Here is a 143,408-nt window from a genome sequence, read left to right on the forward strand (position 1 = left end):
TGTACCTATTTAAGAAGTAGAAGTTTATATTTTAATTGTCAACTCTGATTTTCGTTGATGGATTAACATAAATTAATAGTTAAGAGATCAAAAGTGAACAAACCGATGACATAAGGAATTAAAATTATTTTCTAAATTAATACAATACTTTGATTAGTTTTTAAAATGAAACTTTTAACGTCAATAATCTCTGAGTAAGTAGTTAAAAATTCTCAGTTGACATCTATTCTTTCTCTTAGATTGTGAGTTAAATATGTATTAGGAGTAAAATTGTTCTTTCCTTCTCCTAAATAGAAATTGTTCCCAAAAAAAATCCTTTCATCGCACATAAAATAAAAACATACCATTTTATTCATATCTATTAAAAAATGTATTTTGTTCTACGTGATAACATATGAGATTTGAAAGATATCTCAAATCTAAGTGAGAGACATTATCTCAATTTAAATGAAAGACATGACTAATAAAACACGTCTAACACGAAATTATATTAACAATTATTATAAATATAAATATATATATTATAAACTTAAATTAATTTGGTATAGTTGAAATTCTAAAATATATTATAAAAATATTGTTTGAAGAAAAATAATTAAAAATAAAGGTTAATTTATGGAATAATTTTTTATTTGTGATATTTAGGTAGAAAGGATGCGTGGCGTTATATTTTTATTAGGTATAATTTACAATTACCGTAATCCCCTTTAATAATAATAATAATAAAGACAATTACCGTCATCCCCTGCAACTTGTTGGTGTCGTGTTCTCATATAAATGGAATGGACGGAACTATTTCAATTTTCGCCGACGACCTTTAAAAGCTTGCGTCACTGACATATGAGAAATCGCCGCCACGTGTTTCGTAATGACGTTTACAAATGGCATTCTCATAACAGGATTCTTAACTCCCCTATATAAAGGAATTGTGTCGTGGAATTCAAGGAGCAAAGAAAAGGTATCTGCTTCTGCCGTTTAGTCTGCTTCTTTGTTTGACAGGAAAGAATCGAAGGGAAAAACATGGCGGCAGAGGGACAAGTGATCAGCTGTCACACTGTTGATTCATGGGAACAGCAGTTTCGGTTAGCAAAGGAGTCCAAGAAACTGGTAAAAATCTATGCTTTGTTTGTTTCATGGATATGCCATTCTTTTTGTTCCAGTTCATCAGTCACTAATGTTTTGGCTTTTCACCAATTTCTGATGATTTTCTTCTTTCTTTTTCCCCATGATATTTGAAAAGCTTTATTATGCTTAATCAAATATTTTGTTGGATAGGTGGTGGTGGATTTCACAGCTTCATGGTGCGGGCCATGTCGTTTTATTGCACCAGTCTTGGCAGATCTTGCGAAGAAGCTGCCCAATCTCATAGTCTTGAAGGTGGATGTGGATGAATTGAAGGTATCGTCTCTTCAGCCTTTGCTTCTTATAATACAGTGTGAATTTAGCTTCTTGATTTGTTTAAACTTGACTGAAGCAGAGGATGGTAGAGGTAGTTATTTTACTTTATTGGCCATTTTATGGTTTTGTTTATCTCAGACTGTGGCCGAAGGTTAGGATGTGCAGGCCATGCCAACTTTAATTTATCTCAAAGGAGACAATGTAATTGACCGGACAGTGGGGGCAAGGAAAGATGAAATCGAGCAGAAAATAGTCATGTACTCTGCTGAAGTTGATGCTTAAAGTATGGAATAAATGCTCAGTTCTACTTCGTCAAGTTTGAAGTTGTTTCTGAAACTAGAGTCTCATAAATATCCGTCTTTCTGATGGATACTATGTGGTTGTATTGTGTTTGTGTTATCCACTGTTTGCTTCTGCTTTTGTATCTGTATGGTATCAGATATTATATTAAAATCCTTGCCTGTTTTCTGAGCTTAGAATCCAGTGCTCTACGCTGAACTTCCCATTTCTTTACAGATCATTCATAATCACACATGGTGAATTTGTTGATGGCTGCCCAATTAAACAATAGTGAAATAAAATCTAGACAGTGAAACTGGAATATTTTTTCCATCCATATCCATATCCTTACTCCTCTTTCTTCTTCTTCTTCTTCACAGCTTTCTCACTTGTGATGTTGTCCAGGTAATGTTTATAAAACCGATCTCCTCACAAGAGAGATTTTTGATGCATCTCCACCTAGTTCTTCAAAGACTACCAACAAATTTCGTGTTGGCTTTAGCCATGATCTCGGAACGTGGTACCTAAAATATCCAGACAATAAAGAGTTTAGGAGGATTCGTATTTTATGCTAGGCCTAGACATTTATGGAGTTTAAGAATGATGTAATACCATCTTTGGGTGGGCTGGCCACAACCACTCTGGCACTTTGTAGGTCGGAATGTCCCCAAGTAACTACAAGTACTGCAGTCACCCTTTGCATAAGCCATCCAATATCTTCCTAAGCTCTGTCCGTTGATCCATACCTGACCTTTTCCCATACTCCGCATATCCAAAGCCAATGGTTCATTGCCTCCCGGGGCATTGAAATATACCTACAATAATCCAAGCCATGATTAGCTTCTCACAAAAATAAAACAAAAACAATAAACCCCTGCAGCATTTTTACCTTGTACCATGTCATAGACTGCCGGCTCCGTGCAGCTAGTGAACCCCGAATCCATTCGACAGATGAGAGTCCCTTTGGGGAAACCAAATTCATTGATTCTCCTTTTAGGCCAACCTGTTCGAGAGTAGTTCTCTAAGCAAAATGTAACTTGTTCTGGAATTCATAATGCATCATTGAAACAGGCAAATAGTAGTTTTTGGCAAAAGAATGCAAGTTGTCAAACCTGGTATGACCATTTCTGCCACGTTAAGTCTTTCTTTCGTTGGTCAAGACCATGCAACGAAACACTCTGGATTCCAGTTTTCCATGTCTCGTAGTGCACTCCAACATTCTTCACGCCACCATAAATTCGTGTCAATAATTGAAAAACTTTATAGTGTATTGAGTTTAAAGTTTTAGTATGGTTCAAATGTAAATGAATAGTCCAAATATCCATAAACGCATGGTCGAGCAACTAACCTGCAATCCAACAGCTACACTGAGAAGTGCAATGCGATTTGTTCCCGCATGTAGGTTCGCTGGTCCTGTATATGTGAATGCCCGGTCTTCCCTAGTTCCATATGCAGACCCTGTAATGTTTACGCTTTAGTAAGACTTATGCAGATATAATAGTACACTGCTCTTATATGTAATGTAGGTTAACCGTTTTACTTGATGAGTAAATCTACAACTAACCTGAGAGCTGTCCATTGATGAAGACATGAAGAGCATGGCCAGCTGAATCCACATTGAGAGTGGGTTTTCGTCCTCCTCTTAGAAATGATTCCGACGGACTAATGTCAACACTGGAATGAAATTTAATCAAGAAGAAAAAAAATTATGAACCTGTTGCCTTGACCGATTTAAACTAAATATTAAATCTCAAGTGTATCAAAATGCCTACCTGGTAGTGTACCACAGGTAGTCACTTTTATCTCTTGTAACATTAATCTGATCCAAGAGTCCAGGAGCCGTGGTTGTTGAACTTTCCCCTAGAGAAGAAATGTCTTCATCATAAGCTTCCCATGATAACATCTTGGAGTTCGTCGGCAACATTTGGATTCGCGAGGTTTTAACCCCAACCTTGTTGCACATAGGATAACTATATAAGTACTTCCATAAGAAACCAAAAGATTTAAACAAATTAGCTTTAAACTACATTAAAACAGTGGCCTCTGAATTTACTTACTAATGCAGTGTTAAACGCCACATGTTTGCAGTCAGGAAGAATGCTAATAGACCAAGGGGGCAAATCGTAGTGCCTGTTATTAAAAGTCACCCTGGCAGCAGATTTCATATGGTAATTAGAGAGAAAAGCTGCACAGCTTCCTCCCCTTGATGAGAATACATGGGCCTGAAAAGTAATCATTACTATCATTGTCAGTGGAAAATTCTTTCTGCAAATTATCTACTATCACCAACAGATGAATAAAGAGTAATCATTGAGTTGAAAAGCTTACCTGGTGATAGGTTCCTAATGAAGTAACAGTAGGATCCGAGGATACTAAAGCATGTTCACATAGCTTAATAGCCTTGTGAAGCTCCTTCAGATGACTGTATTTAGGTTCCCGGATTAAGCCTAAATGATATAAGCTTGTCAGTCACACTAGTAAGAGTTCGAAGACAAATCTATGAGAATATTGCAAGGAAGAAAAGGAAATGACAACGATATGTGGATTAACCGATTGCTCCTTTCAGATTCAGATAAGGCATGCTTAGATTGTGAAAAATTAAGGGAACATCACAATTTATGGTTTTAGTTACGATGAGAATGAATTTGGTTTCTCACCATATTCGTCGATCGGAGCATCATAGTCGTAACTGGTTGTAATAAATGGTCCACCAGCTGTCCGTCCAAAGTTGGTTCCTCCGTGATACTATCAAATGCAAACACAGGATAAGCTGTAAGATTAACCTGTTGCCGGTAACATGACAAAGTTTCAATTAAAAACCAAAATAAACATGGTAACTAACCATATAATAATTAATATACGAGCCACCTTTTTGTATGAAACGAGCAACAGCAAACGCCAAGTCTTGAACCGGACGCTGGTGAATTGTGCCACCGAATTCTGTAAACCTTCACAATGTTGGGGGAAGAAATATCAGATAAATTAATAGAGAAATAAGTATGTTAACTTTAACCATTCCGAACATCAGCCTAGAGGATCGGCAAGGAAAGTACTCACCAGCCACTCCAAGCCTCGGTCCACAACGTAGGCTTGTAAGGTTTGTTGGGTGAGAATGCATCGCAGTAAAAGCCATTACATGCATTTATCTGAATTCAAAATACGAGTGGAATCATAGTCAAGGTCTTTCAAGATGACATGAAACTGGATAAAGATGAAGAAATGATTGGAGTTAAGCAGATCATAGCTTACCATAGGGTCTGGGGCGTCATCTTCCTTGCACATTACCCATGGGACTCCCGTATTCAGTTCAACAGCCATTTTTGCAGCCCAATTAATGTATGCATGACCAGCTGCTCCAAGTGCCTTACTCTCCGGTCCATATTCATTTTCAATCTGCACAAAAATGAAATAATAGTACTAAAGAGATCAACAAGCTTAAACATAGTAAGCCAATTCAGACCAAAGAATCCACCGTTATTGGCATCGTAGCTAATTTAAGCAAAATCAAAACCACTAAAATTAGAAACCATAAATGCCACAAATAGCAGATATCTCATACCTGAGACAAGATGATGGGGCCACCTTGTGATGCAAAAAGTCTTTCATTCTTCATCATTTGGACAATTTTCTGGGTAAATCCTTGCATTGCTCTCTGAGGGGGGGGGGGGGATGAAACTTAAAAGCCTATTAGTTTTCCATTTTAAGAAATTCAAAGTAACAAACAGACAGAACCGATAGACAAAAAGACACCTTGAAGGGCTCATTATCAGTTCTGAAGCTGATACCAGGAACATACTTTAGCCAAACGGGAAATCCTCTGTAGCAGAGAGAAATACAAAGAGTGTAAACTACTCAACTCAACAAACAGAAATAAAAATACATTAAACTAAATTATAACAAATATTTTACCAAGCATTTACTCTTTAAGAAAGTTAAAAGAATTCTTCAACCAAAAAAGGCAAAGGATCATAAAAATAGTAAGTACCCAAAATTCCACTCTGCACAAACATAAGGTCCAATGCGAAGATGAACGTATAATCCCGATTTTTGCACTGTCTTGATAAACCGTACCAGGTCGTATCTTCCCTCGAAATTATACTGGAAATATATCAAATAAGAAACTCTAATGAAATTTTAAAGAAGTTGAACTGAAAAGAAACATGATGACCCATTAGAGATCTAAAGCAGTACGTTGCCAGGAGAAGGTTCATGACCGTTCCAAAAGACATAGGTGTCGATGACATCCAAGCCTCCGACTTTAGCTTTCTTAATAAGATCCTCCCACATCTACAACCAGGAAAGAAAACAGCCCAAAAATCAGTACTTTATAAAAAGTTTCAGGAGATTTTGTTTTAAAAAAAAAAATCACACACACACAGACTAAAAAGACAATACCTCAGGGGTGCTTCTGGGATAGTGAATGGAGCCGGAGATGAGGATTCTCCTTTGTCCATTGATGAGAATAGCTTTCTTGTCGTAGGTAACGCTGCAGTGGATCAGCTGGGAACTCGCTAAAAGGGCAATGAAGAAAAAAAACAACAGCTTGGAAACTGAGTTAGTTTCCATTTCACTTCAATGACAGTAAAGCGGGAGGGAAATTTTGAGAAATAAAATAAAACTTGAATTGGTGAAGTAGGAGAGAAGTTGGTAAAGACAGTGTTCTACTTTGAAACCTTCATCGTTCTTCTCGCAGTTCACATAAAAGCTCTGAACTCTGCTGTTTTTAAATGTACTTGGGATATGTTACTTGCAGATAGAAAGTCATGGAAGAGTCCTGCACATTTCGGCCATTAAAATATTGCAGTTGGAGTTTTAATGGAATGGAAGTAACGAACAAAAAAGGCACTCCAAAATCATTATTACATTTACACATTTTGCCATTTGCCATTTGCCATTTGCCATTTGCCATTTGCCATTTGCCATTTGCCATTTGCCATTTGCCATTTGCCATGGCAAAAGAGTAGTAGTAGGAAAAAGGAAAATAACAGAGGCTGAACCATAAACTTTGTATTATTAATGTTTTCTACCCTCAAGTTCAATTCAGAATTTGATTTTCGTTTTTGGTTTCTAATTGTGGTGAAGAATCAAGGGATTTTTTTTGTTTTTTATGCTCACTGGTATTAAAAACTTTGAGAAAGACATTTCTGTGTATTGTTAATTTGATGCATAGGGGCTACGATCATTGAATGCTATATGAATGAAACTTGAATTTCAAGTGAAGTATAGTAAATTAGGCATTGCAAATTATTAGATACAATAATAACTAAAGGGAAAGCAATTCATGCTTCTAAATCAAAAGTAGAAACGATAAACAATTCTCTAAAAAGGTTACCATCTTCTATCTATATCTTAAAGCTGAATAATTTCCAATGATTTTTTTATGTTACAGTCCCTTTTTATATTATTATATATTTTAATTATTAGATTTAGACCCTTTTAAACCTAAACTGTTATTTTTTAAGTAAAATTAATTTATTTATCATTATCAACTATCAATTATTTAATAGGATGAAGGGTCAAGTCTCGTAAACAATATTTAAAATTTTAATTTTGATGAGATCTATTAATTGATCAAGTGGTTAAGGATACTCATGTTATCCCACCTTGTGTGAGTTTGAATTTATCTGATTATCTTAAACATGTAATACTTCTTTGTTGAATAAAAAAAATGTAATTTTGATGTTTTAAATAAAGCAAATTAAAATCTAGAGATTCACCTATGATATATTCAGTTAAATCTAAATTTCTTTCAACTTAAATTTTATCAAAACTTAAAATTCTTCAACATTTGTAGCAAATAAATTGACACTTGTCAAGATTTGGTGATTTAGATCAATGAATATTATGTATATATCTTATCTCAATTGACCACACATGCTCTCCAGATTCCGCAACAAATGAGATATGATATCATGATAGAAGAATACCGTGTTGCCTTTGGACACTTGTGTATACATGTGCAAGATCATTTGTGTGCTGTATTATTTCATTTTCTTTAGGGCTCCTTTTTGGATAATGTAGTTTCTCAACCATACCCTTGCAAATAAATTAAATACTATGATTGAGACGATGCCATCCGGCATCTTATCGTGCTTTGTCTGTACATGTGAGGCAGACTCTCCTCTATACCATCTGCCATGTGATGTGCTTTGCTGCCATTTTCCTTTAACTCTAATTTCCTAAGTGAAACCAATAGCAGCTACACAATCCAAATCTCAAAATGGGATTAAATTAAGGTTTCTTAATAATTTTATTATCGAAGTTAAAAGAAAATTATACAGATTAACTGCAGAATAAAGAAAAGCTGTTGACTTGTGCTTTACTCCATCTTGACGTTCTCTATGTTTTCTCCCGTTGCTTCTCTTAAAGAAGAATCTTGGCCCCCCTCCTTAAAAAAAACACAGTTGGCTTAAACATAAGGTACTTAATTAATGTTTTAGGTCAAAATCTGTCAATGTGGATTGGTTGAGAATGGTCACCTTACTTGGCTTGCCCATGTGCACCGTCCCTTGTGCAATTTTATATAGTTTTAAAGAAATAAAATCTAATCACATTTTACTTCTGTCGTCTACAATATTTCATAAAAAATAGAGATCTAAGGTTAGCCGACAACATAACCCTAAGACATCGGGTCCTTGGTTTTGGTGGGTTCTAAGTTCAAACCCCATATTAGATGAACTAATATTGATGCTTTTCTTTCTGCTGCCAACGAAGTTGTTGTAGTTATTAGTGTTTGATTCATGGCCATATTTCCCCTCATATGGGTCCTCCCATTTACCTAATATTTGTAATTTCGTGTATTGTTGGTGCATGCATCACTCCTCACCTAAATTATTTAAAGTAGCAGTTAATGAAAAATTATATGCAACCCCATGCCTTTTTTCCCTTCATAATTATTGCCTTAAAATTTAACATTTTCATCTGGTGGAAGTTAACCTAAAGCGAAGTTTGACGATCAATCATGTAATGTGATGACGAGTATGGCGAATTGGGTGATGAAATTGCAAGCAACTTGGGACCATCTTTTGAAAAAAACAAAACTACTTTATGTACTTGTGGAGGAGCACCGTCAGTGGGCCGTTTGTTTGTTTCCAAATTTCAAGGTGTTTTTCTTCTTCTGAAGTATGAAGTTGTATTGTGTGCCGTTAGATCTCCGTTCCGTTTGCGTCGGCGCAAGCAACATGTTCAAACCTCAAAAGAAACATGCTCGTCCAGTTTTTCTAATGAATTGAAATATTTGTCCTCTTTAACAACCATTTTCACATCTTTGGCTTGGCTCACATGAAATCAGTTTAAAGTATTGCCCTCTTTTCTCACTCCTTGTGGTTAAAAACTCAAATCTCGAGTCTCATCGTGTCATCTCATAAGGCTTTATTAATCTTTGAGTTATTACTTATGTAACGAACTATAACATCATTAAATTAAACTCAATGTAGTTGTTAGCGTGGGTTTAGTCCAACTCTTTACCTTTTAAATGACCTACATGCTAAAGTCATACCACCATACACGTGGCTATTAATGCCCATCATACGTTTGGTTGTTGCTTTAATTAATTACCTAGGTGAAGCCCAGCTAGCAAATGAGCTATGTTGGCGTTAAATTTTACCATTAGATTTTTTTATATATATTTGTTAGTTATAATAAAAGATGTGTTGACTATAGATGATTTATCCTTTTAGTTTAGATGTAGAATTGTAGTTGATGATTACATAATGGGATTGTCTACGAAAATGTGGGTTAATATATTGCTAATATACGGTGTTACCGGATATATTATAATATATTTATAATATTTGGTTTAGCGCTATCGGAAATGGTGAGTAATAATAATGTAGTAGGTTAAAATCATAAAGAAATATTAAAAAAATTGATAACCGGTAAACTTAGCTTATCGGTTTGTATCGATACAAATGAAAAATGAATCGCTCCATAGCAATATTACAGGTACAAATATGACAAAACCGATCACAAAATGACAAAATCGGTAAAACGCTATCATATATATTGAAAGTGTAGATAATTTAATATAAGTATCGAAACTTTCTGAATTTAAAAGAGAAGAAGTTATAGCGCCTATAAAGTGTCGATACTTTAAAAAATATATCGATCTACAACAATATAACAGGTAAAAATATGATAAAACTGGTCTAAAAAAATGACAAAACTGGAAAAAGTTACCGGATATATTGAAAGTGTCGATAATTTAATATTAGTATCGACACTTTCTGAATTTAAAAGAGAAGAAGTTATAGCGCCTAAAAAGTGTCGGCACTTTATGAAAATGTATCGATCCTTACCAATATAACAGGTAAAAATATGATAAAACAGGTCTCAAAATAACAAAACCGGAAAAAATTACATGATATGTTAAAAGTGTCGATAATTTAATATAAGTATCGAAACTTTCTTAATTTAAAAGAGAAGAAGTTATAGCGCTTAAAAAATGTCGACATTTTATGAAAATGTATCGATCCAAAACAATATAACAAGTAAAAATATGATAAAACCGGTCTCAAAATGACAAAACCGGTAAATAGATACCGGATATATTGAAAGTGTCGATACTTTAATAAGTACGCGTAATAAATTATCGATACTTTCAAAGAAATAGGTAAATATCCTATCGAAAGTATCGACACTTGACATAAAAGTATCGACACTTATGTAGTTGTATCGATTAAATATAAATAACATATCCGGTGTAAATATAAAGGCATTGATATCCTCTAAAAATAGATAGAGTTTTTGAAATCGAAGCGTAATTGTTTTTGCATTTCAGAGGGCGTTTCTACGTGAAGTTTTGTTTGTTTGTTTGCAGTCGAATCGAAAGGTACGTTGTTGAAACCCTAGTTTTTTATTATTATAATGGGAAATAGGGTTTTTATGTGTTGTTATTTGGGGGTTTTCGAAGTAAGAAGCATTTGGGACCGAATCGATACTTTTAGTTATATTATAGGTAAAATGATATTATAGGTAGAAAATGATATTTTAGGTTGTATAAATGTGCCGACACTTGTTGTAGTGGCCATTCAGATTTTTTTGAAGACCAACCGTTTTACCACAAAGAGTGATTATTGATTTTTGTATATTGAATAAATTGTATGTAAGCAGTATTTGATTTGATTTGATTTGCGCAAACTGATATATGAAGGAAAAATGAAGTCAATGGGAGGAAAGAAACCAAAGAGTGGATATATGTACTTCTAGTAAGTATCAGTCTTTTGTTATTATTGTTGAAATGGTAATTGGATTAAAACTTTAAATTGATTACAAATTTTAATGTTGACAGTATGGACCGAATGCAAAATGATGAAGGAATGGCACACACGCGGTTCGGTATGTAAAATGAAATTGATATTGAATATTATTTAGCATTAATGATTGATTAAGAAACATTTACGCTTAATATTAGGTGAAAAGATGTGAGGTCAAAATGGAATTCGATGAGTGATGCCGAAAAGGAACCTTACATCACACAGTCAAGGAATGATAATAAGAATACAAAGAACGGATGAAAGCACATGAAAAGAAGTATTCATTAAACTTGTAAATACGTTGAACAAGATATATAAGAACAATAACATTATATATTGTTAAAAAATGTAGGAAGTGTCGACAAGGTGCAGTATAAAAAGGGTGAATTCATTAATTGAACACCTTAAAGAGAAGGATCAGTTGAATGTGCTGAGGGAAATGGGGTTTGGATCGTTGATAGGATAGGGATCGACCAATTCGGAGGGAATTGTGTCGATCCTGATGGAGCAATTTGAGTCAAACAATGTATGCTAATATGGTGATTATTCATTCATGGGTATCGACTGCTGCAGTCGTCTTGGGGGTACAAAACAAAGGCAAAAGTGTTGTAGAAGTATGTAGGAGTAAGAACTGAAAAGCACTTGCCTCCAAATTTGGTTTGAATCAGAAGGTGACATATGCTGAAGTTGAAGAGGATATCAAAAGTGGATCTTACGGGGGGATGAGCTGAAGGCCCGAGTTCTATTGTACCTTGTCGGGATATTTCTTGTCCAACGGTGATACGTCAACGAACAATGAATATATGAAGCTCATTTGCGATGAAGGCTTGAAGGGTGAATTCAATTGGGCTGAATATGTCCATTCGAGATTGATTGAATCAATAATCACCTTTCAAAAGGGAAGCCAGAGATGCCTCAAAGGGTGCATAGAAATCTTAGAGGTAACTGAGTTGAAAAATGTTTTTGTTTTTTTATATAAAATGATAGTATAGTTATTATATAAAATGATAACTTTTATTATAAATGCATGTTGCATTGTTTGATTTTTGGTCGGGCAGTGATAGTTTGCTGTCTTATGAAAGAAACGGAGTGGCACGCATCCGTGCATGAGAGAAGGAAGAGGTGGTTAGAGTGATGGCGAAGTTGAAGTTGGATAGACCGAAGAAGCTAAATGGTAATAAATGTAATTAAATAATATTAAGAATATACAATGTCTTAATACAAATTTAATTTTGAAGGTTATTGACAATGAGGTAGAGGAGGCAGAGGAAAAGGATGAAGAAATGGTTGGAGGGGTGGATGACAATCGAGGGGATTACGGTGAGGGAAAATAGAGTAAATTCGATATTTTGATGTCTGAATTGGCTGATATTAAAAAAATCCTTTTTGATATTCATCAAAGATAATCAAGAGATGAAGAGACACTTGAGAGGTATAAGGGGGAAGTGGAAGAAAGGTAGATGTAGTGTGAATGAAGTTGAGGTGTTGAGGGAACTTAATCTGTTGACGGTGGAAAAATTGATGTAGTTGTCAAGGAGGTTGTGGAATTGAGGATGAACTTACGAGGCTGAAGGAGGTGGTTGAGAAAAACTTGGATGAAGAGGAAATGAAGGGTGAAATAAAAGAGAGAAGAGCTATGTAGAGCAAAATATGATGAACTGAAAAAATTTGAAGAAGAGTAGATGGAGGAAGAAGAAAAGATTGAGAAAATGAGGAGAAAGGATGTCACTAACATCTATACACCGGAGAGTGTTATAGATGCAGATTTGGATTCGGAATGTCATGCACTCCATAAGAAGAAGCAGAAGGTAAGTTGAATAAAAGAAAACTTATTTTGATTTTTATCATGTTGTTGTGACTAAAATTTGTATGCAAAACTGTAGGTTGAAAAAGCGGTTATTCCAAGCGAAATTGAACCGGTTGAAGCTGCAATTTGTGATTATTTATGGAATAGTGGGTTAGAATTGGGGTAAGTTAAATATATTGCTTTGTGAGTGATATTTAAATTTTCATGACAATATTAATCCTAATGATTCATACAGATGTTCTGTAATCTCAATGAAATCAATAAGCTAGTGTATCCGACGTTGCAGTTGAAGCTAGTGAATGGGTTGGCGATGTGGTAAGTAGACATCGATTAAAAGTTAAAACCTATTGAATATATTCTGATTGTGTAATTAATTTTGTTAGGTTATTGATTTGCTCGCCTGGACAGTATGCTACGATTCTAAAAAGTCAGGCCGGACGATTGGCTACATCCATACCACTTAGCGGTGAGTTTAATTAAAATGTTGAAAAGTAATGTTATAGACGGTAAATTAATCATGATTGTCACGTAATTGCAGCAACAGGCGTTAGACAACGTCTGTATTGATGGTATTGCGAGTTTTTGGGGTCCCATATTGCATAACTATGAGAAATTCACCAACTGTGTGAAGGTAAGACACCATACGAATGGGCATAAATGATTTTTTTGGATATATAATGTTGAATTTTTTCAAATTGGGTGTGAAATTTGTTACAGATCATGATCACAATAAACCACAATAATTCATATTGGTATCTGTTGGTGTTGGATATGGTAGACCGTGTTGCAACTATATATAATAGTCTGTTTACATCTGCAGCAGCTAAACAGAGAGTGAATGATGCTAAGAGATTGGTATGTATGAAAGGAAATTATGTCAATTATAATGCATAATTTGTTTGGATCATAACTTCATATTTTTTTAACGCAGATGAAAATATTAGATAGTTATAATAAGAAACGCATTTGGGTAGGAGCATGTGGATCTCTAGGAAATTTCCCCTTGCAAAGATTCAAATTCGCGGAGCATAAGATGAACCAGCAATCGAATGGACATGATTGCGGCATTTATGTGATGATGTGGATGTAATCGATTGGTTCTAGAGGGGTTACTTGTGATTTTGTAAGTAGAATTAAAAATTTGTTTGCGGTTAAATTGTTAAAGGTCGTAGATTGAATGATGTGGTCTACAATACTTAACGTACTGACAATTTGAATATAGGTTGTTGGAGAATGGGATCGTATGCGAATATTAAATAATCTCGTAAAGCCACAATCAAAATCAACTAAGAAGTGTCGATCCCAAAAACATCGAAAACCATAATTATAATGTAATAGGTAAATTATTCATCTAAACGGTCTAAATATACCGGTTTTTGAGAAAACAAGTGTACAAAAAGTATCGACACAAATAGAACAAGTGTCGATACTTTGTGTCGATACTTTTTGTCCAGAATGTATTTAAAAAACAAGTGCACTAAAAAATGTCGATACATTTGTAACAAGTGTTGATCCCAAAAATATCAAAAACCATAATTATAATGTAACAGGTAAATTAGCAATATAACCGGTCTAAATATACCGATTTTTGAGAAAACAGATGTACAAAAAGTATCGACACAAATAGAACAAGTGTCGATACTTTTTGTCCAGAATGTATTTCAAAAACAAGTGCCCTAAAAAGTGTCGATACATTTGTAACAAGTGTCGATCCCAAAAACATCGAAAACTATAATTATAATGTAATAGGTAAATTAACAATATAACAGGTCTAAATGTACCGGTTTTTGAGAAAACAGGTGTACAAACAGTATCGACACAAATGGAACAAGTGTCGATACTTTTTTTCCAGAATGTATTTCAGAACCAAGTGTACAACAAAGTTTCGATACATTTATAACAATTTTTGATCCCAAAAACATCGAAAAACATAATAATTATAACCAAATGTCTCTAACATCATGTGCTGAAGGTTCATAACCATTTCATTACGTCTTCAAAAAAATCAGTTGAAGTAGACTGCGTGCTTGTATTCAAATCCAGCTTGACTTGAGGACATGTTAGTTTGTTATGTCCCTCACCGTTACAGAACCCACATCGCCTAATCTTCTTCTCGACCATGTTCTTTGTTACTTCTTTTTGCTTGCGTTATTTCCGTTGAGGATTGCGAACGTTGTTTAATACACTGCTTCGATTGACTGAATCATTCAAACCAAACGAGTTCTCAAATTCTTTTGTTAGTCTTTTCATCTCATCTCTTGCGGTTTTGAAAGACGCGTATGTCTTTGATGCGGCGTAGCATAACAAACTTGCTGTTGCACGTAGAGAAGCAAACCTTGCCATTTCCATTATTTCTTGAGGCACATTCAAATCAACAAAACTGGGTGCAGAAACCTTCGCATCCTTAGTCCACCTACTTTGAATCAAAGACCGGGCAAATATGTGTAATCCAAGTGCTTCAAAACGTGAAGTTGATGGCGACATGTAAGTCCAATGGTCTCAAATTTTTTGCATGAGCAATTTAGAGTTTTCGTACGAGAATCAAAACTAATTTCAAATGTCATATTTTTTTCTTTGTACTTTTTCAAATAAAAATATTGACATTCATCTGATAAGGACTGAATGTCTTTCTGAATCCGGTACAATGTCTCCCATTGAAGTTCTTCTTGAAACGAATGAAAAGATTTGCGCGTAAAAATCTCAGAAGCATGACTTTCAAATTCAACCAGTTTTGTGATCTGGAAGGGCTTCGTCTGGGAACTTAAGTAATCCACTTTCAACTCGTTCAGACACATTCTACTAATTCCATCTTCAATGTCAAATTCGTCGGTTGTCCACCAGGAAGCCATGCATTTTGAGAATGCTGCTGTAAATTTTGGGTCACCAATGTTAGCTTGTGCATGCGAGAGATGCCAAACATAATATGTGCTTAGTATTAGGGATAAAGATTTGATAGCCCTCTGCATTGCCCTATCCCCATCGGTGACAACTGAAATAGGCGATTTGTTCATCATGGTTTCTAAAAAATTATGTAGCACCCACTCGAAAGATTGGGACGTCTTGTCAGCGATTATGGCAGTAGCAAACACAATTGTGTTATGGTGATGATTGACACTGACAATAGGCATAATTGGTCGACCATACAAATTATATTTGTACGTTGTGTCGAACGCAATTACATCACTGAAGCATATATAATCTGATCTCGATGTAGAATCCGACCAAATAAGATTATACAACGCCCCTGATTCGTCTACCGAGTATGTCACAAAAAAACCCGGAATCATCATGTTTCTTATAATCAAAGTAAGCAATAAGCGCATTCACATCCTCATCCCCATCGACGATTTCCTTTGTTTTACCTCTTTGAAGTGCATTGTAGAGGTCTTTATGTGTAAATCCACATTATGATAGCCCCCTGCCTGCTGCCGACCTCTTTCAATGTTGTTGCCTCATCGATATCAACCTTACTTAACAGCTCTATTAGAATGCATAAATGGTGTCATAGTAGGTGTGCACAATGCATGATTATGTTCTGATAAGACTTATTATAACCACTGATCGTTTGTATTTGTTGTTGTAACTATGACTCTAGCCTTGCATACTGTTCTTGTGACTGGCGTATGAGCACATTGACGATCAATAATATTGACTTTTGATACTCGAAACCCTTCTTTGGAACAACAAAATTCTTGTGTCTTCACATTCCCTTCCACGTTAAGCCGTGTTGTTCCCTTACGTGCACTAAACCCATGTTCTCGTGTGAATCCCTTGTAAAGTACCAAGGTTGATCACGTGAAGAGAAGAGCTTACAACCAATATGTAGATTCATCAACATTATGTACTTCATGGCATTCAGTTGGCTTAACATTGTCTGCATCGTATGATCCCATGGAAAAAAAATTGTTGTGCAATTTCAGTGGTCCCAACAGGAGTTGATGGAGATGTAAGTAATAAAGGTTCATTGAACAACATGTTTTCAGTGGTGCTTTCAATAGGATGTGGTATTGGTAGTGGTAGTTGGAGGGTGGGTACAACATTAAATTTGCAGGACATATTCAGGTATGTTCAATAACTACAACATTCAATAACTTTAAAGTAATAGGTAAATTTACAATGTATGTGGTAAAAATATACTTTTTTAATGACAAAATTAGTAAACACAAAGATTTGTTTCGATACATATGTAAGAATATGTGTCGATACATTTTCAAAAAGTATCGGCTCAAAAACATCGAAACAAATAATTATAATGTAATATTTAAATTAACAATGTAACCAGTATACATATACTGGTTAATTATAAAACAGGTCAACATAAAGTATCGACACTTTTTAAGTTTGTGTCGATACTTTTTTCCAAAAGAAAGCACAACAGGTTCACGCATAAAGTGTTGATACATTTAAAATTGTATCGATCACAAAAACATCGAAACCGATAATTATAATGTAATAGGTCAATTTACAATGTAACCGGTTTAAATTTATCAGATATGTTACTAGTTTGGATACTTTATAAAAATGTATCGATCCCATAACAATAAAACATGTCAAAAATGACAAAACCGTCTATAATGACAAAACAGGTAAAGCGTACCGGATATGTTGATAGTGTGATACTTTATTATAGGTGTCGACACTTTTGGAATTTAAAAGAGAAATAAGTTATAGCGCTAATAAAGTGTCGATACTTTATAAAAATATCGATTCCATAACAATATAACAAGTAAAAATATGCCAAAACCGGTCTCGAAATGGCAAAACCGGTAAAAATGTACTTCATGGCATTCATTGGTTGGCTTAACATTGTCTGCATCTGTATGATCCATGGCAAAAATTTTGTTGTGCAATTTCAATGGTCACAACAGGAGTTGATGGAGATGTAAGTAGTAAAGTTCATTGAACAATATGTTTTCAGTGGTGCTTTCAATAGGATGCGGTATTGGTAGTGGTAGTTAGAGGGTGGATACAACATTAAATTTGCAGGACATATTCAGGTATGTTCAATAACTACAACATTCAATAACTTTAAAGTAATAGGTAAATTTACAATGTAGGTGGTAAAAATATATTTTTTTAATGACAAAATTAGTAAACACAAAGATTTGTTTCGATACATATGTAAGAATATGTGTCGATACATTTTCAAAAAGTATCGACCCCAAAAACATCAAAACAAATAATTATAATGTAATATTTAAATTAACAATGTAACTAATATACATATACTGGTTAATTATAAAACAGGTCAACATAAAGTATCGACACTTTTTAAGTTTGTGTCGATACTTTTTTCCAAAAGAAAGCACAAACAGATTCACGCATAAAGTGCGATACATTTAAAATTATATCGATCACAAAAAAATCGAACCGAAATAATGTAATAGGTCAATTTACAATGTAACCGGTTTAAATTTATCGGATATGTTGATAGTTGGATACTTTATAAAATGTATCGATCCATAACAATAAAACAGGTCAAAAAATGACAAAACCGGTCTATAAATGACAAAACAGGTAAAGCGCTACCGGATATGTTGATAGTGTCGATACTTTATTATAGGTATCGACACTTTTGGAATTTAAAAGAGAATAAGTTATAACGCTAATAAAGTGTCGATACTTTATAAAAATATATCGATCCATAACAATATAACATGTAAAAATATGTCAAAACCGGTCTCGAAATGACAAAACCGGTAAAAATGTACTTCATGGCATTCATTGGTTGGCTTAACATTGTCTGCATCAGTATGATCCATGGCAAAAATTTTGTTGTGCAATTTCAGTGGTCCCAACAGGAGTTGATGGAGATGTAAGTAGTAAAGTTCATTGAACAACATATTTTCAGTGGTGCTTTCAATAGGATGTGGTATTGGTAGTGGTAGTAGAGGGTGGGTACAACATTAAATTTGCAGGACATTCAGTATGTTCAATAACTACAACATTCAATAACTTTAAAGTAATTGGTAAATTTACAATGTAGGTGGTAAAAATATACTTTTTAATGACAAAATTAGTAAACACAAAGATTTGTTTCGATATATATGTAAGAATATGTGTCGATACATTTTCAAAAAGTATCGACCCCAAAAACATCGAAACAAATAATTATAATGTAATATTTAAATTAACAATGTAACCAGTATACATATACTGGTTAATTATAAAAACAGGTGAACATAAAGTATCAACACCTTTTAAGTTTGTGCCGATACTTTTTTCCAAAAGAAAGCACAAACAGGTTCACGCATAAAGTGTCGATACATTTAAAATTGTATCGATCACAAAAACATCGAAACTGATAATTATAATGTAATAGGTTAATTTACAATGTAACTGGTTTAAATTTACCGGATATGTTGATAGTTTTGATACTTTATAAAAATGTATCGATACATAACAATAAAACAGGTCAAAAAATGACAAAACCGGTCTATAAATGACAAAACAGGTAAAGCGCTACCGGATATGTTGATAGTGTCGATACTTTATTATAGGTATCGATACTTTTGGAATTTAAAAGAGAATAAGTTATAGCGCTAATAAAATGTCGATACTTTATAAAAATGTATAGATCCATAATAATATAACAGGTAAAAATATGATAAAACCGGTCTCGAAATGACAAAACCGGTAAAGAGCTGCCGGATATGTTGATAGTGTCGATACTTATTATAAGTATCGACACTTTAGAATTTAGAAAAAGAAAGAAGTTATAGCGCCAATAAAGTGTCGATACTTTATAAAAATGTATCGATCCATAACAATATAACAAGTAAAAATATGACAAAATCGATATCGAAATAACAAAAACGGTAGTAAAAAAGTGTGCTTGTGTGATCATTTTTATTTCAGAATTTTCATTTTTTAATATAAAAAGTTGGATATTTTAAGAAAAACACAGTAAGAAAATAACAAAAACTTTGCAGTAACAAAAGAATAACATTGGGAAACCCACCATGTTATCAGTTTCTCAAAAAACAAAAACCCAGAAACAAACATCTCTCAACGCAAACTTATGATACTCTTATTATCTCCATATGATAAAGTTAGGCCAGTTTTAGTTTCTTAAAGAATAAACTTATGATTGAAGAACTCAAACTGGTGCACGCATAAGTGTCGATGCATTTATGAAAACTATAGATTCAAAAAATATCGAAATCGATAATTATTATGTAACAGGTAAATTTACAATGTAACCGATAAAAATATACTGGTTAATTAGCAAATAGGTTTACATTATGTATCGACACTCTTTAAATATGTCGATACTTTTTTCCGAAAATGAAACACAACGAGGTGCACGCATAAAGTGTCGATACATTTAAAATTGTATTAATTCCAAAAACATCAAAACCGATAATTATAATGTAATAGGTAAATTTACAATGTTACCGGTTTAAATATACATGTTTAATTAGAAAATATGTCAATATAAGCGCTACCTATTATATTATATAAGTGCTACCTAATATATTATTGTACTTGATAATATTTCCGGTTAAATGATATAACATAACCGATATAAATTTTAACCGATCACTTGTTTAACAGGTCACACCGTTTTTTAACCGTTTTCTAGGCGCCGCACAGCAAAATCACCCTTATGTAATACTAATGTAGAACAATTATAAAGAGAGAGAGAAGATGAATTGGAAGCCGAAGTTCCTACTTGAGATGCATGGATATTTATATATTGATTTCTAATGTTGGTGTTAGATTTCATTGTCTAGACATAGGACAACGATGTATATAAATATAGTAATCGGTTAATAGATTTGACTTTGATAAATCTCTATTTATCAAAGATATTGTTAATGATTTTTGGTAGGCCAAAAAACTCTTTTATAGAAGGTAATCTTAATAAAAAGATGTGAGAGTTATATATCCGGAGGAGTTATAACTCTGAAAATATAACAATATTATATTTAAAAGTTTAATTTTATTTTTATATAGTACAAAATGTAAAAAAAATCTAACCAGTGTACTAATCTAAAATTTTATTTTAGTATAAGAAAATCTTTATAAAATAAAAAATTACTTAAACCTTTAACAAAAAATAACATCTAGTTAAGTCTCTCTTATGTTATTAATTTTCACATCAACTGTTACATTATTATTATTTTCAAATTAATTGACATACCATTTACCTCATCATTATTAATGAGACGTTAAGGTTATTAATAAAAAAATAACTCAAATATTTTTTTAAAAAAAAGAAATAAATTTTAATTTAAAAAAATAATTGAATGTATTTTCAATTAAAATTTGCTTGATTTTTTCGGTTACTTTAGAAGACCTTGCCTTGTTTTTATACAAATTTTAAAGTGATATTATGTAGGAATTGGGTTTAAATAGCTTGAGCCTATGGCTTAAGCCCTATACAAATTGAGTTTATGCAGGCTTGAATTGGGCCCGTTCGATAGGATTTGAGAGGCCGCGTTTCCTTATCTGGTCCGACGTGGCAGAAGTACACCAAAAGCGATATTCCACGTGGCTATACTCTATTGGATATGTGTTGCATTGGATTTCAGCCACTGCCCAGCAAGGCCAGAGGCTTCCCCTTCCACACACCCCTACGAATTTCTATCTTTCAATCCATCCCGTTATCTTATATCCTCCAGAAGCACTTGGAAGAGAATGAAAATTTAAGAGGGAATAAAAGGGGAAAGATACATTATTTAGAAGTTAGTTTTAGGAAATGGAGAATCTGATGATTACTTGCATCTCAAAACCTCCTGTAAAAATCCCAACAAAACATGAAAATTATCTGAATTTCTCAAAACTCCAACCAACTCACCTTCTCTTACAAAAAACACCAACTACCAAAATTCACAGACAGCCATTTAAAGCACCTCGCACGAAAAGGCCATCTAACCGAAGCTGTAACCGCTCTTGATTCAATTGCTCTCTCTGGGTCCGAGGTAAGACCCAATACCTTCATCGATTTACTTCAAGCATGCATTGATTTCGGCTCACTCGAATTGGGTCGAAAGCTCCATGCCCGAATCCATTTAGTTAAAAAAAGTGATCCCTTCGTTGAAACCAAACTTGTCAGCATGTATGCAAAATGTGGGTCCTTTGCCGATGCTCGTAAAGTGTTCGATAAAATGAGCGAAAAGAATTTGTACACTTGGTCTGCTATGATTGGTGCGTACACAGAGTCGAGGGGGAAGAAAGTTGTGGAGCTTTTCTTTTTGATGATGGAAGATGGTGTTTTGCCCGATGAATTTTGTTTCCGAGAATTTTGCAAGCTTGTGCGAATTGTGGTGATGCTAGGACCGGAAGATTGCTGCATTCTTTAGCAATTAGATTGGGGATGGTTGATTTAACACGTGTAGTAATTCGGTTTTAGCCGTTTATGCAAAGTGGGGACTTGAGTTCTGCGAGGAGTTTTTTTGATTACATGAATGAGAGAGATAGAGTGACTTGGAATTCAATGTTATTAGCATATTGTCAGAAGGGTGACAGTGATGAAGCTTATAGATTGTTCAATGGGATGTGGGGTGAAGGAATTGAACCTTGTATTGTTTCATGAATATATGATTAATAGTTATAATCAATTAGGGCAATGTGATGTTGCTTTGGGATTGATGAAGGAGGGAGAGTTCTAGAGTAATTCCTGATGTCTTTACTTGGACCTCAATGATATCGGGACTTGCTCAAATGGTAGGAGGTGGCATGCCTTGTTTTTGTTAAAGGAGATGCTTTTGGCTGGTATCAAGCCTAATGTGTTACTATCACAAGTGCAGTTTCTGCTTGTGCTTCCTGAAAGTATTGAGGATGGGACTGGAAATTCATTCAACTGCCCTTAGGATGGGTTTAACTGAGAATGTGCTCGTTGGGAACTCCCTTATTGACATGTATGCTAAGTGGGGAACTGGAAGCCGCGAGGCGAGTCTTCGATGTGATTGAAGAGAAAGATATTTATACTTGGAATTCAATGATAGCAGGATATGCCAATCTGGTTACTGTGGGAAGGCTTATGAACTCTTTATCAAAATGCAAGAGTCAGATGTGAAGCCTAATGTTATCACATGGAATACCATGATCTCAGGATACATACAGAACGGAGATGAAGATCGAGCCATGGATCTTTTTCAACGGATTGAACGGGATGGAAAGATCAGGAGAAATACAGCATCCTGGAATGCTCTTATTGCTGGTTTTGTGCAACTTGAGGCTATAGACAAGGCATTTGGAGTTTTTCGAAAAATGCAATCATGCTCCATTAGTCCAAATTCAGTAACCATATTGAGTATCTTGCCTGGTTGTGCGAATTTAGTTGCTGCAAAAAAGGTGAAAGAGATCCATGGTTGTATTTTGCGTAGGAATTTAGAGTTTGTACTCTCTATTTTAAATTCTCTAATAGACACTTATGCAAAGTCTGGTAATATATTATATTCTAGATACATATTTGATGGAATGTCAACTCAAGATATAATTTCTTGGAACTCAATAATAGGTGGTTATGTTTTACATGGTTGTTCTGATGCTGCCCTGGATCTCTTCAATCAGATGGGAAAGTTGGGGCTTAAACCTAATAGAGGTACCTTTTTAAGTATTATCCTTGCACATGGTATTGCCAAAATGGTGGAAGAGGGAAAGCACGTTTTTTCTAGCATCATTGACAAGTATGAGGTTATACCAGCCATAGAACATTACTCAGCTATGATAGAGCTCTATGGCCGCTCTGGTCGGCTTGGAGAAGCAATGGAGTTTATTGAAGACATGCCTGTAGAGCCTGACTCCTCTGTTTGGACTTCCGTGCTAACCGCGTCTAGGATTCATAAGGATATTGCTTTGTCTGTCCTTGCAGGGGAACAATTACTTGACTTGGAACCAGGAAATGTTGTGGTTAACCAATTAATGTTTCAGATATATAGCTTGTGCGGGAAATTGGACGACTCTTCAAAACTGAGAAAGCTTGGAAAAGAGAACACATTAAGAAGATCTCTTGGGCACAGCTGGATTGAAGTTAGGAATACAGTGCATAAATTTGCTACTGCTGATCGGTCTAAGCCATGCTCAAACCTTTTGTATTCATGGGTGAAAAACATCGTCAGAGAAGTGAACATAGATGACCATCATGGTGGGTTTTTTATTGAGGAAGAAGAGAAAGAGGATACTGGTGGTGTTCATAGTGAAAAACTTGCATTAGCTTTTGCCCTAATTGGGTCACCTTCATCCCCTCAAATTATAAGGATTGTTAAAAACACCAGAATGTGTAAGAATTGCCATTTAACTGCCAAGCATGTTTCCCTGAAATTTGGGTGTGAGATATATCTGAGTGATACAAAGTGCTTCCACCATTTTAAGAATGGCCACTGTTCTTGCGGAGATTATTGGTAGAGTACATATGCTGGATGCAGGAATGATTTGCATAGATTTGTCATCTCAAAATGCAAAGAAACTCTGTTGGAAACTACAGCAATCTTCTCTATGCTAGAGGACACATGTAAAATAGGTGCATTCACTATGACTCTTGATTATTAACTTTGGCTTAGGACATATGTTGAGAACTTTGTATATCATGTTTCTTTTCTGGCAATAAATTTGCGTATCATTATTTAATAATTTTTGCAGCTTTTCCGAGAAGCTTAAGCTGATGATTTGATGGGACGCTGGTCACTGGAGAATTATATTTACTTACACTCATGAGTGGCTGATGATGAGATATTCTTCTATCGCATCCATTTGGTAATTTATTCCGGGAGTTGTTTTTTTGGTCCATCTGGAAAGCTAGAAATTCAATTGTGTTCGATAACATGAATCTGGACAGGTCTTTTCTCTTCTTCATTGTGAGATTAGGCTGGCAAAATGGTATCTAGCCAGTTCCCACACGTTCCTATTCAGGCTGACATGTTGATTGGGGACCCCTCTCTTGCAGACAGGTTTCTTGCACTAATACTAAAGGTAGGAGGGTACAAAGCTGGCTTCCCCCTCCAGCAGACTGTTACAAAATAAATGTTGATGGGGCTGTAAGGAAAGATGGGTTGGCTGGTGGTATTGGAGGTATTTTAAGGGGCTCGAATAGCTCAATTCTAGCGTCCTTCTCTGAAAGTGTTGGTCCTGACCCTCCACCATTGGCTGAATTGAAAGGAATTAAAAAAGGCATTGAGATTTTTCTCTCCTCGGTTTGGGCACATAAGGGTAGACTGATAGTAGAAAGTGATTGCAAATCTGCAGTGGATTGGATTCTGTCGCCTATAACTGCTCCTTCACTTTTCAGTTCTCTAGTCAAAGAAATTGTGTCCCTCATATTAGCTAGGGCGTTTATTGTGAGATTGATTCCTAGGGGTTGTAACTGGGAGGCTGATAAACTAGCTAAGGAGGGGATTGGGTGATTGTTAGGGTATTTTCTAGGGAGCTTAGTGTGTTTTTTAGTGAGCAGCTGTTTATGGTGTATTTGTGTACTCTTATGTAGTTTTGACATATCAATAAAATGAGGTACTCTTTTCCTTCTTCCGCTAGTTGCCTTTTTATAGGAGTCAACTATGAGGGTGGCTTTTAATGAGGCCTCCTACTTTTATATAAAAAAAAAGACAGGGAAGGTGTAGAGCATTTGCAAGGATTTTTACCCTTTCGCCGGTATGCGTTGCATCTTTTGTATAGTCCTATTTATTGAGTAGAGCTTTCTGCAATGTTGAAATCCTTTTCATGTTCTCACTTTTAAGTCTTTGAAATTGAACCTACCGTATTTAATTAAAATGTAGTTTTACTTTTGCAGAAGTTTCAGGAAGCCCTGCAAGAACTTGGAACTTGAATTGCTAATTTAATTACTGCAATGAAGCATGTTTGCTTTCGTTGGTTCTCGGCTAGAACCATTTTGTATAAGATCGGAACAGGTACTTTTCCATATTTTAGACACATGATGTATTCCGGAGTGGGATTAAAGACATTTTCCTTCTTGTCGTTGGAACAGGTAACTTTAAATGTCCCTTGCAGTAGGCCTTCCCATTCTGGAGAATCTGCGGTCATAAGCCATCATTTTCCGCCCATGCTTATGTCAACAAGGAATAATATCCTTAGGTCAAGTAAGGGTACTTGTCAATTTATTGTTGATTCTCAATTCAAACCTGGAAATTCCAATGCAATACATATTCCTAGGTTGTGCTACCTGCATTTGGCTTTGAACTGCAGCTATCATGTATTAAGATTCACTTTTAATCTTTTCCATTGTGAATGATGAATTTACAATTCTAATTTGTTGAGTTACGAAACACCTCCATTGAAAATATTAATTTTCCTAAACCTTAGACAAAACCAGTATCTAAAGTTTTTTCTTGCAACTTTTATCAGCTCCTTTTCTCCCCTCCATGTCTCATCAGATAACCGACGTATAGATACTTTCGAACACTAAAAATGTCCTCTCTTCTATGGCCTTCCTATGCAGAAGTCTAATGATGATTTTTTTCCCCATCCCCAAAGAAAAATATTCCAAGAATGTTTTGCTGCTGTGGAGACAAGAAAGTAAGCCCTGATAAACTTGGAATTTGATAAAGAGTGGTTATTGAGTTGATACGAATATTGCTGAGTTCCATATTCGCTGGCAATACCATTTAGCAGAAGATGCTGTGGCAAACTAACTTTATCAACGATGACCAGTACACAGAAAATGTCTAAATGATTTGCCTCATTTCTAAAACCACTTCCCAAAATAATAAGTTTTTTTTGGTGTGTGTGGGGGGGGGCCCTTAAAATCGCTGACAATTCAGTCATATCATCTTCGTCTCCATTGTTGAAAGCTCCCAAGTTTAAGCATAATACCGTCTTTTGAAATTGACAGGAAAAAGATAAGAAACGAAAAATTATCAAAAAAGTATAAATGAATTGTGTACCATTGGTTGAAAGGGCACAAATCCTCTGCTTAACCATGAAGGAGCAGTTGGCAACGTGCGTAGCTGAGGTTATTCAGTAAGGTTGTTGACATGACTGAAAAGAGAAGTAAATAAGGTTGAAAAAGTTTTTGATATCAGAAAAGCTCCTCTTCAACTTCAGGGAATTAATGATTGATGATTCTCTTCCACACAGTTTCCCGAAGTATAACAACACAAAATCCTGACCGTGGGTGGAGCATTTCTTAGCAGAAGATAAAGCTCTTTTCATCAAGGCAGTGCTTTTGGTGCATCCGATTCCTTTCCTTTGAAATGTTTCCCGTCATAGTGGAAAACAGAATAAGCTTCTTCTGCAGTATACAGACTTTGAAAATGAAAATCATATTCTTTCGATATCTTTATATTCAACTCCAAAATACATCCCCCTCTTTTTCTATTTATAAATACAAATCATATTTTCAAGTCACTTAGGTGGTGTTTGTTTTTGAAGAGGTAAAAGGTCCAGTCTGCGGACCACATCTACAGACATCTGCAGCAGAAGAGGTGGATCAAAAGTCTGCAAGAAGAAGACTGTTTGTTTTTTAACGTCTACAGACTGTTAAAATAAACTGAAATATAAAATAAATTTTTTAAACTTAAAAGAGTTTTGCAATATAATTTTAGTTTTACAATATTAAAATTTAAATAATTCATACAACTACTGTCAACACATCTTTTCGTCCTACTAGAATTCAAACTCCTAAAGATAGGATAGAATTTTGCTAGGATTCAAAAAATAGGATAGAGTTCTACTATGATTTAAACTCCTAAAGATATGATCCACAAGCACTATAAATAGCCATTGTAACTCACTATTGTAAAACACGATTTATACACAAAACATAGAGGAAAGCACGGGAAGATACAAAGGCAAAGCTATTGTAAAGGATTCGAAAAGGAAATAAAAGGTAGCATTTTCTTTTTTCTTTCTTTTGCATGTGCAAATTATTTTTTTGAGATTTGGTTCGAATAACCCAAAACGTGGGTTGCGCCGATGACCAAAATGGGTGGGGTTTCGAAGTTTCGAACCTAGATCTACCCCGAGGCTTATTTTTAAAAACCGGTTTGATTTTCGGTTAAAGGAGGGAAAGAGCTTTTTAAAAATCTATATTAGTCCCTTTATTTATTATATGGATATTTTATTCATTTATTTTTATTATTCATGTTATTATTATTATGTATATATATATTAAATTATTTTCATTTGATTTTTTACTATATTTTATTATTATTATATATATATTTCTTTAATATTTTACTTATAAGTCTAATATTACTATATATATATTAAATTATCTTTATCTAGTCGTATATATTTTTTATACTTTTAATAGTTTATTTATACATATATTAAATATATATTCTTAATTATTTTTATTTGATTATTTCTTTATTTATGTAATATATCTTATAACTTTATATTTATATTATTTTTATTATTTTCGTTTTTTATTCATTATTATTATATTATTATTATTTTTTAAAAACCTTGTGTCTTTATCATTATCATTATTAAACATTATATTATATACTACTAACCTAGAGGGCCCATTTTTTTGTCTTATTTCTTACTAGAGCCCCCCATTTTCGGTGAATTAGGAGGGTAGCTTTTCTATTTTTAAGTATTGGTGTACATATATAGCTTATTTTTTTATTAATACTTTGATATATATATATTTATATTTTTCCTTTTTTCAAATATACTATATATAATTATTACTTTACTATTTTTCTTATCTTACTTACTTATTTTATTTATTTTATTTTTCCCTTGTATCTTATTTGTTTTCTTTACTTTGTTTATCTAACACATTTCTCGATTTTTTTTTCAAATCAATCAAGGGTAAGTAATTAGGATCGAACTTTACCTTTTAATTTAACTTGTTATTTTCTTAATTAAGACAACTGGAAATTACGTAGTACCGAAAGGGCGGTTTAAGGGTGCTAATCCTTCCTTGACCGTAACCGACTCCCGAACCCGACATATTTCTGGTAAGACGCAGATCAGGTAAGAAATAGGGTATCCGATCAACCCATTTATTTTTAAATAAATGATCGGTGGCGACTCCAATCCATATTTTTCAAGTCGAAGCCCAATTCCGGGGCCCAACCGAAAGACGGTTACGACAGCTTGGCGACTCCGCTAGGGACGGTAAGTGAGTCAGGCTAAGGTAATTTTCAATTATCTTTTTAACGAAAAGGGTAAGTTTAAATTTTAAGGTAATATTTCGATCCTTTTTACTTACTTTTGATTATTTTCGAGTAAATAGTTGGACTAATCGTTTTTTTAATGATTTCAGCCCTTAAAGATTTTTCATCTAAAGGCTCTATACCCGAGCTCCGAACCCTATTTAAGTGGGGGTGAAAGCGACGCCTTCGTGTAATTTATTCTCCGTATGGGCCTAGCAAGTAACCTTCGGGATTCATATACCTTATGCCTTCGTGTGAATTTATTCTCCGTATGGGCATAAGGGAATGTTTCCTCTCGAGTTTAACTTAGTCCACACAAGCCTGTGATGGGTTTAGGACTAAGGGTCTGGCAAGCCCAAGGGGGAACAAGCAAGGAAGAACTCGGGTACCATTTTTTAGCACCTAAACCGGGAGACCATGGAGAATTAGAGCCCACCCCAAAATCTCATTCCAAACCCTAGGCTGCTTTGTTTCCCGCTTTAGTTTCTGTTCAAAGCATGCGAACTAGACAAATATGCGGTTAGGATTTGTTTGAAAGTAGCATGCGGGATAGAGATCATGTCCGGGTAGGAATAATAAGCATGTGGGGTAGATATCATGTGGGGTAGGACTTTCATTTTTATGATCGTTTTTTATTTTTTTTTCACCTCACTAACTCTTTTCATCTTTCTTTTATTTTATTTTCATCACTTGCATCATAAAAGAGGTCATTGATCCACTAAAACGTGTTTGTTAAAACTCGAATAATCTGAATCCATGGACAAAGGTGTTGTAATACAAGAGATTAAAAACCCCGAGGTACGACTATGGTCCGAGAAGACTCAGAAGGAAAAGGGAGAAAGTCTTCAAGAAAGCTATGTGTCAGTGCTGGTTAGCTACGCCTCTATCAACCTAAAACAGAATAATGTGCAAGAACTTCGAGACATCTGAGATAGTTGGAAGAATGATCGGAAATAGAAGTTCAGTCAGCGGTATGGTGACATTGCATTTTTGCTTCATGTTAAGACCGATGAGCCCTTAATCAGAGTCTTAGTTCAATTTTTGAACCTGGGATACAGTTGCTTCACTTTTAACCAGGAGGACATGGTACCTACCATCGAGGAGTATACTACACTATTGCACTGTGAAAGCATTAAACTGGAGCGAGCCTACATCAAACACATCAAGAGTCAGCCTTTCAAGAACGGACTGGCTAAGATTGCAGGAGTTGATGAAAAATGGGTGACTGACCGACTCCGTAACAAAGGTAACGGGCAAGGAATTGAGTGGATCCACATAAGGGAACTAATGAAGGACCACCGTGATGAATGGAAGACTATAGACCTTTTTGCACTAGGTCTGGATGGCTTGATCATCTTTCCAAAGGTTTTGGGATGCATTGACGCAGCCGTGGTGGAACTGTTTGAGCAACTTCCGAAACGAGTCAACCCAGCACCGACCATCTCAGCCGAGACCTTTTGGTCTCTCAACCATTACCGAAGAGCTGGTGGAGGTAGATTCATTGGATGTGTTCAGTTCCTTCAAGTCTGGATTCACATCCACTTCTGGATTCACATCCACTTCTGAAAGACTAATGGGGTTGCCTACTGTAGATTTATCACTACGTATTCACCTTTGAGAGAGTTCATCACCATGACATGACATGAAGGCGCTTCAAAAGAGAAATGGATGAAAGTCTTCACTCATCTTCAGGACCGGGATATTACCTGGAGAGCCCCCTGGTTGTTCCTCAGTGATGTTCTTTTCAAGTGTGGGAATTCTGACACTATGACCTTACCTGAACTTTGGGATGCAGTTGAGTATGCTCCATTGTTAGCACTTAGACATTATGGGGCACGTCAGTTTGTCCCAGCAACATGCGAACTATCTATATCAGAGTTTATGTATCACGGTGACAGTTATAAGAAGATGATCAAAGAAGCAGTCGAGTCATGGAAGAAAGTATCTCGGATGGATGTCTAGAAGATTTAGTCCAAACATACCTTTTATTGTTTTTATATCTCTTAAAAGATAAAACATTTTTGTCCCCAATAAGGATTATTCATAATAACAGGCATATTTCTTGGATCAATGCCTCGAACATTTCATGCATTCTTGCATTTTTGCATCTTCATCTACATTTTTAAGCATATTCATAAACATGAAATTAAGTCACGGATGATTCGATGAAGTGGTCTTAACCACATTACACCACATGAAAGTAAGATTTTAACAATTAAAGAAAAACTAAAATCAGTACAGGGGGAGCTGGATCAGCTGATTGTAGGACTAAGCCTGCCAGGATGATCTGAGAAATGAGTACCCATCTCCTAAGGGCTACGATGTTGAAGCTGTTGCCACATAAGGATTCCCAAAAATTCTTCTGAAAACTGTAAGGCGCTTGCCGAAGAAGGGGGCATGGCATATACCATTTGTACTTATAGGATTGTTTTGTTTGAACACATCTTTTAAACGATTGAATTCATGTTACTTTCTAAGGTGGAGCAATTGAACAAATTTTAATCTTTAGTTCTTTGAATATTAAATGAATTAAGGATTCTTTTAATTCTTCAAGAATTATAGATTTTTGACATATGACAAGATTAGACATTTCTTACCCTGTCTCAAACCCTAGAATAAAATACCTTGATTCTTTACCCAAAATAACTCATGGTCATTACCAAAAAACCAAATTTGACATTACCTCCATTTGAAATTCTTGAACATTACCTTTATCTTTTTGATACACCCATACCTTTCTTTGAGTCAATAAGATCACACAACTGTCTTTTTAGACTCAAAATTAACCTTTTTTACCATTAAAACCCAAGGCATTGAGTTGTTCATTTGAACATGAGCATTCTTCCAAGATACAATTTGGGACATCTCGCCGGGAGCCTGAACATTGAGACATGATGGGAGCAAGGAGCAGAAAAAACAATTCATTTGAAATAATTCTATCATGCATTAATTGCACTGTTTTCATGTGAATAGAATTAATCCTGAAAATCTATCCCCCTGGGGATACCTCTTCTGTGAAGACTTACATGTATGAAATGATGAACGGCTTTCTTTCTTTATCCCTTCACAACAGGAGAAAATATATATCCCTTGCATCCCCTTTTGAGCCTATAGTATTTTTTTCTTCTGATTCAACCCTAACCAAGGATCACCCTCCACACTGGGGGGCAAGGTGGAGAAAATCTGCTCACATGAGTGAAGACATTGATTCAGATGAGATACCGAAAGGTGAACCAAATGCCAAGTGCGATGATTCAATCAGAACAAAAAGGGCAAAAAGAAAAAAGAAAAGAAGCAAAAAAGGAAAAAAACAAGAACAAAAAAGAAAGAACAAAAATAAAAAAAAGGGACAAAAAGCACATGCAAAATTCCCTAAAGACAAATGGTGCATCAAGCTTCAATGAGATTGATCAAGCACAATCATTCCCGAATCACTGAATCCCTTCACTCAAAGATCATAGAGCATCAAGAGAAAGAGACATTTTGAGCAAGACAAGATTGATGGCATCAGAATGAATTGATCATTGGTTCAATACCCTGAAACACTTATTTGGGCCTATTTATCCTTTTCTTTTATAACCACGAACCCTGGCCTACATTACGTGCCTTAAAAGTCCCTTCTAATTATACATGGATTTCTAAACAGAAGAGAATATCTTCAGATTTCATCCCGCCCATCAGGATTAATCTTTGTTTGCAAAAAAACAATGTAATTAATGTATGGTAGAGAAAAATAACAAAGGGGGTTCAAGACATAAATCCTGAATAACGTCTTGAAACCAAAGGAGGATTCGAGTTGAAAACCTGAAAAGGCGGCTCGAATATAAAAATTGTGCAACTAAGGCGATCACACAAATTCCTTGATAAGGCATCGCACAATCCGAGTGTGACAACGAAGGTTGGGAGTCAGAGAACACTTCCAGTAGAGAAGCATGCAAGCTACTCCATCAATCCTTTGAGCATCAAATACCAAACCTTTGAGCATCAAATGCCAAACCTTTGACCAAACACAATGACCTGAGACTTTTTATCCTTTCCTTACTTGACCATCTCTCAAAGATAGCTTTGATCTTGACACTTGTCAAATAGCTATAATTTATTGAAGGATTAACATTGTAATTAATTCTTTGATATCCAATGAACTCTAGTTTTATGATTCGTCTCAATTGTAAAACTGTGAAAGGGGCAATATTTTTAAAACTTGGGATTAAACATTTTTTGAAACTCTTTTAATTAATATTAAAAGAGAAAGAAAAACATTTTTTTTCAAACAAGACAATCTCTCTAGAGTGGATCTTGGTAAATGACATGTGACTCTTAGACACAAAACTCATGCTCAGAATCAATGATGAAGCAAGAAATGAGGAACATTTGGGGCATCTTTGAAGATTCAACATGAAATATTGGGGCATTTTTTTGGGCATCTTTGGGGATTCAACATCCTAATGCGAATTATCAGGCCTTTTTCAAGAGATAAAATATAACCAATTCATGTTATATGCATCTTATGCATACATTTTAGAGCATCATTTTTTCCCCACATACATAATTTTTGCAGCTTTTAGAGTCAAGTTTCGACTTCAAGATGAAGGATACTCAATTCAAAAGCACCTTTAAAGATTGATGTTGGTTGCTTAACTCAGCAGCAAGAAGCTACACTTCAACCAATTTGACATATTGAAAGATCGACAGATCTTAGAATCAACTTCAGACGAGTTCGAGAGATAATTCAGAACCGATCCAGTTCGCATTTTCAAGTTGGATTTCAACTTCACGACGAAGGATATCCAATTCCTGGCTCAACTTCACGACGAATGGGCCACCCACGATTTCAACTTCACGACGAAGGGAATCGTGCTCACCATTGTCTCTCTTGAGACAATTTCCCTTGAAACAAACTTTGTCTCTGTTGAGACAGTTTCCTTTGAAACAAAATTTTTTCTCCCTTGAGACAGTTTCTCTTGAAACATAAACATTGAAAACATTTCCCTTGAAATGAGTTTTGTCTCTCTTGAGATAGTTTCCCTTGAAACAAAATTCCGTCTCCATTGAGACAGTTTCTCTTGAAACATAAACATTGAAAACATTTCCCTTGAAATGAATTTTGTCTCTCTTGAGATAGTTTCCCTTGAAACAAAATTTTGTCTCCCTTGAGACAGTTTCTCTTGAAACATAAACATTGAAAACATTTCCCTTGAAATGAATTCCGTCTCTCTTGAGATAGTTTCTCTTGAAACATAAACATTGAAAACATTTCACTTGAAATGAATTTCGTCTCTCTTGAGACAGTTTCTCTTGAAACAAAATTTTGTCTCCCTTGAGACAGTTTTCTCTTGAAGCATCATCTTTGAATATGTTTTCCTTGGAACTAATTTCATCTCCCCGTGAGACAATTTCTTTTGGAACTAAGTTTTGTCTCTCTTGAGACAGTTTTTCTTAAAACAAAATTTTGTCTCCCTTAAGGCTGTTTCCCTTGAAACAACAAATATCTTTGAGATCGTTTCCCTTGAAACAAGTTCTGTCTCTTTTGAGACAATTTCTCTTGAAGCATCATCTGAACCGTTACACTCAGCTCAGGCACATACTTGAGATGGTCGAGAAGCATTTCTCAAATCAAAAATAGAATGTGCACATCAGATTTGAACATTTGAAGAATTCAAGATCAGGGATCAAAATTTGAAGATTCAAGAATCAAGATTCCAGACAGGCAACTGGAGATCGAGATTTCTCTCCAGAGCCCCAAGATAACATATGTTGCATATGCATTTTAGGCACACCTAAGAGAATTGCATCCATAGCATCACATATATGCATAACTTTTTCAGGTTTTAGCTAGAGTCAATTTCAACTTCACAATGAAGGATATTGGACTTCAGACAACGCAAGTTCAACTTCACGACGAAGGGACCGCTGCCTGTCAACAACTTCTCAATTTCAGAACCAATTTCAACTTCACAATGAAGGATATTGGACTTCAGACAACGCAAGTTCAACTTCACGACGAAGGGACCGCTGCTTGTCAACAACAACTTCTCAATTTCAGAGCCAATTTCAACTTCACAACGAAGGATATTGGACTTCAGACAAAGCAAGTTCAACTTCACGACGAAGGGACCGCTGCTTGTCAACAACAACTTCCCAATCGCAGAGCCAATTTCAACTTCACAACGAAGGATATTGGACTCCAGACAATGCAAGTTCAACTTCACGACGAAGGGACCGCTGCTTGTCAACAACAACTTCCCAATCTCAGAGCCAATTTCAACTTCACAACGAAGGATATTGGACTCCAGACAACGCAAGTTCAACTTCACGACGAAGGGACCGCTGCTTGTCAACAAAATTTCATTCAGATTCAATTTCAACTTCACGACGGAGGATATTGGACTCTGAACAATGCTACTTACTTGGATTTCAACTTCACGACGAAGGATATCCAATTTCAGGCTCAACTTCACGACGAAGGGAATCGTGCACACAAGCATCATCCATCTTTAGATTGGATTTCAACTTCACGGCGAAGGATATCCAACTCAAAAAGGGAGTATATGTCAACAAAGACCTTCGAGTTCGACTACGCTCAGCTCCAAGGCACATCATTTACAGCATAACTCAATGCTAGAAGGGTTATCTGCCATCAAAATTGTCGAGTTCGATTCCATTCAGCTCGATGACACATCAATCGCACTCGATGTTTTCAAGTCGAGAAGCGGACCTGGGTTAACCGTGCCTTAGTGACAAGCAACCATTTTCAAACAAAAGCTATATGTCAATGAAGATTTCTGAGTTCGATTCCGATCCAAGGTCTTTAAACCGAGAAGAAGACCGAAGGGCAACGAGAAGCCACGTTATGATTCAAATTCCGAACTACGGCTTCAATTTCATATCATTCCAAGATGAACTCGGCTTCACGACGGAGGAGTCATCCGTAACTCAATTCGACAGGGAGTTATTGAAACATCAGAGTCAATTTTCAACTCCACCGAACGAAAAGTGTGTCTTTTAATCTTTGCCCTATCCCCGTTACACGACTATGGGCAAAGAGGGGCAGCTGTCAACACATCTTTTCGTCCTACTAGAATTCAAACTCCTAAAGATAGGATAGAATTTTGCTAGGATTCAAAAAATAGGATAGAGTTCTACTATGATTTAAACTCCTAAAGATATGATCCACAAGCACTATAAATAGCCATTGTAACTCACTATTGTAAGACACGATTTATACACAAAACATAGAGGAAAGCACGGGAAGATACAAAGGCAAAGCTATTGTAAAGGATTCGAAAAGGAAATAAAAGGTAGCATTTTCTTTTTTCTTTCTTTTGCATGTGCAAATTATTTTTTTGAGATTTGGTTCGAATAACCCAAAACGTGGGTTGCGCCGATGACCAAAATGGGTGGGGTTTCGAAGTTTCGAACCTAGATCTACCCCGAGGCTTATTTTTAAAAACCGGTTTGATTTTCGGTTAAGGAGGGAAAGAGCTTTTAAAAATCTATATTAGTCCCTTTATTTATTATATGGATATTTTATTCATTATTTTTATTATTCATGTTATTATTATTATATGTATATATATATATTAAATTATTTTCATTTGATTTTTTACTATATTTTATTATTATTATATATATATATTTCTTTAATATTTTACTTATAAGTCTAATATTACTATATATATATTAAATTATCTTTATCTAGTCGTATATATTTTTTATACTTTTAATAGTTTATTTATATACATATTATTAAATATATATATTCTTAATTATTTTTATTTAATTATTTCTTTATTTATGTAATATATCTTATAACTTTATATATTTATATTATTTTTTATTATTTTCGTTTTTTTTATTCATTATTATTATATTATTATTATTTTTTAAAAACTTTGTGTCTTTATCATTATCATTATTAAACATTATATTATATACTACTAACCTAGAGGGCCCATTTTTTTGTCTTATTTCTTACTAGAGCCCCCCATTTTCGGTGAATTAGGAGGGTAGCTTTTCTATTTTTAAGTATTTAGTGTACATATATAGCTTATTTATTTTATTAATACTTTGATATATATATATATTTATATTTTTCCTTTTTTCAAATATTACTATATATAATTATTACTTTACTATTTTTTCTTATCTTACTTACTTATTTTATTTATTTTATTTTTCCCTTGTATCTTATTTGTTTTCTTTACTTTGTTTATCTAACACATTTCTCGATTTTTTTTCAAATCAATAAAGGGTAAGTAATTAGGATCGAAACTTTACCTTTTAATTTAACTTGTTATTTTTCTTAATTAAGACAACTGGAAATTACGTAGTACCGAAAGGGCGGTTTAAGGGTGCTAATCCTTCCTTGACCGTAACCGACTCCCGAACCCGACATATTTCTGGTAAGACGCAGATCAGGTAAGAAATAGGGTATCCGATCAACCCATTTATTTTTAAATAAATGATCGGTGGCGACTCCAATCCATATTTTTCAAGTCGAAGCCCAATTCCGGGGCCCAACCGAAAGACGGTTACGACAACTACAATAATAATTTTTTTAGAAAAACAAACATCACCTTATTAATTCTATTATAAATCTCACATAATCACATGCATTATTAGTTTTATAAGTTTTATAGAATAAAATTTATAAATGATCATTAAATTATATGATTTTTTTAAATATGCAATTATGTAATACTTTTAATTTTTTTAAATATATATTCATAATTTAATTTTATAATTATATGATATTTTTAGAAAATACTTTTTATAAATTATATGATTTCATATTTTGTAAATCTTAATTTTTTATATTTTTATACAAACACCACCTAAGCAATGTGGTTTAAATACTTACATTTTGTATAAAAAAGTTTAAATATAATTTAAAAATAACAAATCCAAAAAAAAAATTATTTTTAAACTTAAATCAAAATAATTAAAATAAATATAAAATTTTAATAATATATAAAATAATTTATATGATATAAAATAAATTTAAAAAATTAATATTAAAATTAATATCTATAATATAATATTAAAAATTAATATTTAATTTATTTAAAAAATAATATTAAAATTAAAATCAAATATAATATAATATAAAATTAAATATAAAACATTAGAAGACGTCTGCAGACATAAGTTCTGGTCTGCGCCGCGCAGACCACGCGCAGACGTTAGAATAGTTTCTGTCTTCTAAAAAACAAACAGTCTGCGAAGCTCAATGTCCGCGCGTGGTCTGCGCGGCGCAGACATAAGAGCTTTGCAGACCTTACACAATAAAAACAAACACCACCTTAGTGCCGCTCGAAACCAACCACTTCCGCCAGTTCTCGTCAATTAATCAGCCAAATCCTTGCTCCTTCAGAAATGGTAACCAACATTTTACTATTTGGCTTTTCAGTTTATTGATTGATTTTCCTGAGTAAAATCTCCTGGATGATGTTGGCAGAGTTCTGTGGATGATCAGAAACCTGTAACAGTTGGGCCATGGGGAGGCCAAGGCGGGTCTTCTTGGGATGACGGAGTTTACTCCACAATAAGGCAGTTGGTGATAGCTCATGGATTCTGCATTGACTCCATCCAGATTGAATATGATAATAAAGGGAACCCTCTTTGGTCAAAGAAGCATGGAGGAAATGGAGGCTCTAAGACAGATAAGGTTGGGCTTCATTTCTTGACTTTGCTAACAAGTTCATCAAAACAACTATTGATTACTTTGCTAAATATCAAATGTCACATTAAATAGTATTTTTTTACCAACTTTAGCAAGTGTCTGTTAGGTTACTTGTCATGCAAGTCAGCTCAAGCTTAGGTTGATACTTGATTGGAAAAGCTATGGTGGAGAATCTTAAATTGAATAGAATTCACTAAAATTCTGTTTGGAGGTTCAGCATAAAGTGGCAGATCTTAACTCTTATGGCTTGCTACAAATATTGTTGACTGTAAACTTCACTTAGCTGATATTGATTGCGTGATATAATTTCCTTTTAGGTCAAACTTGATTTTCCAAATGAGTTTCTTACTTCAGTACATGGTTACTATGGGAGCCTGAAGGAACGAGGACCAATTCTTGTTCGGTCGCTAACATTTCATAGCAACAGGAAAACATATGGACCCTTTGGTATTGAACAAGGAACTAGTTTCTCAATGAATAAGGGCAAGATCATTGGATTTCACGGCAGGAGTGGTTGGTACTTGGATGCAATTGGAGTGCATTCGAAGACAATCCCGAACCAAAACCCCGCAAAGAGTATGATTCATCATTCATGCCCAAATTTATGCTGCCAATGGAGTTGAAAAAAGTGGCTTTTCGGTGATCCAGGGAAGTGTCGGAGAAAACTATGGCATTGTTCTAGCTGTGAGACAGAGGGAGGGATTTGTGACTCCCCAGCCAAAGGAACTCAAAAGGTAAACTTCTAGTTCTAGTAGCTCCGACGATTCAAGTGATGTATAAACCAAAAGCAAGGTAAGAAATATAAACTTGTTTTTGCCTTCATATACGTGATGACATAATTTCTTCTTGTTCTTTTGCATGTTCAAGGTTTCGTTTCGGAGTACTCCACAGAAAGTTCCTCCAAAGTTACCGGAAGGAGTGTTAACTTATAGACCCTGGGGTGGCCAGGGCGGAGCCAAGTTTGATGACGGAACCTATACCGGTATAAGGCAAATCATTTTGTCACGTAATGTTGGGATTGTATCAATGAAGGTTTGCTATGATCGCGAGGGACAAGCAGTATGGGGAAGCAAACATGGGGGGACTGGAGGATTCAGACCAGAAAGGGTGAGTCTAGTAGCTTCTGTTTCAGAGTTCATATCAATATTGCTAGTTAATGGACTTTCTATTGCATTATATGCAGATAATGTTTGATTATCCATAAGAAATTTTGACAAGCATCACCGGAACCTTCGGGCCTTTAATGTACATGGGCCCTAACGTGATAAAGTCGCTAACATTCTACACCAACAAAGGGAAACATCAGCCTTATGGAGATGAACAGGGACCTTATTTCACTAACAAAATGAATGAAGGCAAGATTGTTGGATTCATTGGCAGAGAGGGTTTATTTCTGGATGCTATTGGTGTACATGTGATGAAAGGGAAAGCACCACCTCCAAAACCATCTATTTCCCTAGCAATCATCGAAAGTGAAAAGACCATAGCTGAGATCGATAACTCTCCATGGTCTAATAAACTGGTTCTAGCAAGGCGAGGTCCAGCTGAAGAGGTAATTCATCATAAATATGTTCCATTCTGAATATGTTATATACAATGAATTTGTAATGTATAAATTCGATGAACTTCCCCAGGTTGCTTGTGGCGTGGTAAAAGAACCTTCACCATGTGGACCAGGTCCTTGGGGAGGGGATGGAGGGAGAGCATGGGATGATGGAGTGTATTCTGGGATTAGGCAAATATTTATTACCAACTCCTAAGCTATTTTCTCGATTCAAATTGAGTATGATCGAAACGGACAATCTGTTTGGTCCACAAAACATGGAGGTCATGGAGGGACCGTCACACATCGGGTAATAATGAACATCTTCATAACCAAATTTCAACCTACTCGGGCTTATGTTTTGTTGACTGACCATAATCTTGAGTTTTCAGGTAAAATTGGATTACCCGAACGAGGTACTCATCTGTATATCTGGCTATTATGGTCCCATAAATAATGACGAGAAGTCGAAAGTCATAAGGTCGTTAACATTTTACACCAGCAGAGGGAAGTATGGTCCATTCGGTGAGGAGATAGGCACATATTTCACTTCGACTACGACGCAGGGGAAGGTGGTGGGCTTCCATGGAAGATGCAGCTCTTACTTGGATGCTAGGAGTTCATATGCAGCACTGGCTGGGAAATCAAAAGGCCTCAAAGATGTCTCTCTTCAAAATGTTCATTTGAATTCTCCGCTTTCTTTTGGTTTATCATATAGTTAAGACGAGAATGGTGGCAAATAATGAATCATTACTATCTTGATTAAAAACAAATAAATTGCTCAATCAATTTCCAGTTCACTCTGGTCCTATATGCCTGAGGGATTGTTATTGTAATCTCTATTCTAAGTTGATTAAATAAATGAAAGAGTATGCTCTATGTTTCGAATAATCGTGTTTTATGTCCACAAATACTTGCAATCACATGTATAATATTACTATAAACTTTTCTCAGTGGTCATTGGACGTTTGCCCTCTATCATCCCTATAGAAATGAATTTAAAAGATTGATTGGATTATGAAATGAGAAGATTAATTTTAGTTTGTCAGTATATCATAGGCAAATTATGATATCTGTCCACATAAAGCCGAGACATCTGTACATTATAACTAACCTTTGAAATCAATAATCACTGAGTAATTGATGTTGAGACATGAGTGATATCTGAATAACACAATGGGTAAAGGTGGAACCCAAGGATAGATAATATGAGAGCCACCAACAGATCTCTCCTAACCTAAACTACCATATTTCATTGAAGTTACTATTCAAACATCAACAACATAAATACACATCTCATTATTCATTGAAGTTACTATCCACCAGCCCTGTTGTTTAGTCGATGTCTTGAAGCTAGACGGTATTATTCTAATTAATTTTTGGGTCTTTGAGCATCCTTTGCTGGTTGAAGTATCCATGTCCTTCACATGGACATTCCTAGTGAAGTAGGAACTAGTTTTGTTGATAACTGAGACTAAAGTGAAGAAAAATGAACTGCCATTGATGTAATGGAGTGTAGTTTGGGATTGCAAGTTGCAGAAAGCAAATATAAAACAAGGACGAAATGGACGATTAAGGATTCAGTAGAGCCTAATTGCTGAAGTGTAGAGCTAAGTGAATAATTAGAGTGGGTGCCAGATCACAATTTCCATGGTGTTTCTAAAGAATACTATGGATCAAATTAGAAACCCTGTGAAAACGATTAAAGGGTCCATCTTCTCTAGATAGTGACGTAGCAACCATATCATCAGTCATCAGCTGGCAGTAATGGAACACCATTTTGTGTTAGATGTTATTCCAATGAACTAAGCCATTTTTCTCGCAGGAGCTAGCACACTGCACACCGCATTCAATTTTAACAGTTTGAGTTAGGGTATGCATGAGTCTCAAGTCTCAAGGTTGCAGAAATTAAGAAAATAATAATAATCCAAACTATAAATGACTTGAGTTTAGAGAAAGGCAGAATCATAGATTGTTACCATCATCCTTTGTTTTCGGTTTGATCTTTCTGTAAACATGTCTTTTCCTTCTAAGTGATTCACAAGGGTCGTTAATGTAGATAATTAATGTTCAACTTGCTTGGTTATGCTTTCTGGCATTCATGATTTGCAGCATAGTTGAATTATTTTCACAAAAAAGAGTAACAAGACAATAAACTTGTTAATACTAATTGGAATTTTGAGATTTTGTAGATATCATCTCCCAAAAGTACCTATTCAATTGACCAACACATCTATAGTACTTTAAAGGTTACTTATTTCAGTGTAGTCATATGTAAAGTATTCATGACATATCATAGTCATATGTCAATCATCAATCAACTTCTTAAATCTGCAATGAATTCTTTGTCTATGCTGAGCTATTCAAGCAAACTTTTGGCTATTATCACTGTTTGCTTACTAGCTAGCTAGTTCATGGGTTGGTTCTATAATGTTTATTTGTTTCCCCGGGGGACATGCATCAGAGCAATCCGCCACTTGTATGTTTTCCAAAAATGGAAATAATTTCGTAATGCTCTTGTCAACTCAAAAAAGAAAATGTTTGCTCGCTCACAGAGAAGCTTGCTAGCTGCTACGCACGTTCAGTCAGCTTCCACTTTAATGAAAAGAGAATTAATAGGCAAAGGAGCATGAAAATTTTGAATATTGTATGAATCCATCATCCTTATCGGTTCCAGCTGAAGTTGTTGCTATGTATAATCATATATGGGTCTCTCGATTGCAAGTTGCAAACACGCATGCTGTACGACTAAACAAGCAAGTGTTTGCTATGTATAATCATGTACAGGTTTGCTGGTGCTGCCTAACTCTCTTTCCATATGGACATCGCTATCGCCATCAGCTGCTAATGTTATTTGCCCATAGGCAATCGGTTGTTTGGATATTAATGGTGTATGTTATTTAAATTGTATTTCTTTTATTGGTGATTAATTGTTTTGCTAATGAATTTTGTTTGTCCTTTGTTACTGCTTTCTGAAGATTCTTAGTTTTTTTGTTCCGAGGTGTATTATTATTTTTAACGGGCATGATCAGTCTCAATAAAAAATAATTTTTTTAAAATATTTAAAAACATTAAAAAAATATATATTGTTTTAATGCAAAAGGAACTCGTCACGTCGGTGTGAAGAGTTTTAACGGGTATAATTTTGAATTTGTTGACCGTTGGGTTAACCGTTGTTGAAAGGTCAATTTTTTTAAAAAAAATTCAATGGAACTCGACACGCCAGTGTGACAAGTTCCAACGGATATTTTCAATTTGAAAAACTAGTTGTTTATAGCCGTTGGATAAAGTAGTATAAATAGAGGTTTGGGTTGGATTGATTTCATTTGGAATCAAACATTCTATTGATAGTAAAAACTTTTATGTTGAAATGACCTCAAGAGAAGAAATGTTACGTTTGAATACGGTAAATTTAATTTGTTTTATTTCATTTTAGTTTTGACAAAATTATGGTATTAATAATAATTATTTATGTAATTGTATTAAATAATTTATTTTCAAATTGTAGTGAGAAGAACGAGCCATTCATTATCGAGGATTATTATCGAGGATTGACGAATGAAGAGCCACATGAGCGGATGGTGATATATCTTTCACAATCCGGATAATATGGAGCGACGTTTCTTCGTGAATTTAAGGTGATGTCGACATTGATATCAACGTTGATTGAGCGTTGGAGGCTCGAAACACATATGCTTTATTTTCCTTGTGGTGAAGTGACGATAACATTGGAAGATGTCGCGTATCAACTTGGCATTCTGATTAATGGTATGTCATTGGTGCTTAACAACACTTATTTGCGAAATGATGTTATTTCAAATTTATTGGGAAATGAGGCTCCTGCCGATGTCATTGATGGGTTGCGGATACAGATGATGTGGTTGGAAAGAGAATTTAGAGTAGATGAACAATCAACAGAGCAAGAGGTGATATATGGATCTCGAGCCATATGAGTTTATTGGAGGGATCTTGCTACCAGATAAATTGGGCAATTTGGTGCACACCCAATATCTTCCGGTAATGAAGGATTTCTCTGTATGTCTCAAATATAGTTGAAGTTATGCAATTTTGGCTTTTTGTATCGTGAACTCTGCAAGGCGACCATAGTGGTTAGAGGAAAAAAAACGGATGTAACGGGTTGTTTAGTTTTGCTCCAATCATGGTTGTGTATCGTCTCCCGTTTATGATGTCTATTACATCTGCTCCTTTGGAGTTTCCTCTAGTCGCAAGGTAAATTCATATATTTAAAGTTTTGATATTTTATAATATTTATTTAAATATTTTGAAAATGACAATAAATAATTTAATTTTTTTAGATGTGACACCGAATAACAGATACAAAGTTGTCGGTTGCAACCAAAGTAGATATTCGGATGAGGATTGATATCACCAATAGACATGCGGTAAATTTTAATATTTTTTGCAATAACTTTGAAATTGTAATATTAATTGTTTAATTATACTAACATAATACTTTTGACGGTCTAATTGGATGTCTTATTATGAGTCGGATATCCAACGGTGTCTACCGCCAATGTTCTTTAAAGGAGCGAAGACATGGTGTTTCTTAACACCACCAATGATGTCCAACCATAACAGCAACATCGTCATCATCATCAAGCTAAACTTTTTCATATGACATTGAATTTGAGGAGATCAAGTGCTGATAACTAATCATGAAACATAAGCCCCAAGTTTTCTCTCAATTTTTTGTTTCATTTGGCGATAAGATTCATCTATAGGGAACATCATATTGATGGGCCAGTGTGACTTAAATACAACGCCAACATCAGTTTGTAGAATTTCGCTATTATATTTAATAGGCCTGAGTTCCATGTGATATATTTTTTAATGGGTCGTGTCATGTGGTTCTCCCTGCCTGAATATATTTAATATATCCTCCCGTTAAAAAAATATTTTTTTTTGAAAATTTTAAAAGTATTAAAAAATATATATTTTAATGCAGAAGGAACTCGTCACGCTAGTGTGACGAATTCCAACGGATATAATTTTGAAATTGTTAACCGTTGCTGAACGGTCAATTATTTTTTTAAAAATCAATGGAACTCATCACGCCTGTGTGACGAGTTCCAACGACTATTTTCAATTTGAAAAAACTAGTCGTTTATAACCTTTGGGTAGAGTAGTATAAATAGATGTTTGGATTGGATTGATTCTTCACTTGAAATCAAACATTCTATTGAGAGTAAAAACTTTTGTATTGAAGATTTTGTGTTGAAATTGCCTCAAGAGAAGAAATGTTACGTCTTGATGATATTCATATTTCATCAACCGAGTTGACTATAGTAAATTTAATTTGTTTTATTTCATTTTAGTTTTGACAAAATTATAGTATTAATAATAATTATTTATGTAATTGTATTAAATAAATTATTTTCAAATTGTAGCGAGAAGAACGAGTTATTCGTCATCGAGGAATGATAAATGAAGAGCCACATAAACGGATGATGATATATCTTTCAGAATTCGGATTATATGGAGCGACGTTTCTTCACAGATTTAAGGTGATGCCAACACTGATATCGGTGTTAATTGAGTGTTGGAGGCCCGAAACGTATATGTTTCATTTTCTTGTGGTGAAGTGATGATAACATTGGAAGATGTCGCGTATTAACTTGGCATTCCGATTAATGGTATGCCATTGGTGATTCGCAACACTTATTCGCGAAATGATGTTATTTCAATTTTATTGGGAAATGAGGCTCCAAACGATGTCATTGATGGGTTGCGGATACGGATGACGTGGTTGGAAAGAGAATTTAGAGTAGATGAACAATCAACGGAGCAAGAGGTGATATATGCAGCTCAAGCATATCTTATGACGTTGATTAGAGGGATCTTGCTACAGGATTAATCGGACAATTTGGTGCACACCCAATATCATCCGGTAATGGAGGATTTCGTTGTATGTCGCCAATATAATTGGAGTGCTGCAATTTTGGCTTTTTGTATTGTGAACTCTGCAAGGCAATCATAGTGGTTAGAGAGAAAAAAAAACAGATGTAGCGGGTTGTTTAGTTTTGCTCCAATCATGACAAGTTCCATAAACACTGTAATATTTGTCGTATATCTCAAAATAAATTCCATGTTGCCCTATTGGGCCAAATAATCCACCAGCCTGGATTATTTGTCTAATTCCGCCTATATTATGTCTATTTTGGTTGTTTTTCAATTCTACTTATGTTGGGTTCATTTTTATACTATTATTATTACATGGATTAGAAGAGTTTTATAACATTTCATTGGGAAATTTTGAGCCTGATTAGTTTTGATATTGGTTATTGATCGTCAGTATTTTTTATTTATTATATTATATTTTTATTTTTGATAACTCAATTTTTAATATGTTTTCTTTATCTGTTGACACATTTTTAATCTTATTTATTAGTTGTTTGATCGTTCTTTTCCTGTAATTTTTGAGAAAATAACTTCAGTGACCGAAAATACCTTGTAATATACGATTTTGACCAACTTTTTTTGGATTTGCCAAAATGACCAAGTAAATCGCAATGCGATCGATAATTCGCAACGCGATCTCCGGTATCGCAAATCAGTTTCCAGATTTGCAACACGATAGGCGAAGTTCGCGTTGCGATTCATTCCAAATTTGCAACGCGATAGGCGAAGTTCGCGTTGCGATTCATTCCAAATCGTTGCGATAGTCAAAGTTCGCGTTGCGATTCATTCCAAATCGTTGCGATAGGCGAAGTTCGCATTGCGATTCATTCCAATTCGTTGCAACAGGCGAAGTTCGCGTTGCGATTCATTCCAATTCGTTGCGACAGGCGAAGTTCGCGTTGCGATTCATTCCAAATTCGTTGCGATAGTCCAAATATTGCATTTGTTTCTTAAGAATTTTCTCTAAAAAGATAGAATTCGCGCGGACGTGTCGAAGACACGTATTACCACGACCACGACCACGACCTGACCCGACCCGAGATGGGACTAGACAGCGGCGGCGCGCGAGAGTCCCCCTTGTTCTCTATCACTCAACAAGGAAGTGGGAAAGCCAAACCTTAAATATCATTCCCAATAGTGTTTCCAATACTATGTGGGATTGAGCATTACCAACACTTGTTTCCAATACCATTACCTTCATTGTCTGTAAGAGTTTAATTTTAAAACTAAAAAAAATATTTATTCGAATAAATAACTTACCCTTTGAGGACTTTGATGGAAGAAAAATAGTAACCAAACAAATGCAAAGGAGACAATGATGGAAGTTTTCAACTGAGGATGCTACGAAAACTAACTGATAATGACACAAAGGAAACATATCGAGTTGTTTGGTCATCATCTACTCTTTGCAAGTAAGTCATTTGAACACTATAAGAACCCGAATCAGAGTTAGTTTTAGCAATTACTTCATTTATGATCAAAGTCCTCAAAGGGTAAGTTATTTATTCGAATAAATATTTTGTTAGTTTCAAAATTAAACTCTTACAACAATGAAGGTAATGGTATTGGAAACAAGTGTTGGTAATGCTCAATCCCACATAATATTGGAAACACTATTGGGAATGGTATTTAAGGCTTGGCTTTCCCACTTCCTTGTTGAGTGATAGAGAACAAGGGGGACTCTCGCGAGCCGCCGCCGCCGTCCCGTCTCGGGTCGGGTCGGGTCGGGTCGTGGTCGTGGTAATACGTGTCTTCGACACGTTAGCGTGAATTCTATCTTTTTAGAGAAAATTCTTAAGAAACAAATGCAATATTTGGACTATCGCAACGAATTTGGAATGAATCGCAACGCGAACTTCGCCTATTTCAATGAATTGGAATGAATCGCAATTCGAACTTCGCCTGTCGCAACAAATTGGAATGAATCGCAATGCGAACTTCGCCTGTCGCAACGAATTGGAATGAATCGCAATGCGAACTTCGCCTGTCGCAACGAATTGGAATGAATCACAATGCGAACTTCGCCTGTCGCAACGAATTGGAATGAATCGCAACGCGAACTTCGACTATCGCGTTGCGAATCTGGAAACTGATTTACGATACCGGAGGTCGCGTTGCGAATTATCGATCGCATTGCGATTTACTTGGTCATTTTGGCAAATCCAAAAAAAGTTGGTCAAAATCATATATTACAAGGCATTTTCGGTCACTGAGGTTATTTTCTCTTAATTTTTTTATGGTTAGATTTGATGGCTCAACTGATCAATATGAGACTTATTTGTTATCTTGTTAATCTTCAATATTTTGTACATCGGATTAGATTTGGATATGTTGTTTGTGTTAATAGATAGCTTTCTCATGGTGTTCGACTCTGATATGCAATTGTCGATAGTTTTTAAGTAGTTTGATCTCCTGTTGTGATTCGTTTGCCGATGTAGACGGATTTATTCGTATCAATATTTTGTTCGAGTTTTTAGATGGATTTTTAACAATTCCCTTGTATGGTCATTGTATGATCTCGAATGATTAATTTCTTGCGTCAACGATTATAATAAATTTTATAATGTTTAGTTTACATCTATAATTATAAATCTTTATTATAATTTAAATATTTTCTTTCCAAATAAAAATAACTGCATAAAGAAATATTTGATTAGGAAAAAACAAATACTAGTACCTCACTTATAATCCCCACGTAGAAAGAGTTAGAAGTCAACTTCAAGACCCACTTAGCCTTTTCCTTTTTAGACCAAAATAATTCAAATGTTGACGGTTGGTCCCTACTCACTTTTAAGATCAGGTTTAGGGGTGGGACGCCCTTTCAATTTAAAGTTTTCGTGGTTAGGGTCGGGTTTTGATAAAAACTACACGATCGTCCCACTTTCAAAAATATATCAAAATACTTTCTTTTTTTAAACCTAATTATATATTTATAAAAAATCAATTAAGATATATTTTGAATTTTTTTTATCATAATTGTAAAAGAAATTTCTTACTTTAAGTGAATAACGAGTACTATCAAAATTTATAAGAATTTGAGAAGAATAATTTAGTATTCTAATTCTAAATCCCTTATTCAAATTCCGTTTAGGAGTGAGTTTTTGAAATTCTCCTAATTTTATTTCATTTAATGCAATCACATAAAAAACAAAAAAAAAATCAACAAAAAATCATTTTTTTTAATTTTAATAATTTTTTATATTTATACTATTAAAGTTATTTGTGTGTTTTAAAATATATTCTTTAAAATTATTAAGAATGATAAAAATTAATATATGTTAATATCATCCTTTTTTTTGTTTGTAATTTTTTAAAATTTATAAAATTATAATAGTTTAATTTTCTTTCAAAACAATTATTTATACATTAAAAATAACTACAAATACTAATGTTTTGAAATGATGCATTTTAAAATGCTAGAATTTTTAAAATCTCTAAAAATTTGAAATTTCCATACAAACACACCCCTTGAGTTTCTTCTTCTTCTTTTTTTTTTTTTTGAACTTTAATGAAATTTATAATATTTCAACTATTTATATTTTTAGATATTTTCATTTTATAAAATATTATAATATGAATTTTATTTGAACTTGTAGTAAATACTATTAAAAAATAACTTGTAAAAAAGTAATGGTAAACTACAAATTTAGTACCTCAACTATCACTTTTATTTTATTTTGGTCATTCAACTATTTTTCTATTTCAAAATCATACCTAACATTATATTTAGGTTTCATTTTTATCACCAACGTTAAAAAATCAACAGTGATACTAATGTGTCATCACAAGATAATGCCACGTCGTCATTGAAAATTTATAAAAATGTCATGTTGGCAATTCTATTAATTTCTTAACATTGGGTGACCAAAATGAAATCAAAAAATAATATTAAGATGATTTTAAATAAAGAATAATTAGATGACCAAAATAGAACAAAAGAGAGAATTGGGATACTAAATGTATAGTTTACCAAAAAATAATATATAACAATTATTTAATATTTCGAGAAGGGTTGAATAGGAGTAGAGAATTTTTTTTCATTGTCATATTAGGAATTAAGATATGATTTAAAAAAAACCAGAGATATAAAATTCGAGCTTGAATTGAAGTGAACAAAAAACCACCAAAGCCATGTTGACATCCCTATTGTTGCCTCCAGTCAAGGAAGAAGTGGCACATAGTTTTAATATAACTGATATAAAAACTGGATTTATAGTAATGACATTGAGAAAATACGGTTGAGCTCAAACCCGACTATTAGGGGAGCACAGTGAGCGATTGCTGAGGGCCCTATTTCTTTATTTTTATAATTGGAGCTCCCATTTTTTCATCTTTATAATTAGGTTTTTAATTTTTTAAATCTTATTTTTTATATTTATAATGGAGGTCTTAATATTATTCAATCTCACTTTTTATCTTTATAATTGAAGTCTCTAATTTTTTCAATCCCTTTTTTACCTTTATAATTGAGGCCCCTAATTTTGTAATCTCACTTTTAACTTTATAATTGAGGCTTTTAAGTTTTTCCAATCTCACTTTCTACCTTTTCAATTGAGGCCCCTAAGTTTTTTCAATCTCAATTTCTACCTTTATAATTGAGGGCCCTAATTTTTTATTCACTTTTTTCAACTTTATAATTGAGGCCCTTGAGTTTTTTAATCTCACTTTCAAATTTTCTAATTGAGGGCCCTAAGTTTTTTCGATCTCAATTATACATTTACAATTTAGGCCCCTATTTGTTTCAATCTCGATTTCTGCCTTTATAATTAAGGCCTCTAATTTTTTTTTACAATTTCATAAAATTCTCAAGTTCTCTTCCATTTCTCCATCTTTCTCGTTAATTCATTTAATTTTGAATTAAATATAATCATATTTGTCTCTTTTTTTACAAATCTTATTTTTCAGTTTACCAAATATTCTTTAATTATTAGTCTTCTCTAATCTCAATCTAACAATAACATAATATGTTATTCTTTATTTTTCTTAATTTATTATTCAAAATAAAACTCCATATCATAATTTATACCCACATTCGATTTTTTATTCTCTTGGTCGTATTTAAGGTGTTTTCTTAGCAAAACAATGAAATTAATGTTAAAAAAAGTTTAATAATTTTTCTAAGATATTCAATTAATTGTTTAAAGTAATGGAATATATTTTCCTTCAACCAGAGCCTATTTTTTTTATTTTTTCTCAGGGCCCCAAAAATATTCGCGACAACTATGGTTGAGATGTAAAATGTAAATAGGAAGAAAAACAAGATTTAAAAGTTGTCATAATATTTCATGCACATTGCTGCCTCTGATGTATTTGTAAAGGTACTGGACCCCTAATCGCATAAACAAGAGTATATTCTCCATATGTGGCTAACCCTACCTTATGAACTGGAGCAAAAGTTGCAAGAATCCAATCCAAGGAATAATTGGTGACTTGTATTGAAGAAAGTGGGTTTGTTTGGTTGTTGATTTCCATTGATCGCCCACTCACATTGCACTTCCAAACACACTTGTAAAGAGAAGTTAATTAGCTTTAGTTGGGTTTTGTGATGGAAAGATGGGTTAATGGAAGATGTTATCATATTAAAAGGCAAGCGATTAAAAGAGATGAAAATTTTCTTCTGCTCTCAAATTAACTTATTTTTAGTGTTAAAATGATGATCCGATGCCAAAAGGCAAAGACCTTGAAATTTCGTGAAAGTCCCCCCCCCCCCCACTACCAGAAGCCAAGGTTTCATTAATGGTAAATGGCCTAACCTAACCTAACCTATATATGGCCCTGCCTGTATCTTTAAGCATCTGACAGCACAATGCACCAGTTCCTGCTTTGTGGAAAACCACACTTGCATGCGCTTTTAGCAACGTCTCTTCTACTTTATTTTTTTGTTGAAATCCGAGTGCCTAACAATTTTATTACTCACTAAGATTGTAGGAACCCCTACATATATAACATGTAAATGGTTTCCTAATAAATAAATCAAAATGATACTATAGCAAAAATAAATTAAAAAAATCCATCAAAATACTGCTTCCAGTTTATCAGTGGACCCTCATGTACCCATAGATTGCAGCAATAAATGATTCAGGCTTATATTAGAAAAATATTCAACTAATACAATGAAAATCTTTCGAGTCTGTATTTGATATGTTGATTGATACATAGAACTGGAATTCAATTTTCCCACTTGTTCGAAATATGTATATAAATAATTGTAAGCAAATCATTCTCAGAAGTCAGAACATTGCCAGCAGGTTGTCTACTTATGAAACGGCACCTATAATATTATATTATACAATAATAATTGGTGTTGCTTTGGAGTTTCTGTGCAAATCTGTGTAAAAGTTATTGTCGTATATTATTTATTAATTGTTTTCTTTGTTATAAGATGATAAGAGGAATGCCCTTAAATAATTCTTATATATGAAACCTATAGAGTTTAAGACAATTATCCTAGTTCAGTTGTATGTGCTTTGCATTGGTGTGTTGTCTTTGAAACCCTAGGTATAGTAATGATATTAATTCAACCCAAATCTAGGATCTCAAAAAACATCCTAATAATAGATAGTTGGGGGTTTCAATTTCCAGTTAATTACGTGCATGCATCTTAATTTCCTAATTAATTCCTGATTTCCACAAAGGACGGGCAACTTCATTTGTTGTTGCATTTTCTAACATGTAAAACATATATATGCAACTTGCCCGCGTGATTTCCTTTTGTTCAATTGTGCCACGGAAAAACACAAAGAATACAGTTATACTTGTTTGAAGCCAGGATAAGAGAATCAGAATTCTTTTATATCTCAACTTTCTTCTATAAAATCATTACTTAGAATAATAATAATAATGAAAAATAAATAAAGCATGCCATCCATGGTTTTTGGTCATATATGAGATGGGAAGTGGAAAATTTTATAGGAAGAGATGAATCGAAGGGATTGAGTGGGGGCGGTCACTCCTAAAATTTTAAAATTCTCTAATATTTTAAATTTTTTATATTTTCTAGTGATATTCTATTTTCACCCTCTCTAAAATTTTATAAGTTTGCCAACTCTAAAATTTTATAAATTTATCCCTCCTTATATAAAATCAGGTGTTTGTCCATGCATATAGGGTGACATGAAATGGATACAAAGATTTAGTATTTTTAAAATTAACAATATGATTTTAGTGGATAAAGTGAAAATATAATAATCTTATTAAAAATATAAAATTAAGATAAACTAAATTATATTAATTGATATTTTTTAAAAAAATTTAAAGTATACAAACTAATCACTTAAAAATAAAATAGGATTATAAAATAAAAGGGTTAAATATCTAACTAAACAACTCAAAAAATATTAAATACAAAGAAATATCACTATTGACCGTCAAAGATAAACACCACCAACACTAACATAAAAATGCACATAATAGTAATAACACGTTGACAAACTAATTTTAACAACTTGAAAGGCACACATTTAGGAATGCTCTCAGCGCACAATAACATGCATGTTTATTTCCAGTCGAAATGAGGAGATTCTTAATTCTATTCTGGAGGTTGTGCAGGTGAGAGTTTTCGGGATAGATAAAATGAAATTGAACCTCTCGCCACACTTGTGTATAGTGTCACAGGCCGCAAATTTTTGAGCGAAGTCGGCCCACACCAGACTACCCATGGGCCACGACCAACTCAAGGCAGGCTACTCCCACCATGGCGTCGAGACCAACATCCATCAGGGCGCGACAGACGCAACCCAGACAGCTCACAAGAGCCACGTCGAGGCCAAGACGCACACAGCATCGTACCGAGTCAAGACACGCCCACCCCAAACTACCCACAAGCACGACCTATGCACGTCCAGAGTCGCCTAGGGTCAAGACCGACGCACACCAAGAAGAGCTTGGAGCCGAGGCCGACACACACCAAGGTCTATCAAGGGCTTTAGCCATCACGCAACGGGACACACTAGGGGTCAGGACCAGTGTACATCAGGTGTGAACCTAGGACCAAGACAAGCACACAAAGGGGGCCACTTGGGGGCTAGGGCAGCATTGATGGTGCACTAAGGGCCAATGCCAACACCGACTTAGGGCCTATCTACCAAGCAAGTCCAGCCATTACTTGGAAAATAAAGACAAGTTAGATAGTTCTTGTTTTAATAGGACTCAAATATGAGAGTTTTAACTAAAGTAAGAGTTTTACTTTAGTTAGACTAGGAGTAATCATTGAATGTAAGGGGACTTCATTATAAAATGAGGCCTCCCCACATCCATTGGATATAGAGAGTTTTGGGTGAACAAACTCAAGCATTCGGGCTAAAAGTTTTCCTCACATACGCTTAGGGATGAGCACTCAACCTGAATCGATTTTTTTATAAAAAAAATCGGGTTTGGGTTTAGGGTGAAAAATACCCGACCCGACCAAAAATATATATATAATTTTACATTATATATTTAGGAATAATTATAATAATAACACTCTATATATAATGGTTGTCCCTTTTTTCCCATATGTATGGGGTAAGGGGGAGGTAAGATGGTAGGATGCCCCCAACACCAGGTTGAGAGCAGCTTCCGTAGGAGACCTCCAAATTATGAAATGCCCTCCGTGGGACTTGATCCCACGACCTCAAGGTTTAGAACCTTGTGCTCTACAAGTCACTATTTTGGTCGGGTCGGGTTGAGTCTAGGGTGGAGGCTTCCTTGTTCTCGTGTCGGGTCGGGTGGACCAAAAACCCGACCCATGCCCATCCCTATATACACTTATTTACGTTTTTCAATGTTTTCTCATCATACTTATCTCCATAATAATATTAACCGAAGAGTTTAGGTTGCCTTAAGAGTCAGGCGACCAAGTAAGGCATCTAAGGGTCGCATGGACCAGCTAGCCGACAGTCTACCCCGTGTCAATAGCATGAGGGGTTCCGATTTGTGTTTTTTTTGGGATGATACTTTAGTTTTATTCGTTGATTTGTAACAATTTGTTGCTTCTTTTGGATTTAATATATATATTTTATCCAAACAAAATTTAACAACTCAACGTGACCTATTATTTATGATTAGGGGCATCTATCAATAAAAGAATAGCAATATTTTATATTTTTTAAAATTGAAACAACCGAAATAAAATTTTAAAATATATTTAAAAAAAGTATAGTACATATTTCCCAATACTTTACCCTAATGCTCCTATCATCCGCCTGCTGTTCAAAACATTGGTACGAGCAAACAACACGCCTTGACTTTAATGCTAGAATTTGGAAACCCAACAGGCAATTGTAACGAATCATGTCAGAAAATAACAACTCAGTCGCCTCAATAAATATTCGTTTATCATCCGTGAATATTACACAAGTATCGCAAGCGATACATATCCCTTATTATATTTAAAAGCCAAAAACATTTTTTTGTAAAAAAAAGTCCTTTTAAAAAATCATAATAAATATACACTTAGTTAAGCATGCAGAACCGGGCGTGGTTAAATATTAAAGCATGGGCCATGCAAGTCAACATCGAATTTATTTGACACAAAGGTACGTTACTTGCTAGTAGCCACCCAGATTAATTCCAACAATATGGAAATTACATGATAGCAGAATGAAAATCGCATCTGAAAATCGGCAGATTCCCGTGAAGATTTTGGTTAACAAAACCGGAAAACTAAATTGATGAGCAGCAACACTCAAAACAATGAACACTTACGTGGGTAGGTGATGGTGATTTCAGTAATGGAGGTTCATAGTAGTAAAAAAATATGAGGTTTAAGAGTGATTTGCAAAAAATCTGATTGGATTATTACTACTATTATTATTTTGAAGTAGTCAAACATCATTATTGGTTGCAAACAGATAAGAGAAGAAGAGATGATAATTGATAACAATAATGAATTCACTAGATATGATGTACTTGTATATTATTGTACGATAAATCCCAAGTTACAAATGAGAGAATCTTATCCTTACTACTTAGTGGGGACTAATACTGGTATAGTCTACGTTAGCCGATTTGGTTTAGGGGCGATGCATGAGTCGGAACCGATTGGTAAGCAGCAGACAATGTGTGGAGTCGAATTGAGCAGCAGCACCCACGTGATCCATCCGATGCAGCGGACCCCATCCTGATACTCCGTATCCGAAGTGGACCACACACCCATTCCTCTTCCGAGGGGGGGCACCCCGCACCAGAAACCAGCCCCCCTCTCTTTCTTCCACACCACCTGTATTCCCACTCCTCTCACGTGAATGGCCTCGTGTCTCCTCCTCTGGCCCCCACATCACGCCACCCCTTCTGCCTTATAAATTCACATACATACACCCCCTCTATTATGCATCTCCTATACTCCACAACACATCTAATATCACACTCACCCCTCTACCCTCTATTTTCTTTCCACACAAATTCAGACGATTCCCCACCTTGCCTTTTCCCTTGACAACCCAGCATTTTTTTTATCTCACTTAACGTGAAAAGAAAGAAAGAAAAAGTACACGTGCATGTAGTAAGCGTTAATCTTTAATGTGTTATCTGGGCTTGCGTTAACTCTGCCACCAAAGATTTTGTTCCTTTCGCCGGTTCACTTCACTTTCATCCTTATCCACTCATCCCTTCAACAACTTTTTTCTCTTTTTTATATGTTCATTTCATTCTTCTAAACAAACCATTTATTGCGACACCCAAAACAAGGAGGGAGAAGAAACATTCATTGTTTCTTTGATATGGCAACTAAGCTCCTTTTAACCTTCGCTATTTGTAGATTGATTGTTACTGTGGGATTGACCTTGGACCCCACGGAACTTCTCCTCCTTGGAGTTGACGGTATACTCAGCGTTGACTCCACCGACGTTGAAACCGCTTCTCTCGATTTTGGCCGGGTGACACGAGCTGCGCCGCCGCTAGCTGTCTTGCATCCGGCTTCTGCTCAGGACATAGCTCAACTTATCAAAGCGGCCTACGGGTCAGGCTTCGGGTTCACCGTTTCGGCTAGGGGGCATGGGCATTCCATAGGAGGACAGGCTCAGACCGCAAACGGGGTGGTAGTTCAGATGAGTGGGTCGAAACGGGGACCAGGGAGGAAGCCACCACAGCCTCGGGTTTGGCCTCGAGAGAGGTACGTGGACGTGTGGGGTGGTGAGCTTTGGATAGATGTGCTGAGGAGTAGCCTAGAGTATGGACTCGCACCAAAATCATGGACTGATTACCTCTACCTTTCTGTTGGTGGAACGTTGTCAAATGCAGGAATTAGTGGACAAGCTTTCAACCATGGTCCACAAATTAGCAATGTCCATGAGCTTGATGTCGTTACAGGTTATTTATTATTTTATATATAATTAATATTTTAAAATAAATAATACATATTTTATTTTTATTTAAATCAAATTATCTGAGTGATAAAAAATAATAATGAAAACAATTTATTGATACCATGCATGATAAAAAAAATAACACTCATGTCAAACTTATCATTAACTTTTTCAGTGCGTTGTACAGCGGTGGATTTTGTCTTAATGTGGGCATCAAAACAATTTTCCTTTTGTTTCTCGCATGAAAATATGAAGTACTATTGAGTTAGTCTTGTCTAGACTCTTGAGCATCATGTACAGAAATGTTAGGTATAGTACGTGTGAGTCATTTATTGTTCTGTTTTATATTTTACAAAGTTTCTGAAACTATTCATTTTCGAGTGCTTTAGCATTAGTATTGCATTTGTATGTGGAGTGGTGTTTGAGCTTATATTTCTGGTGAACAGGCATGGGGGAGCTTTTTACATGCTCAACGGAACAAAACTCAGAGCTGTTTCATGCTGTGCTTGGCGGTTTAGGACAATTTGGAATTATCACCAGAGCTAGAATTTCTCTTGAGCCAGCTCCACAAAGGGTATCTCCTTATGTCTTTCAGCATTATTCATGTGGAAACTTTTTAACTTTTTTATAAAATGGCTTCTGGTTGGTTCAAGATTGCGACACAAAACTTTTGTAATATCCCAGTACTAGTTATTGTCAGAACCGAAGAGGAAAAGTACTCCTCATTCATGACCTAAGGGTCCATTTTCAGCCTTTTAATCCCATTTGAAACAGCTGTTGCTAAAAACCGGAAATCATTGTTGTTGATTTGTCGTTTTTACCTCTAACGTGGTATATACATATATATATATATATATATATATTTAAATTCACTGTAGGTGAGGTGGATCAGGGTACTGTATTCAAATTTCTCGGCTTTTACCAGGGACCAAGAATATCTGATTTCACTGCATGCAGAACCGGGTAGCCAAAAATTCGACTATGTTGAAGGTTTCGTGATTGTAGATGAAGGTCTCGTCAACAATTGGAGGTCATCCTTCTTTTCCCCTAGCAACCCTGTCAAAATATCTTCCCTTAAGTCTAATGGAGGTGTTTTGTATTGCTTGGAAATCACCAAGAACTACCATGAATCTATTGCTTCCACCATCGATAAGGTACGTATATGTATTTGCAACTGTTTTGGTTTGGTAGCAGCTTTTTTTAAGGTTATATCTTTTATGTTCTATTGTTTTAAAGATTCTTTTTTTTTTTTTTTTGGCTGGTGATTGAATTGCAGGAAGTAGAATCATTGTTGAAGAAATTAGATTTCATACCGGCAACTGTCTTTACAACAGATCTGTTGTATGTGGATTTCTTGGACCGGGTGCACAAGGCGGAGTTGAAGCTCCGATCCAAGGGTTTATGGGAGGTTCCGCACCCATGGTTAAACCTTTTGTTCCCAAATCAAAGATCGACGATTTCGACAAGGGAGTCTTCAAGGGTATTTTGGGTAATAAAACAAGTGGGCCAATTCTCATCTATCCGATGAACAAAGACAAGTAAAAATTTCGACAATGCACTTGTTATCAAATATCCCATGCATGAAACATGCATACATGTTACCACATCTTCAGTTCTTATGGCCCCACTCTTACCACCATAGCTTAGGTCATGACTCATGATGCATCATTAGGTTGATGTCACCCGTCTATTTCGAAGAAAACCTTTTCACACTAATATTAACTTAATTGCACCGAGCCACTGCTACATAGTATGAATATATATACAGTGAAGATAATACCCTTGCTGCTGAATAATTGAGAAAAATCCTGGCATCTAGCTTTCACCTTTCAATTCTAGGATTCATCATTGACCATCCACAATCATCGCCAACCAAGGTCGCATTCTGAAAAGGATAGTTATCGACTTTATTAGGTAAATCCGTGGTTCCACTTCTACATGTTCTACAGTGTGCGTAGAACAGAAGATGAAGGGGAGAGAGAGAGAGAGAAGAAAAAAATCAGCTAGTACCATGAGTATTTCAATCAGGGTGGTCTCGACATAGAATCATGACACATTAACACCAGCGATTCGATCAGAAAGGGAAACACTTGGGGAACATGCAGATTCTTTCAAGTCCAAAGGCCAACATATGAATGTTTTTAGTGTAGAAAGAAACCCACCCAGGATGCGTCATAGATGAACAATTTATTTTTGTGATATAGTTGAACAATTTAGCTCATCTGTTGACGGCATGGAACCCAACAAATCGATTGTCATGAAAATATGATGATCCAAGTGTGGAAGATTATGCTGTAAGAAGATCTTCTCACGGGTACCCACTGATGGGAAGTATCCATGTCTTTGTTTGGAAGTAGTTCCAGAAACATGGCCGTTAGTACAGGTTAACGACCAATAACCTTGCGATGGCTGGGTCCATTTGATTCGTTCAAAACCATCAAATCTCAACTAACACAAATAATGCTCCCAAAACATTACATGTGTTCTTTTTTCTTCTTCTTTTTACCATGCAAAAATGGTTTTGGCTGCATTTGGGGCTCATGCGTGCATGTATGTTGCAGATGGGACGATAGGAGCTCCGCGGTTACGCCGGATGAGGATGTGTTTTACCTGGTGGCATTGCTAAGATCAGCCTTGGATAATGGGGAGGAGATCCATAGCTTGGAGTACCTAACTAATCAGAACCGTCAGATTCTCAGATTCTGCGATGAGGCTGGGATCAAGGTCAAGCAGTACTTACCTCATTACGCTACACATGAGGAGTGGATGGACCACTTTGGCAATAAGTGGGATAGGTTCTATCAAATGAAAATGAAATTTGACCCAAGGCACATTTTGGCTTCAGGCCAACAGATTTTCACACCAACCTTTCCTTCCTCTTTGAAGATGCTGGCTTCATGACGATGAACGATATTGATAATAAAAAAACTAAGCTAGTAACAGATATTAACGTACAGTACAGACCTAGGAATATTCTTCTTCTTTTTGTACATAAGAATGGTGGTAAAAGGACAAGAGAGAAATGATGATATTAAGGTTTACAAAATTGAACAAAGATTAGGAAGGGTGCATTTGAGATTTTGCTTTCGGGGGCGGAATTTGATACGAAGAGTGGAAAGATAAGGACTGATTGGGATATTTGCAGGCCACATGTGATGTTATTCTAATTGGTGCTCCACCGTCCCAACTGATTGCCTTCCGCTTCTTGGCACAGCTGGTTCCAATTTCGTCCGCAGTGAATTGTCGATTTGCTGTTTTTACCCTTTTCTTTTAGACCTGTAAATATAAAACTAGTTGGGTAATTAATAATAAAAATAAGTTTCAGATGGATGACCTAGACTACAGAATAGTACATGATCTTCAATCATCTTTATTTTGGGATATCCCTCTAGTAGCAGGATGCACTTGATTCCAAAGCCTTTGTCGCGTTCCCAGGGCACACTTGCAAGCACAAACAGTATTTGCAACATAATATCAGGGAAAAAAAACTTGTAAGCAGTAGCAATTCGTAAGACATGATCATTGAGCAGATAATGGGACTTTTAAAATGGCATGATCAGTTTGTTTTTCCCCCTCAACAAAAACAGAAAGGAAAGAGAACGAAACGAACATTGAAGTGGAAGTAAATATACTTGCAGATAGATTTAAGTGTGTGAAAAAGGATTGTGAAATAGGCTAGCACTTGAACTTCCCAATTTTTTTCAAGCAATAAGTTATAGTGGAGGGGGTAACTTGTGCTTAGCTTTTATACTTTTGAGGTATCAATATATAATTATTCCAATCTCATTACATTAAAGTTATAAGCAATAAGCATATAGTGGTTGTCACAGCATGATTGGCAATTGATTTGACCCCTGCCTCAATTCTTTGCAAAGTTTCTCAAGGTAAGTGAGTATAATTTTCTTTCCCCGTGATGTTACTTGGGCCACCAATTCAAGTATCTAACCGCCTGCAATGCGCATCATACTCAATTATTTTGATAAAATAATTTGCACAAATAGACTTAGATAGATTCGATAAAAATGCATATGCATTGAAAGAAATCATTACTAGATAAAGACTTGGCCACTGGATGGATCAGAGTTCCAAACTGATGCAAGTTCAATTGCCAGAACCGTTCAAATAATGTCATGTCCAAGAGCAGATGGCCAGGGCCTGACCTTTTCAGAAGTAGGTCCCAACCCAACTTAGCCATCTTATACGGCCTGAACTTTACAGAATACGATCCAAGCCCAATCGAGACCCTTATAGTACGACGTATACAGCTCTGGCTATTGTAAAAGTGTAGATATAGAGAAGGGCAGAAGGCCGTAACCCTTGTTAAATAATGTTAATGAAATGTCAAACAGGGGAAGACAGCCAGATTCAATCATGTCAGCTTTGCACTTGAAAGCCAAGAGAGTTGTGAGAAAGTAGCATTAATACCCTACACTTATCTGTACCATCAATTAAATTAAACACCTTCCTAGTACAAACTGATTTTGTGTCTTCATTTCTATCAAATTTTCTTGTACTAAAGCTTTAGTTTTCTGTTACAACAAGCACAAAATTCAGCCGCCTGAATTCTATATCGTGCCATGAGAATAATAAGAGAGCTTAATTCCACAGTTCAACTATTAGGCTTCAAAAACTGTATTTCAAGTCTAGTGAGTGTCACATCAAATCTTGGAAGATCATTTGTGAACGATTGGATTAGCTAAGAGTGCAGGTTACAAAATCAATCTGTCTAAACAGATGCTTGCTATTCCTTCAGTCCTCAGCTTGATCAATGGTTCCTTCCCTGACAATGGAACTGTTGGCAAATGAAGAATCGGAGTCTTGAGAAGAGTCTGCAATCTCCTCTCTGTACATTTCTTCTATCATAGGCTTCCACAGTCGAACTCGAGCATTTATAAACCAGTTTGATATCTGAGTCGACAATAAATAACAAACACCCAATATCGACATTAACATGAATAATCATCAATTGAGCATATTGCAAATATATACATGTATATAAGGGATCATACTTGATTCTTGGTCAGGCCTGTCTGTGATGCCAACATTAGCTTCTCTGAGTCTGTTGGATAACTATTAAGAACCATGCAACAAAATGGTATTAATGTTACATTGTCTCAATGCAGAAGCGTTTTAACTCAAATCTGTACTTACGGGTGAAGGAAGTGTTCGAAAAGCCAAGAGCGAAGGATTGCTACAGAGGTTTCTGGCAATCCTCTAATGGGCCTCCAAGCTTGCCTTTGGCTAGGGATAATTCCAAGTTGTTGAAGAGACTGTCGGTTCTGCCTAGAATCTCTATCAAACAAGCTATGTTGCGATAACCCCGCGTTGGTTCTCGGTAAATCATGCAAAAACTTTCTTCTGGTGACATTTATTTGAGATACTATGGCATCTCTTAGATTGCCAAAATGCCTGGACATTGCTTGCAGTGCCAAAGCAGTATACGACATTGCTGCTCCAAAACCAGCTATGGATTCAAATGATGAAACCACTTCTTCCATTTGCTGGTAGTATTTCTCGTACCTGAGTTCAACCTGAAAGCGAAACAATATCGAATTCATGAATTAAAGTTCAAGTAATTTTTGAGTCGAAACAGAAGTAAACACGACAGAATATCCAACAACGCCATGCAAACGACTAACCTCCTCCAGTAATCCAATTAGCTTTGCGAGCCCAACTCGGAGCTCGTGCTTTTCAGGCAGTTGTATCTCATTACTGCAGAATTCTGCTTTTAATTCAGAGGAAAGTCTTGAAGTTTCTCTCCTGTCACCTTTATATAACTTCCTAAAGAAATTTTCATCGACATTTTTGCCACCAATATTGACAACTTCATCTAGAAGGGACTCAGTTGGCTTTAGATACCTCGAATTAACAATAGCAGTGGCAAAAGATTCTGACCCATACGAAGTCGAAAAAGGTCGGTGCAGTGAGGTGGAAGCCGAAGCATATGTGTTAGCAGTGAAAGAGTAATCATCATCCCTTGCATTACACCTTCCAGGATTACAAACTTCTCTATCTTCTGCCTCCGAAAGCAAGTAACTAGAACTTGCAATACCAAAATTTAAGGAAGGACCAAGCATGTGAGAACCCACAGGCAGTGAGAGCCTTTGATTTTGGTGGTTGGCCTCGTTAGCTGCTCCAAGTAGGTCCATAAAGTGTCTGGTCTGGCTAATCTCCGATTCCTTTGTTACAATGGGAGCTGGAAGGAGATCCATTGATCTGGACATTCTTTCGCCAAGAGAATGAATGCTGGGCAATAAACCGAGGGACTGGGGAAATGTGTTGTGGTTGCTTCTCAAACTGGAGCCATAAGCATCAAAATGTTGGCCTCCGAATTGGTTTTGGCTATTAATAGAATCCGAGACGATAAAATGGTGTAGAAAGCTGGAAGTTGGATTTGGAGGTGAATCTCGAGAAACCATAGTGACAGAAATGGAAGCCTAAGGTTTTGAAAGTTGCTAAATCGCCTAGTTAATTGGCATTCAAATGCGAGGAGAGGAGCAGTGAGTCACCGAGTGAACTAAAATTATTGAGCCAGACATAAACATACGGAAAGTAAAAGAAAAGGCAACCCACCGTTCCACGTGAAAAGCATTAAAAGCGGGTCATGATAAGACTCAGCTTGAAACAAGGTCAATATATTCATCAACAGATGACAAAGAACATATATAAAAGTTGGCCGGCATTAAACACAGGGTCACCTGAAGTATTGGGTTACAGAGCTGAAATGGAAAAATATGTACTGACTGAGATCTAAAACGCTACAAGCCATGCGATCAGAAGAATCACTTGCCGTAAGCAAGATAACAGCCAGGGTAGTTCCTTAATTTCCTTGAAAAGCAAAGCAGGAGAGAGGGAGAGGGGAAATGCCGTAAAAGCATGGATGGAATGAAGGAATTGTATTTACTGAAAACCAGACAAAGAAAGAAACTAATGAGCATTTGTAAGGATAGACTAATTTAAGGTACTAATAATAAAGCCAAAAAGATAATCGATGAGCACAAAATATGGATGTGAAAGCAATCAATCAACGAAGCATCAATCTTGATGTGTAAAACTGCAACAAATGCTAATAATGCTTTAGAGGAAAACAATGACTTTTTTACCTTACTTACCAGGGGGAAAAGTGAACAGGTCTAATACTAAGCAGCCAAAAGCTATTACACCTATAGATACATAGACCTCTGCTAATTATTCAAAAAGGCAGAGCTAATTGGCTGAGGAGAAATGAATAAGATGTCAGGGAAGGATGGTCCCAAACTTCTTCCCTGACGATAAAACAACAAGCAAAGGCATCAATCCTTCAGCTTTATTGCCTGCAGTTACATTTCTTTGGGAAACTCAAAAGTATTCTGAGCTCAAAAACAGTGTAACCTCTCTCTCAGTCTCTCTCTCGCCTAGTCACACAAGGTGAGCCACCCATATGTTAAATTCTTCTGTGCATTGCGTCGTTGTAATCTGAAAAAGGTGGAGAAAAAGTAGTCTGTCTTTTGCACACTACTACCTTTAAGATTGTTTACTTGTTAATCTGCAAATAGTAAAACCTGTAGGAATATCAAACCTTTTTTTGTTATTAGCCGTTGTAGTCATGTGTAGAGATGTTGAAAAGACGGACAAAACCACAATTTTTCGAGGACGTGCAGGATTTCTTTTAACCAAAAAAGGCTTGTATTTGAATTTGGTTTGGTGAGGTGATAAGATCCATTTCTGGGTGTGGTGTGATCTTTTGGGCTGGTCTGTTTCTTGTATGTTCTCAGTAATGATTGTAACTTTGTTCCTTTGGCTTCCTTCAGTTGTCGTCCTCTGGTTCCGTAGCACCGTAGTTTTCTGGACATGATCAAATGCCCACACCCACCACCTTTCATACTACTTTTAAGTTAAAGCTTGCATAATCTGAGATGTTAAGGCTGCATGTATTATGGCCTTGACCTTAAAGGTTAAACACCATGGACAGCTCTCCCACTCTAGTTGATTAAAATTTGTAATCACGCAGTAAGTTACTGCAGTCATCTTAATCAGTGCTGACTTAACCCGAAAATGAGCATTCAATCAAAAAGTACGTAGACATCAAATATGAATCTATGATGAAATGGTGGGATCCTGGCCAATGGGTCATAGGAATACAAAGGAAGATAGAAAATGTAAGTAAACATGTTTGAAGCTCGACTTCATTCAGATTGCAGGTAGAAAATGAGTATTGAGTTGTTTAGAAAGATATACATATAGGACAGAGATAATATATGAACCCATCACAGTCAGGCCAACGTAGAAAAAGAACGTTGTCCTCCTGTTTTTGTAACTTAGATTAGCATCTGCGAGTGTGACCCTTCAATAACTGACAGATTGAACAAACAGCATTAATGGCGCCTGGTAATGGTGCCATGCTTACCCCGTTAGGAAAAAAGTCCAAGCAGAATACTAATGTTAACGAAATGGGCCGAAATTAGGTCTGTTAAAAGAATTGTTCACTCTGGTTGGGCTACAATTCAGCGCACTGAGTCCAGACTAAACATATCTGAAAATCGGGGCAATAACGAACCGCGATAAACCACATAATAAAAGGGAAATGTTTTAAAATTGAAGATTGCAGGAGTAACAGTTTCGGCACGGAGAAATTACTGCAATTCCAGCAAAAGGATTTTACGATGAGCTTATGTTTTTGCTCTCTTATTTCTCCTTCACCCTTAATTTTCGAGGCCAATTTTCCATGGAATTTGAATCTTAACCGCTCTAGTGGCCCTCTCAGTTTTTCTACTCTTAATAGTAACGGGAGTATTGTTGCGAGGGTTGCTCAACGAGGATACGAAGTGGATAGTGTTTCGTTACAAAGTCCGATAATCGAGGCCGAGGGGAAAGAGGAAGTGGTTGATAAACACGTTAATGGAGTCGTCGTCACTAAACCGGTGGAAGATACTCCGAAACCCGTAAGATTTAGGAAGAAGAGAGACGACGATGATGATAGTGATGATGAAAGCTTTGAGGAGAGGTTCAAGCTACGAAACGGCAAGGATGTAAAATATTTGGATTTTATCAGTTCAATTTTTGAATTATTAATCAATTTAATTTTTAACTTCTTTGAAGGTTTTTGAAGAAAAAGCTTTTTTAGTGGGCGTGGAGCGAAAAGGTGAAATATCAGACTCGTTTGCTATCGAGGAGTCCCTTAAAGAGCTGGCTCAGCTAGCCGACACTGCTGGGCTTATGGTCGTCGGTTCTGCTTATCAAAAGTAGAGTTTTATCGATTAAATCGATTTGCGTTTTCATACTTTAAGCTGAAATCGTCCGACTGTATTTTTGCCTTGAAGGTTGGCTTCTCCCAACCCGAGGACATACATAGGATCGGGGAAGGTTGCATAAATTAAGAGCGCAATCCGTGCTTTTGAGGTTGAGACTGTAATATTTGATGATGAGCTTTCACCAGGGTAAGGTTTGTAATAATTTTCTTAGTTTCAACCTTTATATAAAAATCTATCTTAGCTTAGAATATTTTTAATGGAGGAAGTATCATTTGAGATGTCAATTGCTTGGACCTTATGAAATTGACATGAAACCATCATTATTTTAGATTTGATCTCATCTGGGTGTATAATTGGATCTCAGACAGTTGCGCAATTTGGAGAAGGCCTTTGGTGGGGATGTTAGAGTTTGTGATCGGACTGCTCTAATCCTGGATATCTTCAATCAGCGAGCTGCAACACATGAAGAAGCTTTACAGGCAAGTTCTTATTGTATAATAAAAACTGGGAGGTTATGGACATAACTGATATTAGATTGAAATTGTTAAAATATTTTTGTAATGAAGATGGGAAAAAGAAGAATAATCTATACATATGTTACTCAAATTATGGGTCCTTTTCTAGGTTGCATTGGCTCAAATGGAATACCAATTGCCACGTCTTACTAAAATGTGGACTCACCTTAAGCGTCAAGCTGGAGGCAAGGTGAAGGGTATTGGTGAGAAACAAATTGAAGTGGACAAACGTATCTTTCGTGCTCAAGTGAGCAACAATTTCTGTTTCCCAGTATTTTGTAGACAAAAATCTTCTGCTAGAGGAACTCAAACTTGTCCAGAGAATAGGATTTATGATGGTTGCAGTTTGGTTCCTTTCTCTAATGCTTAAACTCTGAACTTGTTCCCATGCACTAACTTACGTGCTTTGCTAGATTGGAGTTCTTAAATAAGAGCTTGAATCTGTCAGAAAACATCGAAAGCAATATAGAAACCACCGGTTTTCTGTTCCTGTTCCTGTAGTATCATTGGTAAGAACTTAGCCTGATTCATTTTTTTTCCTTAAATACAAGGACACTTTTATTTTGTTAGTTTATGTTTCTGGACATATTATCCATTTGAAATCATTATAGGTTGGGTACACAAATGCTGGAAAGAGTACACTTTTAAATCATTTGACTGGAGCTAATGTTCTTTCTGAGGACCGACTCTTTGCAACCCTTGATCCTGCAACAAGAAGGGTTCAGGTCTGTCAAATAAACTTGCAACCCTATCGTTATACCTTGCTTTCAAGCTAACCTGTTCTTAATGGAATTGTGTCATTTAAACTGAAATAAAGTTTTCCAGCAATAGCTATAAGTTTTCTCTATCTATGAACATAAAATTTCTATGTTGTGCCATTCTTGATACTTCTATTCACAATGACTGCTTTTTTCATTCTCAAACTTAGAGCAGAATTCTACTAGCTACTTCGTTTTGGTAGAAAAGAATTGAGAGCTTGAAGAAGTCATGTGATTTAGATCTATGAATGTTAATTTTATAAATCTGTGTACAAATACATTCTTCCTGGTCAAAATTTTCTTGTTTGTATCTGGTATTGAAATGAGTTTGTGCTGTGTTATCTATGATCTCTATCGGTAACAAGGGATACTTGCTTCTTTTCTTTGTGTACTTTTCCAGATGAAAAATGGAAGTGGATTTCTTCTTACAGACACTGTTGGTTTCATCCAAAAGTTGCCAACTACTCTGGTAATGCTTCTCAAATTTTGGACATGTTTATGTTATCAGGAGCTCCTTCAATCATGTATCAAAGAGTGTGCCTTCAAATTTCAAACTACTTTATGTGCAATTATTTCAATTTGAAAGATGTTACCCTTGAATCTTAATACCAAGTTTATATTGAGTGGAGCCCCGAAAATCATTTCAGCTCTGCATTCATGCAGGTTGCTGCTTTCAGAGCTACATTGGAGGAGATATCTGGGTCTTCTCTTCTAGTGCATGAGTTGGACATCAGGTATAATATTTCAATAAACTATTTTTAGTTTTTTTTTCCTTCTCAAATTATCAACTAACACTGTTCCCTGTGAATTTCAGCCATCCCCTTGCGGAGCAGCAGATAGATGCTGTGGAAAAAGTTCTAGCAGAACTAAATGTGTCTGAAATTCCAAAATTAATGGTCTGGAACAAGGTAATGAATACATTTTCCATCTCTGAGTTACTAAGAATTGAAACTTGCAAAATAAACAATTTTACCTTTTCCTCGCATCTTATTATACTTGTGATTTTAGAACTTCGTGCATACTCAATACATCTGCATAAAACCTTTTTGTTGCTTAATCACATATGGTGCCATGCAGTCTATCTTACCTCAGCATGCTCATACTATTTGTTTTCATAATTCCCTTTTAGCTATTTATTTGAAATTTGATAATTTACTTTTACACGAAGTTTTTGCTTTTAGATACCAACTATTCATAGTGATCATAAAATGTGTTCAATATTCTGCATTGTGTTTTATGAACCATGCATGGAAAAGAGATTTGATTGCTTACTGAACTACACACGTATGGCGGGTTGATAGGGTTAGTGATCCACAAACACTCAAGTTGGAAGCAGAGAGAAGAGAAGATGTGTGTATTGTATATCTGCTGTGACTGGCGAGGGCTTACAGGAACTCTGCAATGCTGTGCAGGAAAAACTGAAGGTAATAATTAATTGTCTGTATTTCAAAAATATTTTAATACATGGTGGTTGATTCTATGTATTCATGAATTGAATTCTGTTTTACTAGTGTGTAATGCTATTTTTTAATAGGATTCTATGGTTCCAGTGGAAGCTCTTCTTAGTACCATACATCAGGTTGGAATGGTGGAGAAAACTGTAAGTATTAACTGAATGTTAAACTAATGTAGTTTGCAGTCATTATAAAGAAAAATATTATTGCTGTTGTTTTCTTATGTATCTTTCCCTTTTGCAGGAATATACCGGGAATGGGATGCTTGTCAAGGCATTTGTCCCTCTTCGTTTAGCTAGGCTGCTTACCCCAATGAGACAACTGTGTAAATCGTAACTTCAACTCTCTCCAATGTAACCTTTGAATAGATCGTGTTAAATTCGATGAGTTTTCAGGTGATTTGAAGATAGGTGGATTTTCAGTGCAGCACTGCCTGAATACCAGTGTATATAGAAAACCCGCTTTGTTATTCTTAAAGATGTAACTGACCTTGACGGCAATAATGGAATTCTAGTTTTTATCCCAGAAGACGGTGTCAGTATTCTGTGTGAACTCAGGGTGCCGGATTACGAGACCTCGAAGCACCTACATAACCATCAAATATTGAATAAAACGGGGGTTCATACTCCGTACTTTGTTTTGTAATAGGACGAAAAACAGCAAGTCCAAAGTCAAGTCGAAGGAAGCCATCTTTAGTTGCCACCGTAAGTAGATGAATGTGAAAGCTAAGTAGCTTGGGAGCAGATTAACCACTCGGATTTGTGAAAGGGTCAAACTCGGACGAAATCTTTCCTCTTTTAAATCCCTTGTTTCTTCTAAGGGCTACTTATTAAGGCATCTTGAATATTTTGAATTTTTATACAATGTTCAAATTATTAGACTCATTTCCACCTCTGTCGACAATAAACGATACAAACCATGATTATGGGGAAAAATATGAGCACACTATGAATATATAAATATTTTAAAAATTATTATAAAACTATGCTATATACTCTATCGTTAAATGTTGCGTTTGATAAGATTAGGCTTAGGCAAGGGTAGCTAAGTTAGCGAAGTTAATCCTTACTATATAAAATACGAAGGAAGAGCTGGTAAACCAGAAGCACTGCCACCACTCCATTTGCAGTTGCTTACATTTCATGTGACAAAAAGAAGCGTCAAGACAAATGGACGCAGTCCTGGCTATCAGTATTAGGTGTTTTTCAGGAAGGATTTGGTGAGAGGAGCAGTTGATTTAATCGTTACAGCCCAATATAAATTCCATTGCCATCCAATGACCACATATCCAAAGACTTGCACAAATTACCAATGGCTTTTCTGAAAGTTGCTCTTCGCATCTTAATAACAGCTTTCCTGTCAGCCACAGTATCCCTGGCTCACCCTGGTTTGGGTTTTGGCTGGGGAATCGGTGGTTCGCCAGGCGGCCAATTTGGTGCACCCCCGTTCGGCCTTTTCCCACAGTTCTATCAGTTTTCATGCCCTCAAGCTGACGACATTGTCATGTCAATACTAAAGAAGGCCATTGCAAAAGAGCCTAGGATGGCTGCCTCCTTGCTAAGGCTTCATTTCCACGATTGTTTCTCGCAGGTCACTTGATTCTTCCTATTCATTTAATTCAGACGCAAACAATTTTGCCCACAGAAGTTGGCTTGAGCTGAGAAATAATGTTTAAAATAACCATCTTTCAGTTGCTAAAACTATCGTAAAATTTCCACCTCTATATATCTTACAGGGCTGTGATGCATCCATACTGTTGGACGACAGTGCGACCATAGCCAGTGAAAAGAATGCACTACCAAACAGGAACTCCATTAGAGGTTTTCAGGTGATCGATGAGATCAAAGCTAAACTAGAAGAAGCATGTCCCCAAACTGTTTCTTGCGCCGACATACTCGCAATGGCTGCTCGTGGCTCCACTGTATTGGTGAGTGGTAACCGTGCAAACCAATTCAGCATTACTTCTTTTTCTTTTACTCCTATTTTAGGTAACCACGATTGATGCCAAAACAGAGCGGTGGACCATCTTGGGAGCTTCCCCTTGGAAGGAGGGATTCAAAGACTGCAAGCCTCAGCTCCTCCAACAAAAATATCCCACCACCAAACTCCACACTTCAGAACCTGATAACATTGTTCCAACGTCAAGGTCTCGATGAAGTCGACCTCGTTGCTCTCTCAGGTCAACCGTTCGTCCACATTCTCAGACCATAACATAAAATCGTCTTCTTACCGCAATGTTTTACTCGTTTTCAACATGTAATAATAATGTTTCAGGAGGACATACCATCGGTGTAGCCAGGTGTGCAACCTTCAAGCAGAGACTATACAATCAAAACGGAAACAACTTGCCAGACCTAACATTAGAAAATTCCTATTACAATGGCTTGAAATCTGTGTGTCCGAAGTCTGGTGGTGACAACAACATTTCACCATTGGATTTTGGGTCCCCGGTAAAATTCGACAACCTTTACTTCAAGCTCATTTTGTGGGGAAAAGGACTGCTGAATTCGGATCAAGTGCTTCTGACAGGGAATGTTGGGAATACCATGAAATTGGTTAAAGCTTACGCAGAGGATGAGAATCTCTTCTTCAAACAATTTGCAAAGTCAATGATTAAGATGGGAAACATTAGTCCTCTAACTGGTTTTAAGGGGGAAGTCAGGAAGAATTGTCGCGTAGTTAATTAGGACATTAGTTCAGGTATCCGGTATGTCGATGTCGTGTCTAATAGTTAATTATATTGCTTAATTGCAAGAGTGGCTTGGGTACCAGTCCTTTAATTACATTTAGAAGAAGTCGTCGAGGATGTAACCTTTTTAATGTTTGAAGAATGAATCAAGGTTTTATTATTACAATAAATTAAGTAGATTCGTGTTTCGAGTTTTCTTTTATTGATTTCAATTCTGAATTTGATCATTCCATCTTAATTCAATATTAAATAAACATATAAATTTAAATTATTAATTTTCGTTAGTTGATAATATAAATTATTGAATAATTGGTTTTTGTTAACTCTTTTATATACAAATCTTCAAGATTCTGATTTTCAAGTCAACGATTGAATGAGAATATTTAACAATGTTACCCATTGAACTAGCTTACTAGTTTCATGGGGGATGAGAATTAAATTATTATAAACTAAAGAGAGTAATTTCTCAATTTCGTAGAATAGAGGGACAAAATTCATAGTTAGGCCCACATTATTCATACATGTTATGGAGAAATATCCAGCTCAGTAGAAGTCGGATAGAGATAAATCTAATAGCCCAATAAAGCTGGATGTTATAAAATGGCAAAACCTAAACTGAAAGCCCGCAAAACTTAACGTCCGACGACAGCAGGGCCGAGCTGGGCTCATGGTTTTGGTCGACGCGCTTCTTCATCCAGATCCAGTGAAGCGAATGAGCAAATCATGTATCCTCGAATCACACAGTGTAATAATTGTAATTTCTCAAAACTGTTCTCGTAAGTCCCTACTGGTGTTTATTTATAGATCAAAGCAGTAGCAAATTAGTGAAGCTAGCAGTATTTGGAAGAATGGGAAGGCAATCGAGCGTTTGGATTACAAGCCAGCAGAAAAAGAGATGGCCACTGATGATTCTATTACTCCTTTCTCTATCAACGCTGATAGCCTTCCTCATCAGATCCACCTTCGATTCTTGCAGCAACAGTTCTAGTAACAATGTCAGTCATTTCGTCCGGGAAGGACAAGAAGAAGAAGTGGACACCTACAATGAAGTTAACCGCAATGATGAAGCACCGACTCCAAATCCTCTCGATTTCATGAAGTCAAAACTCGTTCTCTTAGTCTCTCACGAACTTTCCCTTTCCGGCGGGCCTTTATTGTTAATGGAGCTGGCATTTCTGCTAAGAGGAGTTGGCGCCGACGTTGTTTGGGTAACTAACCAGAAACCAACCGAATCTGATGACATCGTTTATAGTTTAGAACACAAGATGCTGGATCGAGGAGTTCAGGTAATTCTTTATTTTTTTTATTTCTTAGTTTTGTTCCTTCTCCAACACAAATATTGTGCTAAACTTTTGGGTTTTCCTACACTTGTCAGGTTTTCTCTGCCAGAGGTCAGGAAGCCGTGGACACTGCTCTTAAGGCTGATTTGGTAGTTTTGAACACTGCAGTTGCTGGAAAGTGGCTGGATGCTGTTCTTAAAGAACATGTTGCTGATGTTCTTCCAAAGGTTCTCTGGTGGATTCATGAAATGCGAGGACATTACTTCAAACTAGAATATGTTAAGCACCTCCCTTTTGTTGGAGGTGCCATGATTGATTCACATATCACAACAATTTACTGGAAAAACCGGACAAAGGAACGATTAGGGTAATAATTTTTAATGCTACAGTTACAATGCTTGTGGGATATGTGGATTGTAGGATTTACATACACCTATAACTTAAATCTATGTTTCAATTTATTTTTAGTTGTTTTTGGTTGTTTGTTCTAATTTTACAATTTATTTTACAGCATTAAAATGCCTGAAACATATGTTGTTCACTTGGGAAATAGCAAGGAACTAATGGAAGTGGCTGAAAATAAAGTTGCCAAGAGGATTCTCCGTGAGCATGTTCGTGAATCTCTTGGAGTGCGAAGTGAAGATCTAGTCTTTGCTCTTATAAATAGTATGTACTCTTTTTATGCATTATGAATCGAACACAAACCTGCATCCTAGTTTGATTTTGTGGTCTAAAGTTGAAAATAGTGATTACGTGGATGAATGTTTCTGATCTGAATCGAAGTTGAAATTCTAGTTGATTGTGGTTCAAACTTCAAAGTAGTAATTGTTGCCTTTCTGAGAATTAATTGCGTGGATGATATTAATATCTAATGCTCTTCCCCCTTGCATAGAGTTTCTAGCAACTTTGTTTCCATGAGTCCATTGTTTCTTCATTTTCAATGAATTGCGGTTTATATGTTAGAGCTTCGATCAGTTGCCAATTTCTTCCTCCATTTTCCTTAGTACCACATCTCTTGTTGCCTTCTGTTCATGTCCTTGTAAATACTTTTGTGTTTGAAAGATGCTATGTTCATCCGTTATGATTCTAGCCTGCTTTACTAATTGAACATCTTCTGAGCACCAACAGGTGTTTCCCGAGGGAAGGGCCAGGACCTTTTTCTTCGTTCATTTCATGAAAGTTTGAAGTTGATCCTAGAGAAAAAACTACAGGTGCCAGCAATTCATGCAGTCATAGTGGGAAGTGACATGAATGCTCAGACAAAGTTTGAAACGGAACTACGTAACTTTGTATCGGAGAATAATATTCAGGGTCGATTGCACTTTGTTAATAAAACCCTGACTGTAGCTCCCTATCTGGCTTCTATTGATGTTCTTGTTCAAAATTCTCAGGTATTATCTGAATAACTATGTTGTTTATTTGTGTTGCAAACACTGCTGATTATGGATTATGGTACCATTGACTCATATTTTGTACTATATAGCTTTCAATTGTGTTCCCATTGCCTGAAATCATTAAAATATTATGCCTTGGTTTTGCTTTGCTGCCTAAGCTTACAAGTTGTTGTCACATTTAGGCCCGGGGAGAGTGTTTCGGAAGGATAACAATAGAAGCTATGGCCTTTCAGCTTCCTGTCCTGGTATGCCCTGTGGTATTTAATAGGATTTATGTTTTTCACAATCTAATACTTCTCGTTCTTTTTCATTTTAGCAAAGCAATGTAATCACATTTATTTTCTTTCATTGGTTACTATATTATTCAGGGCACTGCAGCCGGTGGCACCACAGAGATAGTGGTAAACGGGACAACAGGCTTGTTGCATCCTGCTGGCAAAGAAGGTGTGATGCCCCTCGCAAATAACATTGTGAAACTAGCAACAAATGTAGAGAAGAGGCTGACAATGGGGAAGAAAGGATATGAAAGGGTGAAAGAAAGGTTTTTAGAGCATCACATGTCTGAAAGAATCGCTAAGGTTCTGAAGGAAGTACTGCAAAAGGCAAAACGCTACTCTGATTCTTAAAAACTTTGCCGCAGTTCAGTGCCTTCATCGTCCAGTCGTGTCTTTCAACATTCTGCTTTTTTTGTGACTCCTAAATTGGTACCATTTTCAAGTACAATAGATATTCAAGTTATGGTGCCATTTTTCATTCTTTTTACGTTTAAATTTATTCTTTTCTACAATGAGGGTTGTAATCAAGAAAAAAAAATACTTGTGACTTAAATTGGCTCGATTCAAAATTCCAAATATACTGTTATATATTGCGAGTTTATGATTCCTTCCATCACACTTCTCTTTACTCGAGTCGAGTTGTAACGTCGCAGACATCCGTCATGGGGGGTCGGGATAAGTTATGGGAATTCAACTTTAATGGACAATTTTCAACTCGAGAAGCATATAAGTGCTCGCAGTAGTCTCTCATGCCAACTCCACTAGAGGTATGATTCCCTGCAAGATATTGTTAAAAGTTAAAGCTTCCCTGTAAGCTTCTGCTCTTTTCATGAAAGTTTTTGAGTTCATGTTTTGTAGTGCAAACTGAGTTGAATGAAGAGGTCTCAGGGTTAACACGGTCCCCCTTATGACAACACGAAGCTGAAGATATGGATTGTTTATTTTTCGACATGCACTATGGCTCGGATGCTATGATTTGGAAGCGGGATAGGGAGACAATTGAATTGAACAAAAATATAATCTATTTATTTTAGTCACCAATTATTTTTCTTTTCAAAATCATACTATTTAAGATGTTAAAAGTTTTTTTATATCAATGTAGATGCTTAACGTTTTTAAAGTTACTATTTAAGATGTTTGATCGTTAATAATTGTTACAAAAAATTATGTAATCTAATCAATGCTTAATATGTAGCATTTTTTTAATTTTATTAAAAATATTAAAAATATATCAAAATATATTTAGTTACAGATGGATCAAATGGGATATTAATAATTAATTTTAATGTACGATAACATTCTCTTAATAATAGATAAAGATGCTTAATGGTGCAGTGTATATTTTATAATAAATTTAATATTTATTTTATAATTTTTAAAATTATAATATTAAAAAATTACATTAGAAAAAACCTAGTAATATATATACACACACAATATTTTAAATTAATTGCTTTAAACTATCATATTAAAAGAAATTCCAAAGTATATGAATTGTTAATTTAGAGGATGTAAGATCTTTGAGTTAGGATTTGAATTGTTGATTTGGAAGGTGTAAGATCTTTTGGTTATGATCTTTATTGTTAATGTTGATTACATATATTTTTGGGTAAAATACATAAATTGGTTGAGTCATTCGACTATTAAAAGTTATAAAATTATTTTCTGACTATAAGAAGTTGTTTTTAGAGTCCTTCGACTATTAAAAGTTACAAAATGATATCCGACTATTCATTATGTTCCAAACTAGTTCTTTTCCGTTAAAAAAATTGATGAGGGTCTGAGTTGGAAGTTAATCTACTGAATGAGATATGATAAAATTTGATCTCATAATCTCAAACGACTATTATGTCTCATTCAACATGTTAACGTCTAGCTTAAATAATTGTTAATTATGTAATAAGAAAATGATGAGTTTGAAACATAATGAATACTCAGATGATTATAACTTTTAATAGTTCAAAAACTCAAGAAAGCAATTTCCTATAGTTAAGAGATTATTTTATAACGTTTAATAGTTAAAAGATTTAATAAAAAAATATTTTATAATAGGGGATCATTTGAATATCTTACCTTATATATATATTATTTTTTATAAGTTGTCGGTGTTAAATATTCTAGTCGTATTTAAGAGTGAATTTTCTGATGGTTTAAAATACACATATATACACCCGTAGAGATTACAAACAGCAGCCAGCTCGCACAACCCCTTACTAAAGAAACCTTGGAAAGCCCAAACACAAAGTTTTCGTCAAAATCAAATCTCTTCGAACTCCGACCAGAGATTGAGACAATGAGCGACGGAGAAGACGCCGTTGGACGCCGTAATGCTGTCGCGGAGTACCGCAAGAAACTCCTTCAACAAAAAGAGTATGAATCTAGGGTTCGAGCAGGTGTCCTCCCGCCTCATTTTATAATCCTTACCATCTAACCCTAATTGGGGTCACTTTTCTCTTCTAATCGGGCCCCCGCTTTTTTTTTCTTTTTTTTTTTTGCGCTTGAATTGTTATTATTTTTTATTTTCCCATTTTACGATTTAGAATTTGGGTTTTTTCTTCTTCGCATGGTTACATCAGCACCTTTTTTTTATTTGCAAATAGTGCTTCTTTGGAAGTTCAATTCATTTGTAGTGACAGCTTGAGTAGGTACAATTTGGCGACACACTTTATGCTTTGATTGAGCTGTAATAAATAACTACTAGGTTTTTAACTGAAACTATGTTTTTCAGTGTCTTCGACTTAGGCTGATGATTGGGTTTTGTTTATATTGTTGATGAAATTGATATTTCGGCTTTCTGTGAAAATAAAGGAGGCATAAGAAACAAAAGAAAAGAATGCTTGTAGCCTTTGGCTACTTAAAGGTGTAAACAAAAGAATAGAATGCTTGTAGCCTTTGGCTACTTGGTTTTTGACTTGTTTGAATGTTTAGCTAGGGAGAATCTGAGAGCTGCTAAGAAGGAGTTTAACAAAACAGAAGATGATTTGAAGTCTCTTCAGAGTGTCGGGCAGATCATTGGGGAAGTTCTCAGGCCTCTTGATAACGAACGCTGTAACTACTTATTCCCCCTCTCTTCTATTGCTGATTTCAATACATTAGTCCAAGTAGCTAAGGATTTTCCATATTTGTATTCGGAGTGTATAAAGTTTATATAATTATTCTTATTTATAAAATTGCAGTCTGACATCTGAGCTTTTGCATTTGAATTTTAGGCTGTTTTTCATTTCATTTTTCTTTAGAATTGATTGCAACTTCCTATCAAAAAAAAAAGAATTGATTGTAACCACAAAATTGGATGTTTATATGACATTCCAGTGATTGTTAAAGCAAGCAGTGGCCCTCGTTATGTCGTTGGTTGCCGCAGCAAAGTTGACAAGGAGAAGCTAACTTCTGGAACTAGAGTAGTTCTTGATATGACAACTCTTACAATAATGCGGGCCCTTCCACGCGAGGTACGTATTGGCATCCTGATTAGTCAATTGTATTTATGATATAAAAGCAAGTTTTCTTTGCAGATATCTGAAATTATGTTACATCTTTGGCTCACAGGTTGATCCGGTTGTTTACAATATGTTGCACGAAGACCCTGGTAATGTCAGCTACTCGGCTGTTGGTGGTTTATCTGATCAAATTCGAGAGCTGAGGGAATCTATTGAGCTCCCTCTCATGAATCCTGAACTTTTCCTTAGAGTTGGGATTAAACCTCCCAAGGTGATTATTGCTTCCTGTTTCCATTGATTCCTGTATTTCAGTGGGTATGCTTTTGTGTGTGTTGACAGGTGAAACATGCTGTGGTGAAGTGATATATGGTTGAGGGTCATCTTAATTTTCTTGTTTTCTTTGCAGGGTGTCCTCCTCTATGGACCTCCTGGTACAGGCAAGACATTGCTAGCCAGAGCAATAGCAAGTAATATCGATGCCAACTTCTTAAAGGTCGGTATTTTTTTACCTGCGACTTACCTTGGTGGTTTTCTCATCGTGTCCTTGAATGATTATATTTTACCTTTTTCATCTGAGTTCAGGTTGTTTCAAGTGCAATAATTGACAAGTACATAGGAGAAAGTGCAAGGCTGATACGAGAAATGTTTGGATATGCTCGTGATCACCAAGTGAGAGCCTGGAGTTATGAATGTTTGCTTTTATGCTTCTTTGTATCTGTTAATGCCATTCTTATGTTTGTTTGTTTGTTTCTTTTTTCAGCCTTGCATCATTTTTATGGATGAGATTGATGCCATTGGTGGGCGCCGTTTTAGTGAGGGTACAAGTGCTGACCGTGAAATACAGAGAACACTGATGGAGTTACTTAACCAGCTTGACGGGTTTGATTCACTCGGGAAGGTACACAATTTGGTCATAAACATAGTTCGAGATTGTAAATTTGTAATCTAAAGCAGAAATTCTGCATGCCATAGTTTATAATCTTCATATTTTGTATGGTTAGCTCACCAAGTGAATAAAGAGTGGCGTATCCTGTTAGCTTGTTTTTGTAAAACTTCCAAGTGCCTTTGGTCATTGTTTTATCCTGTGTGGTTTATATTCCATTTTACCTACTGCAGAATAATAAAATCTCTTTATGATCCTTGGAAAACAGGCCTACCACTTGATATCATCAAGTGTGTGCCTGGGGGAATTAATTATATGTTTCCTTTTTCTAAAAAAACATTAATGCATTTATGAACTGGAACTCAAATTTCTCTTATTGCATCATTCATTGCTGCCTCGTACTCAGGTTTGTTTTTATGCTCTCGAACCCGAAATTATTATCAATTTAAAATTGTTTCATGTAGGTTAAAATGATCATGGCTACAAACAGACCTGATGTTCTAGATCCTGCACTTCTTCGCCCTGGACGGCTAGACCGAAAGATAGAGATTCCATTACCAAATGAGCAATCAAGAATGGAAATCCTCAAGATTCATGCCGCTGGCATTGCCAAGCATGGTGAGATTGACTATGAGGCTGTTGTCAAACTTGCTGAGGTTAGTCAAAACTCAAAAGTGTGGCTTGTTTCTTTTTCATGGCTGTAACCATAATCACTAATATGATTGTTGTAACCATGGACATTGATGTAGGGTTTTAATGGTGCTGATCTACGAAATGTTTGCACAGAAGCTGGAATGTCAGCAATTCGTGCAGAACGTGATTATGTCATCCATGAAGATTTCATGAAGGTATATTTAACCATGAAATTTGAATATTGTCATTTCATTTTGGCTTATGTGCACCAGAACTATCTGGAATGGATAATTTCAAAAAAAAAAGAGAGGATTAATTGCTAATGATGTGGGGTTGCTTCTATGTGATTAAATTGCAGGCGGTAAGAAAATTGAATGAGGCCAAGAAACTGGAATCGAGTGCACATTACAGCACTGATTTTGGGAAAGAATAGTGATTCTGTTTTTGAAGCCATGGAGTACGGGGCAGTGCATTATATTTTCGCTGTCCGCTAATATTTGCTCAGCTTAAATGTTCGCCTTGTGTATTTAACATTTCTTTAATTTCGGAATGTTGTTGCGAAATTGATATCATCTTTTAAAAGTTTATTTTCAGAAATACGACTCATTTATAAATTCTGCTGGAGACAAAAGCATGTTTTTGAAAAGTATTTTCAGTAATATGTGCTTTTTCTATTAAATAATGTCGAATTATTGGTTGAATTTCATTATTTATTGTTGAGTATTTTTCATTAATTGTATCTTTATTATTAACGTTTGGGTTGGAATATGAAGGTTTATTATCAATACTAAAAAAACTTCAGGCTATTACAATAAAAGCTTAATAATAAAGCAAAGTAAAAAAGCTTTTGGGAATGAGAGTAAATAAAGAAACCTCAAGGAGATGGAAAAAGGAAGAAACTTTATTAGATGACCACAAACAATGACATAAACGGAAGCACTTCTTTTCTGCTTTAACTAGGTTTTTATAAATATAGTGGCTTAATCCAATTTTGCTGTTCGGCGAGATGTAGAAGCCAGGCCCACCTTCTCCCTTGTTTTGGTAAGCTTGTATTTCACCATCTTCACAATCTTGTAGAACCAGAAAGCACCGACTAACTGAAGCCCTACGGCCATTGCCTGAATAACACAGATAATTAACTTCATGTTTATTTATTTATGATTGAATTAGGAAGAAGAGGGTAATTACAGACGCAAGCAATAGACCTTGATCAGTATAGGATTATTAGCTGATAGAATGACGAAAAGGAGATAGAGTCCGGCCACCATCCTTGCTACCGAGAATATTAATGCGAATGTCATCTGTTCATAAACCAATCCACCTTCAACATCACTTACTTATACTAATGACTAGCAAATTGGCGACATCAGTCACGTATTAGATGAAAAATAAATGAAAACAATGAGTAAGAGTTTGGGACTAACATCTGCTGCCAAATTGAGGTAGGTATCCCTGTAACCCACTTCTCTAAGCAGTTCCCTGGCGTGGAGGAAAGGAGTTGAGCTCTCCAATATGAATATCGCAGCAACTTGCACTGATACACTCTGCATAATAATATCTGATGTTGTCATTTAAAACTAAGCCGAATAAAATCCACCCAAAAGTTTGTTTCACACCAATTATATTCAAAGTTTAACTCTGCAAAGCCAGCCGCAATACCAACGATGCAGATTAATTGATGAAATATGTTGTCAAAACTGGATCCATCGCCAAAGAGGCAGCTTATCATCAGGTCATATATAAAATAACCTAGCGAAGCAGCCTAAGCTTGTCTCTGCACCAAACTCGGATATGAAAAAAATAAAGAAATGAAGAAGCTGCTTTGCTTGGCACATACCTGCCTAGGAGAAGGGGTGGTAGCCAAAGGACAAAGTGGGCAGCTCCAATCTTCAACACAGAGCGATGCTAAAATTACGCCGGAGATTGCATGGATTGTAGAAACAATGCGGGTGCAGAATCCAAGGGAGCGTTTGGAGAAGATTCTTCTGATAAATACAAAAACTGCGGCCCATGTGATTACTCCCAACACAATCAGGTTCACATTATCGTATTCCTCCCCTACGAGTCCCTTCCAAACTCAAAGCTAACCCAACAACATCTGAATAAGAAAAGCTTTTGGGAGAGGGAGTAAATAAAGAACCTAACGGCCCCACCAAGGAGATGCAAAAGGAAGAAATACATGACCACGCACAATGGCTAATCTTTTTCTCCATTTTAATTTAATGCCATAAACGGTATATACATGCAGTAAGATAACTGATTTCGTGAAAGCTACCTGTCGCACCTTCACTTTCACTCGCGGATCCATAAATATTTTTAAGGTGAACATACATCTATTAATAACACAAAATTTTAGTATAGAACGGACACAAATAAAATTTCAGGATAGATACAATCAATAAAATAAATAATTAATCAAAATAAATTTGAATTTCAATAAGGATAGACCCACCACTGCTTTCAGGTGAGCATGAGGTCATGGCATATGGATTTTCAAAAGCTATCGAATTACTTTCCTTTTTCGGGGATAATCCAATGGCATAGTTCCATCTTGTAATATACCTTAATTTTTAAAATAAAAAGGGAAATATATATGTAAATACTTTACGTGGGTAAGCAAGTGAATGGTCTAGACTAGTAGTAATAAAGTGTATACAGTTATGTTGGTAAGATACCCACCATTTGGTCCTTGTGAAGACGGCAAAAGCCTGAAAGGAATGCTTGTTTTTTATTAAATTAAACTCAAACGTCTAAAACGAATAATTAATAGCTTAGTTCATCGTGTAACTATTTTTAAGATACACGAATCAAGCGATTCCGTTAGAGAGATGTTATCTGGTCCCGGATTTAAGCATGATGTCTACAAGAATCTACCTTTTGAATAAATATTACCTTATAATCACTTCAAATTAATAAAAAATATATTTTTTAAGATAATTATACGTAAATAAACCAAAATAAACAAAATCGAATTTCAAAAGCAACCATTTATCATACCCTTATATAGTTAGTTAGTTGATATGGTTAATTTGCTTTTAATTATTTATCAAAAGTAAACTATATATACTTTTTTTTTCTTTTGTACGCACTTTCCGCCAATTTTTAATGCAATGAAGAATTAACCACCATCTCGCCAAATTATTTAGTGCACATCATATTCGTTTTCGGATACTAATTAAATAGAGTAATAAATTTGGTACTTGGAGTGAAGAAATAGACAAAAAAAAAAGATATACTCTGGAAAAAAGATCGATTAAATTGTTAATTCACAAGGCAACTTCAGTAGGCCAGAAACGAGTTTCTAGTGCACATGTGAAGAAGAAACTGAACTAGCAGTGCAGCTTCCTTACCTCACCTGAGATTTAAATCCGAATTACAGGGGACTATTGGTCAAATGCTGAAATCAGTATGGCAATATGAACCACTTGGTTCTGAAAATTGATGAAATGATAGGACTCTTAGGAAGACGTTAAGTCCTCTCCTCTACATACCAGTCCCAGACACGAGCACAAGTTATTGCGTCATTAACAGTCGGAACTGTCATAAAATACAGCAGAGAAGAGTTGAAAAGGCCAGGTTCAGTAAAGTTCTTAGTGGTCACTTCTCCTAATCAATTCAATGCTTCATTGAGTAATTTATATGTCAACCGCTGAAGCCTTGAAGGTCTAAATTCCTCAGATCAGAGTCATCCACAACGGCATGTACCTGCAAAGAGCAACCTTACTTGCTATCTAGAAATAAAGAAAATAACATCATTTCTAGAGAACCTTACTTGCTATCAGTTTCCTTTACTGTTTTGGGGTGCATAAGATGTGCACTTGCTGGTACACTCTATTTTGTTTATCAAATTGTGATGCACCGTATATCCAAATTCCATATGATTAAGGGACAACTGATAGCTCAAACTTTTCTATACTTCCATCATGTGTTGTTTGATTTGGTAAAGTTTTCAAGCAGATATGAATGTTTTAAGTTGAATATTGCCTTGGGTCTACCTTTGTACAAGTTTTATCTGGTGTTGGATATCCATCCAAGCACCTTGTCCCTACTTTCTGCTTCCCTCCTCTCCAAGTGGGCCTTCATTCCCCTCCTTTTCTTTAGTTTAATGATGATTAAGTGAACATTGTTTAGGTTTTGGACAACATTAGTGCAAACCTGATTAACTTTTTCAATAATGGTGATCCTTTCTGATTAATATTACTATAATTTATGGCAATCTTTTTTAGTGGATAAACTACACGTTTAGTACCTCAACTATCACTTTTGTTCCGTTTTGCTCACCCACTATCACTTTTGTTCTTCTTTGATCACTCAACTATTATTTTTTTCAAAATCATACTTAACGTTAAGTTTTGGTTTCATTTTGGTCACATGCTGTTAAAAAATTAACATAATTATTGAAATGACATTTTAAAAAAATTAATGATGATATGACATTACCTTATGGTGACACGTCAGCATCACCGTTAATTTTTTTACTGTGGATGACCAAAATAAAACTAAAACATAACAGTAAGTATGATTTTGAAACAAAGAATAGTTGGGTCAACGAAACATAACAAAAATGATAGTTGGGGTACTAAACTTGTAGTTTATCCTTTTTTTCCTTTCAATCTAATGGTTCCTACGTGTTTAAAACTGTGACCTGCTGTTCTTTGGACTCAATTATTTGCACTTGTTTAAGATGTGTAGGTGGGAATGTCATTTTAGTCTGACATCATCTTCTGGCCGTTCCTTTCATTGTTACTTGCCCCACCATCAAAAGGAAAAGGAAACGAACAGGAAAAAAAGTCTTAAAATATATGGATTGATGTCCATTTATGGTTGATTGAATGTCTATAAGCAAATCATATGGGAAAGCAAACTGCTGGGGGAATTAAAATAAACCAGGAGGGGCTAAAGATAGCAAGTTAATATCTTGGCATGGACAAAGACATTTGAAAAGGGAGGATGATGATTGGGCTTATAAATCTCAATCTTCTTCTTTATAAATCTGAGGTCATAAATAAATAAAAGTTGAGTTATAGATGAATGTAAATGGATAATTGTTGAAGTAATCATGTTTTGCTGGCCTGTCTTCCTCTTCTGATTTGGAATTCTTTTTGCAATTGAAAATGACACCATTCCTTCAAATGTATGGATTAATGGACACCCATTTTCTAGGCTGTCTTATGGGTGCCTCCAGTTTAATTGGTGTAAACTCCATTAGCATTTCATGCAACATAAAATAAAAGGCAACGATGTTTTATATTTCTAGGTAGACTCTGAACAAATGCAAGGGAAGCTGGCTTCGTTTTTTAATCATTTTGTTGTGCCGAAAGAAGAAATCTTAGTGCAAGAATGAAGTTACAGCGTTAGTGGACATTTCACTTTATTAAGTCAAGACGGAGAGTCATATTGTTTAATCCTTAAACCAATTTGATATTCATTATTTTAAAAGAAGTTCAACGTGGATCAACGGAAGAAAAGTTAATGTAGGTATTAAGAGGAACAACTCAACATAAATCATGTAGAAAAGATTCAACACGAGTTAAGGGAGAGAAATTAATTAACACAAATTGACGAAAGAAAAAGTTGATAGGGGTGGTAAAAAACATGCCTTAAAAGGGGTTAGCATCTTATATGTTATTATCTTTGTGGATAGAGGAGAACACCTGAAAAAGCACCTACAATACTATGATCATAGAAAATATATCTCAATGAGACATCATGGATAATCACAATTCAAACATAGGATAATGTCATAATGGAGTATACATGTAGACGCAACATCAGAAAAAAATCTTAATTCTGAATGATGTCACATCAAAAAATCCATTCTTAACGTGATATCATAGAGAACTACATTTAGACTCAAGATAATATTACTAAGAAGAATAAATACTGATGTGATATTAGAGAGAATATAAGTTTACATGACATCGTGAAGAATATGAACAATTCACCTTATTAAAATGAGACATAACATCGTGTATTATAATATTGCAAAAGATAAAGTAAATACAAAATAATGAATTGAGATATGAGATCATTGTCGAACTTTAAAAAGAATAAATTATGCCTTAAAAAAGACAATATAGTACAACTATTTTATTTATATATCCTATTGATTTAGGCTTCAATAGTGATATATGTTAACACTCCACTTTGAGGATAATTATTTTTTTTAAAAAAAAAGAAAGATTATTATGTTATGTGTATGTATATATAACACACTACTTCAATCATTTTTTTCCTTTTATAGTGTTTCTTTAATAGAAGAAACCAAGAGATTGAACAAATTAATATGCATTTGATAGAAATAAAATTAAAATCGTCTAAATACTACATGATCAAAGGGTTGAATTTAAAGGATCAACAATAATTTAGGTTGATTAAAGGGTATAATTGATTATTTTTTAGATTTAAGAGCTATATTAGATGCATAAAAAATCAAAAACCACATTATTTCGACCTCAATAATCATCAAGTCATAATTTGTTTTTGAACATATACGATTACATCACGTAAGCAGTGTACCATGATAGAAGGGACGGAGCTCCTTAGGGTAAAAAGACCTCCAATCCCTCTTAAAATTTATATATTTGATATTATTTTATTTAATAGTATTTTAGTTCATACAAAAATAAATATTTAAATTTAAAAAAATATAAAAAATTATTAAATATTTAATTAAGTAGGGTCGAATTAAATAATGATAAGTTAGTATTCTCAAATTTTTGGTTTAATTATAATTTAAGTCATTATAAGTTTAAATATTAGAAAAATTAGAAGTTATATTTTGAGTTTTGAGTTTTTTTTTAAAATTTAGGGTGAATACAAAATAATATCTGTACAAAGACTTTCAACTATTTGACAATGATCGCTCATACCCCTACATACGTGCTTGAACTCGGGACCTCAAGAATAGCAACAATCCTTTAATCACTAAAGTCACTTGGTTTATGCTGAATTCCGAATTAAAAATACATATTTTTAAAAATAATTTAATATTTTAACCTCTGTCAATATTTAATTTTACCTCGTCCATGCATGATAGTGCGGCAGAAAAGTGTGAACACTCTTGCAGACAGGCCCGGTCCTGACATTTTAAGGGCCCTAGGCCATGAGGTTCCTCCAAAGGGTCCTAGGCGGTCGCTTCCCTAGCCTATGCTCAAGGCCGGCCCTACCTACAGATGTGCCATGACCATGAACAGCATTGAATCGTAATCGCAGATATACCAGGTGATTAGTACCCACGGACTTGATTTTCGGGTATAAAGTCGTTGGATTTTATAGAAATATCTATTTTAAAAGATTACAACATGCATGATTATTATATATAACAACCCTCTTTTTTTTGTGAATGAATTATTTAGTATGATGTTTTAAAACGTTTATTATAAAATAAATTGATACATGAAATCAGATTAACCGATCTACTGAATATTAGAAATTTATCTATATTATAGCCTATACTAAAAATGCCGAATTCAAAATTAACAACATGCATGATTATTATATATAACAACCCTCTTTTTTTTGTGAATGAATTATTTAGTATGATATTGTTTTAAAAACGTTTATTATAAAATAAATTGATACATGAAATCAGATTAACCGATCTAATGAATATTAGAAATTTATCTATAATTAATAGCCTATACTAAAAATGCCGAATTCAAAATTAACTTTTAATATATTTCTGATGACTATTGCAAATTCAAGATTAAGAGTATTAAATGTACATTAAAATATCTTTATTTTTCAGGTAAAATTTTATAGTTTAATTGTGTACCCAATTAAATTTTAAAAATATTATCAAAATATAAATAAATAATATATTTATAAGGTTGACACCAGACGTGGAAGGAAACAAAAGACCCAAACAAATGAAGGAAACATAATATATAACTTAGGAAATCAAATTACATACACCTAAAGAACCTTTCACACCACATTTTTACAACTGAAATCCCCATTTAGCATTTACAGACAAATAAAAAAAGGGAAAAACTCAGAGATTTATCCCCTAAGCAACTTTCACCAGCTAGTTGCCAATTCTCTCACACTCATCTCTTACGTCATCTTCCTAAACCTAGTTGTCAATAACACTAATATTTTACACATATTAATGATTATAGCAATAAAAGAAAGGGGCAAATAATAATAATACCCCCTCTTTTTCAACATGAAACAGCACCCACCAATGTAAAGATATCCCTGGATCTTGACCATATTTTTCATCCATTTATAAGTAATTAATGATAGATGATGGTGATGATTATGGATCAGTAATATCCAAAGATGCCTGGAGAGGCCATGATGGCTTGGTTAAGATAAGGCAGATTGAAAGCATTGTTGAAACTGTGGTCACCACTTGCTTCAAAGCACTGATCAGTTTCATACACCAACTCGTTGCTGCTTGTGGCGGTGGGGGAGTTGATATAACTCAGGATTTGGTTCAGAGAGTCCAGTCTTTGACTCAGTTCCATCATCTGAGCCCTCAGAACCGAGTTCTCGGCCTCAATGGTCAAGTAGTGGTGCGTGGTGAAGTTGATGCTTGTGAGAATTTGGTTATTGTCTTTGCTTAGCTGAGTCACTTGGGCCGTTAAATCATCCAAGTGCTGCTGTTTTCTCATCCGAGATCTTCTGGCTGATTCCCTGTTTGACTCCTTTCTCTTTCTCTTTCTTTGATCCATCATGTTCATCTGGTGCAACTCCTCTTCGGAGCCAGAGTTCTGAAGCTGGGAAGAGCTTGTGGAATTGGAGTTTCCACTGGACGAAGCCATATTAATATATTTACACCAAAAACAAGGCTGAACTTCAATAAAGGTGACTAATATTTCAGGATAATAATACCACCTCAGAGGCGACAGGACACCGATACTAGCTAATTAATATAGACAGATAGTTATATATGTATATAAATAGTAGAAATCAAGCAATTAAAGAAAGCTTATTTATGAGAAAACATAGAACCAATAGAGGAATACAACTGAGAAAGATTGAACGAGATGGGTCCTACGTCTGAGGGAGGAATTTATCATAAACCCGGATCGGAGGATTTCACTGACAACTGGAGACATGAGTCTCAAGCAACAACAACAACTTATGCAGCATGAAGATTTACAGCAGAGGGGAAAAAGAAAACTTATTTTTGGCAGAAACTATCAGAAGAAAAAAAAATCCTTTTTTGCTATAACATAAGAGTTACCAGAGTTTGACTTTATGGGTTTTTGGTATGGACTCTAGAATCCGGAGTTTAACAACCAAAATCCACCGATAGAAGGGCAAACACCTTCCAAGTTGATATGAAAAGAACAGAGGAAAACAGGGGAAAAAGAACCAGCAGGAACGTAGTTCTAAGGTCAAAGAAGAAGAGAGCAGAAACAGCCTAAATTGTAAAGGGGGGAAGAGATGAGAAGGGGAAGGGGATTTTTGAGAGTATTGGTAAGGGAATTTATAGAGGAAATGTAGATGGCAGGGGGAAAAAATGCGAATAAAAAAAGAAAAGAGCATTGGAGAATCTTCTTCTTTGGGAGTTGGTGGAGGGAGATGACATGAGACGAAACTTACACCACCCTCCAATTTAGGCTGCGTCGCCAACACTGCACCATCCAAAATTATTTTTATTTTCATCTCTCTTTTACTTGTATTTTTCCTCACCCATAATTGTGTACTCTAAAATCATTCCTAAATAAATTCTATAATACTATTATTATATATTCATATTTTTAATGATATATATCATACCAAAAAAAATTGTTCATATTAAATATAAAATTAATAAACAAACAATTAAATTAATAAATCCAAATCAAATGAGAAAGAGATGAAATGATAAAGGATGAAAATAGATTTATCTCCCTCGTTTCCGGAGAATATCATTTATATTAGTTTGTTATGTGATTCGAGCAGTCAATTGACAGTAAATATTATTATAAATAATGATATAACTCAAATTTATGTCGATCCAACAAGCATCGATGAAGTACGATTAGAGACTTCGATTTTGATTTCGTAGAATTTGAATTTATTTTTGAAAATCTAGATGAACAAATGGAGGGAGTGAATGAAGAGGAGAAATTTGATGTCATTAATCATTATTGGTTATGGAATAGCTGCTACGGACAATGGTGATTTGATTAATATTTTATTTAGTTTTTTTTTTCATTTATGAGAAAATCTTAATAACATCAAGGTTTTGACTTTCTTTGTGCTACTGGTTTTGCTTTGAAGAATCTAGAACCACATAGTAGCAAATAAGAACATCTTCAAAGAAACTTAATTAGCAAGGTTTTCCATTTCAGGCCTTGATCATAGTATTATCTAACAGCTTGGACCACCAAACCAAATTAAAGCTTCATGACCCCAGCCTTAATTGGAAGCCACCCCAGTGGGTAAATGACTCTTAACAGCAGTTTCTGTTGCTTTTAAAGTTTTAGTATTTTGACTATTTTCTTCTTAATTAGCCTAACAGGAAAGATCACAAGCAACTAATATTTACTAGAAAATGAAACATTGCTTTTGCTTTTGTTTTTCATTTTCTTTTGGGTTTAATATACCTAACAATTACCAGCTGCCAACTTCGTATGGATAGAAGAGATGTGCAGAGCATTTATCCTTATCTTGTTTGTGAAAGAACCAATGGTGGTCTACTTTCATCTTGTTGATGGAAAGAGGCATTGGTCATTACAATTGCTCCTCATATGTAGTAAAGCTTTTGCAGAGCAACTGGCTTGTATTATCCGAATTCTCCATTTTGGTCTAAAATATTAGTCACACATATACCTGAGAATATTCGATTCAGCTAGAACTCCAAATTAAATTTGCCTAATTGATCCCATCAGGTTTTACCTTTCTGTTACAATAGTTGAGCCCATGTCAGACTGAAAATGACAACTTCCAATCCCATGCTTTTGCTTTGGTGCAAACAAAGCAGAAAAGGGAAGAGTAATATTTTATCTCCTCCAAAGCCATCAAAGGCAAAAAGGGGAACATGAAAGTTCTTCCACGCTTACCTGTTTATACCCATCATAAAGCAAAACACACTAATCCAATCCCCCCTTGTAATTAGTATTTACACTTTATAATGAGAGGCGTGATTAGCAATAATGAATAAATCAGAGTTCCACCCATCATGTTTGTTATCAGAATAGACGGCACTCCTTTTTTGGATGATCTGTTAAGACCCACAATGATCTTGCTAATACTAATATGGGTTTGCCGACAATAATATGAAACATGTTCATAGCTGAAACGGCTAATGGAATCATCATGCCAAAGGCCACCAAAAACAGTAAAAACACTGACCTCCTCCCCCTTGGAAGACGGTGGAAGAGTTCCTATGGAATCCAACAGGATAGTGGACACAAAACAAATAACGAAAATCAATTCTACTTGTATATTTGTACTCATCATCAAAAGAGCGTTGTTCATCTAAATATTTCTTAAAAAATATTATTTAAATTTTGTTTGATTCAATTTAAAATATTTTACAGTGTCATTCATTTTATAAAAAAAATAAAATTATGAAAATAAATTTAAAAGTATCTGTATCCACGACTGATCTCAATGAGGTGGAGAGCATAGCCTTACGATATGGTACAAGTTTTTTCAGGTTTGTACTATAAATATGTGCCTAGTATTTTTATAGATGACATGAGAAATTTTTTCTTCTATAAATTAATTTAAGTTTGTCTTAGAGTTTTAAATTAGTTTTTTTATCTGTAAATTTTTTTGTTTATAATTTTTTCACGTAAATTTATATATTTGTATCTTATTAACTCGTTTGTTTGCTCGTCATTATTATTTTATTTTTTAATAATACAACTTTTTATCTATTACAATATGAGAGTTTAAACTTATATGTTTTGGTATATGTATAGTTTTAAAATATATAAATTCATCGACCAATACAAAAATAAAAATGATATTTGAATTACAGCTGAGAAAGAAATAGGAAAATTACATTCTTTCTATTTATAAAATTCTTGTGGAAATACAGCATCAGCTATGAATCATCGTTACGTGAAAAATTGCCAAAATTGTATGGTAGAGATGTACGTACGTGGGAACTCTTACGTGCCCAACATTTCTGGGACCATTATATACCAATTTAACATTGGAATTCATCACTTATTTACATAATTAGACTGGTATATTATTATTATTATTATTTAATTTTTTTAATCTATTTTACTATTTGCATTTAAAACTTATATTATCTCTTCTAATAATATTATCTCTAAAATTTTAATTTAATAATTTAAATTATATAAAAATAGTTAACCAAATTTGGCGTTTTCCTCAAAGAACAATAGTTGATTAATTTAATCATACATTAGATAGTTTTAGAAAGGGTTAATTTGGTGGTTAAGGGTATTGGGTCTAGCTCCTTATCAATTAAGGTTCGATGTAGTGAAAAGTGTTTTAAAAATAAGATTTTTTTATTATAGAAATGGTTTAAAGATGAAATTAAATTCAACAAAAATATGATAATACACTAATGAAACTAAAAAGTGTAATGTCAATGATTGATTTGTTGCTGGTAGAAAGGAGAGATGGAAACGACCTTCGGGCTTTCCTATTAACCCAAAAAAATAAATTATATGATAAATTTATTTAACATATAAATATCAAAAATTTGAATTTATTAAACAGATTTAATAATAAAATAATATTATTTTCTTTTATAGAATTCAAGTTATAATATCTATATCTGTAAGAAATAGAAATAAATATTGAATTTGTGACCATTGCTGAATATAACTTGTCAGAAAAAGTGAAATAAAAGCTTCCATTGCCGAATCGGCCATTACTGAATTGAAACAGTCAAACAAGATCAGGTAGAGAAGACAGAGAGAAATTAAGGAAATAAGAAGTGGTCGGTTTTTGTAGGGTTCAAGACTCACAACACTTGTCTACTTCAGCTTTTCTAAAAGGGGCCCCTACACGAGCTCCATTTCGATTTCTCATGCACGTGATTTTCACACGCTTACCTTTCCCCCCCCCCCTTAATTTACTCGGGCTCTAGCTTTTTAATCTCAACAACTTGCTGCCTGCCGTTTGGTCCCATACTCTTCTTTTATCATTCCAACTGACAATGCATTAGCAGATGGATACTATACATTAAAGAAAATATCCCTGAAACAGTCTGCAGGTTAACAATTGAGATTGTAATGCAACAGATTTCTGGTTCGGATACATGAGACGCTAAAAACAACTTGTTCTTCAATGTTGGCTGCTTCATCAACAAGCAGTTGGTCTCAGTTTTGGTCAAGTCATGAGCTGGGTGGATTTGTTGGACTAGTGGAACTCAAGAACCAGACTAACTGACTAAGCATAAACCCATATGCAACTTTAAACGTGAAAAAAAAAAAGCAACCATCTCATCAAAACTTAAAATCTAGACAAGCCACCTTCAACTTTATCGTTTTTACGGCTCCAACCTCTCTCAAAAGGAAGAAAAAGCAGATATGGGGTTCCTTATACCAGTCACGCCTTATAGTACGTGCATGCAAAGAACAGTGTAAACAGGGTCTTAAATCGCGGTCGCGATCGTGTTTTCGTTCATTTCGGATTTATCGTGATTGTAGCCGTCGCGGGCGCTATTAGATGCTATTGCGAGTGTAGAAGGTAACTCGAACAGTCGTGAAACTGTTATTTTGCGTACGAAATTACGTTTTCGAATCGTGATTTGAAATCATAGTGTAAAGGGTAACTATTGAAGTGAGGTGATGTTGTCGTGTCACCTATTCTTGGTCCAGTTTCGTACCAACTTCATGTCTGATAATGTATCCAGGGCTTCTTTTTATTCCAACCCCAGAATCTGGAATGAATCTGCCTTCACTGTGAAGGCACCTGAGTGTGAGATTTCTATCTTCGGTGAAAAAAGGGTTTCTGCATTAATCAAAACCTTCTTGTTTTGCATTTCAGATGTTCTCAATTAAATCTTATCATACATATGTAATATCAGATTAGATGTGTGTACTGAAAAAAATCTAGAAACAAACACTTGACAGAAAGAAGATTATGATACAATTTTAGTTCTAATTTTCCACTTGCCCCAAGAAGGGAGATGAAGTAAACAATTATGTGTTCTAGAAGCATGCTTTCTTGGAAATACGGTAATAATTATCTACATGAAAGCAGTAATTGGTATAGCGGGAGAGGAGCCCAGTAATCAACTCTCTTTCTTAAACTAGTAATTTAAAAATGTCATAAAGAATAATGTTTTTATTATTAGGAGAATCAGATTAAACGTGTGTTTGATTGATATTATGTTTCTTATTTATATATATATATATATATATATATATATATATATATATATATGGGTTATGATACACTCACACAATATAAAATTATTTTAATTTTACATAAATTTAGGACTGTTTGATAAGCGAAAATAGATGGTTGAGATCAACTCTTTGTTTTCTTTTTCAATGAATATATTCTCATTTTATATCGTTAATCTCAGCCATCTATTTTCAATCATCAAACAATCCTAAATTTGTGTAAAACTAAAAGAGTTCTACACTATGTAATAGGATTTTATCCCATATATATAATTCAAGTTAATGAATCGAATTCATGCATTCTCCATTCCTTCACTAGAGTCAAACTGTCTATTCCGGTTAATCATTGATAATAAATATGCTTGCACAATAGTAGCTGAGCTGGAAGATGGTTCTAGGAGGTTTGTTATAACTGTATGGCTAGTGCATTGGTTTAGAATGATCTAGGGATTTTGTATTGTCCATATATGTGGGTTTGCAAATGAGAATTATAAGGCATTTTGTTCATTTAAACAATTTTTTTTATTTTTCTCAACATGGTATCGAGAGTCTTGGGACCTGCAGGGTCTTCTTCTTCTTCCTCGTTGTGCTAATCGTTCTTCTTTGTTTCTATTTTCCATGGGTGATCAGTATGGGTCGTCGGTGGCAGTATTTCAAAAGATATTCACTAATAAATGTCTGAGTGTCGTTTTGGACGAGCGTAATTACTTGATGTGGAAATAACTTGTTCTTTTAGCTGTTAGGAGACACCGCCTTGAGAAACTTCTCACCGGTGAAGTTACTCTGCCGCCTACAACGATGACTCTAGAGGATGGTTCGATTACTGCTAATGAGGCGTACAACACTTGTGACACATGATAATGCTTTGTCTTCGTGGCTTTTATCCACGATAACTATGTCGATTCTCCCTCATTTGGTTGAGGCTGATACGGCGGCGCAGGTCTGGTCCACATTGTAACACCCTCAAACCAATATGGGTGATCCGATCCGATCCAGGGTGTCACATTAAGGCCACCGGAGCGACCCAGACTAAAAATCCTGGAAAATTTAAAATTTTTGTTAATCCATTTAAAACTGTAAAATAATTTATAGATAAAATACAAGTTCAAAAAATCATTTATATATTAAAAATAGAATTCAACAATATCCAGTAATAAAACGAGTTTCAGGCTTGAATATAAAAATAGAATACAACCTACATGCCCCCTAATTACATGCACAGTACTCCGCAAGCAACGCTGGTGAAACTCCGTTACTGATGTCGATAAAAGCACATGATCAAACTCTTTAACCTGAAATGGTAAATAACAGAGTGAGCTTTGGGAAGCTCAATAATACAGAATTACCAGATGAATGCAATAGGTCATCGGATATAAGGTAAAACATAAATTTTCTTAATGATACAGAACATCATCAAGTTCTAGTAGTGAGTTCAGATTCATTAATTAATTTTTCAGGTAACAGTCGAGAAACTTACAGTCTAAAGGGAATGTTTAGAGAAACATATTCAGGAGACTGTGAGGATGAGTCTAGTGTATTCCAACAAAACCAAAGGAAGTGTACCGATCTTTTAAAATAGTAACATTTTAAAACATATTTTAAGACCATAATAATACCCTCTAACCGAACATCGATATGCAGTTCCCTAGAACTGCATCTATAAGGACTTACCCTAGGCCCATTGGGCATAGGAGCCAACCTAAGGGAGTATCTTAGGGCTTCAGATCCTACCCAAGAGTGTTACCTAGGGCCTAAGAGCCTACCCGGTAGAGTACCTTGAGGCCTTATAGCCTACCCCAGTGTCACCTTAGGTCCTTAAGGATTTACCAGCTTGATCAAAATTGAACCTCCATACTCCAGAGTCATACCCAGATAATATCCAAATAAATTGATTCATACAATAAACATTAGATTCCATGATCCATAAATAAGACATGATTATATTTTCCAATGAAAACATGTAAACATAGAGCACATATCATATAGCCATAATTCATAAATAGTAAATCAATACATTATTAAATCAGTAACTTCGGTAAATCATATTTCAGAACAGATAAAATAATCATATAGCACATAGGGAACACACTATTAGATTCAGTTATTTTCTGGAGGTACTTGGTATTTATCAGGTAGGGAACCATGAAACTTCTGTAAATTGATAGAATTTTAGAAACAATATCACTATTAAAAAGGATTTGATAACTAACAGATTAATTAGTCATTCATAAAGCGATACATCGAGATCATTTAGTATTCAGATATATCTGAAGAGTATTCAAGAACTGTTGCATCAGAATTACTTAAGATTTGGATATTTCAGGGGTGATTCCTTCAATCAGATTCAAAAGTGTATTTTAGTCATTTTTATCTATGAGATGTTTTAGTATTTAACTAAATAAAAGTAAAACGATGATTTGTAATATTCCATATTTGTAACGAATTATCGGCTTCTGAGTCCAATCAAGTTATACATTTCTCATCATTGTAATACTTAGCAAGACTCTGGTAGGAATACTTCATGGATATTGATTTTTTTCATACCGACTGCACTATGTGACCGAACAAATCCACCTTCACAAATATTCATGAACAGATCCTGGTGAAGCATAAATATATTCATGCAATAATTATTCTAACTCTCGAATCTTAACAGTAGAAAGCATGGCCGATAAGCTTAGGTCGTGATGATATTTAAATAATTTAGAATCTCAAGGGTATCTTAGTTATTATGGAGCTCAAGGGTACTTCGGTCATATTGGAGCTCAAGGGTACTTCGGTCATATTTGAGCTCAAGGGCACTTCGGTCATATTGGAGCTCAAGGGTACTTCGGTCATATTAGAGCTCAGAGTATTTTGTTCAAGTTGAAGTTCATGGGTGTTCTGGTTATTTTAGAGTTTAGGGGTATTTTAGTCATTTCATTCAATTCAATCTTTCCATTTAATTCAATAGGTTTATTTATTTATGTCATTTCGAACAATTCAGACATAAAAAGTACTTTCATGGTATTAGCCTTTAAGTACTTGCTCAGAAATCGGCAATTCTAGGTCTTGAGCCTTTACGGAGTTTATGAATTGATTATCAATGATTTTTTGAACGAATCATGAAATTAACAGGTGAATTAGTAATTTTATCGGGTCGAAAACGAATTCTCATGTCAAATCCACTAACAAGGGCAATTTCATGTCATTTTTACATCTCAGAGGCAATTTCATAATTTCTTATCCAAGTATTTTCAATATTATAACTTTTAATGGGAATAATCAGAATTTAAGGTTTATGCGATTAATCACTGCACTGATTAATCACTGAACTTTGAATTATTTATTACTAGACTTCTAATTTCTGATAGAGTCATCCGAGTCTTATTCAGTTTACATACTTTTTATTGTATTTGGATTGAGTTTAGAGATGATTAACGACATATATATGAGAAAATATATTCATCAATGCACTAACCAATCCAACATATTCCATAAAGTATGCAAAAGGTAGTAATGTATTACCTCAATTTTTGAGCCACATCGGTCAACTATTTAACACTATTCGATCTCTCTTGAACTTGAATTCGAAGTCCCATAGTATCTCAGGTACATAATAAAACAACTTACATCAGAAACTGAACTTAAAAGCAAAAATTAGATCAGATAGGAAGGTAAATCAGTGATAAACAGCTTACTAAGTTTGAATTTGACGAAATGTGCTTCGGATTCGAACTCAGAACGTCGAAAAAATAAAATATGACTTTTTGGAAATTTTAACTTTTTGTGTCAACAGTCAAACTTAGTTAAAGTCAACTAGTTTGATCAACGATTCAAGTCAAAGTCAATGAGTTTGGTCAATAGTCAGGTCAAAGTCAATAGTTTGGGTCAAAGTAATGGGTCAAACGATTCGGGTTGACTTAGGGTGGTTCAGGTTGACTCGGTTCGAGTTGACTCAATCTGGTTATAGGGTGTTCCATGATCGAGGAGAATCCCCACTTACACACAATAACATGTAACAGCGATAGGGTCTGGGACGGTGGATGATCACTCTAACAGTTCCTAACATAAAAAATAACATCTCAATCAACCCAAAAATTAACCAAATCGAATGAAAAAGAAACTAAGAACTTACTCTCGACGAACGATGAAGGAGAGACGGTGGAGTGTTCTATCGGTTGGGTTTTGAGCGAACGATAATAGGGAGTCCAGTGCTAGGGGCGGTGAGGCAGAATGACATCTAGTTTGACCGAAAATTAAAGAAATCAACGGTGGCCGACGGGTTTTCAATGAACACTCGAACTCTGATTCATGAAGATAGACGGAGTTCCACAATAAGGAGTTAGAGGGTGGTTTTGTGCTTCATCGGGGAATTGGGCCTAAAATTGGCCTGATATATTGAAAATATATAAAATATTTATATTAATTAAACATTAATTGTAGCTTAGTTTGAATGGTTAGGGTATAGGCGTGATATACAGTAGGACACATGTTTAAATCTTGAACCACACGTTTTTCTTTTTATTTTTTTTGTCAAAAAATTATGGGTAAATTACACACAATGCCACTAATTTCCTTAGAGTTCATCTTTTTCGCTCAAAGTTCTATCATGTAATCAACTTAGTCCATAATTCTCTTATTTTCTTTTCATTTTTAATTCCAAACTTTAATATTTCGTAATTCAATCCTTGACTAAAATTCAGGGTGTTACACACATTGACTAAGTTTTTTGCGAGTAAATATACAACGACAATGATGAACCTTCACTTTTGCCTAAAGGCCATCTGTAAGGGCGAGTTGAGCATGAAAGAGTTCATCTCTCAGGTTAAGGAAATCTGCGATGCATTCGCCACTTACGGCTGTCCTGTTTCTGAGTTTGAGCAAGTGGCTATTATCTTGAATGGTCTCCATGTGAATATCATTCATTCATCGTGGTGATAACTGCCAGTCGTGAGTCATTTTCTCTGGATAGGGTTATTTCAGTTCTTGTTGATGTCGAAATCCAACAACATATGTCTGAAGAGACTGATACTCTCTTAATCAACGCTAATGTTGCTTAACTTTCGGTTATTGATCATTATGTGCACATGAATCTTCACTCTTCTGGTTTGTGTTCTATTTCTTCTTCGTTGTAACAGACATGTCGTGGTCGTGACAAACCAAGGATCCAGTGCTAGCTTCGTGGCAAGGTTTGTCACTTGGTCGATAGATGTTGGTATCGATTTGACCAGAATTTTCAACGTGCTTCACCTAATGATCGTCCTTCTTCTAATATGACTCGTGTTCCCTCTGCTCAATTATGTTCTTTTGTGCCAAATTTTTCTTGTGGTTGTGGTCATTCTGGAGTATGGGGTGGTAACTCCTCTATCATGGTTGCTCAATATGCATCGAAATCGGATGGGAAATGGTTTGTGGACTCTGGAGCCATATCACATAACTTCTAAAGCTTCCAATGTTATTGGAGGTGCAGAATACACTGGAACGTGTAAGCTTGTTGTTGGTGATGGTAATGGTTTGTGAATCTCTAAAATTGGTCAATCTGATTTGATTACTTTTAGTCGCACTTTACATTTGAACAATCTTTTTCATGTTCCACATATTTCACGAAATTTGGTCTCATTTTCTACTCTTGTTAAAGATAATCACGTTTTTCTTGAATTTCATGCTCATAGATGCGTAATTCAGGATGATAATTCGAATACGATCTTACTTGAAGGACGTGAGACGGATGGACTTTATGAGTTTGATTCTCATTTTTTGCATAATAATATTCGTGTTGAATGTAATGTTGCTCATGGTGTTGTTGATGTTGGGTTATGGCATAGACATTTAGGGCACCCTAGTCTTGATATTGTACTTGTTGTGTGTAGAAATTGTAATGATGATGCCACCTTAACTAATGATATCACGATTTATTATGCTTGTCAATATGAGAAGAGTCATGCTTTTCCATTTTCTTCTCCTCACACCCTTTATGTCGATCCCTTTCACTTAATTTTTACTGATTTATGGGGTCCTTTGCATGTTACATCCAATAGGTATTGCTATTATGTATCATTTGTTGATGCTTGTACAAGGTACTCTTGGGTTTATTTGTTGAAAGAAAAATCTCAAGCTTTGTATGCTTTTTGATTGTTTCAGCGGATGGTTCGGGTGCAATTTGGCAAGGAAATTAAGGATGTTCAAAGTGATTGGAGTGTTGAATTTCAACCATTCACTAAGGTGCTTCAGGAGGAAGGAATCCGACATCGACTCACATGCCCTCACACTTCTCAACAAAATGGTGTTGTTGAAAGTAAACACGATATTTCGTCGAAACGACACTGACATTATTAGCTCAAGCCTCCTTACCATTAAAATTTTGGCCATATATTATGATGACGGCTGTGATTTTAATCAATTGGATGCCTACCCAGGTTCTTCAAAATTCATCTTCATTCTTGAAGCTATTTGGGAAAATCAGTCCTATGAGCATTTACAAGTATTTGGATGTAAATATTTTCCTTGCCTTCGTCTGTTCGAATTACACAAGCTCATCTTTCGATCACAAGCATGCACATTTATTGGCTATAGTGTGCAGCATGACAGATGCTTGTGTATGGCGTCGAATGATCGGATTTATATCTCTCGACACGTAAAATTTAATGAATCAATGTTTCCTTTTGCAGGGTAGAATTCATATTTGACACGTTCTTCTTTAGGCTGCTCTCTTTCTTACACCACCATTGATGTGGTACCTGGTACTGCATCAGTTTTACGTAATCAAGAGCCTTCATTACAATCTTCGAATAATTATGCTAATCTCTTGGCAGATTCTTCTTCATCGTCTACTGCTCCGACTGTAGTCATGGTGGGTGATATTCCCCTCGATTATTCCCCTAGACAACCTACTCCCACCGTGCAAACTGATGTGACAAATAATGATGATTCACAATCGCCAAATGATATACTTAATGCCAGTATTACTCCTCCTTTACCTTCTAATGCTCACTCGATAGTCACTATAAGCAAAGCTGGAATCTAAAAGCCAAAAGTTTTCAATGTTCAAGTCTTGCTAGATAGTGATGAACCCATCATGTTTCATCAGTCGTTGATCTCTTCTACTTGGAAAGTTGTTGTCTTGGAGGAGTACGATGCCTTGGTTCGCAATGACACATGGCATCTTATTTCGTTACCTTCGGGTAGGACTGTTATCGGGTGTAAGTGGTTGTTTCGCATTAAGAAAAATGTGGATGAGTCGATAGCTAAGCATAAAGATCGGTTGGTGGCGAAAGGCTTTGCACAAGTTCCCGGCTAAGACTTTCATGACACTTCCAGTCCGGTTATTAAGCCATATAATGTCAAGGTGGTTTTGTCTCTTTCGGTCATGCATGGATGGAAACTACGCCAAGTTGACATTAATAACGTTTTCCTTAATGGAAAACTTCATGAGGAGATCTTCATGGTTCAACCTCCTGGATTTGAACAACATTCTTCCGATGGTAAACAATTGGTGTGCAAACTTGATAAAGCGTTATACGGTCTTAAACATGCACCTCGTAGTTAGTATGCTAAGTTACGTTCATTTCTCATTCACATTGGATTTCGCGGGACACAAGCTGATGCTTCCTTGTTTATTCGGTGAAATGGTGATTGCTCGATTTATGTTCTAGTATATGTGGATGATATTATTGTCACAGGGCATAATATTGATGATGTGGAACAAGTCGTATCTTTGTTGGGGCATGAGTTCTCTCTAAAATAGTTGGGATATTTAAATTTTTTCTTGGGTTTGGAAGTTTCTCGTGATACTAACGCTATTGTTTTACGCAACACAAATTTATCCTTGAAATGCTTGACAGGACGGGTATGCGAGGTGCACATCATGTTCTTACTCTAATGGTTGTGGCTCCAAAGCTTTACAACGATAGAGGAAGTCCGTTATCAAATCCTTAACTATACATGAGCATTGTTGGAGATCTTTTGTACTTGAATCACAATTGTCCTAATATTGCTTTTAGTGTCAACAAAGTCACTCAATATATGCATGATCCACGAGAGCATCATTGGGTCGCTGTAAAACGTATCTTGCGTTACTTGAGTGGTACACTTGGCTTTGGTTTGGTTTTTCGAAAGTCATGATTGGGGTTCAACTTGGAAGCTTTTGTGATGTTGATTGGGCAAGCAATGTTGATGATCGACGCTCAATTTCAAGATTGTGTTTTTCTTGATGGTAATCTTGTTTAATGAGGGTCTAAACGCCAACGTTCGGTGTCTAGCTCGACCACGGAGGTCGAATACCGTGGCATTGCTGATGTTGTTGCTGATATTACTTGGATTGAGGTATTATTAGAGGACATGGGTATGTCATGAACCAACACTCCCGTTGTATGGAGAGATAACACAAGCGCAATTGCAATGAGTGTCAATTTGGTGTTTCACTCTCGTTCAAAATATATTGAATTAGATCTTCATTTTGTTCGGGAAAAGGTTGGAATTGGCACAGTTTGCATCAACTATGTTCCTGCCTATCATCGACAGGCGGATGGTCTTACCAAACCCCTCTCACGTGCTTATTTTTTCTCATTTTGCCACAAGATAAAGGTCTCGGACAGAGCTCTTGAAGTCATGGAAAGTAGGGAGAATGTTAATCATTGATAATGGATATGCTTGCACAATAGTAGCTGAGCTAGAAGATGGTTCCAGGAGGTTTGTTATAACCGTATGGCTAGTGCATTGGTTTATAAGAATCTAGGGATTTTGTATTGTCCATATATACGTGGTTTGCATATGAGAAATATAAGGCATTTTGTTCATTTAAACAGAATTTTTTATTTTTCTCAACAATTCCAAACCCAAAAGACACGTCAATGTAGTCCAACTGCTGTTTCTTCAATAATAATATATATAGCCATGTGAATATTACATGATAAAATGGGGTTCCAGTTCCAAAAGCTTACAAGGAATCCATAAACTATACCCTTTTTACAGTTCAATATTATCACAACTGCATCCGATTCATATTGCCTAATAAATTCCCATAGAAGATATTAATTCAAAGGTTCACATAAGCTTGCCCAGAGCATCTGTGATTTGATTTGCTCCTGCTAGCACTACTAAAGAATAAGGGGTTTTAAAGAAGATTCGTGTAGACAAGTTAGAAAGGGAGTATCATTATATCAATCAATCAATTAGATGGTTGATGCTTTTTTTGTAGTGGTTCTATATTTACTTAATTCAGCTCTTCCAAGTGGCAAACAGAGCCACAGAGAACTAATTCTCCCAGGGAAAAAAGAAAATACTTCAAAGATATATTCGTGAGTCAACACACCATTATCCGCTACATAATCTTTAACAGTAACTAAGTTTTTCACATTATTTTCAAATAAGCAAAGTATATATGATACACCAGTAACCAAAAATCGAGAGACACTCAAAAGTATTGTATGACACATGAAGCTTTACTGACGAACAATTTTATGTTTTTGGAAAATTCATCATTTGGATTTCGGAGATTAGATTCAGTGGAGCATTTGTTTCAGGACAAACTTCATAGGACGTGGCCCCCCTCGTAAGAAAAAAGAGAAAGGTGGATGGTGGGTCATAAGGTTAAAAAAAGTTGGCCCTGTCATGGAGTTTAATGTAACACAACAAAAGCCAAGCAGGGTGTGGAAAGAGACCAGCGAATCAAAGGTGGACCCATCTCCATCTAAGGGCTTTCTGTACAAAATCTGAAAACAGATATGGCCACTTTTTTTTTCTTCTTTCCGATCGGCTCCGGTATATGTGATACTAATTATAATTTATGCGGGCTTCATTATTTAAAAAGATGCACCCTTTCTCGTTAGATAAAACAGTTGGGCTTTAGATTACAGATAAATGGAAATGGAAATGGAAATGGAAATGGAAGATAATACTAAGCCAACACTGAATATATTTGTATACATAATGTTGCATACGTTCATTGCCCAAATCCCCTTCAACCATGCTTCTCGGAGCCAGAAGCATAAGCGAGCATTTGAGAATCAGCAGGTGAAAAATCAACTACCCAACGAGGAAGCAGTTTTTTGTTCTTCCATACAAACTACACAGCTCATAATAGTAGTTATCGATCTCTAAGAATAATTTACATCTGTTAGATACATACAACAGCACCCTTCTATACAAGTTTGTAAAGGAAACAGAACTTCTACAGTTAAGAGCTTGAGCACTAAAAGAAGCTCAAGCTCTTGACGCAAAATTTAGTTTACATGATATGGTCCCCAACTGACAACTAACACATCATATATGTTTTTCAACATTATGGGAAATATATAATAAGTTCCGAATACATAAATATAGCATCTAACATCACAAAGAAAAACCAGGCTCATCAGCAGTAAGACGTTGTCATTGACTTGACTACTGAACCAAGTGGAAGAAAAATAGATTAGACGCACACTCTGCCATCGACTGTTGCAACTTCGGGATGGTAATGAAGCATTTCCTTCCACATCGTCTCTCTGATCATCTCTTCCCCTAAATCCTCATCTATGTCAAGATCAAGTGGCACCTGGGCTGGAGGATTAGAGTTTGGATCATACAATGGTGCCATATAAGGGTGTTGGAGCGCTTCAGTTACACTAATCCTTCTTTAAGGGTCAAAAAAAGCATCTTTTGCAGTAAATCAATTGCCAAAGGATGGGCATTCGGATAAAGATGGGAAAAGGAGCTTCCAAGGGAATATGGAAGTGATTTGATGTATTTCCTTGCCTTGGGGTTATCAATAAATTCAAGATCCTCCTCCTTCTGGCTGCCAAGGATGTTGATGATCAGTTTAAGTTGATTGAGACACTCTGTGCCGGGGAAGATGGGTTTCCGGCCAAGAAGCTCCGCAAAGATGCATCCAACAGACCAAACATCAATAGATGTTCCATAGTTGTCGCAGCAGAGGAGAAGCTCAGGGGCCCTGTACCAGCGAGTGACAACATACTCTGTCATGAATTGACCCTTGGCATTGCTAGTGCGAGCCAGTCCAAAGTCACAAATTTTAAGGTCACAATTTGCATTGATAAGAAGGTTTCCAGGCTTCAAGTCTCGGTGGAGAATATTTGCTGAGTGAAGATATTTTAGGCCTCGAAGCAACTGCAAGAAGAATAATGAATTACAACCCCCAAAAGTACAGAATTTTGTAATATTTGATCATTTCCAAGTTACAATAGAAGCTTTAATGCAGAATACAGAAGCACAATCCCAACATAATTATCTCAACCGAAGTACTATATAAAATTCATGCTATATACACTGAAATCTCTTTACATCCAAATGACTTTGAAAAGTGGCAGTCAGACAGATCAGAGATGCAGCTAAATGGGATAGGCTTCCTAAGAAATAATTAATGAAGAATAGTACGCCAATATTAATTTGCATAAAGCTTGCCGATGCATAACCATACCAGATCCATTAGTGAATAACTAACTACACTTGCAATATAAGCCACTGCATTAATGCCTGAATGCTTGAATGCCTAGCACATGTTTCTCCCTAAACCTACCATTAGCGAACTCCAATCCCTAATTGTTAACTGTTACCTAGTCATGTTAAAGCATCAGAGATCAATTAGCTGAAACAAACGTTTTCATCCACCAATGGTTCAATCAGGTGCTAAGAATAAGGTCAACATTCCATGTAGTCCAGACATAAAACATCTAAACTAGTAAATGCCAGTATAACATAAATCATCAAATGTTATTGTTAGTAGCAACACAAAAATATACAACATGGCATCCATTTTGCGAATATGCAGATTCAAAATTCAACAATTCAATTTATCGCATCTTTGTCTAATCCTCATTTAACGAAATACAATGGTTTATACTTTGATGTAAAGTTGATATCAAGGAGTGTTCTATTAATACACCCACAACAAACTATCTAGGCGGTAAGCACAAGCATTTGGAATTGGAACTCCTTAGTTTCTCACTCATCTATATGAACTTTGTTCAACTTAAATGTAAATAATGTAATGCCACCTAGCAAGAGAAGTTATGCATATTAACCAAATCAACTAATCTGTGCCTTTGCAAAGGGATTGGTAGATACCTGGAAGAGGAAATACTGACAGTGATCATTGGTAAGCACTTGAGGAGACTTAATGATTTGATGCAAATCGGTATCCATAAGCTCATAAACCAGATAAACATCCTTGAAGCTTCTCCTATGAGTCGGCATCATGACATCTTTCAAAGCAATCACATTTTCATGTTTAAGATGCCTGAGAAGCTTCAATTCACGCAGTGTTCTCAGAGCATCAACACGATTGTCAAAGGCATTGTGTATCTTTTTAATGGCAACTTTCTCGTTGGTTTCTCGATTCACAGAGGAGCAAACGATCCCATATGCGCCTCTTCCAATAGGTTTGATGGGCACATATTTGGTGTCGATTTCGAACAACGTTTGCCACATGGAATAGTAATGTTTTCCTTGGTAATGAACACCATTTGGAGGCTCAACTGGAGTTGCCATTTTCCTGACTTAACCAAAAATTTTGAAAGAGGAAAGAGAACTAATTGAATTACTATCGCAATTCTAGTGTGAACAAAACTGTTCTGAATAAGCAGAAAAACAAGTTCCTATTTTGTTTTCACTTTGTTAATGATTAATATACTAATCGAGTGGAAGGCGGTCCGCTTTATCATACAATTAAAGGAATTTTTTTTAATATATATATATATATATATATATATATATATGAAAAAAGAGGAAATAACTAAACAGAGTGAGATCCTGAAATAATACCTGTTTTGGTAAAAAAAAAAATCTTATCGGTTCTTCTTTATTCCAGAAGAACTGAGTTTCAAAATTTCCCGCGATACAGAAGCATCACAACTGATACTATCGACCAATCCACCTCCGAATTTATTACAAATTTTCTTAAAAACAAAAAAGGGGAAAACTAAAGCTCAATTAGCTCCGAAGAAACCCTAATTTAAACAACGTCAAGGTTGGATTTTGAGCAGAGAGAAGTCGATCCCGACTATGTAAATTCACGCCGAGCTCAAAACTGAAGTCTTCAGGGTGTCGAATATTCAGAGGGAAAAGAGGAACTTTATAATGCAACTATCTTTTGTCAACGATGACGATGCGGTTGGTTGGGATCTTTTCAAAGCGAAAGATTCGTTAATTCATCGCCATCCGATCAGAACAACGACGAAACAAAACAAATTATTGTGTTTTATTTAATTTTATATTTTAATTTTATGATATGCTTCTTAATTTAATTTTTTGTTCAATGTTTACAACAGTCTGGATTTTGGGTATGTGTTCCCCTGACCATGTTGAATGGGGACCCGCCGTAGCATTGGCAAAGCCAAGTAAGCGAGCTTTTTATTAAATTGGCTAAACTCACGATATAACGCACTCAAAATAAATAATTCACGATCTAATGCACTCCCTATATTATTTGCTGAAATATAGTGAAATCAACAGTGTGGTCATAGGTCGCCATGCACTCCGGGCGACCTTGTAGGTCGCCATGCACTTCGGGCGACCTACCCTTGCTCAAACAGAGAGAATGAACTTGTTGCATGGCACATGCACGTCCTTGTAGGTCGTCATGCCCTCAGGGCAACCTTGTAGGTTGTCATGCCCTCCGGGCGACCTTGTAGGTCGCCATGCACTCCGGGCGACCTACCCTCGCTCGACTGCCCTCGGATTCCCTCGCATAGCTCGCTCGGTTGCCCTCGGATAACTCGTTCGGATGACCTCGGTCGGATGGCCTCGGATGCTCTTGGATGGCCTCAGATGCTCTCAGATGGCCTCGGATGCCCAGCGTGTTGGGACGTGCATGGCACATGCAATCTCTTGTAGTTCACCGGGAAGACATGGTGACCTAGTAGGTCGCCCGGAAGGCATGGCGACCTACGGCCAACACTGTGGATTTCACCTTATTTGAGCAATTAATCTTGGGAGTGCTTTATCTCGTGAATTAATTTTTTCCAGAACATTATCTCGAAAGTTTTGCCTATTAGATTAAATGGTAAATTATGTCAAATACAATTAAATATCAAAATTTAATGGATTTTATTATTAAATTTTAAATTAATATAATTCTAATATTAAATTTTAATTTTAATTTAAACTTAAATTTTATTATTAAATATTAATCTAATAAATTTTAATTTAAACTTTAAATATATTAAATTATTAGTTTAGAAATAACATAATGATATAAGTAATTATTTTATTATTATATCAATATAAATTTTAAATCAAAATCACATCGTTCTATAATTTCTAATGTGATCTTTTTAATGTCTAAAATGATCTAAAATAATATTATTTTATTTAAAAATTAATATATATATATATATAACACTAACATTTTTTATAAAAATCTAATATTTATTCATTAAGTTAATATGAAATCTTATTATGATTTTAACAAAAATAAATATAATTAAAATTAATTTTATGATATATTTTATAATATTTATGATATAATTTAAAAATATCATTCATAATTTAATTAAAAATAATATTATTTATAATATAAATGTATTGCTTTTATATATGAATTTTATAATAAAATCTTATAATATTTATAAATATTCCTTTTTATAATATTATTTATAAAATAAATAAAACTAATTTCAGTTACAATTTAATATATATCATATTTTTTTAAAATAAAATAATTTTATCAACGGAGTTGGTTCAAGTGACAAACAGATTAATATCGCTTAAGCAAATCTAGAGTTCTAGTCATTGTATATGCATAAAATTCTCGCTGGAAAATTTACCTACCACATCAAGATGTGTGACCCATGTTGATCTAATATTAATCAAAATAAAACCTTAAAAACATGGAAGACAATAAAAGAAAATAAAAAATAATTTAAACTCAAATCACGTTAGAATATTTCACCATTTATCACTAATTTCATTCTTTGAGTTCATGACGTTATATTTCAAAATACCTTTTGTTGGACTCCTCTGTGCCAAGAATATTCGACTGTGACACCAAAAAGAACGAACGAGTCCTAAAGTTAGTGTATCAGTAAAATTAAATATTTTGGTATACCAACAATCAATTGGTTTAGTGGGATGAGACACTAGACCTCTTAAGTAAGGCCAGTGATTCGAATTCTGACGTTTGCGAATCGAACAAACTGGGTTGGGAGAGTCGCTCTCGCCTCTGCAGTACTCGATCTGAATTAGTCGGTTAATAGATCGGATACCAGTGATTAATTCAAAAAAATATTTTGTTAAACTACACCAAAATTAAATAAATTTAATCACTCATTTTTTTTACTAATATAATCTTTTCCAGGATATTATCAAACTAACCAAATTCATCAGATCAAAACAATAATTAAATAATTATATTATTTCATAAAGCATCAACAAATTATTATTAAACTATTATTATCAAGAAAGTAATATAAATAATTATAAGGGAATAACAATTAATTTAGAAGAAAATTGATATAATTTTTAAATATTAACTATTAAATTTAGTAAATTATTTTAAAATAAGATCAAATTGATAAATTATTATTATTATTAATATCATATATCATATAATATGATCTTAAAAATAAATCATGTATATCATTCAAAGCACTTCTTTCCTCATCTTATCAAATTAATCCATATTTTAAAAATTCACACATTCAATTATCGATTAATTCTCATAAAGGAATTTAGTTAAATCCGACAAATCAAACTAAATGGGATATGAATCCCCAATAAAATAATAATCAAAGTATTAGATAAAGTACATAAATGATTTATCGATTGATGATCTTTCGTTAAGTTTCTTGGCTAATAAAAGTTACAAAATGGTCTCCTGACTATATGATGATGCTCTGTTGAGTCTACATACTATTAAAAGTTATAAAATGATCATTCGGGTATTTATATGTTCCAAAATCGTCATTTTCCATCAAAAAATTAATGGTTATCTGAGTTGGACGTTAACATGTTGAATATGATATGATAAAATCTGATATCAGATTCTATAATCGTTTGAGATATATGTTATGGATTGACTCTCTGTATACATCATATCGTCAAGCTAGTGCTTGAAATATTATGTTGGTAAGTCAGTGTTTGAAAGCAACCACAGTGCATGTAGACATCATTAAAATATGATTTTATCATATCTCATTCATCAGTTTTACGTCCAGCTCGATCGTCAATTTTTTTTAAAAAAAATACGAGTTTGAAATATATGAATAGTCGAGTGACCATTTGTAACTTTTAATAGTCATAATACTAAAAAATATCATCCTGTAGTAGATGGATCATTTATATATTATACCCTAAAATAATTTCCAATCATCAAACTTTAAAAAAGATCGTATATTTAATTAGGCGTCATTACACAACGGAAGGCTTGTCATTGTCACTGTGTTTTGCAGTTATGATTGGCGGATTGTGAATACTCTATTTCAACCCCAAGTTCATCAACAACGTTTGAAACCTAGTAATGGAAGGTTGTGAAAATGAGATATTCATCCACACCATTGATGCTGAAACTTTGGATTTTATCGTATTTTCTACATAACCAAACAAAAGAGAAAGAGAAATCAGATTCGAAAGATGAGAAAAGGAGAATGAAGGCTATCAAATCTCAATCCAAGCTTTCGTTGGTAAGAACTAAGAAGTGATGTCAGACAACCAAGGTTTTGACTTTTGAGAGAATAAAATAAATTTAAGAGTTTTTAATGGTTTTTGAAGATAATAGAAAAAATAAACTTTCAAAAGTTGAAGAGTCAAATTAAAAATCATTTTTTTGCAGGATTTAAATTAAAAATTAACTTTTTATTTATTAAAGTGTAATATATTAAAGTAACAAAAATTAACGATTCAATAGTCAAAATATAACAAATAAAAAAAATATAAACGACTGAAATATTACTTTTTCTCAAAACTATTGATCAAGATAAGACATACGCAAACTACTAGTTATCTTCAGTGTAGTTTATCCTAACTTTTTATGTAGTAACATTTTTCTTGGTAAATGATATGAAAATTCGTGGTAAACTGCCTACTGTTCATTTAACTTTTAGGGTGCTAATATTTTAGTCACAAAAAAACTTTTTTAATTTAGTCACTTAAATTTTTCATATTATCACATGATTAAAAAAATATGTTGTTTCATTGTAATTTTTCCTTATTGATTCATAAATATGTAGTTTTAGGTGACCAAAACGTTAATTCTCTAAAAGTAGAGCTATTTAAGTAATTTACCCGGAATTTATTGAAGAATTCAGTTTAACGGGATGCACGCGATAGCCTTAGGCGAGTAGAATTTAGAATCAGAATATTATAGTATTAGATTCCAACTTGGAAACCAGCTGGACGCGCTCAGATAACATACTTCACGCGCATACTTAGCTGAGAAGCGACGCTTTTATTATTAAACAGAAAAAAAAGGAAAAAGAAGACTTAAAAACTGGAGTCAACTCTGTAAATAATTTTGCCTGAAAACCAAACAAACAGCTGAGTTTCAAGTTCAAAGGCAACGGAATTTAGGGTTTTACTGTTCACAGAAACGGTACCAAAATTACCTTATCTTTTTAATAAAACCTTCCTCAGGTAATTCTTCCTTTTTTTCCCTCACTTTATCTGTTTCTTTTTCTAATTTCCATTTTCCCAGATTACTTTATTGCTTAATTCGTTGTGTTTTGCGTTAATTTTAATTATGTTTGTTATTTTAACCCAAATTGGAAATTTTCTCCTCCGGCTGAGAATTTCAAAAGAATTTGAATTAGATTTGTTAGTTGCTCTCTCTCCCTCCCTCCCTCCCTCTAGTCTTCTCCCCCCCTTTTTCTAATTTTGGCCACAGTTCATTAAATATTAGGATAATTCGGGATGAGAACTTTAATTTCCTTGAAGGGTTGTTTAATTTCTCTGAAGGGGTTGTTTAATTTCTCTCTATAACTGAAACCCTTTCCTTTTTGGTCAAAAGAACCCTCTCAAGTACCACAGATTATTTCTTCTAATTATTGATTGCGGTATGGATTTTATTGATATTTTAGTTGCTGTCTTGTTATGTTGTTTTGACGTTTTAATTTTACTTCGCTTCCCTCAGTTTAATAGAAAGTCGTTAAATTATGATAGTATCATTGCTTTTATTGAGCGGCTCGTTATACTTTTATTGTAGTCTGGCAAAACAGCTGCACATGGATTTGGCCTGTGCAGCTATAATGTGTTTATCAGAGGAGCCTCATTCATCTACACGCAAGTGGTATTTCAGCCGAGAGGAAATTGAGTATCATTCTCCATCTAGGAAGGACGGAATCGAACTTGGAAGAGAGGAGCAGTTTCGTAAGTCGTATTGTTCGTTTCTTCAAGAGCTTGGAATGAAGCTTAAAGTGTTAAGTGCAGGGACTACGTCTATTTGAAGTTCTTTACTCTGACTTAATGAGATGTTAATCACATTCCTATATCACTATTTAGTCCTTAGTTTGGCAGTTTTGTGGTTGTTTCTCATATTGCTGTTGAAGCATTAACTTTCATTTTGTGTTTTAGTATGTGACTATGTGTAACAATTTGTTAAGGCGATTGACAAATTTACTTGCAGGCCTCAAGTAGCAATAGCATGTGCGATGATGCTGTGTCACCGGTTTTACATGCGTCAATCTCATGCAAAGAATGATTGGCAGGTAGATGCTGTAATTATGTTACTCTGTTTTAATTCTTCCTCGCATCTTTCTCATTCTAAACATGGAACTTTATGTTGAGTCCATGGGTGCTAATAGTGAAATGATGCAATTGTGATTTACCTTTCGCTAGACCAATAATGAGCAAATAGTTAGATTATCATGATCCGCATTCTTTGGAAGCAGAATACCATTGATTTCATCGTAGAAATGAATGATTATAGCATAGTATCATTACATGCTATTGCTTATTTTTGGATATTTATTAGTTTTTTCCATGTCTGATAATTGCCTTATGGAACACTTGGTTATTTTTAGCAAGGAGAAAGTGTATATTAAGTTGTTCAAATATTGCTGGGATTAGTTTTCTCATTCCTAAACATGTTGGTGAAATCTGTAGACTATTGCAACTGTAAGCACATTTCTCGCATGCAAAATAGAGGAAACACCACGCTTGTTGCGGGATGTTATTGTTGTGAGCTATGAAATTATCCATAAACGGGATCCCTCTGCTCCAGGAAGAATCAGACAAATAGTAATGTTGATTTTCCTAGCTCATCTGAAGTACGTGTTTTCTCCATATCATGCTTGCCTAATGTATTTCCTCTTTTGCCACCAGGAAGTTTATGATAAGCAGAAGGAATTGATATTGGTTGGGGAGAGGCTTTTGTTGGCAGCAATTGCTTTTGATCTTGATATTGAACTTCCTTACAAGCCCCTTGTTGCGGCTTTTAAGAAATTGGAAATTTTTCCTAACCTCTTAAAAGTGGCATGGAATTTCGTTAATGATTGGTGAGGACTTGCTGATTTGTTCATTATGAGAAAGCTACCTATATTTATGCTATTGTTGACTTATTTTAGATAATTTCATTATGTCTTCATGATATTAAACACCTAACTGAATTGAACTAGCAGGCTTCATACAACCTTGTGCTTGCAATACAAACCCCATTACATTGCAGCTGGTTCCATGTGTCTTGCCGCTAAATTTCAAAAAGTAAAGCTTCCTATAGAGAAGGGCAAAGTATGGTGGCTGGAATTTGATATTTCACCTAAACAATTACAAGGTTTGTACTACGGCTATCTTCCTAGCTTCACATGTATCAGCTTTAATTCTTACTTGTGGTCATTATATTTTGTAATGAACAGGAACTATAGTTGATAATTAAAAGAGTGGCTGTGGTAATATACTCCCTACAATTTGTGAAAGTGGTACACATTGATCATGCAGAATTTTCTTTTTCAAATCACCTTCGTAACCTTACCCCGTGTTTTTTCTATTATGTAAAAATATAAATGACACAAGCTTATTGGAACGTCTCCTGAACATAACATGCATGATAGTTCTTAATCCTTTTTCTCCTAGAAAAGGAAAATTATTTGGGATGATCATCTTTCATTGCTTTGATGTGTGCTTAACTATTTTGGCTCAAAATTTGAACTCTACGCCAAAAATTTGCAGAGGTCACTCAGCAGATGGTGAGGTTGTTAGAGCAAGACAAGAGTCGAGCTTTATCATCAAGACATGAGAGGGCCAGTCAATCTGCTTGTTTAGCTGGAAAGAGTCAGAGTCAGTTTGTGGCTGGAGCTGAGAATAGTAAAGTTGGCAAATCTATGGACAGTTGTGTCAGCCAAGTTAGAGTGAAACAAGTTTTCCCTTATCAAGCAAATGATATTGGTGCAAGTAGTGTTGTTGAGGATGGCAACGATAAGGATCAGCCAAGAACGGAGGAATCTGACCAGAACCCAAGTTTTAAGACTGTTTCATCAGTAGCCTGTGACAACAAACAAGTAAGTCCAAAAGAAAGTTTACCAAGTCAAACCAGTGATAGTGGTGCAAGTACTGTTGTTGACAGTGGGGAAGGTGAATGTGGGCTAAGAACAGAGGAACGTCCTCTGAATGCAAGTGTTAAGATTGTATCTGTTCATAATACCTTTAGCAAGATTGATGCCGACCGGATTCGAGAGACCTTCAAGAGGAGAAGATGTGATAGAGCTGCAAATTTTAAGTGCGTGGAAATTAGAGATGACGAGGTAGACAGTGAAGCCTGGATAGAGAGGGAGCTGGAGATTGGAATAGAGTTGGAATCTGCCTCTTCCCAGAAGCGAGAGAGGGCGCGCTGAGGTTTTGAAATTGACAAAAGTAGGTCATTGATACTTGCTAATTGAATATCTTCTTTTACTTAAGTGCAGCAAAGACTGGATTATTCCATTGGCTCATTTATAGCATTACAAGAAAGACTGGATTCTGTTTCACTCTTAGAACAACTATATTCTTTCCCCGTTGTAGTACACAATAGAATTATTAGAACATTTTTTCAAGAGATTGTATTTGTGTTTCAGATCATTCGTGCAAGAATCACACCCATTCTTTTGCGTTGGATTCTAAATGTATAGATGACCCACAATTTGTAGAAAAGATTCATTATTGTACGCTCTTAGCCACTATTTAATGGGAAAAAATGGAAATGGCTTCGTTACTAGAAAATGCAGAAGTATATTCTCTAATTTTATTGATTTGGTTGAGTTACATATATTTTATCGAGATGGTTAGCTTCTCATGATTCCGCCTTAAGGCTTGGGCTTCTGGGAAGAAATTTAAGAGACCAGAAAAATGCTGAACAGAATCTCTCTCTTTGATATTTCCTCAAAAGAAAAGCTCATGTGTATTACTTCTACTCTTTTCTTTATAGCAACATGTGTTCATGGCCGCTCTACATTTTAAATGTATTCCTTAGTTGGATGGTATTCCTTCCAACAATAAGGGGGCCGGGATTTGAACTTGGTTCAAGTTTCATATTGTTCTTTTTCAAATGCAAGTAAACACTAGAATTAGGGTATGAAAAAATGAGGTCTTTCTTAGTTGGCCGATAATCTCAACTGCCCCTCCTTTACTGTACTGTTCGTACCAAGCAGCAAGGAAGTACTAAATTGTGTGCCTTTTGCTTTTGGTATAATTCAACTTCATCTTCATCTGAAAGTATCTAATTTTTGTAGACGTACATGCATACGCATGTAAATATAAATATGTAAGTATACGTATATACACAGAAATGTAATGATTTTGGTTGATTGGATTCCTTTTATTTTATGATCTTTTCGTCAAAAGATGAACAAAAAAATGAAACAAAAGAAGACGTTTAATACAAGTCATTCATAAAGAAGGATAAACATTACTTTTTGAAATATATGATGGGAAAGTTTCGTTTCGACAACTTAATTACTTTCTCTGATGGGTTTTCTGTTCTGCTGAAACTGATCTATTTTCTACTGCTAAATAACTTGGTTCAAGTTACTGTGGTTAGAAGCAGAAAAACATTGAAGCACTTATCTTTTCACGTGGAACCCCCCATTGCCGTGAAAAGCAAGCACATAAAACTCTCAACCCACCATATTCTTCCTCCAAAGCTCCGGGCAGCAGCCATGTGGGTGTTTTTTAAAATTTTTCCTTCCAAGTTTCTCAAGTACTCCAATAATCTGGAAAAAGAGATATGCTGAAAGGAAAAGAATCTGGTCAAAACTGTCTTATATTGTGATCCTTGAAACAAAGCTCCTTTCTTTTCTAGATTTTTTTTAATGGAGAACATGATCCATCAAGATCTCATATCGGAAGAATCAAAGGAAAAAACTTTTATCAAAGTGGTCTGTTCATAGATGGAAACTCAAATATGTACAAGCTAAAGTGTTTGAATCATTGGGCCGACTGCCTGATTCATTTTTACCAAAGACGTCAAACTCGTGGAAAATCTTCACCATTATTGTAGGAAGATTCCAAAACTATACAAATAAATAAATAATTACATTAAACTCCTCTACTTTCAAAAAGAAATCTCTCATTAAAAACCAAAATAGGCTCGTACACATTAGAAATGTATCAAGCAAATAATTTGGTTAATAAAATATGTTTTTTTTATCACACTCATGATGTTTACTGTGTTTGAATTCGAGATTTTAAAAAATAACAATAATTTTTTTATCACCAAAATCGTTTAGTTCGTGCAATATAAATTTATTTAGATATATTATTCAACGAAAAATCAATTTGATTTTTTTCTTCAAAATAAATTACACCTTAACCCTAAAATATATGATGATATGGGCATGGTTTTTAGAACCGGACCGGTTAGCGAACCGGCCATACTACCGGTTCACTGGTTCAACCGATTCGACCGATCGGAAGAATCGAACGACGTCATAATTATTTAAAAAATTAAATAAAAATACCAAAAATATTTAATAAAAAATAATTTTTTATATCACAAGTCATATTCAAAGCAAGTTATAACATATATAAGTTAAAACCCGTAAAATCAAGTGAAACAAAATGATTCAAATTAACTACAACATAATATTTAAGATAAAACATATTAAATAATAAATATAATTATATAACTATAATTAAAAAATAAATTTGGGGTTAAAAAAATCATAACAAAATAATAGAAGTAATTTGACATTCAAAATCATGGAGCCTTTTGGTGAGCATTGAGTGAAATATTCTTTCACTTCAATCAAGTTCGAATTTTAGGCTTCAATCGAGCTTCTAAATTTTTTTTGAGTTCAAGTCTTTTCGAGTTCAAGTTTCAATATTATATTTCGAGTTTGAGTTGAACTTGATAATTTTTAGCTTGTGAGTTTGAGTCGAGTTGAGCTTACTTTTAAAGTTTTCAAGTTCGAGTCGAGCTTAACAATACTCGAGTTCGACTTGGCTTGTTTAACAAACGAGTCATTTGGTTTAAGTTTTTAAAAAAAAAATTGGCGGTTTTTTTCGGTTTTTACGATTTTCAGCCGGTCTAATTCGAACGATTCATCAGTTTCGGCCGGTTCACTAGTAGCAGTTCAACCGGTGTAGATTGAACCGAACTAGACAGCGATTCCCAGTTAAACCGACCGATCCAATCTGATTTTCAAAACACTGGATATGAGGGTTGATTAGGTGGGGGTGATAGAAAGCATATATTCTGCCATGACAATGTCTTTGTCTTCTTCTTAAGACGGCACGTTTAAATCTTACACACTTTAAACCGCCTTTTAAGGTCTTTGCGGTTTTATTTTTTGACTTAAAAAAAGTTGCCATATGAATATAAAAGCATAAGCAACAAATGAGGCTAAACAATTGAAATCAGAAGGAAAAAGAATGCTCTCATGTATATATAGAGAGTTAGATTCCACTTGCATAATTTTTTTTTAATTTTATACATATATTTAAGATTATTGGGTGAGTGAAAATAGATAGTTGAGATTAAGGATATGCATAGGTCGGGTTGAGTCGGATTTTTGGTTCACCACGACCCAAGAACAAGGAATCCTCCACCCGAGATCTGACCCGACCCGACCGAAACAAGATTTCGCCCGACCCAGACCCAGACCCAGCGCGATATATAACTTAAAAACCCGACCCGACTCGAAATAATATATAGAGGGGTATTATTGTAATTATTCCTAAATATATAAGGTAAAATATTTTTTTTTCAGGACGGGTCGGATATTTTTACCCTAAATATGAATCCGATCCGACCCGAACATCACATTTAAAAAAAACTCGATCCGACCCAATCGGGTCGGAATCCATCGGGTTCGGGTCCCATGCCCATCCCTAGTTGAGATTAACTCCTCATTTTTCTTGCAATAAATATTTTTTTATTTCTTACTGTTAATCTCAACCATCTATTTTCACTTTCGATTAACGTATATACCTATTGGATTGGTTCATGAATATATTGAAACCATATCCATCGTTCATCATCTATGATATTAGATATCAAAATCAGATTATACAATCATTGAACCAAACTATAGTCTATAACCAATGTATCATTCATCATCATAAACCATGTTAGATTATATTTCAAGGAAAAATAAACTTTTTTTAAATAATAATTATAGCATTTAATATGATGTTGGATATCAAAATTAGATCTTATAATTATTGTGCGCTAGTTATTAATGTAATATAGTGTTGAGATATAAACAATTTGAATTTTCACAGGATTATAAATGATTGTTCCAAGTTAACGTCTCTAATTCAAGTTTTGTCTTTTGCTTGGACTCGTCGAGAGTCTAATGATGTGGTGCATGCTCTAGCACGGAAAGTTTCATCATATGTGGACCATAAAAATTGGGAGAGAAACCCTAATAGTATATTGTATATTGTATATTGATTTGATGCTTCTGATTAGGGATATAGGAGTAAAAAGATATAATATATCAACATAAAATAAAATATTGTGTAATAAATGATATTTAACATAGTTTAGTTTTGTCTATGTGAGAGAAATAAATAATTTATAACAAATGTAGAGATGAGCACGAGTACATGAAATTCCTAATTTTACAAGCCAATATATATCTTCGAACATGATGTATCTCAAAATACTCTCTCAATATATTTACAAATTCTATCATTGTAATATATACTCCAAACGTTACATATATGACCCAAAAAAAATTACATCTCTTCGAAATAATTATCTCTCAAAATTCTAAAGGTTAATGTTGACTAAAGCACCGAAAGGTGCATACAATTAATGCACCGAAAGGTGATTTGTTTTTTTGTTGAAAAATGGATGGTATATTTACACACTTTAGTCACTAAATTTTAGGGTATTTATAAATTAGTCCTTAAGCTTTAACTATAAATACCCTAGCTCATTTAGATTCAAAACCATCTCAAAGCATTCTAGCTTTCTTCCAATACTAGAGAATTTAGAGAGTTTCTTGAGAGTTGTTTTCTTTTTTTTTATCAAGAGAGAATTATCATTGTTTTCTCCTTGGTAGATCGAGAGAAGTTGTAATTCCTATTTTCTCATAGTGAAATTCTTCTACCGTTGTCGTGGTTTTTAGCCTATATTATTTAGGGATTTTCCACGTAAATTTTGTCTCTTTTATCTTCATTTTTATTTTCTCAAATTATCAGTTATGATTTTGCTATATTCGATAGCCGTCTTCCGCAACAATTGGTATCCGAGCCAGATTAGAGTGTGTAATATCTACTTATTGTCTTTGTGGTTACCACCAAAAGGTGGATCATCCAACATAAGAAAGTAAGAAGTTATTACTCATTCTTTGAAGGTTTCAGAGAACTATTCACGATAGTGAAATTGTTGGAGCTATCTGTAATAGAAGCTATGGCAACGAAATTTGATATTGAAAAATTTAATGGGATAAATTTCTCATTGTGGAAATTGAAGATGAAGGTCATCCTGAGGAAAGACGGTTGTCTAGCAGCTATCAGTGAAAGGCCGGTAGATTTCACAGATGATAACAAATTGATCAAAATGGACGGGAATGCTATGGCAAACTTTCATATAGCATTAGTAGATGAAGTATTGTCAAGCATCGAGGAGAAGAAGACATCTAAGGAGATATGGGATCATCTCACCAAACTGTACGAGGCCACATCGTTGCACAATAAAATTTTCCTTAAGAGGAAATTGTACACATTCCGTATGCTAGAATCTACTTCAGTGACAGAGCACTTAAACACACTAAACACTTTATTTCTCAGCTTACATCCTTAAGTTGTAAAATAGGAGAACAAGAACGTGTTGAACTTCTACTTCAAAGTCTATCGGATTCGTATGATCAACTCATCATCAACTTGACAAACAATAATGTCACCAGTCTAGTCTTTGATGACGTTGCAGCTTCTGTTCTACAAGAAAAAAATCGACGCAAGAACAAGGAAGACAGACAAGTAAATCTGCAACAAGTAGAAGCGTTGACAACGATGAGAGGGAGATCAACAGAACGTAGCCAAAGCAGCAGTCACAAAATGGTAGATCGAAGTCGATGAGCAAGAAGAATTTAAAGTGCTACAACTGTGGAAAGAAGGGTCACTTGAAGAAGGATTGTTGGAGTCTAAATAAAAACTTCAATCCACAAGGCAATATTGCAAACACTTCAAATGATGGAGATGCTCTATGCTGTGAAGCGTCAACCACAATGGAAGGTAGAAAAAGATTTGCAGATATATGACTCATTGATTCAGGAGAAACATATCACATGACCTCAAGAAGAGAATGGTTCCATCATTATGAATCTGTCTTAGGAGGATCTGTGTATAGTTGCAATGATCATGCCTTAGAGATCATTGGCGTATGAACCATCAAATTGAAGATGTATGATGGAACAATTAAAGTTGTTCGAGATGTGCGGCACGTGAAAGGCCTGAAGAAAAATTTATTATCCTATGGATTGTTGGATAATAATGCAAGCAAGATTGAAACACGAAAAGAAATCATGAAGGTGTTTCGTAGAGCGCTTATGGTGCTGAAAGGAGAAAAGATAGTTGCAAACTTGTACATGCTGAAGGGAGAGACTTTGTTAGAAGCAGAAGCCTCTGTTGCCTCATGTAGTTCAGATTCTGCAATGTTATGGCATCAAAAACTTGGACACATGTCAGAACAAGGAATGAAAGTCCTTGTGGAGCAAAAGCTACTTCCATGCTTAACAAAGGCAACACTTCCTTTGTGTGAGCATTACGTAACAAGTAAGCAACACCGGTTGAAATTCAACATGTCAAATTCTAGAGGAAAAAGTGTTCTAGAATTAGTTCATTCTGACATATGGAAAGCACCAGTTACATCCCTAGGTGGAGTAAAATATTTTGTTTCATTTATTGATGACTACTCAAGGAGATGTTGGGTGTACCCTATTAAGAAGAAGTCATATGTGTTTTCCACTTTCAAAATCTTCAAAGCGCGGGTGGAACTTGATTCTAGAAATAAGATCAAGTGTTTAAGAACAGATAATGTTGTAGAATACACAAGCGAAGAATTTGATGACTTTTGTAGGAAAGAAGGCATCAAAAGGCAGTTCACAATGGCGAACACTCCTCAACAAAATGGAGTGGCAGAGCGGATGAATAGAACCTTATTAGAAAGAACAAAAGCAATGTTGAGGGATGCATGCCTAGAAAAATCATTCTGGGCAGAAGCAGTCAATACCGCCTGTTATTTGGTGAATCGAGCTCCATCAACTACAATAGAGCTGAAGACACCAATGGAGATGTGGACTGGTAAACCAGCTGATTATTCAAACCTCCATGTATTTGGAAGTATTGTATACGTGATGTACAACTCCCAATAAATTTCAAAGCTGGATCCAAAATCCAGGAAATGCAAATTCTTGGGGTATGCTGATGGTGTAAAAGGGTATCGCTTGTGGGATCCCACTGCCCGCAAAGTGATCATCAGCAGGGATGTTATCTTTGTAGAAGATAAGCTACAAAGAAAAGAAGAAGATGGTATCGCTGAAAAGTCAAAGACTACACAGATACATGTGGAAAAGGAGTTTGAACAAGGAGATTCTTCTGAAGCAGAACCAGCATATGATGAACAAGAATCAGGGAGTTCTGAAGCTCCAACAACTCGTCAATCAGATCGTGTGAGAAGACGTCCCAATTGGCACTTAGATTATGTTATAGAAGGTAATATTATATACTGTCTTTTAACAGAGGACAGTGAGCCATCAACATACCAGGAGGTAATAAACAGCTCAGATGCTTCACTGTAGATGATGGCGATGCAAGAGGAAATTGAAGCCATTCATAAAAATAATACATGAGACCTTGTGCCACTACCACAAGGAATGAAACTAATTGGTAACAAATGGGTCTTCAAAATCAAGCGAAATAGTGATGATCAAGTTGAGAGGTATCGTGCAAGACTGGTGGTAAAGGGATATGCTCAAAAAGAAGGTATTGATTTCAATGAAATCTTTTCTCCTGCGGTTCGACTAACAACAGTTTGAGTAGTTTTGGTAATGTGTGCTACATTGAACTTACATATAGAGCAGCTAGATGTTAAAACATCTTTTCTTCATGGAAATCTTGAAGAAGAGATTTATATGCTCCAGCCTGAAGGTTTTGAAGAAAAAGAAAAAAAGAACTTGGTTAGCAGGTTGAAAAAATCTATGTACGGTCTAAAGCAGGCACCGAGGTATTGGTATAAGAGATTTGATTCCTTCATTATGTGCATTGGATACAACATAGTTAATGTAGACCCTTGTGTTTATTTCAAGAGGTCTGGTGATAACGATTTTGTTATATTGATGTTGTATGTGGATGACATGTTGGTTGCAGGACCCAACAAAGATCATATTGAAGAATTGAAGGCACAACTGGCTAGGGAATTTGAAATGAAGGATTTGGGATCAACAAACAAGATTCTAGGGATGCAAATACACCGAGATAGAAGTAATAGAAAGATTTGGCTTTCACAAAAGAATTACTTGAAGAAGATCTTGTCACGATTCAACATGCAAAATTGTAAGTCAATTTCTACCCCTCTTCCTATTAACTTTAAATTATCCTCCAGTATGAGTCCTAGCAGTGAAGATGAGATGATGCATATGTCTCGAGTGTCGTATGCATCAGCAGTGAGAAGTTTAATGTTCGCTATGATGCACAAGACCAGACATTGCACAAGCAGTGGGAGTGGTTAGTCGGTATATGGAGAATCCAAGCAAAGAGCATTGGAATACAGTAAAGAGGATCCTGAGATATATCAAATGGACCTCAAATGTTGCATTATGTTACGGAGGATCAAACTTACTAATCAATGGGTATGTAGATTCTGACTATGCAGGGGATTTGGATAAAAGCAAATCTACTACATGATATGTGTTCAAAATTGCTGGTGGAGCTGTAAGCTGGGTTGCAAAATTGCAGTTAGTTGTGGCTACGTCAACAACAGAAGCAAAATATGTAGCAGCTACATAAGCCAGTAAAGAAACAATTTGGTTGAAGATGTTATTGGGGAGCTTGGGCACAATCAATAGTATGTCTCTCTATTTTGTGACAGTCAAAGCGCCTTGCATCTAGCAAGGAACCCAACATTTCATTCAAGGACAAAGCACATACGAGTTCAGTACCATTTCATTCGTGAAAAGGTGGAAGAAGGGATGATAGATATGCAGAAGATTCTTACCAAAAATAACATAGCAGATTTCACGACGAATACGATCAATACCGATAAATTTACTAGGTGTCGATCCTCCTGTGGCCTGTCAGAGACATAAGCAACATGAAGGTACATGGTAGAAAGAATGATGTGAAGATATGATTGTTCCAATCAAATCTTCAAGTGTGAGATTATTGATTAAAACACCGAAAGGTGCAATTAATGCACCGAAAGGTGATTTGTTTTTGTTATTGAAAAATTGATGGTATATTTACACACTTTAGTCACTAAACTTTAGGGTATTTACAAATTAGTCTTTAAGCTTCAATTATAAATACCCTAGCTCATTTAGCTTCAAAACCATCCCAAAGCATTCTAACTTTCTTCCAATACTAGAGAATTTAGAGAGTTTCTTGAGAGTTGTTTTCTCCTTTTTATCAAGAGAGAATTATCATTGTTTTCTCCTTGGTAGATCGAGAGAAGTTGTAATTCCTATTTTCTTATAGTGAAATTCTTCTACCATTGCCCGTGGTTTTTACCCTATATTATTTAGGGGTTTTCCACGTAAATTTTGTGTCTCTTTTATCTTCATTTTTATTTTCTCAAATTATCAGTTGTAGAGAAAATAAATTTAGTCACTAGACTAATAACCTTTTGATCACAGCATGCAGTCATGCATAACACAATCTTCGAGTACAAAGTGATTATAAGATATTATTTGTTCGAAAAATTCTTAATTATTTGACAATAAATGCTCAAACATCCCTGTAAATATTATGCTCGACATATTAAAATGGGGGCATTCTATAACATTTTAAAATGTGTATATTCAATATCATAGCATATAAATTTATATTTTATAATACATATTTGTAGGAAGTGGATGTTTGACCCTTCGACGGTTGACTACCTACTCTAAAAAAAGGCAATGTAGGCTTAAAAATAAAAAGATGATGGACCCCTAAAAAGCGATTAATCATACCAAAACATGCTTTTCAAAGGACTAACAACTTGTTTTATATGTAAAGAGATGATAATAGAGCTACATGAATTATTAGAATTCCAGACTTAAAATTATTAAATCCATGAATGAGATGACATCTAATTACAAGTAATGCAGCTGAAAAAGGGTCAACATTTGTTGAAATCCACCACTTTGCTTTTAGATATTGACCACTTTTAGTTTGCGTTTGAAGAGATTGAAAGGTGGTAGTAGCTCAAGTCATACTCCACATCTCATCTTTTATGTTCAATCACATATTTGTATTTCAAAATTTGTATCCAATTTGCTAACCATTAGCTATTGACACCTCTCATATTAATTTTTTAAATTAATTACTTGTATTTGATTTATTAACTGGTTAATTTAGATCAAAATTTATATATGTCTATTATTAGGGTGATCCTCCCAACTCATTTTACTCTATTTACAAATGTTAGGGTTTGAACTCTTAATCTTATTAAAAGAATTTAATGTCTCGTCTCACTAGACAAACTTAATATATAGACACCTCTCACTTCATCACTAGTTTCATGCTCCTACACCACCACTTTTGCTCATTATTTAGTAGTACCGTGAAGGTAACTCTAACAGCCATTCTTTTTTAAATAATTGAGATTGATCATTTTGACAGTTATTTAAATTATAAATTCGACAGAGGAGCATATGGATTATCATATGTAAAAGCAGCTTTTTAAAATGAATCTTGGAAGGTGATGAAATTGGGAAATATGGAATAGGTCACAACTCACAAGCAAAGGAAACTAGGAAAGGGGAAATATACCATCCTTTTTCTTTTGCTCTCTTTCAGTAAAGAAGAAAAGAAAAGAAGAAAAAAAAGTAGAGATCGAGAGAGAAACAAAGATGTAAAGATGAGGGCGTGGAAGGGAGACAGTAAAAGGCAGCAAAATTATAATTAAAATAGCATAAAAAGAGAAGGAAGGAGAGGGGGTTGGGCTTTGGGCAATGCATGCCCATACTCTGACCCCCGAGACTCCCATCAACTTTTCCAGTCATGTGAACTATTGTGGGGACTCTTCCGATATAAAATTTTGAAGTCATCGAATCTAAATCATTTATAATTACAAATTAATATTTGATATTTTTAATAATTTGAGATGATAGTAAGATATACGTATTTATATTTTTTTAATCATTGTCGATGAATACATATCTCGTAGAAACAATTATTTGAATGCAGAATCTTAAAGTAAAATAATCATTTCTTTAATTACCGATATCACTTAATGAATTCTTGATTTTTTAATATTATATATTAAAATATTATTGTATATATTAACTTTAAATAGATATATAGAAGCAAACAAAAGCACCGGGACAGAATTGTTTCATTACCAAAATTAAATGATTAAAAAATATACATATTCCATTAATTTGTATTATTAAACATGGTATGATGGGTCTTTATCATTTTTTAACCTACATTTAAAATTTTTAATAGTAATGAAGTATATATATATATATATATATAAACAAGTACTTCATCCACTCATAAAGATATGTAATTTTATATAAACACTTGATGAATTATATAATAAATACTTGCCCGCATGTATATATTATATAAAAGAATATATTAAGTAGTACCAGTTTTCTCACCTAAATAATACATGTATAATATAGTGTTGACATGAATTATGCAAGAGAAAGAGAGGAAGGAAACCCTGAATAGAGGATTGGAAAAGGAGAGAGTGGAGGGTAGTATACAGGTTGCAATGGAACTAAGATGTTTGTTTACGGGAAAGCCTGGACTCTTTCTAGGGTTCTTGGGTGTTTTTATTTGCCACTACAGCCTGTATAGAAATAACATATACACTGACAAATTAATAAATAAATTAACGGTATAAATACAATGATTTTAATTATAATTTATTATTATTATTTGAAAATAATAATTTTGATTATTGAATTCAAATTAATGATATTTTCTTTTAACTTTCAATTTTGGCATCACGAGATATATTAACGTAGAGTACTAAAAAGTTATTTTTATTTTTTTAGTAACTAAATCAACAATTAACAATAAATAAATTTATTGAATGACCTTAATGGTTAAAGGGAGTTTTGTTCTCCCTTAGAGTATTGGGTTCAAAATAATTAACAATAAATTTATATAAAATTTAAAAAGTATAAGAACTAAATTTTACAAAAATATAATATAATAACTAAATTTTAACATTTTAAAGAGTACATAACCTTTGACATTTAAACTTATAATACCTCGACATAATATATGTGTTTGTCTAGTTCGATATAATTTTACAAAATTATAATGTGTTTTTCTCATAGTGTAATTTTTTTAGTAAGTCTATTTGTATGTCATGGTTTTATTTGTTTTTATGGCACTTTTTTTTTTTACCTTTTGGTACGTTTTTTGGTCGTATGATCATTTTTTTCATTTATTTTTTTAAGGATTGATTTGACATTATCACGACTGATTAAGATGACGTTTATATGTTATCTTGTTAATCTTCTCTGCTTTGGACCTCGGATTGAATTTAGATACCCGATTTGCATTTGTGGATAACTTTTCACATCCCTCGAGTCTGATTTACGGTGATCTGTGATCTTTCAATAACTTGATCTCCTTTTGTGATTCGTTTGTCGATGCGGTCAGATTTGTTTGTATCAATCTTTGTTCGAGTTTCTTGATTAGGTTTTGTATCTTTTCTTATATGGTTCTTATGTGATCTTAAGTGGTTTGTTTTTGTTTCAATTAATATAGAAAATTATTCTAGTTATGTGCTTAATTTACAATTAAGATTCTAAATCATTATTGTCATTCGGGATATTTTCTATTTTTAATAAAATTAGCTATTTTTATAAAACAAATCATATAATAATAATAACTTTTATCATAAATTTAATTTTGATGTAACATAAATTATATAATTTATAAAATTTATAAAATTAAAGTAATATTTACTATATTAAAAAGTATATAATGTGAAGTCAAGCCCTAATTAGTATTAAGGTTTTCAAATAAGATTAAATTTTCTTATATCAAAACTCATTTTTTTTAAAACCTCAATATTTTACGCAAATTCTGTTCTAATAAAAGAGGGTGAAATATTAAAATTAAAATATATCGATAAGCTTTATGTATTTGTTAATATTTTTCTTAATCATTGACAATGCACACACACTTATAAATTACAACTGTTTAAATTCAAGATCTCAAGAGATAATAACGCTTCATCTGATCAATAAGATCACTTAATAATTCATCAATAACCTTTATTTTGAAACATATGTTGGAGCATGGAATAACAAGAAATTAATGCTTCTTTACGGGGTTAATGTAAGTGACCATGATGATAACACTGCAAGGGAAACCTATTCCATTCACGTTCAAATTCCTATTCTTCTGACCTCCCCTATAGAAAACTATATATAATGACAAGATGAAATGATTATAAAAAAAACTTTTTTCCCAAAGTAATTTCATAATAATATTAATGTAAATAACATTCAATGCCAATAAGTTATAAAATAAAAAATTAAGGTGTATAAAATATGATATTGTGTTTATAATTTGTACTGATCAATCAATAAAAATTTATAAATTTTAAGATTATTTAAGCTTTAAATTTTCATTTCATCAATCGTAAATTTACGCACACGTAAAAAAGGGCGAATGCGTGTAAAGGAGACCTAGAGTGATTTTAACCCTAAAAAATATTTTATTTGTTTTTAACCCTTTAAAAACAATAAAATCCTAAATTAATAAAAATTATGTTACTTTTGGTTATAGTTCTTAGATGACATTTATAACTGTATTTATACTTGTATTATTGAACTGATCAACTGATTATTATTGTACTTATACCAAATATATCGGCTTGAAAAAAAATTTGTACACTATTAAAAACGTCGCTATATAGAACTAAGAAAAAACCACTAAAAAACTGTTTTGCTATAGCCGGGGAGGGGATGAAAACTGTAAATTATAGCGGGGGAGGGGCAAGAGGAGAAATGAATGAAAACGGCAAGCTTTAAGAGACAGTGCATTACAGAAGAAGGAAAGGGATTGCCCATTTTGATGTTTTCAATCTATGCATAATGAAATGGTACGAAATTTATGACTCTCTCATCTTTTAATCACCAATGCCATATATAAATATGTGAGTGCCAAAATATTAGAGTCGTGGGAAGGGGGAGGCCCCTCTCAGTTGGGAAATTCCCAGTGACCGGCTAGTCTTCACTAGAATCATAGCTGTTTCTATATTTTATACGGCTTGTTCTGATCATCACAAAGGACATATCTATCTGAACAACACCTCCTTCAACCACACAATAACCCATTAATGGCAGTGTAAAAAGGTGCAATCCCACCTGCATCGGGTAGGCCAAAGTTCACAACATAACTCCATGTCTCAAATTCTAAAGATTTTTTTATTATAGCCGACATATAGTTAATGATAAAATAAGAATATTAAGTTCAGACAAAACTTACAAATAAAGATTTTTTATATATTGTGGACTTTGTACGAAGTAATATTTTATGGGGCAAACTAAGTACTTTTTGGGATGACCAATCACAGCACAAAGAGAAGCAAAAGAAAAATAAGTTAAGGTCTCTCAATCATGTCACTGATGAAGAATTTAAAAGGTTATATCATACTCCAAAGGAGAATGTTTGTGGGAAGAAATTATGATATTTGTTTACTGTATTCCTGAATTTATAAATAGAAGATAACAATACAAGCAATATATATATATATTAAGGGCTTTGAACATGGCTGTTATCATTTCTTTTCTCAGACCTTTGTTGAAAGTCTTGAGATGGAAGGCAGGGATCTTAATCATGGCCATGAGGAAGTATTAATCATCTCCCTCTAATTGCAGTGAGCTTTTCATCTTCCCCCCCCCCCCTCTTAAATAAAACAAAGTGAGTGAGTTTTTTTTTAAGAAAAATCGTGTATCGAGGGATAGCTGCAAAAAAAATGTGGACGAAAAAAAATAATTGAAGGGGTGGAGGGAGAAGGGATTGTTGAAGCTCCTCTCTCTTTCTTTCTTTCTTTCTTCCTTTTAAAGACTACTTTAAGATGGAAACTTGAAAGAGTAAAGAGGAAAAAAAAATAAAACTGGGAAAAGTTGCTTAGCTAGAATCACAAGGGACTTGTATCTGAGGTAGTTGTCACCTGAACTGTTTTCTTTGATTAGAGTGAGATTCCTGGAAACTAGCAGTGTAGTAAAAATTAATTACTCAATCTTGGGATTTTCAAGCCTTTATCTTTTCTTTTGTTCCTTTTAAATTTATAATTATGGAGTCTGAAAATCCCCATCACCAGCACCAGCTTCAAGACCAGCTTGTTGGATTATCTTCTTCTTTACCTATCTCTCCCTGTTATGGAGTTTCAAGCACCCATTCTTGGACCCCAACCGACCCAAGTATTACTTTGTAAGTTACCCTTTCTCTCTCATGAAGCATTCTACAAATATACATGTCTCTTCATGCTTCACAGGCTATTATGAATTTTACTTCAACTCCGGAATCTATCTCCCTTTTTTCTTTTCTGATTTGATGTGCATCAATCACAATTATGTAGTTAAAAATTTACTTATTTATCAGTTGTTTTTTCTTAGAAGAATATTTTCTTTTTCTTGCACTGTTTTTGGATTCCTAGAACTTGTCGATTCACCAAGTACAGTATTTCAGATACTTGTTCAATTTATACTCTCATTTTCCCCCCAGGAACTCCAGTGAGTTCAATCCAAATTATAATGGGGATATATTGCACTCAAGGCAGAAAAATGACATGTTAGTATCTCCTCAAAACAATTCCATGATCCAAGACTGGGCTAACAGCGATGGGAGCTTCACCACGAGATTTACCGATATCCTAAGCGACAGTTCCTCAAGCGTCGGAGATACTCGCCAGCTGCCTCAAGCAAACTACTTGAAGAATAACGGGCAAAGAGATTTGAATGATCTCAGCGAGAAACTATTGCTCAAGACAATATCCTCTGGTTTCCCGATGTTTTCTGCAGAACCAGAATTTTATCCAAGTACCCAGAATTGTTCTATCCCTAGGAGTAGTTTTTCACCAAGTAGAGGGAGTTTCAGCCAGATTTATCCTAGTATAAATATTTCAAGTTTGAACCAAGCTTCTTCTCCCCCGAATATCCCGAGCTCCTTTGTCATGAATTTGGAGGCCTTGGATCTCTTAAATCCTGCGAGATTTAGCAGAAGCAGTAGATTTAGCTATCCTTCAGAGGATCATCACGATAATCTTGGTATATACAAAGAGATCAGCCCTTCTTTTGGTCTCCATCACCACCATAATTTGCTGCAGTCAAATCAAAGGCCAGCCGCTTATTCCCTTAGTAAAGTAAGTGCTCACTATTCTTTCTTGTAGCAGCATTCATTTCTACTACAAACCATGCCTCAAGTACAAAACATTATTGTAATTCCTACACTGCACTGTCATGGCTCTCAAGTTTAAAATATAACACTGCATGTTATTTTTTTTTTACTTCATGCATTGAACTAAATCATGGAATTTTAATGAGAATATTGGCATCACTATAATACAATCTAGTACTCGACTAATTAACACGAAAATAAGTAGAATATGATTAGTTAGTGAAGCACTTTCTTAAACGATCCTAAGGAAAAAAAGATTGAAAGTTGAAAACCTTTATTCATATAAGAATATTATCATGTTCAAAACTATGCCCAGTAAAAGAAATGATATAGGGGGCACCCTTCAGCTTTAATCGATGTATGCTTATATCTTTACCAGAAGAACTTTATGCCTTTATTTTCATTTCTATTTTTTTTTTTGGATGATCATTTAACTGATCTTTACTCTTTGCACTCCATGAAAGGTATCACCCTTCCCCACTGAAATAACAGAGGCAAAGAGACCCAGTAATCTACCGGAAGCAAAGGCAACAGCAGCAGCAGCCAAGAAATCTCGTGTGGAGTCACGCGCCTCCTGCCCTCCCTTTAAGGTGACCAACAATCTTAAACATGACATTATTGATTGTTAATTTACATGTTTTCCGACCTTAAGTGGAGTATTATGTTTGGTTTTGCATCAACATCTAACAGGTTAGGAAAGAGAAACTGGGGGACAGAATTGCAGCTCTACATCAATTGGTTGCTCCTTTTGGCAAGGTAAAAGAGGAAAGAAACACAATAATATGCAACTAGCAGTACCTGCTATGCTGATAAGAATAAAAGAAAACAGAAGAGAGCGAGAGAGATTTATTTATTTAGTAATAATATTAGTTTAAGATTTTTTATTTTATTAGTGGATGATTAATGGAAAATGACGAGGTTATTTTTGCATGCGGGAGAATACTACAGACAGATACAGCGTCCGTACTAATGGAGGCTATTGGATACATCAAATTCCTTCAAAATCAAGTCGAGGTACCCATCAGAATCACCTTCCCAAAACATTCTCCTTGAAGTTTGCGATGTCTTACATTATTATATTTCACTATTAACTATTCTCTGACACATTCTTAAAATATTATTTCCACCTCAATGTGTAACCCATCGGAAACGGCTACTTATGTGGGACTGCAAGCCCCCAACATGCTAGCCTCTCTAGTAGTTTACCCTAAAATACTCGGCCAAAGTAGCTGGCTAGGGTTCTTTATAGGGTTGTATAATTCTGTGCTTCTCTCCTCTAAAAAGTATACCGAGTCCAAGTTAAGGTCCATTATTTTATTCATCCCACTGAACAACTATTACAACATATATATTTTAACCACGCCATGGAAATTTTTGTTTCTTTTGATTTTGATCAGATTTCTGAGTTTCTTCAGTTCTTTTCGGCACAAAAAGAAAGACAGAAACTGTCTCCCTTTAGTTTAGAGCTCAGTCCTTACTTTCTTGTATGTATATATCACTGAATGATTAATGTATCTGTTTTCGGCAGACATTAAGCGTTCCGTATATGAAGTCATCACGCAATAAAACATCCAGATCCAAACAAGGGGTAAGCGAAACCTATCCACATTTGGCAATGGAAACTATAACTATTTTTTCTTTCATGTAATTTTATGGAACAAGGGGTATTCAAATAATTCCAATTACTAGTATAACTTTAACGTTGAAAATTGATTTTTAGGGTTCAACGATGGAGGATGGGAACGAAGAATTAGCACAACGAGATCTCAGAAGTCGAGGTCTATGTCTAGTACCATTGTCGTGCATGTCTTATGTGACTAGCGACAGTGGTGGCGGTATTTGGCCACCGCCGCCGCATAACTTCACCGGATGAACTTGAGAACGGCTGTGGCTTGCTAGTTTGGAAGCCACAATAGATATTAAAGACCTTGGGACATATATATTATTATGAGGAAAAAATACTGATCATCTTATTAGCCCATAAGTCGGCTAGGAGAATCATAAGTGCTAGTTTTGGTTTCAATGGAACAAATTTGGTCATCTTGTTTAATTTACAAGCTTACAAGACCGACCAAGCTTGATCCATTAACAATATTAACTCTTGTACTTCTTAATTTATAGTTTGTACCCTTTTAAAGAGTTTCATTCACATTGTGTTTTGATCCATAATTTATTGCAATAACCATCTTAATTAGTTAGGTTGCCTAATCCTTGAATCTATTAAAACTTTTTAAATCCATCAAGTGGTCTCAGTGATTAAAGACGGTATTATTCTCTCTCAAAATTTTTGGTTTGAACAACTATGCCCACGAAGTGTATTATCAATTATTAAGAAAGATTTTGAATGAAAATTATCGGTAATCACAAAAACCGTAAAAAAATATTTTCTCAGTCAGATAAACATTACAAATTGTTACCTCTGTAAATACGGTTTTATATATGCATGATTATTTACAGAAAATATATATCATGTGCAAGAAAATGATTAAATAAATTCTAAAAGTTCCCGACGTTTATGATGTCAATTTAATCTGTAAATTAAAATGAAAACTTTAAAATATCAATTAAAATATTTATTAATAATAAAAAAATTTTAAAAATAAAATAGAGTAATATCATTTTTTATCTAACCAGATTAATTTTCAAATTTATCTCACATTCTCATAGAAGTGTTCAGTAAATCAAACATATTAATAAAAATTTGTTAAAAGTTTAATCAATATATATCAAATATATATAACTTAATGTTTTTAAAAGAGTTAAATTGTTTTTCTCTAAAACATACTGACTAAAAATTATTCTTTAATTATTTTGATGTGATTGCTTGTATAATATATTTCATACTAACATAAAATTATTTGATATATGCCCTGTTAATAAATAGTTTAAAAATATTTAAATTTAAAAACTAAAAATTAAAATACATTTCAATTATTAAAAGATTTTATTTGATATTTCTTTTGTAAAAAAGTTCGATTATTTTTTTAAATAAAGGCTTACATTTGATTTTTCCTAAAAGAATTATTAAATTTAGTATAAAAGTAAAAATCAAATTAATAAAAAATTATGAAGCAGGACTGAATTTACATGAACTCAAAAACTAAATTTATTCTGGGTTTTAACCAATACAACCGGTACAATTAATGGAAAACAAAACAAGTTAAGGCACCGACAGAAACTCGTTAACCGTCGGCAAAATTCCCGCGAAAGGTTTATGCGCACTGCAGCTGATATGAAAGCTACCTGCTTACTTTTCAAACGGAGAGAACGTCGGACCCACTGGCTGGTCCCTTTTCTGATCGTTGTTTGCTCCGCTGATTAAGTGTGAATGTTGGATCCAATCGAGTCGAGTAGAATAATTTTTTAAGTTTTTTGAGTTAATGAATTTTATTTTATAATTTAAATTTGATTTGAAATTTTTTGAATTTTGAGTTAAATTTTTGAATTTTTAAAAAATTTAATTATAAATATTTATAATATTATAATACTATTTTATTCTAATTTAATTAACATAAAGAGAGTTCGACTCTAATTTAAAAATCAATCTATTAATTAATAAAATTTTTGAGTTATTTGAGTTTCTATTCAAATTGTATTTTATAATTCGATTTGAATTTGAATTTTTTTTTCAAATCAAGTTTATAAAATTATAATTCGAATAAAATATTTTTAAACTGAATCCAATAAAAAAAATCGATTTTTTGAGTCTGATTTTACTAAATCTATCGGTAATAAATGATAAATAAATATAAAACTTTGTAGATTATAGTTTTCTACGATGTATTTGTTTATTAATTTATTCTTCTTTTGTCTGTTTGTTTGTCTACACTTGAGCAGCCACGTCATTCCCGAAGATCGATTTGTATGAACCACCGTTTCTTTTCAGATCCCACTAGTAAATCTCTACTTGTTTGCTACCCTCTCATCCATTCTCGGTTTCGTTTTCCAAAATTTATCATATCCTCACGTTCTTGATCGTGGGTTACAGTTTTGACGACTGTATACCGATTCCTCAAACATGTCCGGTCATCTCGATCGTTTCGCAAGGCCCTGTAAGTGGACTTCTCTGCTTTTCTTTTTAAACCGTTTTTGCTCCATCAATTACCAATTCTGCGGTTTATACTTATTAGTTTCATGATTGTTATTTGCTGCATCATCTGAACTGATATTTCTGAATCTCCGATTGAAATTCAATTTTTGAGGAATCGTCGATGAACTTGCTGTTAATTATGTAGGTTTTGAAGGTGTTACTATTAATGACGATAGAAAAGATAGGAAATCGGATTTCGAAGTCTCTGAAGAGGACAGGAAGACTAGAATTGGAAATCTTAAGAAAAAAGCGATAAAGGCGTCGAGTAAATTTAAACGTTCTCTTAAGAAGAAAGGTAGTAGGAGGAAAAGCGGTCTCTCTCTTTCGATTAAGGATTTTCGAGACATCGAGGAGTTGCAGACTGTTGATGCTTTCCGTCAAGCATTAATTGCCGAGCAGTTGCTTCCTGCTAGACATGACGATTATCATATGCTACTCAGGTAGGTTAAAAGCTGCAATCCTTTTACTTTTATCTTTAGAAACATAACAGAATTGGTCTGTTTGTGCTGTGCTTACGGCAATAGGTGTTTTCTTGCAGATTCTTGAAAGCAAGGAAGTTTGACATCGAAAAAGCGAAGCACATGTGGGATAATATGATCCAATGGAGGAAAGACTTTGGAACTGATACTATTTTGGAGGTGATCCTCTCTTACTGCAAGAATGCTCCACATTATCTCTGGGATCTTAGTTATTGCATTAGATATTTGCCTCTAAGTTTTAAGGACATGCATAACTTCTTTATTTCCAGGTTGTTTATTTACTTGTTCCCATGTTTATATAAAGCAATACTCACTTTTTTCTTTTAATGTTATTATGATTTAATCAGGATTTTGAGTTCAGTGAGCTGAATGAGGTGTTGAAGCACTACCCTCAGGGTTATCATGGGGTGGATAAGGAAGGAAGGCCTGTTTACATTGAATTGCTAGGAAAAGTTGAACCTGACCAACTCATGCGAGTCACAACTTTGGATCGATATGTGAGATACCATGTGCAGGAATTTGAAAAGTGTTTTGCAATTAAGTTTCCGGCTTGCTCCATTGCTGCAAAGAGACACATAGATTCAAGCACAACCATTTTGGATGTTCAAGGCATGGTATGTTTTATTCTGGTTCTTCTAATTTTATGGTCTTCCCTGCCATCATTTTTATGTTGGTCTAATTAGAGTTTTTTTTTTATAAAAAAAAAATTAGATTGCTTACTTCCAGTCATTTTTTTCATAGGGTTACAAAAATTTTAGCAAGTCTGCACAAGATCTTGTGAAGCGGCTGCAGAAGATTGATGGTGATAACTATCCCGAGGTAGATGTTCTTCTACTTGCTATTGTGCTCAGATATTTTGTGAATATTGCTTCTATTTTCAATATTCAAAGGAATGTTTATTATTATCGATGCCACTCTGCAGACTCTTTACCGAATGTTCATCATAAATGCTGGTCCAGGTTTTAAAATGGGTCTGAAAGCTGTTAAATCTTTTCTCGATTCTAAAACAGCTAGTAAGATTAATGTAAGTTCAAGATCTTTGTATAATTTGGCTTTCTACTAAAGTATCTACTCTTCTCAGTTGGTAGAAGTTACCTCATTTTTTAAATTCCTTTCAGGTTCTGGGTAGCAACTACCAGAATAAGTTGCTTGAAATTATTGATGCAAGGTAATTAAATTATTTTGGCTGCTGATATATTGATTAATTCACATTTAGTTGTACTGGAAACTAAAAGTCTTTAATATATTGAATATGGTTAGTGAGTTGCCCCAATTTATTGGGGGTAGTTGCACTTGTGCTGATCAGGGAGGCTGTATGAGATCAGACAAAGGTCCCTGGAAAGACCCCAACATATTAAAGGTCTGATACACTCTCTGAATAAATTTGCAGTCTCGTACATATTTTAAGTAATACGAGTGACTGTCTTCATGCAGATGATTGCCAGTGGTGAAACACTATTTCCTAGACAAATCGTGACAGTTTCAAACAGCGAAGGAAGGGTAATTGCCTATGATAAGCCATGTTATCCTGTGGTAAGATTCACCAATTGTATTTCGCTATGCATATCACACCTTCTCAGCTTTGAGTTTTGCATTGTTAGAATTCAGTCAAATATTTTGTAGTTTTATTTCCGCATTTATTTATTTTTATCCCTTATCAGATGAAGAGTAGTGATACATCTGCAGCAGAGTCAGGATCGGAAGTGGAAGACATTACTTCGCCTAAGAAAACTAGGAGCTATTTACACCCAATTTTGGCTCCTGTTAGCGAAGAGGTAAATACTTGCAAATTGGGATGACTGGTTGACGAGAAAAGGGTTTCACTCACATGCTAGATTCACAGTTTTAAACAGCACCTAATGCCAGGATAGTCTTTCTTCTATCCAAGAGTATGCATGTGGATGGTTTATTTACTGTGTATTAATGACATGTTAACATCCTAAGAAGTAGGAGTACAGTTCCCGTCTCACACTATAGATTCTTTGAGATTTAAGTTACAACAATGAACATGATGTTTGTGTAGGCAAGAATGGCTGGCAAATCGATCTCTGCTGGTGGTTCGTCTGAGCATGGCGAATATGTTCCCATAATCGATAAGGTTGTAGATTCTGAATGTGAGAGACAGGTGTCACGTCAGAGTCCATACAGTTCTAAAGGTTAGTAAAATGAACTATTTTTAAAAGCTTTTTCTCTTTTTTTACTCTGTTAATATAACGGAAGAAATTATTGTGTATACTGCATACCATCTTAACTATAAATAGTTCTTGTTTTTATTGCAACTTCTAACGCAGGATCATTCTGCATACAGTGGTTATATTCAAAATCGAATGCCTTCTAATCAGTGTCAACCATTTAGTATCTAAGTCCTCATATGCATATGGTATTAAATTCAACGTGTCAAGTGATAATCTATACCCAGAATAAACAGAATATTGTCAGGCTTTGGCCATCTCTTTTTTTCTCTTTCTCGGCTCATCTTATCAAAGCTCTTTAGCACGTTGTCACAGATTTAATCAACTCATGAATAATGATAACAGTGTAACCAAAACCAGAGCTAGATTTATTTATTTTTTTCTCTAAATTTTCAATATGTTTGACTTTGAAGTCTACTGTCTTGAATTGCAGGAACTCCTCTGCTTCTGGGAAGGCAAACTCCAAAAGGAATCTATGGTTATATTACTGACCTAGTTGTTGCCCTTTTGACATTTTTAACTCTTATCCGAACAATAGTATTGAAGCTGATGAAAAAGCAGAGTACAACCGAGTTAACATGTAGCACTCCTGAGGAGCATGTTGAACCAACATACAAGGAGGAAACTCGTCCCCCCTCACCTGCTCCAGTGTTTACTGAGGCAGACATCGTGTCATCTGTGGTAAGAAGGCTGGGTGATCTCGAAGACAAGGTTGAGATGTTGCAATCAAAAAGATTTGAGATGCCTCATGAGAAAGAGGAGTTGTTGAATGCTGCCGTATATCGTGTGGATGCGCTAGAAGCAGAATTAATTGCTACAAAGAAGGTAATTGTTTGGTGTCAGAGAGAGTTAGGATGATGCCATTATAAGTCTCTATAACGATGACATGTTTTCTTCTTTCTTGATGGGAGTAGTAGCGATACGAGTGTTATTTACTGAACTTGTATGCGTGAGCAGGCTCTTCATGAAGCATTAATTCGGCAGGAAGAACTCCTTGCATATATAGACAGTCAAGAAGAAACCAAATCTGGGGTAAGTCGAAAAAAGATTTATTTACATTCGACCTTCGATACATGCTCTATATGATTGATTTTCATCAGTTGGATAAATGATTGTGTAATGTTTGCATGCATGACGCAGAAAAAGAAGTTCTTGTGTTGGTGCAAATGAGAATGAAGATTTATTTGCCGATAAGACTTTGACCAAGCGTTCAGGAGTGATATTTTGTATTGGGCAAACGGAAACTGATTGTAAATAGAAAAGTACCATACAGTTGCGGTGGGCTCGCTGCACTGCAGTGGTGACTGGTTATTGTTTGCTTTTTTTGGTCTTTACATTCTCAATGTAAAAATAGAGGGAAAATGTTTTGTTTTGTGTGCCACCGTTTCTTATGGTATATTTATCATATCTGCTACCTCTTACTTTGTGAATGGGATAGAGACGTGGTTATTTATATTTCAAAATATATCAAATCAGACGAATGACGATAATGTTTGAATTGGTTTTTAAAATAATATGGGTAACTGTAAGCCCCTCCCAAGACAAGGTAAGTTTTGATAATCTAAGTTATATTTTCTTTTGAGCTCAAAAACAGCCGGTTATGAAATCATAAACATCTGCCAGCTGGGTGGCATTTAGAAGGTCCCAACATTTGGATTTCTCCTAAACAGTTCTGAAACCCTAAAGAATAATCCAACTTATCCTATTCTACTTAAAAAAAACTAAATGAACCGGCTATTCCTCTTTCTGCTTTCCCGAGTCGATCGTTGATTATTTGGGCAGGAGAGTGAAAAATAAAGAAAAGGGTAATCTACTTCAAATACCACTCACTTTAGGCTCGGGCTCGTTTATGCCATCAACGTTTCAATTTTATCAATTTTAACACTAACGTTTAAGTTTAACTGCAATTATGTCACTCCGCCGTTAATGACACGATGATATGGCACCTCTGCGCCGTGATGTTGCTCCCTCACCAAAACGTCGTCGATTTGGCATGACTGTGTTGGTGTTAAAAAACCTCAAAACGACGTCATTTTGTTTGAGAAAAATTAGTAAATAATGCATTTGGAAGGATTTGAACCCATAACCTTTTGAAATAAAGGTTAATACTTAACCACTAAACCAACTTATATTGTTTGATATAATTTTATAAACATAATATACATAACATGAGTAATCATTCGAAAAGTTATTTTCTAAAAAACCCATAAAATTATTAAAATTCTCAAAAAACACCTTAAATTTCATAAAATTTCAAAAAAAAACTCCTAAATTCCTAAAAATTCCAAAAAATTTTAGGGAGTCAATAACATAATATATTTGAACAGTTTGATACATTGAACTTGTGTTATTGATTTAATTCCCTACAAAGCATGTTCTAAATGCTCATTTGGAGTCAATAACAGAAGTGACATCATTAGTGTTTGTGTTTAAAGTATATTGAATAACATGAAAATCTTGAATTTTTATGTTGTTTTAATGATTCTAATTTAATTTTAATGTGTTAAAATTATTGGTAAAGTATTATAAGTGATTAGGTTTAATTTTCCGGTCATTAGGAGGGTTAATCTCGTGTTTTAAGTCGAAAACAATGTGTTGTTTGGAATTTGTTTTCTGCCCAGTTTTACAAAATGTGCAATTTAGTCCATGAAATGAAATTGTTTAAAATGACGTATAATTTCTGCTCCTTTTATTTTGGAAATTTGCAAAATGATTTTTAAGTTTAATTATATTAGTTTACTGAAAGTTCCAGATTATTATGTAAACTTTATAATTAAGTAGTTAAGAACATTTTTCTAATTAGTGCACTTAAGATCAATATCTTAAATGTTTATTTTTTGGGTTGAAAATCAATTATATATGTTTAAGTGGTTAAAAATATTTGAAATAAGTCAAATACAATTTATTATGTGCATTCAAAAGTAAACAATTTGATGTTAATAGTTTTCATCATGATTAAATTATCATATTTCGAATACATTATATATTATAATAAAATAAACTATAATGAGTATACTTAAAAATTAGGGTAAACTACCTCAAATACCACTCACCTTTAGGCTCGGGCTTATTTATGATTTTTGGGATTTTTAGGAATTTAGGAGTTTTTTTTTAGATTTTCTGGAATTTAAGGTTTTTTTTTGGAATTTTAATAATTTCATGGGTTTTTTAGAAAATAACTTTTGGAATGAAGACTCGTGTTATGTATATTATGTTTATAGAATTATATCAAAAAATCTAAGTTGGCATAGTGGTTAAGAATTAACCTTTATTTCAAAAGGTTATGGGTTTAAATCCTTTCAAATGCATTATTTACTAATTTTTCTCAAACAAAACTACGTCATTTTGAGGTTTGTAGCACCGACACAGTCATGCCAAAATGACGTCGTTTTGGTGAGGGAGCCACGTCAGCAACGTCACAGCGCGGAGGTGTCATGTCATCGTGTCATTACGCCATTAACGGCGGAGTGACATAATTGCAGTTAAACTTAAACGTTAGTGTTAAAATTGGCAAAATTAAAACGTTGGTGACATAAACGAGCCCGAGCCTAAAGTTGAGTGGTATTTGAAGTAGATTACCCTAAAGAAAATGTAACATAGAGCCCTTCTTCTCGTTTGGATCTTTACAGTGGGTCGATCCATCTTTTGTCATCAGCGGCGTGTTTTGCTGCTCGGTTGGGAAGTTATTCCTCCAATAGAGTTTCTCCTCTTTAACAGGTGGGTTACGGACCCATTTATGAGATTTTAGTGACCAGACTCGAACATAAAAATTAAACCTCTAATAATAATTATTGAAAAATTTTCTACGTAATTACCCTCTCTTCGAATGAAACTGTATTTGCAGGGGTTCTCAGGAAAGGCGGGTTAATATACGGCTAATATACGGCGTTACCGGATACATTAAAAGATATTTAACAAATTCGGTTTAGCGCTACCGAAAATGTTGAGTAATAATAATAGTAGGTCTAAGTCATGAAGAAATATTAAAAAATTTGCCAACCGACAAACTTAACTTGTCGGTTTGTGTCGATCCAAATTTAAAATGTATCGATCCATATCAATATAACAAGTAAAAATACGATAAAACCGGTCACGAAAAGACAATACCGATAAAACCCTACCGGATATATTGAACGTGTCGATACTTTAATATAAGGGTCGACACTTTGTGAATTTAAAAGAAAAGCAGTTTTAACGCCTATAAAGTGTCGATACTTTATAAAAATGTATCGATCTACAACGATATAACTGGTAAAAATATGACAAAACCGGTATCGAAATGATAAAACCGGTAAAGCGCTACCGGATATATTTAAAGTGTCGGTACTTTAATATAAGTATCGACACTTTGTGAATTTAAAAGAGAAGTAGTTTTAGCGCTTATAAAGTGTCGATACTTTATAAAAATGTATCGATCCACAACGATATAATAGGTAAAAATATGATAAAACCGGTATCAAAATGATAAAATCGGTAAAGCGCTAGCGGATATATTGAAAGTGTCGATACTTTAATAAGTACGTGTAATAAATTATCGATACTTTCAAAGAAATAGGTAATTATCCTTTCGAAAGTATCAACACCTGACATAAAAGTATCGACACCTGACATAAAAGTATCGACACTTTGGTAGTTGTATTGATTAAATATAAATAACATATCCGATGAAAATATAAAGGTCATAGCTAAATATCATCTGAAAATAGATAGAACGAACGAGTTTTTGAAATCGAAACGTAATTGTTACTGCATTGCAGAAGACGTTTCTAAAGCGAAGTTTGTTTGTTTGTTGCTGTAGTCGAATCGAAAAGTATGTTGTCGAAACCCTAGTTTTTAATTATTACAGTAATCGAAAATAGAGTTTTTATGTATTGTTTGAGGTTTTAGAGTAAAGAAGCATTTGGGACCGATTACAGGTAGAAAGTGATATTCAAGGTAAAATATAAATATCGATACTTCTATTAAATATTATAGGTAGAAAATGATATTATAGGTTGTATAAATGTGCTGACACATTTTATAGTGGTCATTCAAATTCTTTTGAAGAAAATTGTTTTACCACAAGAGTAGTTATCTATATTTGTATATTGAATAAAGTGTATGTAACAAGTATTTGATTTGATTTGCGTAAACTGATATATGAAGGAAAAATGGAGTCAATGGGTGGAAAAATTGTTGGTGGCGCAGATGACTTTGAAATTGAGGCCGAGACTCGAAAGTAACCAAAGGGTGGATATATGTATTTCTAGTAAGTATCAATGTCTTTTTGTTATTATTGTTGAAATGGCAATTGGATTAAAGTATTTAAGAACTTTAAATTGATTACAAATTTTAAATGTTGACAGTATGGCTGAATGCAAAAGGATGAAGGAAGATGGCACATAGAGCGATTCGATATGTAAAATGAAATTGACATTGAGTATTATTTAGTGTTAATGTATTGATTAAGAAACATTTATGCTTAATATTAGGTGACAAAAGATGTGAGGTCCAAATGGAATTCGATGAGTGATGTTGAAAAGGAACCTTACATCACACAGTCAATGAATGATAGTAAAGAATACAAAGAACGGAGGAAAACACATGAAAATAAGGTATTCAATAAACTTGTAAATACGTTGATACAAAATATATAAGAATTATAACATTATATATTGTTAAAAAATGTAGGAAGTGT

General features: G+C 34.6%; 11 protein-coding genes and 5 pseudogenes across 14 annotated transcripts; 11 read left to right on the forward strand and 5 right to left on the reverse strand.

Annotated features, from left to right (window-relative positions):
* The first annotated feature begins 963 nt into the window (after positions 1 to 963).
* Positions 964 to 1,867, forward strand: LOC120190352 (annotated as a pseudogene).
* LOC120190344 (beta-galactosidase 5-like) lies at positions 1,841 to 6,372 on the reverse strand. Of its 2 annotated transcripts, none has more exons than XM_039193440.1 (19): positions 6,073 to 6,372; positions 5,869 to 5,964; positions 5,663 to 5,775; positions 5,428 to 5,494; positions 5,237 to 5,329; positions 4,927 to 5,070; positions 4,735 to 4,823; positions 4,520 to 4,625; positions 4,335 to 4,422; positions 4,006 to 4,124; positions 3,735 to 3,899; positions 3,450 to 3,628; positions 3,242 to 3,351; positions 3,026 to 3,135; positions 2,790 to 2,897; positions 2,567 to 2,680; positions 2,290 to 2,492; positions 2,044 to 2,201; positions 1,841 to 2,002 (listed from the first exon to the last, which is right to left on the reverse strand). In XM_039193440.1, the coding sequence occupies exons 1-18, from the start codon at positions 6,241 to 6,243 to the stop codon at positions 2,090 to 2,092; spliced, it is 2,187 nt and encodes a 728-aa protein (XP_039049371.1). In that variant the 5' UTR covers positions 6,244 to 6,372; the 3' UTR covers positions 1,841 to 2,002; positions 2,044 to 2,089. The 2 variants fall into 2 exon arrangements, with proteins under 2 accessions (XP_039049371.1, XP_039049370.1); XM_039193439.1 differs by having other exon boundaries at positions 2,041 to 2,201.
* A 15,176-nt stretch (positions 6,373 to 21,548) lies between these two features.
* LOC120190343 lies at positions 21,549 to 25,209 on the forward strand (annotated as a pseudogene).
* Positions 24,510 to 40,720, forward strand: LOC120190584 (annotated as a pseudogene).
* A 15,639-nt stretch (positions 40,721 to 56,359) lies between these two features.
* On the forward strand, positions 56,360 to 60,330 carry LOC120190030 (annotated as a pseudogene).
* A 1,488-nt stretch (positions 60,331 to 61,818) lies between these two features.
* Positions 61,819 to 64,069, reverse strand: LOC120190336 (BEL1-like homeodomain protein 11). Its single transcript, XM_039193427.1, has 4 exons — positions 62,874 to 64,069; positions 62,386 to 62,765; positions 62,244 to 62,304; positions 61,819 to 62,142 (listed from the first exon to the last, which is right to left on the reverse strand). Exons 1-4 carry the CDS (start codon positions 63,651 to 63,653, stop codon positions 61,984 to 61,986), a joined length of 1,380 nt encoding a protein of 459 aa, XP_039049358.1. The 5' UTR covers positions 63,654 to 64,069; the 3' UTR covers positions 61,819 to 61,983.
* Positions 64,070 to 65,806: 1,737 nt separating this feature from the next.
* LOC120190202 lies at positions 65,807 to 69,716 on the forward strand (annotated as a pseudogene).
* A 762-nt stretch (positions 69,717 to 70,478) lies between these two features.
* LOC120190199 (peroxidase 9-like) lies at positions 70,479 to 71,918 on the forward strand. 2 transcript variants are annotated; one of them, XM_039193312.1, is made up of 5 exons: positions 70,486 to 70,586; positions 70,623 to 70,781; positions 70,927 to 71,118; positions 71,205 to 71,370; positions 71,466 to 71,918. In XM_039193312.1, the coding sequence occupies exons 1-5, from the start codon at positions 70,503 to 70,505 to the stop codon at positions 71,876 to 71,878; spliced, it is 1,014 nt and encodes a 337-aa protein (XP_039049243.1). In that variant the 5' UTR covers positions 70,486 to 70,502; the 3' UTR covers positions 71,879 to 71,918. The 2 variants fall into 2 exon arrangements, with proteins under 2 accessions (XP_039049242.1, XP_039049243.1); XM_039193311.1 differs by having other exon boundaries at positions 70,479 to 70,781; positions 71,466 to 71,915.
* Positions 71,919 to 72,506: 588 nt separating this feature from the next.
* LOC120190198 lies at positions 72,507 to 75,416 on the forward strand. Its single transcript, XM_039193310.1, has 6 exons — positions 72,507 to 73,166; positions 73,256 to 73,527; positions 73,672 to 73,826; positions 74,289 to 74,551; positions 74,737 to 74,799; positions 74,923 to 75,416. The coding sequence occupies exons 1-6, from the start codon at positions 72,729 to 72,731 to the stop codon at positions 75,178 to 75,180; spliced, it is 1,449 nt and encodes a 482-aa protein (XP_039049241.1). The 5' UTR covers positions 72,507 to 72,728; the 3' UTR covers positions 75,181 to 75,416.
* Positions 75,417 to 76,984: 1,568 nt separating this feature from the next.
* LOC120190200 (26S proteasome regulatory subunit S10B homolog B-like) lies at positions 76,985 to 80,306 on the forward strand. The gene is made up of 10 exons (XM_039193313.1): positions 76,985 to 77,222; positions 77,758 to 77,877; positions 78,142 to 78,278; positions 78,376 to 78,537; positions 78,673 to 78,759; positions 78,849 to 78,935; positions 79,027 to 79,164; positions 79,614 to 79,805; positions 79,899 to 79,997; positions 80,141 to 80,306. Exons 1-10 carry the CDS (start codon positions 77,123 to 77,125, stop codon positions 80,213 to 80,215), a joined length of 1,197 nt encoding a protein of 398 aa, XP_039049244.1. The 5' UTR covers positions 76,985 to 77,122; the 3' UTR covers positions 80,216 to 80,306.
* Positions 80,307 to 80,756: 450 nt separating this feature from the next.
* Positions 80,757 to 81,363, reverse strand: LOC120190201. The gene is made up of 3 exons (XM_039193314.1): positions 81,207 to 81,363; positions 80,988 to 81,083; positions 80,757 to 80,900 (listed from the first exon to the last, which is right to left on the reverse strand). Exons 1-3 carry the CDS (start codon positions 81,351 to 81,353, stop codon positions 80,763 to 80,765), a joined length of 381 nt encoding a protein of 126 aa, XP_039049245.1. The 5' UTR covers positions 81,354 to 81,363; the 3' UTR covers positions 80,757 to 80,762.
* A 6,637-nt stretch (positions 81,364 to 88,000) lies between these two features.
* On the reverse strand, positions 88,001 to 88,614 carry LOC120190006 (bZIP transcription factor 44-like). Its single transcript, XM_039193137.1, has one exon. The coding sequence runs from the start codon at positions 88,551 to 88,553 to the stop codon at positions 88,053 to 88,055; it is 501 nt and encodes a 166-aa protein (XP_039049068.1). The 5' UTR covers positions 88,554 to 88,614; the 3' UTR covers positions 88,001 to 88,052.
* Positions 88,615 to 104,172: 15,558 nt separating this feature from the next.
* On the reverse strand, positions 104,173 to 107,219 carry LOC120190637 (mitogen-activated protein kinase homolog NTF3-like). Its single transcript, XM_039193682.1, has 3 exons — positions 106,803 to 107,219; positions 106,107 to 106,533; positions 104,173 to 105,149 (listed from the first exon to the last, which is right to left on the reverse strand). The coding sequence occupies exons 2-3, from the start codon at positions 106,527 to 106,529 to the stop codon at positions 104,643 to 104,645; spliced, it is 930 nt and encodes a 309-aa protein (XP_039049613.1). The 5' UTR covers positions 106,530 to 106,533; positions 106,803 to 107,219; the 3' UTR covers positions 104,173 to 104,642.
* Positions 107,220 to 111,475: 4,256 nt separating this feature from the next.
* Positions 111,476 to 115,089, forward strand: LOC120190631 (cyclin-T1-3-like). 2 transcript variants are annotated; one of them, XM_039193673.1, is made up of 7 exons: positions 111,476 to 111,608; positions 112,177 to 112,389; positions 112,597 to 112,678; positions 113,076 to 113,210; positions 113,295 to 113,467; positions 113,591 to 113,742; positions 114,138 to 115,089. In XM_039193673.1, exons 2-7 carry the CDS (start codon positions 112,196 to 112,198, stop codon positions 114,797 to 114,799), a joined length of 1,398 nt encoding a protein of 465 aa, XP_039049604.1. In that variant the 5' UTR covers positions 111,476 to 111,608; positions 112,177 to 112,195; the 3' UTR covers positions 114,800 to 115,089. The 2 variants fall into 2 exon arrangements, with proteins under 2 accessions (XP_039049604.1, XP_039049605.1); XM_039193674.1 differs by lacking the exon at positions 113,295 to 113,467 and having other exon boundaries at positions 113,076 to 113,239.
* Positions 115,090 to 129,375: 14,286 nt separating this feature from the next.
* On the forward strand, positions 129,376 to 133,164 carry LOC120190208 (transcription factor bHLH110-like). Its single transcript, XM_039193319.1, has 7 exons — positions 129,376 to 130,004; positions 130,299 to 130,935; positions 131,435 to 131,560; positions 131,661 to 131,726; positions 131,919 to 131,984; positions 132,499 to 132,558; positions 132,691 to 133,164. The coding sequence occupies exons 1-7, from the start codon at positions 129,868 to 129,870 to the stop codon at positions 132,841 to 132,843; spliced, it is 1,245 nt and encodes a 414-aa protein (XP_039049250.1). The 5' UTR covers positions 129,376 to 129,867; the 3' UTR covers positions 132,844 to 133,164.
* Positions 133,165 to 134,890: 1,726 nt separating this feature from the next.
* On the forward strand, positions 134,891 to 139,152 carry LOC120190696 (phosphatidylinositol/phosphatidylcholine transfer protein SFH8-like). Its single transcript, XM_039193747.1, has 14 exons — positions 134,891 to 135,022; positions 135,206 to 135,500; positions 135,599 to 135,698; positions 135,887 to 136,153; positions 136,281 to 136,358; positions 136,462 to 136,563; positions 136,658 to 136,707; positions 136,800 to 136,899; positions 136,974 to 137,072; positions 137,201 to 137,314; positions 137,563 to 137,695; positions 138,165 to 138,556; positions 138,689 to 138,763; positions 138,872 to 139,152. The coding sequence occupies exons 1-14, from the start codon at positions 134,989 to 134,991 to the stop codon at positions 138,899 to 138,901; spliced, it is 1,869 nt and encodes a 622-aa protein (XP_039049678.1). The 5' UTR covers positions 134,891 to 134,988; the 3' UTR covers positions 138,902 to 139,152.
* Positions 139,153 to 143,408: the final 4,256 nt, after the last annotated feature.

This window comes from Hibiscus syriacus, unplaced genomic scaffold (genome assembly GCF_006381635.1).
Source record: "Hibiscus syriacus cultivar Baekdansim isolate YM2019G1 unplaced genomic scaffold, ASM638163v2 tig00116962_pilon, whole genome shotgun sequence".
In the NCBI taxonomy this organism is placed as follows: Eukaryota; Viridiplantae; Streptophyta; class Magnoliopsida; order Malvales; family Malvaceae; genus Hibiscus; species Hibiscus syriacus.

What these genes read in the sequence shown, in the direction of transcription:
- LOC120190344 (XM_039193440.1), bottom strand. Translation starts at nt 6,243, where the DNA reads ATGGAAACTAACTCAGTTTCCAAGCTGTTGTTTTTTTTCTTCATTGCC. An exon ending in ATGAACCTTCTCCTGGCAAC is followed by an intron (nt 5,776 to 5,868) that starts GTACTGCTTTAG and finishes ATATATTTCCAG; the next exon opens with TATAATTTCGAGGGAAGATA. An exon ending in GCCCCATCATCTTGTCTCAG is followed by an intron (nt 5,071 to 5,236) that starts GTATGAGATATC and finishes ATTTTTGTGCAG; the next exon opens with ATTGAAAATGAATATGGACC.
- LOC120190336 (XM_039193427.1), bottom strand. Translation starts at nt 63,653, where the DNA reads ATGGTTTCTCGAGATTCACCTCCAAATCCAACTTCCAGCTTTCTACAC. An exon ending in TAATTGGATTACTGGAGGAG is followed by an intron (nt 62,766 to 62,873) that starts GTTAGTCGTTTG and finishes TTTCGCTTTCAG; the next exon opens with GTTGAACTCAGGTACGAGAA. An exon ending in CAGGCCTGACCAAGAATCAA is followed by an intron (nt 62,143 to 62,243) that starts GTATGATCCCTT and finishes TTGTCGACTCAG; the next exon opens with ATATCAAACTGGTTTATAAA.
- LOC120190199 (XM_039193311.1), top strand. Translation starts at nt 70,503, where the DNA reads ATGGCTTTTCTGAAAGTTGCTCTTCGCATCTTAATAACAGCTTTCCTG. An exon ending in CTCGTGGCTCCACTGTATTG is followed by an intron (nt 71,119 to 71,204) that starts GTGAGTGGTAAC and finishes ATGCCAAAACAG; the next exon opens with AGCGGTGGACCATCTTGGGA. An exon ending in CGACCTCGTTGCTCTCTCAG is followed by an intron (nt 71,371 to 71,465) that starts GTCAACCGTTCG and finishes ATAATGTTTCAG; the next exon opens with GAGGACATACCATCGGTGTA.
- LOC120190198 (XM_039193310.1), top strand. Translation starts at nt 72,729, where the DNA reads ATGGGAAGGCAATCGAGCGTTTGGATTACAAGCCAGCAGAAAAAGAGA. An exon ending in CGGACAAAGGAACGATTAGG is followed by an intron (nt 73,528 to 73,671) that starts GTAATAATTTTT and finishes TTTATTTTACAG; the next exon opens with CATTAAAATGCCTGAAACAT. An exon ending in AGTCTTTGCTCTTATAAATA is followed by an intron (nt 73,827 to 74,288) that starts GTATGTACTCTT and finishes GAGCACCAACAG; the next exon opens with GTGTTTCCCGAGGGAAGGGC.
- LOC120190200 (XM_039193313.1), top strand. Translation starts at nt 77,123, where the DNA reads ATGAGCGACGGAGAAGACGCCGTTGGACGCCGTAATGCTGTCGCGGAG. An exon ending in TTGGGATTAAACCTCCCAAG is followed by an intron (nt 78,538 to 78,672) that starts GTGATTATTGCT and finishes TTTTCTTTGCAG; the next exon opens with GGTGTCCTCCTCTATGGACC. An exon ending in CTGTTGTCAAACTTGCTGAG is followed by an intron (nt 79,806 to 79,898) that starts GTTAGTCAAAAC and finishes ACATTGATGTAG; the next exon opens with GGTTTTAATGGTGCTGATCT.
- LOC120190201 (XM_039193314.1), bottom strand. Translation starts at nt 81,353, where the DNA reads ATGACAACATCAGATATTATTATGCAGAGTGTATCAGTGCAAGTTGCT. An exon ending in ACCTCAATTTGGCAGCAGAT is followed by an intron (nt 81,084 to 81,206) that starts GTTAGTCCCAAA and finishes GTTTATGAACAG; the next exon opens with ATGACATTCGCATTAATATT. An exon ending in ATAATCCTATACTGATCAAG is followed by an intron (nt 80,901 to 80,987) that starts GTCTATTGCTTG and finishes TGTGTTATTCAG; the next exon opens with GCAATGGCCGTAGGGCTTCA.
- LOC120190006 (XM_039193137.1), bottom strand. Translation starts at nt 88,553, where the DNA reads ATGGCTTCGTCCAGTGGAAACTCCAATTCCACAAGCTCTTCCCAGCTT.
- LOC120190637 (XM_039193682.1), bottom strand. Translation starts at nt 106,529, where the DNA reads ATGGCAACTCCAGTTGAGCCTCCAAATGGTGTTCATTACCAAGGAAAA. An exon ending in GTCAGTATTTCCTCTTCCAG is followed by an intron (nt 105,150 to 106,106) that starts GTATCTACCAAT and finishes TTCTTCTTGCAG; the next exon opens with TTGCTTCGAGGCCTAAAATA.
- LOC120190631 (XM_039193673.1), top strand. Translation starts at nt 112,196, where the DNA reads ATGGATTTGGCCTGTGCAGCTATAATGTGTTTATCAGAGGAGCCTCAT. An exon ending in CTTGGAATGAAGCTTAAAGT is followed by an intron (nt 112,390 to 112,596) that starts GTTAAGTGCAGG and finishes ATTTACTTGCAG; the next exon opens with GCCTCAAGTAGCAATAGCAT. An exon ending in TTCACCTAAACAATTACAAG is followed by an intron (nt 113,743 to 114,137) that starts GTTTGTACTACG and finishes AAAAATTTGCAG; the next exon opens with AGGTCACTCAGCAGATGGTG.
- LOC120190208 (XM_039193319.1), top strand. Translation starts at nt 129,868, where the DNA reads ATGGAGTCTGAAAATCCCCATCACCAGCACCAGCTTCAAGACCAGCTT. An exon ending in ACCGACCCAAGTATTACTTT is followed by an intron (nt 130,005 to 130,298) that starts GTAAGTTACCCT and finishes TTTTCCCCCCAG; the next exon opens with GAACTCCAGTGAGTTCAATC. An exon ending in TCCTTCAAAATCAAGTCGAG is followed by an intron (nt 131,985 to 132,498) that starts GTACCCATCAGA and finishes TGTTTTCGGCAG; the next exon opens with ACATTAAGCGTTCCGTATAT.
- LOC120190696 (XM_039193747.1), top strand. Translation starts at nt 134,989, where the DNA reads ATGTCCGGTCATCTCGATCGTTTCGCAAGGCCCT. An exon ending in AAACAGCTAGTAAGATTAAT is followed by an intron (nt 136,564 to 136,657) that starts GTAAGTTCAAGA and finishes AATTCCTTTCAG; the next exon opens with GTTCTGGGTAGCAACTACCA. An exon ending in AAGACCCCAACATATTAAAG is followed by an intron (nt 136,900 to 136,973) that starts GTCTGATACACT and finishes GTCTTCATGCAG; the next exon opens with ATGATTGCCAGTGGTGAAAC.